The sequence below is a fragment of the Chlorocebus sabaeus genome, chromosome 2 (assembly GCF_047675955.1).
Source record: "Chlorocebus sabaeus isolate Y175 chromosome 2, mChlSab1.0.hap1, whole genome shotgun sequence".
NCBI lineage: Eukaryota > Metazoa > Chordata > Mammalia > Primates > Cercopithecidae > Chlorocebus > Chlorocebus sabaeus.
Genome location: NC_132905.1, coordinates 7,726,887 through 7,870,465, shown reverse-complemented (window position 1 = coordinate 7,870,465; position 143,579 = coordinate 7,726,887). Strand labels below are relative to the sequence as shown.

At 44.5% G+C, this 143,579-nt stretch overlaps 4 protein-coding genes across 10 annotated transcripts; 3 read left to right on the top strand and 1 right to left on the bottom strand.

Annotated features, from left to right (window-relative positions):
• The first annotated feature begins 35,409 nt into the window (after positions 1-35,409).
• Positions 35,410-44,996, top strand: FAM210B (family with sequence similarity 210 member B). The gene is made up of 3 exons (XM_008013563.3): positions 35,410-35,646; positions 41,549-41,724; positions 42,399-44,996. The coding sequence occupies exons 1-3, from the start codon at positions 35,461-35,463 to the stop codon at positions 42,613-42,615; spliced, it is 579 nt and encodes a 192-aa protein (XP_008011754.1). The 5' UTR covers positions 35,410-35,460; the 3' UTR covers positions 42,616-44,996.
• A 699-nt stretch (positions 44,997-45,695) lies between these two features.
• On the bottom strand, positions 45,696-68,775 carry AURKA (aurora kinase A). Of its 5 annotated transcripts, none has more exons than XM_008013497.3 (9): positions 68,672-68,775; positions 64,685-64,731; positions 62,805-63,081; positions 60,804-60,858; positions 59,178-59,369; positions 57,628-57,766; positions 49,620-49,768; positions 46,787-46,961; positions 45,696-46,642 (listed from the first exon to the last, which is right to left on the bottom strand). In XM_008013497.3, exons 2-9 carry the CDS (start codon positions 64,724-64,726, stop codon positions 46,460-46,462), a joined length of 1,212 nt encoding a protein of 403 aa, XP_008011688.3. In that variant the 5' UTR covers positions 64,727-64,731; positions 68,672-68,775; the 3' UTR covers positions 45,696-46,459. The 5 variants fall into 5 exon arrangements, with proteins under 5 accessions (XP_008011688.3, XP_008011693.3, XP_008011698.3 ...); XM_008013502.3 differs by having other exon boundaries at positions 68,658-68,745; XM_008013507.3 differs by having other exon boundaries at positions 68,482-68,703.
• A 106-nt stretch (positions 68,776-68,881) lies between these two features.
• Positions 68,882-80,880, top strand: CSTF1 (cleavage stimulation factor subunit 1). 2 transcript variants are annotated; one of them, XM_008013550.3, is made up of 6 exons: positions 68,882-69,042; positions 72,084-72,284; positions 73,752-74,029; positions 74,189-74,386; positions 75,553-75,943; positions 80,095-80,880. In XM_008013550.3, the coding sequence occupies exons 2-6, from the start codon at positions 72,116-72,118 to the stop codon at positions 80,352-80,354; spliced, it is 1,296 nt and encodes a 431-aa protein (XP_008011741.1). In that variant the 5' UTR covers positions 68,882-69,042; positions 72,084-72,115; the 3' UTR covers positions 80,355-80,880. The 2 variants fall into 2 exon arrangements, with proteins under 2 accessions (XP_008011741.1, XP_008011731.1); XM_008013540.3 differs by having other exon boundaries at positions 68,897-69,217.
• Positions 80,881-87,506: 6,626 nt separating this feature from the next.
• CASS4 (Cas scaffold protein family member 4) lies at positions 87,507-137,300 on the top strand. Of its 2 annotated transcripts, none has more exons than XM_008013485.3 (6): positions 87,507-89,151; positions 114,230-114,490; positions 123,125-123,226; positions 127,136-127,216; positions 128,353-129,663; positions 135,239-137,300. In XM_008013485.3, exons 1-6 carry the CDS (start codon positions 89,116-89,118, stop codon positions 135,644-135,646), a joined length of 2,199 nt encoding a protein of 732 aa, XP_008011676.1. In that variant the 5' UTR covers positions 87,507-89,115; the 3' UTR covers positions 135,647-137,300. The 2 variants fall into 2 exon arrangements, with proteins under 2 accessions (XP_008011676.1, XP_008011663.1); XM_008013472.3 differs by having other exon boundaries at positions 114,230-114,652.
• The last annotated feature ends 6,279 nt before the right edge of the window (positions 137,301-143,579 follow it).

Sequence of the window (143,579 nt, the reverse complement as noted above, 5' to 3'; positions counted from 1 at the left end):
CAAAAAATAACAGATACTGGTGAGGTTGAGGAGAAACGGGAACACTTATACACTGTTGGTGGGAACATAAATTAGTTCAGCCACTATGGAAAGCAATTTAGAGATTTCTCAAAAAACTTAAAACAGAGTTACTATTTGATCCAGTAATCTCATCATATGGTATATACCCAAAGGAATACAAATCATTCTACCATAAAGATACATGCAGGCATACATTCATCACTGCATTATTTACAACAGCAAAGACATGGAATCACCCTAAATTCCCAGCAATGGTGGACTAGATAAAGGAAATGTGATACCTATATGTAATGGAATACTATGCAGCCATAAGAAAGAGCAGGATCATGTCCATTCATGTTTGCAGTAACATGGATGGAAACGGAGGCCATTATCCTAAGTAAATTAAGGTGGGAACAGAAAAACAAATACTGGAGAATTCCCACCTGTTGTCGGAGGGACTAGGTGGGAGGCAATTGAATCATGGGGACAGGTCTTTCTTATGCTGTTCTCATGATAGTGAATAAGGCTCAGCAGATCTGATGTCTTTATAGGCAGAGTTTCCCTGCACAAGCTTTCTCTTTTCTTGCTGCCATCCATATAAGATGTGACTTGCTCCTCCTTGTCTTCTGCCATGATTGTGAGACCTCCCCAGCCACATGGAACTGTAAGTCCATTAAATGCTTTTTCCTGTATCCATTAAAAAAAAAAAAAGAAGTGAAGGGAGAAATATGCAAGAAGATAGATTCTTAAATTAAAAACATCAAAAATTCAGGAAACTTTGGATACACTTTTTAGACATGTGAAATGCTCTGGAAAGTCTCAGTGATAGAATTGAACAAGTAGAAGAAAGAAATTCAGAGCTCAAAGACAAGGTCTTTGAATTAATCCAATCCAACAAAAACAAAGGAAAAAGAATAAGAAAATATGAACAAAGTCTCCAAGAAGTCTGGGATTATGTGAAACTACCAAACTTAAGAATAATCGGTGTTCCTGAGAAAGAAGAGAATTCTAAAAGCCTGGAAAGCATATTCTGAGGAATAATCCAGGAAAACTTCTCCAGCCTTCCTAGAGACCTGGACATCCAAATACAAGAAGCACAAAGAACACCTGGAAAATTCATCACAAAAGGATCTTCACCTAGGCACGTCGTCATCAGGTTATCCAAAGTTAAGACAAAGAAAAGAACCTTAAGAGCTGTGAGACAGAAGCATCAGGTAACCTATAAAGGAAAACCTATCAGATTAACAGCAGATTTCTCAGCAGAAACCCTACAAGCTAGAAGGGATTGGGGCCCTATCTTCAGCCTCCTCAAACAAAACAATTATCAGCCAAGAATTTTGTATCCCCCAAAACTAAGCATCATATACGAAGGAAAGATATAGTCGTTTTCAGACAAACAAATGCTGAGAGAATTTGCCATTACCAAGCCACCACTACAAGAACTGCTAAAAGAAGCTCTAAATCTTGAAACAAATCATGGAAACACATCAAAACAGAACCTCTTTAAAGCATAAATCACACAAATATAAACAAAATATATGTTAAACATATGTTTATAAAACAAAAATATATGTTAAAAAGCTAAAACAACAACAACAAAAAAAACCACAGTACACAGGCAACAAAAAGCACGATGAATGCAACGTTACCTCACACTTCAATGCTAACATTGAATGTAAATGGCCTAAATGTTCCACTTAAAGATACAGAACTGGCCTGGCATGGTGGCTCACGCCTGTAATCCCAGCACTTTGGGAGGCTGAGGTGGGCAGATCACAGTCAGGAGATCGAGATCATCCTGGCTAACACAGTGAAATCCCATCTCTACTAAAAATACAAAAAATTATTCGGGCGTGGTGGTGTGTGCCCACACTCCCAGCTACTCAGGAGGCTGAGGCAAGAGAATGGTGTGAACCCAGGAGGCGGGGCTTGTAGTAAATGGAGATCGCACCACTGCACTCCAGCCTGGGCGGCAGAATGAGACTCCATCTCAAAAAAAAAAAAACAAAAACAAAAAAAAAGATACAAAACCACAGAATAAATAAGAACTCACCAACCAACTATCAGCTGCCTTCAGGAGACTCACATATCACATAAGGGCTCACATAAACTTAAAATAAAGGAGAGGAAACAGGCATTTCATGCAAATGGACACCAAAAGCAAGAGACAAAACAAATTTTAAAGCAACAGCAGTTAAAAGAGACAAAGAGGGACATTATATAATGGTGAAAGGCCTTCTCCTATCACAATCCTAAGCATATACGCACCTAACACTGGAGCTCCCAAATTTATAAAACAATTGCTAATAGACCTAAGAAATGAGATAGACAGCAATGCAATAATAGTGGAGGACTTCAATACTCCACTGACAGGTCATCAAGACAGAAAGTCAACAAAGAAACAATGGATTTAAACTATACCTTGGAGCAAATAGACTTAACAAATATATACAGACCATTTCATCCAACAACTACAGAATATACATTGTATTCAACAGTACATGGAACTTTCTCCAAGATAGACCATATGATAGGCCATAAAACGAGCCTCAATAAAGTTAAGGTAATTGAAATTATACCAACCACTCTCTCTAACCACAGTGGAATAAACCTGGAAATTAAAACTCAAAACCATTGAAACTCAAAAGATCATTCAAGGCTACTATGAACACCTTTATGCACATAAACTAGAAAACCTAGAAGAGATGGATAAATTCCTGGAAAAATACAACACTCCTAGCTTAAATCAGGAAAAATTAGATACCCTGAACAGACCCGTAACAAGCAGCGAGATTGAAATGGTAATTTTAAAATTACCAATAAAAAAAGTCCGGGACCAGATGATTCAGAACAGAATTCTACCAGACATTCAGAGAAGAATTGGTACCAATCCTTTTGACACTATTCCACAAGATGGAGAAAGAAGGAACCTTCCGTAATTCACTTTATGAAACCAGCACCACCCTAATGCCAAAAGCAGAGAATCAAATCAAGAGCTCAACCTTTTTTACAATAGCTGCAAAATAAAATAAAATAAAATACTTAGAAATATACCTAACCAATGAGTTGAAAAACCTCTACAAGGAAAACTACAAAACACTGCTGAAAGAAATCATAGACAACACAAACAAATGGAAACACATCTCATGTTCTTGACGGCTGGAGTAACATTGTGAAAATGACGACACTGGCAAAAGCAATCTACAAATTCAATGCAATCCCCATCAAAATACCATTGTGATTCTTCACAGAATTAGAAAAAAATTTCTAAAATTCATATGGAACCAAAAAAGAGCCCACATAGCCAAAGCAAGACTAAGCAAAAAGAACCGAGCTGGAGGCATCACACTACCTGATTTCAAACTATATGATAAGGCCATAGTCAACAAAACAGTGTGATACTCGTATAAAAATAGGCACATAGACCAATGGAACAGAATAGATAACCCAGAAATAAACCCAAGTACTTACAGCTAACTGATCTTCAACAAAGCAAACAAAAACATAAAGTGAGGAAAGGACACTCTTTTCGACAAATGGTGCTGAGATAACTGGCAAACCACATGTAGGAGAATGAAACTGTACCTGCCTCTCTCACTGTATACAAAAATCAACTCAGGGTGGATTAAGGACTTAAACTTAAGACCTGAAACTGTATTGGAAAAACCCTTCTAGACATTGGCTTAGGCAGGGATTTCATGACCAAGAACCCAAAAGCAAATGCAAGAAAACGAAGATAAATAGCTGGGACCTAATTAAACTAAAGAGCTTTTGCACAGCAAAAGGAAGAGTCAGCAAAGTAAACAGACAACCCACAGAGCAGAAGAAAATCTTCAGAATCTATACATCTGACAAAGGACTAATATCCCGAATCTAAAACAAACTCAAACAAATCAATAAGGAAAAAAAAAAAAATCCCATCAAAGAGTTTGCTAAGGACATGAATAGACAATTCTCAAAAAGAGATATAAATGGCCAAAAAACATATGAAAAAATACTCCACATCACTAATGATCAGGGAAATGCAAATCAAAACCACAATGTGATACCACCTTACTCCTGCAAGAATGACCATAATCAAAAAATCCAAAAGCAGTAGATGTTGGCGTGGATGCGGTGTACAGGGAACACTTCTACCCTGCTGGTGGGAATGTAAACTATTACAGCCACTATGGAAAACAGTGTGGAGATTCCTTAAAGAACTAAAAGTAGAACTACCATTTGATCCAGCAATCCCACTACTGGATATCTACCCAGAGGAAAAGAAGTCATTATTCGAAAAAGATACTTGCACACGCATTTTTATAGCGGCATGATTCACAATAGCAAAATCGTGGAACCAACCAAATGCTCATCAATCAACGAGTGGATAAAGAAACTGTGGAATATATATATACACAATAGAATATTATGCAGCCATAAAAAGGAATGAATTAACAGCATTTGCAGTGACCTGGATGAGATTGGAGACTATTATTCTAACTGAAGTAACTCAGGAATGGAAAACCAAACATCGTATGTTTTCACTGATATGTGGGAGCTAAGCCATGAGGATGCAATGGCATAAAAATGATACAATGGACTTTGGGAACTTGTGAGGAAGAGTTGGGGGTGCAAGGGATAAAAGATCACAAATATGATGCAGTGTATGTATACTTCTTGGGTGAAAGGTGCAACAAAATCTCACAAATCACCACTAAAGAACTTACTTATGTAACCAAATACCACCTGTACCCCAATAACTTATGGAAAAATAAATAATTATGTGTATATATATGAAAAGGCTTCTTGGGAAATCAAACATTCTCAGTCTTCACAGCATCTAGTCCATGCCCAGCCCAGGTTGAGAAGAAGAGGGTCAGGGACATCTGGCTGATAGGAACTTGAGGCAGCTTACAAGAGGGAATCCCCACTAGACAAAAAGTGCTCCCCCGCACACCATGGGCTCCGTGTGGATGGGGACCTTGTCTTGTTCACTGCTGTGTCTTCAGCACTAAGAATAGTGGCCAGTACACAATGGGTATTCAAAAGAACTAAATATTTAAACTAAAATACTAGGAGATTGTAGATAAGGGCATAGCAAGGATCTCCCCTCAAATGGAATTCCAACTTGCAAGAGCATACTTATCACACTGGCAGTCCTATTAGGGTGTCTCAACCTGGGCACTATTGACATCTGGGGCCAATCATCCCCTACAGTGGGGACTGTCCTGTGCATTGTGGGGTGTTAACAGCATCCCTGGCTTCTATTCTCCAGATGCCAGTACAACGACCCCTGCAAGTTGTACCAACCACATGGGTCTCCAGACTTCCAAAATGTCTACTGTGGGGCAAAATCAGCTTCTCTTCCTCTCCACACTCACACAGTGAGAGCCACCGAGTCCTACACAGCAGTGCCTAATCCATGTTAAAACATGATCTGAGAGCCTCAGAGACTTTTGCTGGAACAAGGAAGTGCACACCAGGATGCTCTGCTTGACTTCCTTTCCAGTATGAAATTGATCAACTCTGTTTCAGGAGAAATGAGAAGGAGGCAGGAGGACTCTGCAGCTTACCACAAGGTCATTCTGGCTCCAGGCACCACTGGGGCTGGGAAAAGGCCTTGAAAGCTCAAGCCATGTTGATTTCTGCAAAACTTACCAAGTACATATTTCCAAGCGTATGGCTGTGGTAACACCTGGATTTGATCTGAAATGGGGACTCTCTGTCTTCTCTCACCTTGGGATGCAAAACTAATTCCAATCTAAACCATGGTATTTAACATTTAAAATGAAAGTTGCTGGAACAGAAGGAGTAAGCCACACCACTTTTGTGGTTACGAAAGGCTGGAGAGGAACGAATGCTTCTTCTTTCATCAAAAATATTACTGAATTAAAGAAAAATAAAGATCACGGTTTCTCTTACTTTGTACGTGTGTGATATTAACGAAGAACAAGCAGTGAAGAGAGCCTACAGATATCAAAGAATTTTCTAAACGGCACAGTGAAGCAAGTCCCTGTACACTTAGAATCTCATTCCCCCAAGAGAGATTCTTCTCTGAATTTTCTCTTTAAATACACGTGTTTAGCAAAACCGAGTCCACCTTCCTAATGAACTACAAGGAACAGCACAGAAGTCAGTGAGGGCATTGAGTTCAAAACAACCTCTCACATTCACCCTTCCTCCCCTATTTCAAACACAAGGAGGAACAAGGGTGTTTTGATCTTAAATGTCACATCTGCTCCATGGGGTTCCTCATCCTGCTCCGTGGCAGAATATCAGAGGAAAGGTCAATCACAAGAGAATGTTCAATTCCAGATTGTGAAAGGAAAGTTCAGGTTGGTGTTCATGGAGCATTTTGCTTGAATGTGACCTACTCCTTACAGGCAAGGAAGTAGGCAAGGGTTAGCGAGTACTCTAGAAGGTCATTTTAAAAATATATTTCTACGGCACAGGACATTTTCTTTGGACAAAATGTTACACAGATACTCAGTAAAAAGAAGAATTAAAAGGAGCCTTTTTCAGAGAAATGGAATGTCTAGAATCCAGTGCTCAACTTGCCACTGTTCCAAAACATCAGCACATGCACCAGAATAACCTGGAGTTCTCTGCTCTGGGAACTGAGGTTTTTCATTTGGTGTTTGGTTGCTCCCATGGGCTTGCAAGTGACCCTCCCTGCATCTCGAGCTAGTGGCTGTCTACTCGCACTCCTGCTCGCATCCCCTTCTCACCTTCTCCACCCTGCTCTGTACCCTAGGAGCTGACCTCTAAGGACTGTCTTGCCCAAGCTCCCTTTAACCCTGGTTTCCAGCTGGGAGTGGCCAACGGGAGACAGCAGCAGGAGGAAAGAGTGGCCAGGGCATTTCTTCCCCACACATTGGTCTGCTCAAAGCACCATGGACCATGGGACTTCAACAACAGAAGTGTATTTTCTCATGACTCAAGAGGCTGGAAGTTCAGTATTAAGGTACTGGCATGGTTGGTTTCCTCTGAGACCCCTCTCCTTGGCTTGCAGGTGGATGTCTCTTGCTGCCCCTTCACAGGGTCATCCTCTGTCTACAGTGCCTCTTTTGCTTCTTATAAGGATACTAGGCAGAGTGGATTAGAGTCCACCCTAACAACCTTCTTTTAATTCCCTCACTTTGTTAAAGACCCTGTCTCTAAATACAGTCACATTCTGAAGGACAAAGGGCTAGGACTTCAACATACAAATTTGAGGGGACACCATTCATTCCATCACTCCCCTTCCCCACCTTCCTAGGCTCTGGTCTGACAGTGGCCACAGCCCTACAGATACAGTATCTGCCAAGCAGGCCCTGCTCGTGGAGACAATTCTCCATTTCTTCCTCCACCCCCGAGTGAAGCATTTTGAAAGTTTCCTATAAAGAGTCCCTGGGAGGGACATCCTATATTGGCTCCCTCAACCCAGCCCATAGCATTGTGCATAGGTTCTTCATTCATTCTTCCCAGTTAAGCCCTTTTGAATGGGTCTTCTAAGGAATGGCTAAGGAATGGGCTTGACCCCTCCCTAAATTGTCCCTGTAATTTTGCAGCAAGATGAAAGAACCCAAGGAAGCAAGTAGTAGGTATGTGTGGGCAGTGGAGGGATTTGAAAGACCATTCTCAACACATTGAAGGCCCTCTTTATAACCACATCACTGGTGATGACTTCACCTCCAATTCCAAAGTTCTGTGAAAAAACTGTTGAGATGTGTACATGACTGTGGGTGTGAAAATTACAGGGCACAAAGGTATTTGCAGTAATGTGCATTTGCAAGATACGTCATCTCTGTAATTTTCCTAAGACAGGGAACTTGTTCCCAACCTTGGAACTATTGCACAATTAACATTTTAGCCCAGATTAATTCTCTGTTGTGGGAGCTGTCTTGTGCATTATAGGATGTTCAGTAGCATCCAACTCCCAAGTTGTGGCAACCAAAAATTAAGGCTGGTGGCTATGTGTCCTCCATTTAGGCAAGACTTGGGCAAAAGGAACCTCTGCCACAATCCCAGTGCTTTAGAAAGCCTGGCTCTCATCTTCCTCCACCCTCCCCATATTCCCCTTTCCACTAGAGGTGTCCATGCAACCAAGAGGATGTACCCTCCCAGGGCCCAGAGCCCTCTTCAAGAACCCCCTTCTAGTTACTTGGGTCCAGAATTACCTGCCAAATGACCCACACCCACTTCCAAAGACTGAATGGATCTCTTTCCTGGGTTTGATACATGCTGATGTATAGGGTGACAAAGGAGTGGCTATTTGTACGGGGTATGGATGAAGCTTGAGTGTGCCTGCTGATCCACGTATTTACACATGCATGTCCAAGCTTGCCCATGATGCAGAACAGAGCAGGAAGATAAGCAGGGTGTGGCTGGGCACAGTGGATCACGCCTGTAATCCCAGCACTTTGGGAGACCGATGTGGGTGGATCACAAGATTAGGAGATCGAGACCATCCTGGCTAACACAGCGAAACCCCATCTCTACTAAAAATACATAAAAATAGCTGGGCGTGGTGGCAGGTGCCTGTAGTCCCAGCTACTCGGGAGTCTGAGGCAGGAGAATGGCGTGAACCCGGGAGGCGGAGCTTGCAGTGAGCCGAGATCGCGCCACTGCACTCCAGCCTGGGTGACAGAGCAAGACTCCATCTCAAAAAGAAGAGGAAGATAAACGGGGTGAGCCAAGGGTAGGGGCCAGCCCTCCTCACGCTGTCAAGGTCCGGGGTGAAACTCTGAGGAGTCCAAGAACCCTAAATTTAAACTTTACCGACTAGGTCATTATGGAGGTGTGTTTGTCAAAGTGAAGGCCCAGATGGGTGCTATTTAGCACTCTGTCAAATTGATGCATGACTATTAAACATAGAGATGTACAGAATATGGATCTCCATTTATACTCTAGACAAACGTCTTATTCAAATGGCCACACAAATGTTAGGGGCAGGTGCCTGGTGCTCATATCTGAACAGTCTCAAAGAACAGGGAAGGACTGGTTCCTGGGCCATCTGGGCACATGGGGTATCTAGAAGTGCGGCTATTTTGGTACCCAAAGTGACACATAAACAGCACATTGAGCACCAAACCTTCAAGAGTGGCATTGAGGTTAGAAGAGATTTCAAGAAGCCTGGTAGCCAGACATGAGGAACAGCACAACAGTCACCTGTGTGCACCAGTGCCTGGGGACCAGAACAAGGGGCAATGGGAGTCTCAGAGGGCACCGAAATGAGCAATGGCACCCAGAGCCAGATAGCTGCAAAGTTTAATTGCTCAGTGCTGTGTAAGCCCCCAGAAACACAGACACAACATCAGAAGAGATCAATGTTCTACCACATTGGTACCAACGGGTCTTAAACTAGAAATTAAGTGGAATCAGAACAAAGTCAAGGTTTATCACTGGCACACCTGAGTCACATTCAAAGGGGCACTCAGACTACACACAGGCTTTGCACTCAGCCTCACAGCAAAGTCCAGCATAAGGTACATGTTTAGCAATGGTTTTTGAACTGTGGCTACTAAACCCAGGTTTTTATCTGCATTTCAAAGTGCTTGGTTTGGATTTGGGGGTAAGAAATGTGGTCCCTGATATACCAGTGCATTAAGGTCAAGCCTTCCCTGAAGAACATTCACATTTTTTTTCTACATAGAAGTGGAATCTAGCTTGTTGGTTGTCTGAGAGACAAAATGTATTGCTTTGTACCATTTAAATGTTAAGAGGGTTTTCATGTTTTTCTGCAAAAAGCCTATTTACCCTGCACTGAGTTCCCCGGCCTCACAGTCTCACAGGTTAGGGAGTTCCCTTTCATTAGAAAGTTCTTTAGAAAATGAAATTTTCTTGCTTTGCTTTCTACCAAATTCCAAATTAATTCCAGCCCAAGGTTTAATAGATTGATCCACGAGGTCATTGTAACTTTATATTTTATATTAAGTCTGACTACTATTAATTGAGGGCCAGCTTTGTGATATGCATCCTCTATACATTGTCTCTAATCCTCCTAGACCCTCCAAGGTAAGTAGCATTTTTCCTAACAACAAAACTGAGGTTAAGTGAAATCACATAGGAAAGCTAGAACGTGAACCTAAGTCTTCATGGTCTCAAAGCCTGAACTCGCCACTACAGCATACAGCCATTGTACCCTCATTATCTGAGGTTTCAATTTGGCAATGTCCATATTTTGAGTTTTACATCATTTTCCTGCTCCTAATTGCCCAGAGTCATAGTGGACTGTGTACAAGCTTCCTTTCTCCCTCCAAGGGTTTGCAGAGAAAAATTCTATTGTTTGACCCAGGAGCCCCAGGTATCATTTAGGGTGTGGGAACAAAGTGAAATAGGTACTTCCTTTAAGATGATGCCAGGCACCTCTCCTCTATCCAGGTACAACACATCTCCGTGTCTTAGATCTTAGCTCCACCTGAGACAAAGGCTGTTCTCTGCAGAAAGAAGCTAAGACATCAGAGTAGTTGAAGTTATTGCAGGTGTGCCCACTCCAACACTGGGGCACGCCCAGCTCCTTTGGAAAACTCATGTGAATAAGAGCCTCAGCAATTCAGGAAAGTGAAGCATGCTGACAAGCAAGGGTCGAAGTAGAAAAGGTAAGAAAGGGTACTTCTTTTTTTAATTAAATATGATTCATCTAGCATCAAATTCACCTTTTTAACATGTACGATGCATTTGTTTTTAGAATATTCATGAAGTTGTGCAACCATCAGCACTATCTAATTCTAGAACATTCTCATCACAACAAAAAGAAACCTCAAGGCTGGGCACGATGGCTTATGCCTGTAGTCCCACACTTTGGGAGGCTGAAGCAGGTGGATCACTTGAGGTCAGGAGTTCGATACCAGCCTGGCCAACTTGGTAAAGCCCTGTCTCTGGTAAAAATACAAAAATTAGCCAGGCATGATGGTGTGGACCTGTAGTCCCAGCTACTCGGGAGGCTGAGCTGGGAGAATCGCTTGAACCTAGGAGGTGGAGGTTTTAGTGAGCCAAGATCGTGCCACTGCACTCTAGCCTGGGTGACAGTGAGACTCTGTCAAGAAGGAGGGAAGGAAGGAAGGAAGGAAGGAAGGAAGGAAGGAAGGAAGGAAGGAAGGAAGGAAGGAAGGGGAAGGGAAGGGAAAAGAAGAAGAAAGGAAAGGAAAGGAAAAGAAAAGAAAAATCATGCTCATTCGTAGTGACTCTCCATCTTCCTTTTCCCCCAACTCCTGTGAACCATTAATCTACTTTCAATCTTTAATAGCATTGCTTATTCTAAATTTTTATATAAATGGAATCATGCACTATTTAGCATTTTATGTCTGGTCATTTTCACTTGCCATAATATTTTCAATGTTTATCTGTCTTGTAATGTGTGTCTGTACTTCAGTCCTTTTTTGGCTAAATAATTGTATGGATATAGCACATTTTTAATCCATTCATTAATTGATAGACATATAGGGTTTTTTCTACTTTTTTACTATTATGAAAAACGCTACTAACAAAATTTGTGTACAAGTTGTTGTGTGAACATATTTCTTCAATTCTTTTGGGCATATATCTAGGTGTGGAATTTCTGGATCATATGATAGCTCTATGTCTATAATCTTTTGAAGAAATCCCAAACTGTTTTCCAAAATGACCACACCGTTTTATATTCCCACCAGCAATGCATGAGGGCTTCCATTTCTCTATATCCTTGCCAATGCTTGTCATTGTTTATCTTTTTTATTATAGACACCCTAGTGGGTATAAAGTGGGTTTGGTTTTTATTTGCATTCTCTGGAAGACTAAAGCCGACATGGGTAGTGCGCGCCTTCTTTTGCAGGGAACTGTCCGTCACAGAGGTGCTGAAATCATCTGGGTTGAGGAGATGTGGCATGAGGCATCACAGCCTCTGCCTTCAAATGTTACGCCAGAATAAGACATCAGAGGTGTCTTGAAGGTACAGAGAGAGTTTACCAAGTCAGCTAGGCGTGGTGGCTCATGCCTGTAATCCCAGCACTTTAGTAGGCTGAGGCAGGCAGATAACTTGAAGTGAGGAGTTTGAGACCAGCCTGGCCAACGTTGTGAAATCCCATCTCTACTAAAAATACAAAAATTAACCAGGCATGATGGCATACGACTGTAATCCCAGCTACTCAGGAGGCTGAGGCACAAGAATCCCTTGAACCAAGGAGGCAGAGGTTGCAGTGAGCCAAGATCGTGCCACTGCACTCCAGGCTGGGTGACAGAGCAAGACTCTGTCTCAAAAAAAAAAAAAAAAGAATTTACCAAGTAGATGAGAGATGAAGAGCATTTCGGGCAGTGCAAAAGTATATGCAGAAATGTAAAGGCAGAACAGAGAATGGCATGTTTGACATGTTGCATTAGTTCTGAAGGCTCAGTGTAGAATATGCAAAAGGAGAATAATAAGTGAGGAGGTTGAAGAGGTACACCAAGACCAGATCACAGAGTGCCATGAATGCTATACTAAAATATTAGAGCTTTATGCCATAGGCAATGGAAAGCTACTAAAGACTTTTAATCAGTGAAATAAATGACAAGGCAAAGAGTTTAGAGAAAGAACTGTGTGAGGAGTAACAGGGAGGGAGATAAGGAAATCAGTAAGGCTGTGGTGGGTGTTCAGGAGAGAAATAACTGAAGGTCAAAGCTGAAAGACAAAATAAGGGACCTTTTCTAGGACATATCCCTAATATGCTACAAAGGTTGATGCCCTGCATTTCAGTAGGACCTGGGAGTTTTGTTATCTGTGTATTGGTATTAATGTGATCTCAGTTGTATCTTCAGGCTGGGGAAGTCTGGGAGAATACTTAATGAAATGCTGATTGTTTTCAATACGAAAATACACTTCAACTGAACTACAGTAACCAAGAACGTTTCTTCTGTGTTATTAAGACACAAAAGGCAAGATTTCAGCTCATACTATTTTAACCAAGCCAGAATTAACTTTTTGTTATAATTGAAGAAGCAATTAACCTCGAAGCTTGGATAGTCCATATCTCTTTGCATTTACTCTTCAATTTCCTGCCTGAATCACACCTCCACTTTCCCTTAAAGATGAAAGCCTATAGCCAGGCCTGGTGGCTCAGGCCTGTAATCCCAGCACTTTGGGAGGCTGAGGCAGGTGGGTCACAAGGTCAGGAGTTCAAGACCAGCTGACCAACATGGTGAAACCTCGCCTCTATTAAAAATACAAAATTAGCTGGGCATGGTGGCATGTACCTGTAATCCCAGATACTCGGGAGGCTGGGGCAGGAGAACTGGTTGATTTCAGGAGGTGAAGGCTGCAGTGAGCCGAGGTTGTACCATTGCACTCTAGCCTGGGTGACAGAGTGAGACTCCGTCTCAAAAAAAAAAAAAAAAAAAAGCTTATTAGAGAAGCTGCAAAGTAAAAACGGAGAGGCAATGAGGGAGAAGCAAGAAATGAAGGAGCCTCAGGGGTAGGGATGTAATGAATATCTGTCTACTTTGACTGCCCAATATCTTGAGACTACTTTCCTAGTCTCAAGCAAGGCTCGGACCAAAAGCAGAAAAGAAAAGTTAACTTGCAAATAAGTTGCAAAGGAATCTAAGATTTGGGAGTTCCAGCTCATCAAGTAAAAACACAGCAAGTATTTAAAATAAAAAAATCGCACAAGATAATCAAGATTTTCAAGTTTACAATTAGTTTCTTTGTAGTAAAATAAAAAATAGCAACTTTCTTGGGTGATTATTATACCTCTAAAGGTTGTGACATATCTTCCCATGTCAGTATTACAAAAATCAATGATAAAAAATATCTTGTTAGGGAGGCAATAACCTATGTAAAATCCTCAAAGTTCCATTTATTTTGAGTGCTAAAACTAGACAGGGTGACCTGGTATGTTGGTTTGTTTTCTGGTGCAAAATGTTTGCTTGTTGGCCATGGGATATGATTTGCACACTTACTTGTAATGGTGGCAAGGCAAAATTTTAGTTTTCACCTTTTGGTGATTTTAGGTTGCATCAATGAAACTGCCTTTGCAAAGTTGTGACAGTAAGAGAAACCTGACATAACTGATTCCATCTTGATTCTAACCTCTAAGCTGCCCCTGTTCATTCCTGGGCGTAGGTCAACCTAACTTTGGGAGGAATTTAGTCTATAGTTTCATCTTAAAGCAAAGATGACAATAGCCTTTCCCAAAACTACCCCCAACCTTGTTCAAGACTGAAACTGCCTTTGTTTTTTAAAGAAAAAAAAAAAACCTAATTAAAGGCCACAAGAATAGGATTATGAGGATTTTTAGATTATCTTATGCAAAGATATAGGCATAAATGATAACTAGCCATTGTTCCAGAGGTCACAAGATTTGTAACTTCTCCAATCACTCCTATAGATAATATCACTATTGTAGAACCTAAGATTGGTGTGTTTTGAGATGTTTTTCAGACTTCTGTATTTCTCTAAACAAATGACCTCGCCCCAGATCTGTGACTCCTGACTCAACTAGTCCTGTGGTCCCTACCTAGAGGCTGACTCAGGGCACAAGGACCACCTTCCACACCCTTGTGATTTCATCCCCATCCAATCAGCTGCACCCATTCCCTAGTCCCCTGCCCACCAAATTATCCTTTAAAACCCTGGTCTCTAAATTTTCAGAGAGACTAATTGGAGTAATAAACCCCTGTCCTTTCACGTGGCTAACTTTGCATTAATTAAACTCTTTCTTTACTGCAATCCTTCTGTCATGCACAGTTCTGCCTGTGCAGTGGGTGAGGGGGATCCATCAGGCAATTACACTGAAAGCCCTGCCTTCCCATGGTAGCATCCAGGAGTCCCACCTACCCTGCTTCTGTTGCCGCTGGGGCAGGTTAACATATGTGAGATTCTGATTCAGAAGTCAGCAGTGTAAGGAAATAGGCTGCACATGGCCCAACCACTTTGCTAGAGCAGATGGTGGTAGAGGTGTCTCTGGCTTTCTAGGGCAGCGAGAGGCACTGCAGAAACATGAATTTCCTGGCAGCTTGTGTGTGGCTATGAGCAGTTTTTCTCTGTCAAGGCAGTTCTTCAGAACTCCTGGAAGCCTAGCCCTACACCTGTTTCTTCAGATCCGTCATCTCCCAAAGGTTCTGGGCACCTCCTAACATCCTTTACAAAATGCCTTTCCTATCTAAGCAGACTGGAGTGGATTCTGTGGATTCCATCTCACGGCCTGTGATCCTAAAATTTCCCTCCTTCCACATCTTACTTATGAGTTTTAAGCAGAGTGAGTGGCCTTTGCCTTTTCAAAGTTTGTTCTGGCTGCTGTCAGAGAACACACAGGGGGCTGGGGGGGATAGGGACGAGAATGGAAGCAGAAAGACCAGGTGAGAAGCTTGTGCTGAAACCCGGATGCAAGGTGGTGATGGTTTGGATTAAGGTAGTAGCAGCGCTGATGGGAAGAACAGATGAAAGATACTCAGAGGCAGTGTCAACAAGACATGCAGTGTGTTGGATGTTAGGGACAGGAGAAGGAAAGAATCAAAAGAACTCCTGTCTTTGACCTGGGAAATCAGGTAGTTGAAGGTGGTGTTTATAGAGATGGGGAAGACTAGATGATGTAGTTTGGGTATTCATCCCCTCCAAATCTCATGTTGAAAATGTGATCCCCAGTGTTAGAAGTGGGGCCTGGTGGGAGGTGTCTGGGTCATGGCGGGAACCCCTCATGAATGGCTTGGTGTCATACCCTTGGTGATGAGTGAGTTCTTACTCTGTTAGTTCATGCAAGAGCTGCTTGTTTAAAGAAGCCTGGCTCCTCCTCCTTTCTCTCTTGCTCCCTACAGTGCCATGTGACACGCCTGTTCCCCCTTCACCTTCTGCCATGAGTGGAAGCTTCCTGAGGCCCTAACTAAACGCACTGCTGGTGCCATGCTTGTAAAACCTACAGAACTGTGAGCCAAATAAACCTCTTATCCTTATAAATTACCTAGTTTCAGGTATTCTCTTATACCAATGCAAAGTGGACTAACACAGTACAGGAAGAAGAGTTTTTGTTTTCTGTTTTTTGCTTTTTTGGTTTTTGTTTTTTGGGGTTTTTTTGTTTTTGTTTTTGTTTTTTTGAGATGGAGTCTCACTCTGTCACCCAGGCTGGAGTGCTTTGGTGCAGTCTTGGTTCACTGCAACCTCTGACCCCCGGGTTCAAGCAATTCTCCTGCCCCAGCCTCCCAAGTAGCTCGGAGTACAGGCACATGCTGCCACACCTGGCTAATTTTTTGTATTTTAGTAGAGACAGGGTTTCACTGCGTTGCCCAGGCTGGTCTCAAACTCCTGAGTTCAGGCAATCCACCTGCCTCGGCCTCCCAAAGTGCTAGGATTACAGGCATGAGTCACTGTGCCCAGCCCATAGTGGTTAAATTGTATACGCTTATTTTCTTGTTTGCTGACTAACGTTGCCTTTGACTATTTTGAATCTCCTCCTCCTGTGGCATGCCTTTACTTGTTTTGCCTAAATGAATTCTTATCAGAGGGGAAAATAAAACGTAGTGGGCTATGTTTTTTATAGAGTCATGGGCTCTGGAGTCAGATGACCTGGTTTCAAACCCAAATTCCACATCCTACAATCCCGGAGGCCAGTTCCTCCTCAGGAAGAGATAGATCATTATTGTCCCTCTACCTTAAAAAGTTGTCATGAATGTTAAGTACACAAATATTTTACAACCTGGGGAATTACTATTAATGAGTATAAGATTCCTTTAGAGTGATAAAAATGTTCTGAAAATAGATAACAGTGATGGTTGTACAAGTTTCTATATACTAAAATCACTAAACCATATACTTTTAAAGGGTGAATTTTATGGTATGTGAATTATAACTTTAAACTTTTTTTTTTGAAGAGCTCTTAGGGCATTCCTGGTTAAATGCTAAGACAGTGTTTGTTTAAAAAATTAAAATAAATTGCAAAAACAATAAACTACTTTAAAGTTGCTATTCTTCAAGCCGAGCTGTTACAGGTGATGGCTCACGTCTGTAATCCCAGCACTTTGGGAGGCCAAGGCAGGTGGATCACTTGAGGTCAGGAGTTCGAGACCAGACTGGCCAACATGGCGAAACCCTGTCTCTGCTAAAAACACAAAAATTAGCCAGGCGAGGTGCCACGCACCTGTAGTCCTAGGTACTCGGTAGGTTGAGGCAGGAGAATCATATGAACCCAGGAGGCCAAGGTTGCAGTGAGCAAAGATTGTGCCACTGCACTCCAGCCTGGGCAACAGAGGGAGACTCCTTCTCAAAAAAATAAAATAAAATAAAATAAGATCATTGCTATTCTTCAAATCCTTTTGGAGTTGGCCTCATTCTTTCAGAGCCTTCATCCTCTTCCCCCATCCTTCCCATATTTTCTCCCATCCCCTTCCCCTCAGATGGTTCCCATCTCACCCCACATCTTCCTCTGTGATTACCTTAGAACTCGAGATGATACTCTCCACCTTCTATTTCTTGTTCTATCAGCTTTCCACAAGATCTCTGAACCCTCAGCCTTGGTAAGGTGCCTTCTAACTCTCATTCCCTTCTCTCCACTTCACCCACTTCACAACTTTTGTTTAAAAAGTCCTTTGCTTTTATGTTTCTAAACAGTATTGTTTTTTTGAGACAGGGTCTTGTTCTGTTGTCCAGGCTGGAGTGCAGTGGCAAGATCACAGCTCACTGCAGCTTCCACCTCCTGGGATCAAGCAAGCTGGCCCACCATGTAAATGAAGGCATCTTGGAAGTGAGTCATCCAGCCCCAGTCAAAGCTTCTGGCAACTGTAGCCCTAGTCCACAGGTTGACTGCAACCTCACGAAAAATCTGGAACCAGAACCACCCAGTTAAGCTGTTTCTGAATTCCTGACCCACAGAAATATATAAATTATAATAAATATTTAGGATTATTTTAAGCCATGGTAAGGTAAGGTAATTTGTTACACAGAAATCAATAACTATGGCAGTTTACTGGAACCACCTGACATGTTCATCTTGCCTACTGCTCAGATACAGCCAATTTATCAAGATGGGAATTGCAAGAGAGAAAGAGTTTAATACTTGTAGAGTTGGCTAAATAATTAAACCAGGGTTTAATTATTGCTCAAGTCAGCCTCCCCCGAAGTTTAGAGGCCAGCGTTTTTTTAAAGATAGTTTGGTGGCCATGGAGCTAGAGAATGGGTGCTGTTGATTGGTTGTGGAATCACAGAAATCATCTGGTTGTCAGAAATGCAAAAGCCTGAAAAGATGTCTTTTTTTTTTTTTTTTAAGATGAAGCCTCACCCTTGTTGCCCAGGCTGGAATGCAGTGGTACAATCTCGGCTCACTGCATCCTCCACCTCCCAAGTTCAAGCAATTCTCCTGCCTCAGCCTCCCCTGTTGCTGGGATTACAGGTGCCCACCACCACACCCAGCTAATTTTTGTATTTTTAGTAGAGACGGGGTTTCGCCATGTTGGCCAGGATGGTCTCGAACTCTTGACCTCAGGTGATCCACCCTCCTTGGCCTCCCAAAGTGCTGGGATCACAGGTGTAAGCCACTGCGCCTGGCCCTGGAAAGACATCTTAAAAGGCCAATCTTAGGTTCTACAATAGTGCCGTTATTATAGGAGTCATTGGGGAAGTTATAAATCTTGTGACCTCTGGAACAATGGCTGGTTATCATTTAGCTACACTGACATCGTAGCAGAATTTAAGCCCCTTTCAAAATCCTAACTTTGTGGCCTTTTAATGGTTTTATAAAGGCAGTTTTGTTTTGGGAAGGACCATTATCATTTAAACTATAAGCTAAATTTCTCCCAAAGTTAGCTTGGCCCACACCTAGGAATGACCGAGGGCAATTTGGAGCTGAAGGACAAGATAGACTTGGTTAGATCAGATCTCTTTCACTCTCATAATTTTCTCACTGTTACAATTTTTGCAAAGGCAGTTTTATTACTGTGGAATCAGTCACTTTGCGGAAGGGCCGTATTTCACAGTGCATGGATAGTTCCAAATAGCAATATCCTAAACCAGATGAAGAGATGGGTTTCTCTTGGCCAGGCATAGTGGCTCATGCCTATAATTCCAGAACTTGAAAAGGCCCAGGTGGGTGGATCACTTGGGCTCAGGAGTTCAAGATCAGCCTGGGCAACATGGCAAGACCTCATCTCTATGAAAAAAAATAAAATAAAATTAGCTGGGCATGGTGGTACACACATGTAGTCTCAGCTACTTAAGAGGCTGAGGTAGGAGGACTGCTTGACCCTGGGAGGTCGAGTGCAGTGAGCTGTGATTGCACTCCAGGATGGGCAACAGAGTGAGATCCTATCTCAAAAACAAAAGAAAGAAAGAAAAGAGATGGGTCACTGTCAACTAGAGATGGTCCTTTCAGCCTATGCTAAGACGTGGTTTTAACTGCCTGCTAAATGCTCTGTGATCCTACAGGCAAAAGGAAAAGCCAACTCTGCACATTCTAGGCCACAGGTCAGCATCAAACTGACACCTTTAAGTTAGACATTTGACAGAGGACAGGCCTGTCCAGAGCTCACCCTTGGACCACACTGCCTACTTCCTCGCTGGTCTGGTACACTGCAGACAGTCACCTAATGAGTGGTTAAACCATAGTTCCCAGGGCTCCAGCCCCAGGGGTTCTGGATCAGTGACTTTAGTCTGGACCTAGGAATCTGCTTTTTAAAGAAGCCCTTTCCCTGCCCCCATCCAAGCAATCCTGGTATAGGTAATCCCCACTTCACAACTGGAGAAAACATGCTCCAAAGCCTGAGGTCTTCTCTCCCTCAATCCATTAGCTCAAGTGATCACAGCTTGTAAGATAGGAATGACATTGAATGCATTTATGAGCACAAATGAGCCAAGCCTTCTTCAAGTCTAAAGTCAGAGGACGGCAAGCTGAGCTCTATTGTATAAAGTATGCACAATTACAATCCATTCTCTGTCCTATAAAAGACACACTAGTGAATAACCCAGAGAAAAATTCACCTGAAAGAATTAGTTGTTACTCCTATTTTTTTAGGCTTTTTATTTTTTTTCTAATTTTGCAAATCTAAGGGAATCACATCTGTTTAATTATGTCAAGTATTTAGGACCAAGATTGTTTTTAACAGCTTCAGTGGGGAAAATAACTTAGAAGCCTTAAAAAACTGGTGTGAAAGAAGAGTCTAGTTTCTTTTGCTACCTTGCTTAGCACTTCTAAGGGACACTGATTCAAAATAATCATTTCCCAGCTCTTGTCAATGCCCACTGATTATTCACCAGCTGAAGTTATTAAATTACGTCAATGTGCAGCAGCTAAAGCTCTGCTGTGCCCAGGCCCACTGCAGTGGGTGACCTCAGCGGAACTTTGCAGTTACTAAAGCATAAGATTCCTTTTTTTTTTTTTTTTTTCTTTTGAGACGAATTCTTGCTCTGTTGCCTGGGCTGGAGTACAGCGGTACAATCTCTTTTCACTGCAACCTCCACCTCGCGGGTTCAAATAATTCTCCTGCCTCAACCTCCTGAGTAACTGGAATTACAAGCGCCCACCACCATGCCCAACTCATTTTTGTATTTTTAGTAGAGATAGGATTTCTCTATGTTGGCCAGGCTGGTCTCAAACTTCTGACCTCAAGTGATCCACCTGCCTCAGCCTCCCAAAGTGCTGGGATTACAGGCATGAGCTACCGCACCCAGCTAAGATTCTATTTTTAAACAGGACCAGAGATCATCTTGAATAAAGGAAACCACCCATAGGTACATACCCCAAAAGGAAAGCCTAAATACACTGATGCACTTTGGCAACAGTCACAAGAAATCATTCCATACATTCACATTCTATTAGTATTTATTCATTTACTAAGACTTAGATATGCCAAATTTGCTGCAAGCAGCCCAGCAAGATTCATTCCTATTCTGTAGACTTTATAGCAAGCTTCTCCAACCCAAGGCCCAAGGGTTGCATGGGCTTTAAATGTGGCCCAACACAAATTCGTAAACTTTCTTAAAACATGAGTTTTTTTGTGATATTTTTAACTCATCAGCTGTTGTTAGTGTTAGTGTATTTAATGTGTAGCCCAAGACATTTATGTGGCCCAGGGAAGCCAAAAGATTGGACACCCCTGCTTTAGAGCATTGTGTGCAAACTGGTGATTGCCAGGGACCCATGTAGAATTCAGAAATACTTGGTTTGACCTGCAGATTTTCTTTTTAAACTCATTGCCAACATTTAAAAATCAGGAGATTCTGCCTTCTTAAAACCCAGATATTCAGCTTGGATCAGTTAGCATTTTCCGTGTAACGACCAACCATTTACTCTCTCTTGATTTTGTGGTTCAGCAATTTGGGCTGGGCTCAACCAGATGGTTCTGCTGGTCAGGGCCAGCCTGGCTGATCTCAGCTGTGCTTGTCCGCGCGTTTGTAGTCAGCTGCCAGATCAGATGAGGCTGGCTGGTCAAGGATGTCCTCGGCTGAGATGCTCTACTTGGTCTCATCTTACAGTGGACTAGCCTGGGCTTGTTCACATGACGTCACAGTTTCTAAAGACAAAAGCAGAAGGGTACAAGACATTTTGAGGGCTGGGCTCAAACGCACATGCCATCATTTCTGCTGTATTCTATTGGCCAGAGCAAGTCTTAGGCCAGCCCAGACTCAAGGGATGGAGAAAGAGACTCCACCCTGGATGGAAGGGAAAGAATTTGTGGCCATTTTTGCAATCTACCACACAGTTATCTTAAGAGATCAGTGGATGTGGCCATGTCAGGCCACCTGGCCAGTGGTATTCATGCGCTAGAGCCCAGAAGCAGCTGCCCTCCTTAGAAGGGTGTGTTCCTCCTGCACAAGCCTTGTCCTCACTGCTTCACTCATTCATACGACCATCTGGGCCTGTGGGCAAGGGAGCACCTGTCATTCCTGATCCCAGAAAAACCTCCCTCCTCAACGTATCCCAAAGCCACGCCCAGCCATGAACACAACTGTTGTGCCGTACCCAGAAATCACTTTTCACTTCTCAGAAAATCTCTCCCTCTACTTCCCCTATTTCCTTCCCCAGCCAATAGCTGGTGCAAGAATCTGCAGGAGTACGGAGAGGTTATTCAATAATCTGAAGAATTAGAAAAAAAGGCAGCTTGGGAGCCAGATAGCCTTGGGTTCTCTGTTGGTTCCACTCCACTCATAATCTCTCAGTTTCCCCATCTGTAAAACTACCTGCTATGTTGCCATATTTCTCTTTGAAGATATTGTGTCGAGTCGTACGTAGTGCATAAACGGGGACTCATTTTGATGTAATCAAAAAAATAAGAAAAAAAGAAAATAGAAGAGTGATGTTAGTTCCCTGTTTAGCTCTACAGCGCTCAAGCCTGATGAATTTATGACAAGCTTCCAAAGAAGAGGCAAATCTGTGGCTTGCGAAGGGTCCAGAGGATCAGTTACCCGAGGTTGTCTCGAGGAGTTGCCTGTACAAGCCGGGACTCCGCGAAACCTCGAAGTCTTGCGCTGCGCCTCCCCGTGCGCTGTCGGAGCCTTGGCAGAGCCTGCGGCGCCACCTCGTGGGCGAGACCGCCTGGTGCAAAGTCATCCGGTGCCGGGACCCGCTCCTCACCCCGCCAGGACCCGCGCTCACCTCCAAGCGGGACGCCGGAGGAGCCCTGATCCTCTAATGCCCGCTTCTTCGAAGTCGAGCTCTGCGGTCCCCTGCAACCATCAGATCCAGATTGCCTTCCTGCACGAGCGCGCAACTCAGCCTCGGAGCGTGCTCGAAATGCGGATGGGAACCGTTTCAATGGCATGAGTCTGCAAGAAACTCAGCTCCAGGCCAGGCGTGGCTCAGGAAGTCTCCCACGTCGTCAGGTAGAATCCCAGGAATTCCCCCTTGCCCCCATCCTCCCTTAACTTCCCCAAGCCTCAATTCCTTCATCTGCAAAATCGAAATGGTGATCATTGCAACGCCATAGGGGTGTGACCATCTGCATCAAGCACTCAGAGCCTGGCATAGAAAGTGCAGCTCTTATTACTAGGCCTGATTAGCAGCTCTTACTATTAGGCCTGAAACTCCTCTGCATAATAGTAATGTAATAACAATAATAACAAATGGTAGTCTTCACTGTCATCATAGTAAATGACAGCAGATACATGGGCTATGCACTTACTATCTCCCAAGCACTAAGACTCTTCCGTGTATGGAACGTTGTTTGTTTGTTTTGTTTTTTGAGACCGAATCTTGCTGTGTCACCCAGGCTGGAGTGCAGTGGCCAATCTCGGCTCACTGCAACTTCCGGCTTCTGGGTTCAAGCAGTCCTCCTGCCTCAGCCTCCCGAATAGGTGGGATTACAGGCATGCACCACCACTCCCGGCTAATTTTTGTATTTGTAGTAGAGACGGAGTTTCACCACGTTAGCCAGGCTGGTCTCAAACTCCTGACCTCAAGTGATCCGCCTGCCTCCCAAAGTGCTAGGATTACAGGTGTGAGCCACTGCACCCAGCTGGAACGTTTTTAAATGTCAAGCATTCCCATAAAGTCAAAAACATTGTTATCCCCATTTCACTGATAAGAAAATAAACTCAGAGATATTAAGTAATTAATCCAAGGTCCACTAGCAAGCAAGCAGCAGGACCAGAACTCAAATGCCAGGTTTTCTTCTTGTACAGATATTGGCAGACCAAATCTCTCCCCACTTCCTGCTGTTTTTCTTGGTTATCTATTAAAAAGGAGAAATTAAACTAATCAAGTGGCTTTGTTTCTTCTCCACCTGTCCCACCACCCCCACCAACACCCTTCTATGACATTCCTTATTGCCATGCTGGCAGGGTGGCCCTGGGTATTTGTCCCCATCTTACAGAGAGAACATGGAGAAGCTGAGTGGAGCTGACGAGTTCAAATCACTCACTTGCCACACCCAGAAACCAGTAAGGTTTTTTTTAAGGGGGGCAGGGGCGAGCTGGAATCCAGAGCTCCAAGCCATCTCTCTCCCCAACACTGACCTGGGTCACAACGCTTGTGATCAAACCTGATGCTTTCCAAGGTATTGCCCTTTGCAACCTCGTGAGGCTGACTGAGGGAGGTTGCTGAGCAATGCTTCCAAATTGCTGGAGGATAAATGGGAGACAGGACATACACACACACACACACACACACACACACACACACACACACACAGATAAACCCCACTCCCTGGTCATCTGAGAATCAACATCACCTTACAATGTCCCTGTATTTTAAGGTCTGAGCTTTGGCCCACAGTGTTGAGGAGCTGACTAGGATGTGGTTTTAGAGAAGATTGGAGCCCTGAGTTCTCACCCATTAGCTGCCTCCCAACACATCCACTGAAGTCTCACACCAAACCTGGAATACAACTTGTCCAAAGGGACAATCTTGATTTACTTCCACATGGCAGCAATTCCCATAAATGCCTGACCATCCAGCTGGGTGCTCGGACATGAAGTCTCTAGGGCCTCCGTGGGTCCTCCTTTCCTCGTCCCATCTCCAGGCCATCAACATTGTCACCACCAGTGCCCGAGTCACATCCTCTCTCACCCAGAATTCTGCACAACCCTCTCAATGGGTCTCCCGTTTCCTGTGTTGCTTCCTCCAACTCATTTTCTACCCAGCAAGCGTCACTGGATTGTGTCATTCCCCTGATTAAAACCCCTCAACAGTTACCCACTGCAGCTAGGCTGAAATCCACATGGCCATGAGGCACTGCAGATCAGGCTTCTGGCAGGTTTTCCAAGCTGTCTCATGCTCCTTGCATCGTTGCCATGCTGGCCTTCCCAGAGTGCTTCCCCCACCTCCCAACACGCCAAGTTCTCTTGTTCCTTTGGAAATGCGCCTATGCCATCCCCATGCTTGGCAGCCCCTTCCCACCGCAGACCCTGTGAGCTTCTTCTCCCGCTCCACACAGCAAGTCCTTCCTTCTGGATGAGGCCTTTCTGATCACCCAATGTCACCACAATTCATGATGCTTTCCTCACTTGACTGTTTGTTCGTTTGTTGTGCATCATCCACACCCGACTCTAAGCTCCATAAGAGCAGAGGCCAAGCTATCCACCCCATCACCCAGTGCCTGGCATGGTAACGGGCAGATCACAGACTCTGTAAGTACTTGGTGAGAGAATTAATGATACGAGAGCTACAAGCCCTTACAGGAGAATCACGCGTGCTAACAATCAATAATTCTTAATATATTTTATAATAGTAATAGCCAACACCAATACAGGTCTGCTCTGAGCCAGGCACTATCCTAAGCACTTCACAAGTATGAATGCATTTAACCCTCCCAGTAACCCCATCATATCCCCAGTGTTACTATACCCATCTTGGACATGGGTACTGGGTACACGATGGGGTTTTGGGGGGATTAAAATGCATTCACACATGTAAGGAAATTGAGGCACAGGTTAAGTAACCAGCCCAGTGTCACACAGCAAGCAGGTGGTGCAACTTGAGTTTCAGTCCGAGCTTCACTCCACTGTTCATGCCGTCACTCTCCAGGCAACAGTGCCTAAATGTTCATCCACTAAGGAAAGGGATGAACCAATTCCAGCACGATGCAGGGCAGCCATGTAAAGAAAGATTAAGCTGCCGGGCGAGGTGGCTCATGCCTGTAATCCCCCTGAGGCAGGTGGACCACTTGAGGTCAGGAGTTTGAGACCAGCCTGGCCAACATGTTGAAACCCCATTTCTACTGAAAATACAATACATATATTCCTTACATGTGTGAATGCATTTAATCCCCCAATAACCCCATCATGTACCCATTAATTCTCTTGTGTATATATATACACACATACACATATATATGTGTGTATATATACACACACGTATATGTTTATATATGTGTAGATATACACACACGTATATATATGTGTATATATACACACACACACGTATATGTATATACACACACACATATGTATACACACACACACACACATATATATATATAGCCAGCCATGGTGGTGTGCGCCAGTAATCCCAGCTACTTGGGAGGCTGAGGCAGCAGAATCCCTTAAACCCACGAGGCGGAGGTTGCAGTGAGCCGAGATCGCGCCCCTGCACTGCAGCCTTTGTGACACGGGAGACTCCATCTCAAAACAAACAAAAAAAAGAAAGAAAGAAAAGGAAGGAAGGAAGGAAGGAAGGAAGGAAGGATGGAAGGAAGGAAGGAAGGAAGGAAGGAAGGAAGGAAGGAAGGAAGGAAGGAAGGAAGGAAGGAAGGAAGGGAAGGAAGGAAGGAAGGAAGATTAAGCCCCTCTGCCTTTACCAGCGTGGACAGATATCCTGATAGTACAGTGGGTGAATAAGCGAATACAGATCAACATGTTTTAATCCCATTTTGGGGGAAAATCAAACACAGCAACAACCAGGTATGATCATTCATATGTAGCAACACGGCTGGAAACTCACACCGCAAGCAGCTGACTGGCCACTACTGGGGCCTCCCCTGGTCCCTCCCTCCAGGCTCTGGGCAAGTGGTGCTCGCTTTTCAGTGAGACCCCTGACTGCCCTTCGGAGCATCTCCTGTCACGCTCTGGGCCTTTGCTCAGCTTCCTTATTATAGCACCTATTTATTTGTTTAGTGCCTGTCTCTCTAAGGGTGAATACAAATCGCAAAAGAAAAATAAAATAATTTTCTCTGATGTAAAAAGAGAAAAAGACCCCTCTTTCTCTTAGAGCATTTCCTTCCTTGAGAAAACATGTAATGATCCATTCTTCCTCTGGACTTTTGAGATGTAAATCTCTTTAAAGGCTACATAAGTTTCTTGCCGGTTTTACAACCCAGGAATGTTTTTCTTACGGGTCTAAGAGCCTTCACTTTGAAATGTAAACATCAAGGAAGGTCATCCTCCTGTCTTCCAGTCTAGATGAGAATTAAATTTAGGTGACTAGCTGCAAGTTATAGCTACATCCTTGTCACAGAGGTATAAGAAGTGTATTATTCCTTTGAATAATGACAGTTAGCAAACACAAATCAGCCACCCCAATTACCAAGTGAATGTAAGATAAGCTATGTGTGGCAAATGTGCTGTCAAATCCCCTTACTTGAGGCTTTGTTGATCTCGGGAACACGGATATAATGGGTCGTATCTGCTTGGCTACACGAAAGGGTGAGATTTCTTGCTGTCTTTGCAGCCTTTGAGCAGATTGCCAGTGACGTGCATCGCATTCTGGCTTAATATTTATTCACTGATAACACTGTGTTCTTTCTCTTCTACTTTCGTGGAAGGGCTTCCCGGTTTGGCAGGGGATTTTTGTCTTTCATTATATTTCCTCAACATCTCTTCCCTAGTAGAGCATAAGATCCACAGGCTCTTTGTCCTTGTTCACAGCCGTCCCCAGCACCGTGCCTGGCATTGAGAAGGCGCTCAAAACATGTTTATGGGATAAATAAACAAACCGACTCCCAATGTTGTTTGAATTTTCTCTTTAACAATGAGCAAGCTTCACGTATTATAATAAAAAAATCAATTGAGCTTTTAAAAGCTCTACAGTTGCTAATAGAACAGCAACTGGTTTGCTTTACTGATATGGACTTTATTTCCTGTTAATCGCCATGCTTCTCAGACATGAGTCAGTGTGCTTTAGATCGTTATTAGTAACTACTTCAGACATTGTCATTAGCAGCCTCTGCAGATATCGTACAAAAGAAAGAATACCTTCAGAACTCACACTCCCAGTTACCCAGGTCCTTTCTAAGTACTGAGAATTGATCCCTTATCTCAAAAGCACTGCAGAGAAGATTGTCAGAATACCGTATTAGCACCTCAATCCTCCAATAAGCTACCAATTTTCACAGTGGTGGGTTGGGTTTTTTGGTTTTGTTTGTTTGGTTGGTTGGTTTTGAGATGCAGCATCCTCTGTCACCCTGGCTGGAGTGAAGTGGCCAGTGGCGCCATCCCGGCTCGTTGCAGCCTCTGCCTCCCAGGCTCAAGTGATGCTCCCACCTCAGCCTCCCAAGTAACCAGTAGCTGGGGATTTAAGGCACCTGCCACCACGCCAGACTAACTTTTTGTATATTTGGTAGAGATGGGGTTGTGTCATGTTGCCCAGGCTGGTTTCAAACTCCTGAGCTCAAGCAATCCGCCCACCTCAGTCTCCCAAAGTGCGGGGATAACAGGCATGAGCCACTGCCCCCCGGCCACAGCGGTGTTTTTGTAAGTAGCATCTCTCCCTGAGCAGTCTCATCAAATTGGACAGTTCAGTTCCTGTGCACTGCGCCCCCGCACCCACCCCAAAGCCTTCCACGCTCTTCTCAGTGTGAGTGAATGAAGCCAACCAAAAATGGTTATAGCACATGCTATGGTTAGTTTCCAGAAGGCAGTGTGGGCGCCAGGCCCTGTACCAAGCACCTTAGGTGCATTAACTCGCTTACTTCTCACAACCACCCCGTGAAGTGGGTACTATTAATATCCCCAGTTTACAGATGAGAAAACAGAGGCCCCAAGATGTTGAGTGACTTGCCTAGTCACATCGTTATTGGAGGCTACATACTCTCAGATGGCCTTGATCCCAAAGTCTCAGCTCTTAACCCCAAGCCATAAAATGCCCTTAGCCCCAAAGCAAGGAAACAAAAAGGAAAAAACTCAACCAGGCAAGAACCTGGCCAAGAAGAATCAGAATTTGTCTAACTAAGTCACGTTTTCTGAGTTCCTACCGAGTGCCAAGCATTAGCCTACACACACTAAAGATGTCACCCAACGCGAGCCGCACAACAGCACTGGGAGGTGCGTGCTATGACCATCGCTATTGCAGAGAGGGGACTACGAAGCTGAGAGAGGCAAAGGGATCTACTAAGGTGCCACAGTGAGTTAGTGGCTAAGGCAGAATCCAATTCAGGTCTGTCCCTGCGGCCAATGTTCTTAGGCACAACTCTCCCAAAGCAATGAAGGAAAACATCCAAATCAGTCCAAGTGCAAACAAGGACGGGCCAGGAGGAGAAAGGGGTTGTCCTAAAGTGGGCGGTGGTAGTTATCACTGGTGATGTTCTCCACACCAGCTTAAGGGGCAGGGTGAGTCCTCTGTCCTGGGAATGGAGAAGCTCAAGCATTCTTTTTGTTTGTGGTCTGGAGGACGAGGACCCCTGGCCTATGTTTCTGCTCTGTCTTCTTTTGTGCCTAGCACATTGCAGATGCTCAGTGAATAGTTGCTGAATTGCACACTGACCACAAGGAGGTGAAAAAAATTTTAAAAAATAGTTGCTGAACAAAGGAATTAATGCACATCTTCCCTTCTACAAGAGACCTATTGCTGGTGCTTCCACAGTGGCCAACTGAGAAGTGGTCTGCATGGGCCTGGACTCCAGGTGTCCTCCTCTGCCCTCCTCCCTTCTGTGTGGCTTACAAGGCCACTTGTGTGGAGAAGGATGAAGTAGGACAGGGAGGAGAGCCTTGCAAGTACTGATATCCTGCCTGTCCTGCACACATAGGATTGCTTTTAATCCTTGCAAGAAGTCACTGAGGCACTTGTCATTATTTGTATATTTACAGAGAAAGAAAGCTGAGGTTCAAGGAGTTTACATCATTTCCATATGGCCACTCAGCCAGTAGTTATGCCCTCTGGAAGGCAATTCTGACCTATTTGCCTCCAAAGACCCTGGCAGTTAACCACAGAGGGAGAAGAATGAGCAGGTATTGCGTGATGGACACAAACCACACACATGATCAGTACATAGCAAGTATGTGGTGAATGAATGAATAAATACATGAACAGGAATATTTCAAGAAGAGGATTACTAACAGGATTTGTTATTATAAAACGTCATGAAAAATGGAGACTGGACAAAGTCTGGTAGATTTGACAGTTAATTTCAACTTACAGTAGCAAAAAAAAAAAAAAAAAAAAAGAGGAAGTCACCTATATATCCATCACCAGGAGATTAGATTAATCATGGTGCATCCATATGACAAAATGTCTACGGATTTTAAAATCATGTCCTATAATTATTGTTTTGACAGGAAACACATTCGTGATCTTTAAAGTAAAACCTGAGGCTGGACACGGTGGCTCACGCCTGTAATCTCAGCACTTTGGAAGGTGAAGATGGACGAATCACTTGAGGTCAGTAGTTAGAGACCAGCCTGGCCAACATGGAGAAACCTCATCTCTACTAAAAATACAAAAATTAGCCGGATGTGGTGGCGGGTGCCTGTAGTCCCAGCTACTTAGGAGGCTGAGGCAGGAGAATTGCTTGAACCTGGGAGGCAGATGTTGCAGTGAGCCGAGATCGTGCCACTGCACTCCAGCCTGGGCGATAGAGTGAGACTCGGTCTCAAAAATAAATAAGTAAATAAATAAATATACAATGAAAACGTTATGTTAGGACACATGTGTACAGCACGACCCCATTTTTATCCGTGGGATACTTTAGGACATGGGGTGCTCTGGTGCGTTCTTGGTCATGTGCTCATCCCCATGACTAGAGGCCAGGTGGGAGCTGGGGTTTGCCAGCCTCACTCTAATATAGTAGGGGAGGGAAGTGCATTCTCCATCGACAGAAACGGCTGGCCAAACAAAGATATCAAAACAACGCTAGCCATATTTCCATGGCTTGAGTCCTGTGCCCCGTGTCAGGCCCAGTGCTAAAAGCACTTAGACATGAGATCTCATGTCACCTTCTGGCAACCCTTTGAGATAAGTATTATTATTTGTACCTCTCACAAGTGAGGAAGCAGAGACGTAGGTAGTTCGAGTCATTTAGCTGAAGTTCGGAGCAGAGCCGGGTTCTAAGACAAGCGTGCCTCACACCAAGGCCAGGATGTTAACCACCAAATCTTGATACAATAAGGCCTTCCTTTTACTGTATTACCCACTGCTAGGACAGTAGGGGTTTGGAATAAAGAAGGCAGATTGGAAATTAACAGAGAGGAGGCAAGAAGTGACATGTGGGCACATGCGGTTGGGTGTGTCTTGGAAGGAGGGGAGGGGTGGCTGGAGGGAAGTATGGGGGTGAACGGTGGATCCCCTTGGTCAGTCTCGGGCTTCCCCAGAGGAGAAGGGAGTGAGGGTTCGCGCTGAGAGACAAGGCACCAGGGAAGAAGGGAGGACTTGAGGGCAGAGCTCATCTGGAACAGTTACCGTAGAACCTGACAAAGAGAGAAGGAGAATTGGAATAAAAATGTTCCTGAGACCAGCCTGGGCAATATAACACCCATCTGTATAAAAACTAAAAAAATTAGCAGGATATGGTGGCATGCGCCTGTAGTTCCAGCTATTCAGGAGGCTGAAGCAGGAGGATTGCTTGAGCCGGGGTGGCTGAGGTTGCAGTGAGCCATGATCGTGCCACTGCACTCCAGCCTGGACAACAGAACAAGACTCCATCTCAAAAAAAAAAAAAAAAAAAAAAAATAGAAGGACACTGTTAAATAGGCAGTAAAAATCACCATGACAACTCAAGGGAGAGAGATTACAAAAAGAAGAAAACAGCTTCATATTGTAATACCTTAAAAGGCACTTCTTGCCTGTTTTTTTAATTATTATTTTTTATTGTACTATTTTATTTTATTTTGAGACAGGGTCTCACTGTCGCCCAGGCTGGAGTGCAGGGGTGTGATCATAGTTCACTGCAACCTCTCCTCCTGGGCTCAAGCAATCCTTCCACGTCAGCCTCCAGAGTAGCTGTCACTATAGGCGCTGTCACCCCGAGACAGCAAGAACAACGCCTCCTCTTCCCTTTCCTCCTCAGCCAACTCAGTGCAAAGATGACGAGGATGAAGACCTTTTTTTTTTTTTTTTTTTCTTAAGATAGAGTTTTGCTCTTGTTGCCCAGGCTGGAGTGCAGTGGCGAAATCTCAGCTCCCCACATCCTCTGCCTCTCAGGTTCAAGCTGTCCTCCTGCCTCAGCCTCCTGAGTAGCTGGGATTACCGGCATGCACCACCACACCTGGTTAATTTTTTTTTTTGTATTTTCAGTAGAGACCAAGTTTCACCATGTTGGCCAGGCTGGTCTCGAACTCCTGACCTCAGGTGATCGGCCTGCCTGGGCCTTCCAAAGAGCTGGGATTATAGGCGTGAGCCACCGCGCCCGGCTTTACATTGCTGCTTTTAATGTCAGATTCTCAAGTTAAGAACATTAAAGTTGGTCCTACATTTCTCTGCTAAAGACACCATTTAGAGTCAGGATAAATAGACACTCTTGGCCGGGCACAGTGGCTCATACCTGTAAGTCCAGCACTTTGTTAGGCCGAGGCAGGTGGATCACCTGAGGCCAGGAGTTTGAGACCAGCTTGGCCAACATGGTGAAACTCCGTCTCTACTAAAAATACAAAAATTAGCCAGGCGTGGTGGTACACTCCTGAGGTCCCAGCTACTCAGAAGGCTGAGGCAGGAGGATCACTTGAGCTTGGGAGGCAGAGGCTGCAGTGAGCTGAGATCACACCACTGCACTCCAGCCCGGGTAAACAGAGCAAGATTCCGTCTCAAAAACAACAACGACAACAACACCAACAACAAAAAACTCTCATTTGCTGTACTCTGCAACCTTTATGGAGTGACATTTTGCCATTTCTTTAAATTTACAAATACACATATCTTCTCACTAAGCAATTTCACTTTGAGGAATGTATTACATAGGTATACTTAGACAAGGCAAATGACAGAAGTACCCGCTGGTTCATCACAGCATGGTTTATGATCACAAGAACTGGAAAATACCCTAAATACCCTAATTGTCCACCCACAAGGGATTGGTTAAATGCATTACAGCACCCTGTAATACACTGGAATGCTAAGCAGATTTTTTTAAGACTATAGAAGATTTTTGTGTACAGATTCGGAAAACTCTAAAATATATTGGAAGCGAAAAAGTCCAGGTGAAGAACATTGTGTATACTATGCCCCACTTGCGTAAAAATAGCGATGAAAACCGTTTGTGGGAATTTGCCTGCACACGTGTAAAACTCTCTAGAAGGATATGCACAAGCAACTGGTAACAGTGTTTGCCTCTAGGGAGAAAAAAATGGGGAGAACTGGTCACTGGGATAGGAAGGAAACTTGTCATTGTGTAGACTTTTTGTACCTTTAAAAATCTGAACCAAGAGAATACATTATCTATTCATGAAAATGAATAAATTAAAATAAATATAGCTCATGCATGAGCTGCTACTCTAAAGAGACAAAGAGCTGACACCATAAGAAAAAAAAACAAAACTGTCACAAGTTCAGGCAGACAGCAGCTCCAATACATTTTGTTAAGAGGAAAAGTTTCTTCACTTTGAGAAGAAAAAAATAACCTAAAGTCTATAATTACAGTATTATATTTACTGTCAAATTTAAAGGGAAAAACAAAATTATCTTTTTCTCTTCTCTAATAAGTGTAGAGCATGAATCACAAACTCAACTGCCCTTTAAGCCAAGGCAGGTAACTTAAATGAATGAAGAAGGCCTGGTGCCAGGAAAATCATGGGCACTTTGGGAGGCCAAGGCGGGCGGATCACAAGGTCAGGAGATCGAGACCATCCTGGCTAACATGGTAAAACTCCATCTCTACTAAAAATACAAAAAATTAGCCAGGCGTGGTGGCGGGCGCCTGTAGTCCCAGCTACTCGGGAGGCTGAGGCAGGAGACTGGTGTGAACCCGGGAGGCAGAGCTTGCAGTGAGCCAAGACTGCACTCCAGCCTGGGCAACAGAGCAAGACTCTGTCTAAAAAGAAAAAGAAAATGATGGGAACCATGAGGAACTTGAGATCAGATGCCATCTGGAGGCGGCACTGTCACTGGCTGACAGAGGAGCTTCGGGCAAGCTGTTTCTACAACATCACAGCTAACGTGTGTGCCCTCTCTGTGCACCAGGCACTGAGAGAAGCCCTTTCCAAGAACCATGTCAAAGAATTATCTCAACAATCCCTTGGGGGAAAACTATTATCATCTTCATTTTACACATGAAAAGACCAAGGCTCAGAGAGGTTGAGTCACTAGTTCCAAATCACACAGCTGGACTGATAGGGCCAACCTGACAGACAATCTGCACCTGTAAGCACTCTTCCCCAACTTCTTGCAGGCACTTAAACAGAAGGACTCCCATCCAGGGGCACTTTGGGACCTCCCTCCAACAGACCCTGTTATTTTCACAGCTATAACTCCATCTTATGTAATAAACATTTTTAAATGCACATATGTTTCATATCATTTTTTTGCCTGTATAAGAGCTTGGTTGAGTTGAATTGCAGTCGACTAACAGAATGTTACACCTTTTGTCAAATCTATTTCTTTTTCTAGAGAGCCAGGGTCTCGCTCTGTTGCCCAGGCTGGAGTGCAGTAGCATAATCGTGACTCCCTGAAACCTGGACCTCCTGGGCTCAAGCAATTCTGCGTCAGCCTCCCGAGTAGTTGGGACTACAGGTGCGTGCCACCACACCCGGCTAATTTATTTTTATTTTTGTAGTGACGGGGTTTCGCTATGTTGCTCAGGCTGATCTTGAACTCCTGAGCTCAAGTGATCCTCCCACCTCAGCCTCCCAACGGGCTTGGATTATATGAGCCACTCCGCCCAGCCGGAACATCTTTATTGAAGTATAATTTACATAGCATAAAATTCATCCATTTTAAGTGTACTGACCCACGAGTTTTAGTTACACAGCTGCCACCCTCCCCACAATCTGGGTTTAGGATCCTTCCCTCACCCGCAAGAGGTTCCTCCCGCTCCTTGGCAGTCAATCTCATTTCCCACTCCCAGCCCTAGGCCACCACGGATCTTTTAGGTCTCTGTGATTTTGCCTATTCTGGGCACTTCGTGTAGGTGGAATCCTCCAACGTGTGACTTTTGTGCCTAGATTTTTTCAGTTGGCATAAGAGCTTTGAGATTCATTTATGTTATGCATGTATCAGTAGTCCGTTCCTTTTCATTGCTGCAAAGCGTTCCATTGAAGGCTTGTGCTACAGTGTGTCCCAGTTTATGGACGTTCCTAGTTATTGACTAATATTTATAAGTTCTCTACAAACGTTGGTGTCTTCACATTTTAGTCTTTGAGTGTCGAGCCTTTGTTTCTCTTGAGAAGCTACCGAGCAGTGGAGTTGCTGGGTTATATGGTTAGTGTATGTCTAACTTTTTAGGCAACTGCCACACCATCTTTCGCTTTACATTCACGCCAACAATCTTTGAGGGTCATTTAGAGGACTTTTTATTAAACATGGACTAATGTCAATTCTCATATTTATTTTCTTCTTTGGAGCTAACACGTAAACATATCTATAATCTTTTTCAGGTTTCACGCACTTCTGCAGGGAGGAAAGCTCATAAGCCACGGCCCTATGCCCACCTTTGTGCCCGCAGAATAAGGAAACCCGCCAACTACACTCCGCAGTTAGAAAGCCCAAGACCCTGCGAAGACCTGCACCCGCCACCAAAGGGGCGGGCCTGGTGAGCGGAGAGGAGGCGGGGCGCGCTCCTTCAGCCCCGCCCACCAGCCCTGGACTCCCTCTCCCGAGGAGGGGAGCTAGTGTGTGAGCCAAGGGAATGTGCACACGCCTCTTCAGCCCCGCCCACCGCGCGCGCCGCGGCGCCCCTGGCGGGCGGGGCCGGGGAGGGCCCTCGCCGGGTCAGCTCCGCCCACCCGCCCCCAGCCAGCGGCTCCCGTGCCGCGCCTAGCTGCGCGCCATGGCCGGGTTGCTGGCGTTGCTGGGCCCGGCAGGCAGGGTGGGCGCCCGGGTCCGGCCTCGCGCCACCTGGCTCCTGGGCTCCACCGCCCCCTGCGCCCCGCCACCCCTGGCCCTGGCCCTGCTCCCGCCCAGGCCAGACGCCCGGCTGCTCCGCACGGCGCGCGGGGACTGCCGCGGCCGCCAGGTAAGCACCCCACCCCGACCCTGATCCCGGGGAATGTCCAGGTCCCCAGAAGTCCGCAGGGCCGCGCCCGGGGCCGGCCGCCTCCGCCAAGGACGCCTTTGCACTTGTAGCTGCCCGAGACCGAGCCCTTCCAGGGTCCCCGAAACCCCATATCCCTACAAGCCAAGGAAGCATTCCTCCTAGTTGACAGCCAGAGAAACTGAGGCTCGGGAAGGTATGGCGCTCTGCGCAAGGTCGCTCAGTCTTCGGCCGAGCCCCGGGTCTGCAGAGCCTCAGCCAGGCTGGGGCGCAGCCAACTGAGTTGCAGATGGGCCTGGACTTGGTCTGAACTTCCTCACGTTGCCCGCGGGGTTGTTGTCCAGGCCTTCTGGCTGGGTCTGGCTGCGTCTCGCTGTGTTTTGAACACCTCCCGACGCTCGCCGCTCCTCCCTTTTGATCTAACTGGAAGAGCAGGCGTCCCCAGGGAAGCCGCGGGCAAGGAACCCACAGTGCGGTTTGTTATGTTTCATTTCTGTCACCTTCCATGGGTGCTAAGTGAAAACTGATTTTCATTCAGAGCAGTCATACCAGCTTTCCTTTCAAGAAATCTATCACTTTCTTCCAAGTGGGTCTTTTTAAATAAAAATAGTAGTAAATATGAAGTCTGGCGGTCCAGGAATGGCAAACCCATACGCGCAGAGCCGGCGTCTAGCCCGGAGCGCGTCCGGCCTCGCAGTCTGCAGCCTCTTTGTTTGCCTGGGTGCAGACAGGGCCCTCCATTGACCACCGGGTGACCTCAGACCGAACCCTGAAGGCTTTTGAGCTTGTTTTCTGACCTTTTAGAGGGCCAAAAATAGCGCCTTCCCAGCAAGAGTTTGGAAGACAACTCCATGAGCTGGTTCAGGCCTCAGGGCGGTGCCGCCGTCCCAGCGAGCATCTCCTGACTATTCCCTAGCTTTTCAGTGAGGAGCGGATGGGGATTGGACCCAGGCTTTCACCAGGCCTCCTGCCCAGATCGGCTTCCTTCTTTGCCTTCTCCGGTCCGACAGGTGGCACACAGGTCTTGGGGATCCTCTCCAGAGGGGCACCTGCACACACCGTGCCACCTCCTGGTGATTGTTCAGGGCCCAGCCCAGCTGTTCCTTCCTCCAGGAAGCCCTCTCTAACCACCTGTGAGGCCTCGGATGCCTCCACTGGGCCTCCTTCCACCCCATGGCTGTGGGTCTTCTCTGCACTCATCTGGAATGGCCTTTTGTCCTGCTTGTCTGTCAGCCACATTGACCTTGTCCCCAGCTCAGGCCCTGGCACTGGAGCGGCATGTGTGTATACAGTGGCGAAGAGTTGGCCTCAGACTCCCTGGATTCCTCTCTACTTATTTGTGTGACCTTGATCAAATTCCCTTCTCTCTGTCTCAGTCCCCTCATATGTAAAATGGGATGTTAATAATTCAGACTTCATAGAATATGAATGTAAAATGAGATATGTTCACACCTGGCATCTGGTGTGTCCTAAATTAAGGTTAGAAATGGTTATAATTGCAGTAAATATATACAGTCACAAGGCCCCCGTGAGCTGTCCTCGTTTCTTCTGCACCGTGGTAAAATCCGCAGAATCCAAGTGGGATCAGAACTCAAAGGAGATTAGGACAAAAGATAACTCATCTGCCTGAGAAAATGCGTCCCCAGCAGGGCCTGGGAGCAGTGCAGGGAGGGTCTGAGCTTGGCCAGAGCCCAGCACCTCTCCTGTGGGCTGTTCTGGCCACCCTCGTTGGGAGGTAGGCGTGTGCTGCCCAGCTGGGATCTCCAGATTTGCCAGGTGTTTAATTAAGAGCCAAAGAGGCCCACCCACCTTGCCTTGGCAGAGGGTCTCTGTAAGAGGGGTAGGGAAAGCCACAGAAGAGACCCGCCTTTTTGTCTTAACGTGATTCCATGTCCTGTAAACCGCCTAGCAGCCGCGCCTGCCTGTGCCACTTACCCCTTCCAGGGATGTAGGGGAACTCAGGCAGACGACTTCCTCTCCCAGAGTCCCAGTGTCCTTTTGTCTCCATCAGTTCTGGTTCAGTGCCCCCTTTTCAGGGACACTTTCCCCGATGGCCTTATTTAAACTTGCAACGTTCCTCCTACTCCCTGTCTCCCCCATGATTGGTGCTTCTCTATGGCAGTTGTCACAAGTAGCAGCCCTGGTATTTTACTTTTCTGTTTATTGTCCCTGCCTTCCCATAAGACCATAAGCTCATTGAGGATGGGGTTTTGTCAGTTTTTTCCATTGCTCTGACCCCTACACTTAGAACAGTGCCTGGCACTGAGGGGACACTCATGAATCCATGAGAAGTAACATAGCATGGTTGTTCAGAGCAAAGGCCTTGGACCCAGACTCAGTGAGTTTGGATCCCAGCTCTGACAGTAATTCCTGTGTGATCCTTGGTAAATTACTCAACCTCTCTGGGCTTCTCAGATCCTCTTCTGTTAAGTGGGATTGACAGTAAAGGTTGTTGTGAGGATTATATGCATTAATATTTCCTTTTTTTAAAATTAGAGACAAGGCCGGGCGTGGTGGCTTACTCCTGTAATCCCAGCACTTTGGGAGGCCAAGGTGGGTGGATCACCTGAGTTCAGGAGCTCGAGACCAGCCTGGCTAACATAGTAAAACCCCGTCTCTACTAAAAATACAAATATTAGCCAGGCATGGTGGCACGTGCCTGTAGTCCCAGCTACTCGGGAGGCTGAGGCAGGAGAATCGCTTAAACCTGGGAGGCTGAGGTTGCAGTGAGCCAAGGTCATATCACTCCACTCCAGCCTGGGCAACAGAGCAAGAATCTGTCTTAAAAATATAAAATAATAAAATAAAAGACATGTTGGCCAGGTTGGTCTTGAACTCCTGGCCTCAAGCAGTCCTCCTACACCTCAGCTTCCCAAAGTGTTAGGATTACAAGCATGAGCCACCGCGCCCAGCCAATAGTTTCAAAGTACTCAGAACTGTGCCTAGTATAAAATATACACAATATGGTGTTTATTATTAATATGATTTATCAAGTGAAAGAAAACAGGTGTCACTCCAAACACTGTGATCAACTTGGCAAGGTCTCTGGCTCATTCTTTAAACCTTCCTACCCCTTCTCTATTACAGGTTTTTGTACTTTAAAAAATGTTGAGGAGAGGCAGAAGGGGCATCGCACACACACACTTGCACACACACACTCACACACATGCGCATGCACGTTGAGTCCAGACAGAAGATGTGTCACGTCGTCCTGTGCATTTAGTACAGTGCCTAACACATCCCGGGTACTTAAGGCAATGTTTCACGAAGAAATGAATGTCTAAAAATTTTCCATTGCCTGCAAGTCACACCCTCGTAAATTCTTTTATTTTAGCTTCTTTAGTCTCCCCAAAGATTAGGAAGAAAATGTGTGGCTCACAGTGCTTACAGACGGGTGTTTCTACCAAAACAAAAGGAAGAAAATTGTCCAGTAACCGGGTGTTCTCTGGAATGTCAGAAGCCAGCCGTGGTGCCAGCTAACCCGAGATTGTCCCTGTGTCCGAATGTCTTGCCCCTACCACAGTCTTGCGGTAGATGCTGCTCATTCTATAGTTGGAATCCTGGCTGCCTTTTTATTTTTATTTTTTGGCCAAAAGGCCTTTTGCCAAAATAAAGACCACAAAGAAAAGGGCCCTCGCAGAGACAGCTGCACTCGGTCCACTGAATGGACAGAGTGGGGCCAGGTATCAAGGGCATGGGTGTTTGGCCCTGCGAGGGGTGTAGGTGGCCTCCTATCAGTCCCCACCGCCTGGCTGCTCCCCGCTCTGCAGCCTCCCTCAGCAGCTGGAGGAGGGTGAGGGCTTGTTTATCAGGGAGAACCGATGCTCTCCACAGCCATCCTGGCCGGGGGTGGCAGGGCTAGTCAGAAGGCTTGGAGGAAACGGGAGGTCACATAAGCTGGCCAATGAAAGGGGCTGATGACATCTTCCCTCCTCCCCTCCAGAGCCTGGACGTTCTGGAAAAGTGCCTTCCTTTGAGAATGGTCATTCTGGCAGGACAGGAAAGGGGAGCCTGCTGAGTACCACAGAGGCTGAGGCCTGGTGGTCCCCAGCCCAGTCACCAGTCCATGCTACCAGTTAGCCATCCCTCCCTTCTGAGCCTCAGTCATCCATCTGCCAAAACAGGAGCGACAAAGTTTCCTGGGTCATGAGGCAGTGAGGGATTTATGAAATGACACCTTTGAAGTGTAAGCTCAGCTCCTGGCTCAGCAGAAAGGACCTGTCATCAGGACACTGAGGTTTTTCCTCCAATGTTCTAAAACATCTTATGCCTCTAAAAATAACAGGGTAAAAGTGGGTCAACTGCAGAGCCCATAACAAGAGCTGACTTACAGCCAGGTGCTCGTCACCTGCCGGGACCAGCCTCAGGACTGTCCTTAGAGAAGTCTTTTGATTAAAGTGTTCTCTTACTGAGAAGCAGTTTTTTCCCTCCCCTAATCCGGGTGGTGTTGGGATTTTTGTTTCTCCCACACATTCCAGGCTTGGTGGGTGCTCAATAAGTGTCAACAGATGTCCCATGCAATCCGTGATTTCTGTACAAGTCCTGGTAGAGTACTGTGCAAGAATCACCCCCACTTTGTGTGTTTCAGATGTCAGGTGTAAATCTTGATCATAGGAGTACATCTGCCATCGCTTTTGCTGCATTAATTTTGTGCACACCGTCCTTTTTTGGTGGCATATAACATGATTGTCACATGTGCAGGCTGTGGACTTGGAGGGCTGGGCTCTAATCTTGGTGACTTCAGGGCAGTGACCTCACCTCACCAAGCCTGTGTTGCTCCTTTGTAAAGTGGGAAAAGCAGTAGTATCTACCTCTGAAGGTTGGCGTGAGGATGGAAGGAGAAAGTGTCGGAGGACCGCCTGGCTCAGAGAAAATGCTTGATAAAGGATCATTGTCCCTAAGCTTGTGAGCCCTGGTGTTTTAGTTACTATTGCTGCTGTGACAGATGAGCACGCACCTGGTGGCTTAAAACAATCCACATTTATTCTCTTACAGTTCTGGAGGCCAGAAGTCCACAACGGGTCTTAATGCACTAAAGTCAAGGTCTCAGCAGAGCTGGGTCCTTCTGGAGGCTCGAATCCATGTGCTGCCTTTTCTGGCTTCAAGCCGCTTGCATTCCTTGGCTCATGGCCCTTGCCTCCATAAGCCAGTAGCAGCGCATCTTCGGATCTCACTCTGCTTCTGTCCTCACAGCCCCCTCCCCGACACTGAGTTTCCTGCCTCCCTCTTTTCTCTTATAAGGACCCTTGTGATGACGTTGGTAATAATGTAGCGCAGGTAATCCGGGAGCATCTCCCTATCTCAAGACCCTTAATCACATCTGCAAAGTCCCTCTGCCATGTAAGGTGACACATTCACAGATCCTGGGATTGGGACAGCTTTGGAGCCATCTTTCTGCCAGCCATCCCTCGTTCCAGGCTTGCATTGCACTTGGTGACTAAGTTGGCTCAAACTCGGCTCACTGAGTAAGAAAGGGGTAACTGATCCACGCCTGTAATCCCAGCACTTTGGGAGGCTGAGGTGGGTGGATCACGAGGTCAGGAGATCGAGACCAACCTGGCTAACACCGTGAAACCCCATCTCTACTAAAACTACAAAAAATTAGCTGGGTGTGGTGGTGTGCACCTGTAATCCCAGCTACTTGGGAAGCTGAGGCAAAAGAATCCCTTGAACCAGGGAGGCGGAGGTTGCAGTGAGCCACAGTTGCTCCACTGCACTCCAACCTAGACGACAGAGTGAGACTCCATCTCAAAAAAAAAAAGGAAAGGGGTAACTGATCTCTCATCCAGCAGGAAAGAGTATAACATTGCATGCATGTATAAAAGCCAGTAATGACTGCCCATGCCTGCCCTAAAGCATCTCCTCTTCTCTGATTTGTACACAGGATCCCAGCCAGGCCACAGAGACAACAGGCAGCAGCATCAGTTGCACAGAGGAGAAAAAGCAAAGCAAGTCACAGCAACTGAAAAAGATTTTTCAAGAGTATGGCACTGTCGGCGTGTCGCTGCACATTGGAATCTCATTAATCTCCTTGGGCATATTTTACATGGTTGTGTCAAGGTAAGATTTTTGACAGTAATTAATATTTGTTTTTTACCATCATGTAAGATAGTAGCTCAGACTACAGGCATGCACCACTGCACCCAGCTGATTTTATGGGTTTTGTTGTCGTCGTTGTTTTCTGAGACGGAGTCTCGCTCTGTTGCCAGGCTGGAATGCAGTGGCGCTATCTATCTCAGCTCACTGCAAGCTCCGCCTCCCCGGGTCAGGTGATTCTCCTGCCTCAGCCTCCCAAGTAGCTGGAACTACAGTCACACGCCACCAAGCCCAGCTGATTTTTGTCTTTTTAGTAGAGCCAGGGTTTCACCATATTGGCCAGGATGATCTCAATCTTTTGATCTCATGATCCACGCCCCCTGGCCACCCAAAGTGCTGGGATTATAGGCATGAGCCACCGCACCAGGCCAATTTTATGTTTTTTTGTTGTTGTTGTTGTTGAGACAAGGGTCTTGCTGTGTTGCCCAGACTGGTCTTGAACTCCTGAGCTCAAGTGATCCTCCCATCTCGGCCTCCCAAAGTGCTAGGATTACAGGCCTGAGCACTGCACCTGGATACTAAGACTTTTATTCATTCAGCTACTTCATTACATTTTTAAAAATACTGTAAATCTTATAATCAAACCAATTTCTTCGTTTAATCCTTTGCTGTAACAATTGTTTGCTTCTTCCCCCCAGTGGCGTGGATATGTCTGCAGTCCTGCTGAAACTCGGATTTAAAGAGTCCCTGGTACAGTCAAAAATGGCAGCAGGCACAAGTACCTTTGTGGTGGCCTATGCAATCCACAAGCTGTTTGCGCCAGTGAGAATCAGCATGACGCTAGTCTCTGTGCCCTTGATTGTGAGATATTTTCGAAAAGTGGGATTTTTTAAACCTCCAGCTGCAAAACCTTAATGAACTCTTCAGTCGTACACACTGAAAACCTATTTCTTCTAAATTACACAATTTGGATTGGTTTTAGGGTTGTAGGGTTTCTTTTGGAGAGGTAGGGGGCTAATTGCTATGTTCTCATGGATAAACTTTGCCAGCAAAAATCAGGCTTTTGAACAATTTTAATTTTTTGCGTCATAAATTTTGTGAATGCTATTCATTATAGGACTTGTATATATAATCTAAAATCTCAGCAAGACATCACAGATGGGTTAACATCTCAAAACAAAATAGCCTACAAATGTTCCTTGTGGGAGATTTTGGCGAGGGTCTGTCTGTAAAAGCTCCAGGGGGTTAATCTTGGCTCAGTTTCCTAAAAAGCAATGATTAATTTAACTGGCTTTTAAATACCCGCTTCCGCTGATATTTGTTGTCAGCTGCCTACAGTTTAATACGCAGTGTTCTGCAAAACAGCTGCCAGTGCTACGATTAATGAAGCAAAACTTAATACGTAATCACAATCGAAATTAGCATCAATACTTTGACATTCATGACGTTTGTTTTTGGGGGAAGAAGAGTATTTCTGGTATGTTTCATTGATCCCCAAACACCTTCCAATCTGGACAGGATGGGGCTCATTCCAGATGGTTTTTCTGAGATTTCATTAAAGTAGGTCAGCGCCATTTGTCTCTGTTTAGGTAAAATATGAAAACTCTGCCCAGTAGCAGGGGCATCGCTTGGTTCCTGATGCCCATGTTCCAGAGGAATTTGGATACCACACATAAACAGCTAAGACAATCTTAGCTTTCCTTAGACAATCTTTATCTCAAACTTCAGACATTCCAGAATTGTCATGATGTTTACACTGTCTCATTGAGTTAAAAATCCTGTTCAAGAAAAAAAAAAAACATTTTGTATCACTTCCTAAAAAGGAATACTCGTGGCACTTGTCACAAATGGAAGGCAACTATGAGATAATACAAGCCAGGGAGGGGCTTGTATTACACGGCAGGTGTAATTAGTCTACTGAGCCAGCTTTACCCAATGAAGGGCATGTATGTTAGAGAGATTAGCTAAGAGTAGAAATTCAAGCATAGAGGTGGTGGTTTACGCCTGTAATCCCAGCACTTTGGGAAGTGGAGGCAGGCGGGTCACTTGAGGCCAGGAGTTCGAGACCAGCCTGACCAACATGGTGAAACCCCGTCTCTACTATAAATACAAAAATTAGTCGGGCATGGTGGCACACGCCTGTAGTCCCAGCTACTGGGGAGGCTGAGGCAGAATTGCTTGAACCCAGGAGGTGGAGGTTGCAGTGAGCCAAGATCACACCACTGCACTCCAGCCTGGGCGACAGAGGGAGACTCTGTCTCCAAAACAAAGAAATCCAAGCGTAGATCCAAACTGAGACACTGAGACTTCCTCCTTACAGTAGTCAGGAGCAGGCGATTGAAGTAATTCTGTCCTGTGGGGTTCGGCATCATGCACGTTCCCCCGGGCCGTTCTCTGATACAGGGCACTTGCTCCACATTCCGGGAACCCAGATTAACCAGTCTGCCCTGTCACATAGTTGAAGGAGTTGCATTTATCTTTCTGGCTCTCAAGTCCTTTAAAATTACATTTGTTGCAGAACTTCCACAAGGCTAAATAAAATTACATTTGTGACTATCAGAGAACTGAAGGAACTATTAACTGGCTGTCCTGGTTTTGCTGAGATCAGGCTGTTGACAGTTCCTGGTTGGCCCACACCTACCCATGTCAGTTATCTCCACTAACATCTCCAAGAATTTTTGTAGGAGTTTCTCCACCTGCAAGGTCTTTCAAGTAGAACTCTTCTTTCCTTTAAGGCAATTAGCCCATTGCCAAAAGGTTTTACTGTCTTAAAGCCAGAACTGTCTTTCTGAGATCTAATTCCAAGGACTTCTCCACAGCTAAGTGAGATGCCTCACACCAGTATTAGATGATTCTTTGTGTGGACAGAACAGAGCATTTTCATCTTGTGTTTAAAGCAATTTGTTGGCTTCGGCTCCTCACCACTTTCTATACTAGTGTCCCATTTACATCCCTAGTAATGCCTATGCAAAAAAAAAAAATGAAAAAGCTGATGATGAAACCTACAAGTTTAAGGGCTTAAATCTCAAACTTTGTGTTAGGAGTAACAGGAGTGTGCTGAGAGGGCAAGCAATAAAACAAGTCATACCAAAAAGCCACATTGCTCTCTCCTAAGCCCCAACCCCACTCCACTCCTGTGGCCAGTGGTCCCAACAGAAAATAACTGAAGACGAGGAGGTCAAAGGATCAGGGAACTAAGCATTATGTGAATTCACCAGCAAGATGTACAGAACATTTGTGTTTACATTGTTTTTATGGAACTAGCAGAATAAAACTGATCTATTTTAAAAACGAAAGCCATTGTTTCTCTAATTTATCCGACAAACTGAGCAGCTTAAATTCTGTGAAACATCTTTATGAACTTTTTAATATTCCTTCTGGTAAGCCATGGTTGTTGATGAAGTGGCACTGTGACCAGTGTATTAATGTGCTACTCCAATGAGCTTTTTCTTTGCTTGTGTGGGATTGTCTGCAGAAACATCCCAAGTCTCACTGGTAACACTGGGGAAGTTAGTCACGTGGTAGTAACTATAGCTTGGGAGGATGGCACAAGAACTATTTGGGAATGTCAAAGTCAGTTCAGCTCAAGACTGTGAGAACCAGAAGCTTTGTCCCAAGAGGGCTGGCAACTGCAATTTTACTCAGTCGTGTTTTTAAGTTTCTCTATGTTGGCCACTTTGTTATGATATATCCTGACACACCTGCTGTCCAGTTTCTTGCACTGAGCATTGGCCGTGCAAGCAGATTTCTCTACTAGCTCTAAGTTCAGCACTTCTACTTTTCCTTCATCACGGTCACTTTCACTGTATCTTTAGTCGATGGACAGACGGCAAATATATAAACACTATATATAACAAAGTATTAGGAGTACGCCCAACAGGAGATACCAGAAGAGGCAGGACTAGAAGAGGGCGAGACCTGCTCCTCTCTGCCCCTGCTCATTTCCAGGCCAACAATGAACAGATGGTGGAAAGAATTACATAGTACTCCACGCAGACATAGATACTTATTTATTTGCATATTTAAAGTTTACACACATGCCATGACTCCAATGTTTTAAAAAAATAAGCCCTTAACAGCTCTGAGACACACGGCCTCTTCTGTATCCCAAGCAAGTCTCTAAATGGAGGTAGAGCACATGTTCCTATTTTACACACTCTCATATGGGAGATAAGTGGTTAAGGAGGACTAGAAACCCAATCAGGCCTACCAGGGTGCTGGACAGACACAGAGCATTCCTAAGGGAATGCCACCAGAGAAAAAATACACGTCTGTACAAATATCTTTATTTTCATACTTAAAAAGAATCACATACTCATTCCAACAGCTTTACCAGGCGTGGCCAACCCAATAAGTTACACACTCACTCAGGGACTTGGAAAGTTATTGCACAGCTCCTTAACTGATCGGGTCAGGCAAAGTGGTCACTTTCCCCACAGCCAGACTCTGGATTTGCCTCCTGTGGGGACACCATGCCTGGCACAGGCTGACGGGGCGGCTGCAGTCAAACCTTGCCTCCAGATTATGAATCAGTATAAGTAGCACAATTCTCGTGGCTACTTTCACTGCAGAGTGTCATGTTTATTGATGTGGAGCTTTCTGAATAGGGAGGTTAAGGCACACCTGCTCAGTAAAACAAATATTTCTTGTAGCGTTCTAGATTGAGGGCAGCAGACAATGGTAAAATAAACTTCAGTAGCATGTTCCTGACAGGTTATACAGCAGCCCTGGCTCAAGGATTTCTCCCCCTGCATGATTCCTAAGACTGTTTGCTAGTTGACTCTTTGTTTTGGCAATTTGATGGTTTTGATGAATTTGCTGTGATCCAGGGGTGTTCAAGTACTTCTCTGAGCATTGGCCTCTGGCTGGGATTATGCTTCAACAGTCTTGAAATGAGGTCCCTGGCTCCCTCTGTTACAAAATCAGGGAATGTGAATTCAACCTGGAGTACAACAAATGATAAAATATCACAAAACACAGGTTAGAGAGATCAAATAGTACAGATATTCAGATCTTGGCCTGAAGTTCAGGCTGATAAGGAAAGAATTCCAGCAGATGTGCTGGGTCCTTTTCAGTTGCATCTTACCCGGGATATTCTTTTATAGGTCTCTTGGTATGTGTTTGCCTCAAAAGGAGGCTTCCCAACTAAAAACTCATAGCAAAGAACTCCAAGGCTCCAGAGATCCACCTTCTCATCGTGCATCCGACCTTCAATCATTTCGGGGGGCAGGTAGTCCAGGGTGCCACAGAGAGTGGTCCTCCTAAAAAGAGGGAGGCTCAGGTTGATGTGCTTCTGGTTCTATGATCACAACAGCTGCTAATAATCATTGAAGATTCCACTAACACTGAGGACTTCTCCTGGGCCAGATCCTATGCCCTAGGAAGTAGCTACTATTATAAATTCCCATAGGAAACAGATGAAGGGAGGTGTGTAAGGTCACACAGCTAGCCACCAAGCTTAACCCCAAATCTGTCCAACTCCAGAACCGCCCTGAATGATCTAGAATGTAAGAAATTGAATGTATCACTACCATATAAAAGTTGCCATGCAGAGTTCTCTGCAAATACGATTTGGAGTTCTACCTCTGCATGTGGATATTACAGACATGCTAAGAATCTTAAGAGCCTGGTCGCAATGACAAGACACTAGAAACTGTCCCATTGTAACAGCACTAGGGTGGAGATGTAGATACATGCTGCCTTGTGATAGATCCTTGGTATGAGAGATGCTGAAATTTTGAGGGTGGCCTATGAAGTACTCTTGCCAAAAATATTTAACTTGGCCGGGCACCGTGGCTCACGCCTGTAATCCCAGCACTTTGGGAGGCCGAGGTGGGGGGATCACGAGGTCAGGAGATAGAGACCATCCTGGGTAACACGGTGAAACCCCGTATCTACTAAAAATACAAAAAATTAGCTGGACGTGGTGGCATGCACCTGTAGTCCCAGCTACTTAGGAGGCTGAGGCAGGAGAATGGCGTGAACCTGGGAGGCAGAGCTTGCAGTGAGCCAAGATTGCGCCACTGCACTCCAGCCTGGGCGACACAGTGAGACTCTGGCTCAAAAAAAAAAAAAAATTTTTAACCTGAATCTCTTCAGGCCCTGAGACCTCCATTCCAGTTTTCAGCAAATACGGGGAATAAAGGTCCAAGTGGCAACACAATCAGAAAAGTCCTCTTTAAAGTGGGAGCCTGGTCTGGCTTAAGACCACAGACACAATCCAATGCAAAGCATGGGCCTTGGTTGAGTTCTGATTTTACAAACCAGCTATAAGATGTCACAGACAATAGGAGAAATTTGAACATGGACTAAATATTAGATATTGACAATGCTGTTAATTTTCTTAGGAGTGATTGTGGTTCTAAGTATATAGGAGAATATCCTTATTTAGGAAATGCATGCTATCATAGTGCTTAAGGTTGAAGCATCATGATGTTTGCAACGTATTTTCAAGTGTTCACCAAAAAAGTAGATGCAGCCAATCTGACTACATGGGAAAAACTGCTGAACACAGGCACTGGATAGACAGGCCATCAACTACCAATTCCGCATTTCTATCGGTTTAGGTTTTTGTAATGAAGGTTGGAAAAAAGCTGGGGACAGCAGATACCCAGCCAGAACCGTACGTGTGGTTTCATATTGCTTTGCCACCAGCTGCTCTTCACCATAGATGCTTACGCTGTCACAGCCCTGGTGCTGTGTTCAGTCAGGCCTGGCACCCACTGAGCACACAGTCACTACTGAATTGTGATGCAGGATTAAGAAGCTACCACTCTGGTCCTCTAACCCCTCCATCACCACCAACAGACTGAATCGGGGGTTCTCAAACTGAGGCAATAACCAGGAAATGATGATGATTAACATCTGGGATTCAGAGTGAAGTGACTATCGGTTATGTAAGCAATCTTTTCAAAAAGCAAGAAGCCATCTTTTCTATCACAGTTCAACCAGTTAAAATAGTTTAACTCTGCAATTCCATGAAGCCTATAATTCTTTATTCTGGTTTGTCTTACCAGATAACAGCTCCCACTAATGACAACCAGTATTTTTTAAAAAAAGACTTTGATAGCAGATTCAATGCATTGCTGGGAACAGTTAGAAGTGCTCTGTAACAAAAGCAAAGGATTTCTCCCTCACATATAATCTATTTTAGGCTATACTTTTTTTTTTTAACTAGCTTGATTTTTAAGTCATCTGGCTATAATTTGAGTCCTCCAAAGTTGACAAACCTTGATCGGTAGATGTATGTTTTAAAATGCCCCACTTCACGTGAAGTTTCAAAGCTTATTTAAACTCAAATTTAAAACAGTAAAGATATTGTAGTTCATGTGGAAAGCTCTTTAAGATTTGAATTGTTTTGAGATTGACATCTCTGCTTCAGCTGTGAGAGGGGACAAGAAAGGACTATCCCTACTATTGACAGAGGCAGACCAAAGAGAATCTCTCACCACTGCCCTCAAAGCTCCACCAAACTAATTTGGTGTTTCAAGTTCCCTGATATGACCTGCAGTCTGAGCACTAGACCTTTGTCGGTGCTGTCCTCTGGAACATCTCCCCATCTCCTCATCCAGGAAGCAGCAGAGGTGAAGAGTTCCTCCCCCTCAACACATGGGCACTTCACCTCTGTCATATACTTGTCCTATCTGTTGACTCATTCATCCCCTCATTAGCCTCTAAGGACATTAAGCATCTTTAACCTTAGGCCTAGAACACTGTTAATAGCCCCAAATCACCACAGAATAAAATTTTCTTGCAAACCCTAGTTTATTATTAAGCCTAAATGACTCCAAGGTACTTCTGGGTTAGCTACCTACCCCTCTTATAGCACAAAATCTACACTAAAATATTTTATATTTGGCTCATGATTAGCTCCCAGGGCTCTGGTAAACCAAACAACTTCCACCTCTAAAGTTACATACCTGGAAGATGGAGCATGTACTGACCACCCAAAATCTGCAATCTTAAGCTCTCCAGCTGATCCAAGAAGTAAGTTCTCTGGCTTAATGTCTCTATGAATAACTCTCTTCGAATGACAGTAAGACAGGGCATTTGCCAATTCTGTTATATACTGTTAAAAAAAATATTGAAAACCTATGTTTTAGATTTTGTATAACACAAGTTAATATTAGACATCTCTTCTGAAAGGAACACAACATAGATTTAACATGGTTTGCAGGTTTTGGCCAGACACAGTGGCTCACACCTGTAATCCCAGCACTTTGGGGGACTGAGGTGGGAGGATCACTCGAGCCCAGGAATTCAAAGCCAGCCTGGGAAACACAGCAAGACTCCATCTCTGCAAAAAAAATCTTAAAATTAGCCAAGCATGATGGTGCATGCCTGTAGTCCCAGCTACTTGAGAAGCTGAGGCGGGAGGATCGCTTGAGCCCAGGAGGTCAAAGCTGCAGTGAGCCATGATCACACTTCAGCCTGGGTGACAGAGTGAGACCCTGTCTCAAAAAGGAAAAGACAAAACAAAAAACACATTTTGCAGGTTTTAAAGCAAGCATTGTAGAAATTATACATGAGTCTACACACACACACACACACACACACAATCAACTGAACCAATTTATAGTGGTTAGCATGAAGTGAAATTACCCAATGTTTAGTTATCTCTTTGCTAATACAGCTGGTATGATGTTGAAAGACAGAAGACATTCAGCTAGTTAGAGCTAGCTCTTAGGTTGGTGCCATTTCAATGCAAAACACAGTTACTTCTGCACCAACCTAACAGTTACACCCCCATTCGGCAACAAACGGCCCCGCAGCAAGGAAGTAAGGCAGTGCCAAAGAACTGGTACAAATTAAGGATTCAGGTGTGTAAATACTGCCTTTTTCTTTTTTAGAAAAATAAAATTAACTTTTCAAGTATAGTCAATTTCTTTTTTTAAAACGAAGATCATTCTATGACAGAAGAATTTGTTTAAAGCTAAAAATTTACTTCAAGAATATCAGGAGAAAGAAATTATCCTGAACAATAAACAGAAACTAAAAAGCAGTTGCAATGACATTATTAAATAGCATGTTAAATTTTGGGTTACACTAAGTCAGCATAGAAGTACGTAAGAAATCAGTCCTTTTGTTAATTTTATTTCCTTAAGTTACTATCTTTTTTTTTTTTTTTAATAGAGATCGGGGTCTCGCTATGTTGACCAGGCTAGTCTCAAACTCCTGACCCTCAAGTATGATCCTCCCATCTCAGCCTCACAAAGAGCTAGGATTACAGACATGAGCCACCACACCCTGCCGAGTTACTATCTTGTAAGAAAAGTTTGCCTGGCTGGGCGCCTGTAATCCCAGCACTCTGGGAAGCCAAGGCAAGTGGATCACCTGAAGTCAGGAGTTCGAGACCAGCCTGACCAACATGGTGAAACCCTGTCTCTACTAAAAATACAAAAATTAGCCGAGCGTGGTGGTGCAAGCTACTCGGGAGGCTGAGGCAGGAGAATTGGTTGAACTCGGGAGGTAGACGTTGCAGTGAGCCGAGATCGCGTCATTGCACTCCAGCCTGGGCAACAAGAATGAAATTCCATCTCAAAAAAAAGCAAGAAAAAAGAAAAGTTTTCCAGTCCCTATCTCTAAGATTTAGCCAACAAATCTAGTATGTATGTATGTATGTATGTTATTTACTTATTTATTTTTAAGAGACAGGGTCTCACTCTGTCACCCACCCTGGATTGCTATGGCATGATCAGACCTCACTGCAGCCTTGAACTCCTGGGCTTAAGCAATCCTCCTACCGAGTAGTTGGGACTACAGGTGTGTGCCACCATGCCCAGCTAATTTTTAATGTTTGTTTCTTTTTTTTTTTTTTTTTTTTTGTAGAGACAGAGTCTCCCCATGTTGCCCAGGCTGGTTGCTAATTCCTGACTTCAGGGGATCCTCCCATCTTGGCCTCTCCAAGTGCTGAGATTACCAGTGTGAGCTACCATGCCTGGCCCAGAATTTATTTTATCATACAGATAACTGTTTGAATATTGAAAAAATATATTTAGCTCTGCCTAAAGTTTGAGTTTCCTTTCTAAAGCAATTGCTAGACAGGACTGAACATTATTTTACATCAAAAAGGTTTACTAAACAGATGAGTAAACACCAAATGTCACTGGCAGAAAAAACACTTTTCATTCTTTCAGTCCAAAGCCAGAGATCAAAATTCAGACCACAATAAACTGAAGGCAAATATAAGAAAGCTGCTCTTCTGACTACACCGCCTTTGAGTTGCTGATGCTTTAATTGCACACATTAAAGTTCAAGAGGCAATGGACTTCACTCCTCCAGTCATTTCCAGACAAGAAGCTATTCATTTCGCCACGGCTCTCTGGCACTGCTACTCCCTCCACACCTCACATGTTGTTAGACTGCAGGTATGGATAGGTCACTGACGTGTCACTACAATTAGTTTTATTTGAATTCATCTGAAAAGGAAAACAGGTACATGCGTATTCATTCTAACTGCAAAGGAATCTAGACAGAAATAATCTTTCATTTTCTTTCAAATAGCTATCTGCTTACACCAAAACTCCATCTAGATTGAAGCCTTGGGTGTGAGGAGAGAAAACAGAGAAGTAGTATCATGTGTAATTTTATACTGTTGGTATAAGGTGAATCTTTTAAAGTAGGATATCAATATCAGAAACTGAAGAAAAAGATTAACTGACCCAAAACAACCAACTCCAACCCACCGTAAGCAAGATGACAAGGAAAAAACCCAAGGGTAAAATGTGAGCACCTGAGGCAGTCACTACCACGAATGAGCACAGATTTCCTTATCGAGCTGTAAGAGAAAGCTGGCCCAAAAGCTGAACTCATAAAGAAATATTAATTGCCAATTAAATAAGAAGCTGATTTGTTTAGCTAGTATTTAAAAAGTAAATTAGAGATCTGCTTCTACTTAGGAGAAGCACAAACATTTAAGATTAAGTCTTTAAGTGTAAAACAGCATGTCATTGTTGCAGAGACAAGACCAAAGGGCCATATGTCCATAGTAGTGTGATTTCATCAGATACTGAAAGTAAAATTACTTGATTTTAAATGCCATGTACATCAATGCCAAAAACAAAGAAAACTAATGTCCACGCTACCCAGAGATCTCCACCAAGAAACGGAAAAAAAATCAAAGTAACCACCATCCAACATGCTTTATCAAGCTGTCGATCCAATAAGAAACGGCCCAAATTAAGACTCAACTTCTTAAAACAAGTAATTCTAATCACTTAAAAAAGGAGAGGCACAAAAAGCACAATCATGAAAGAAAAAACTGACACATTTGGACTTTTATTAAAAATACAGCCTGGGAGGCCGGGTACAGTGGCTCACGCCTGCAATCCCAGCACTCTGGGAGGCCGAGGTGGGCAAATCACCTGAGGTCAGGAGTTCGAGACCAAACTGGCCAACACGGTGAAACCCCGTCTCTACTAAAAATACAAAAATTAGCCGGGCGTGGTGGCGCACACCTGTAATCCCAGCTACTTGGGAGGCTGAGGCAGGAGAACTGCTTGAACCCGGGAGGTAGAGGTTGCAGTGAGCTAAGAACCAAGATCACGCCACCGCCCTCCAGTCTGGGTGACAGAGAAAGACTGTCTCAAAAGAAAAAAAAACCAACAACCTGGGCAAGATGGTGAGACTATGTCTATACAAAAAATACAAAAATTAGCTCAGCGTGGTGGCACCCACCTGTAGTCTCAACTACTAGGGAGGATCACTTGAGCTCAAGAGGTAGAGGCTGCAGTGAGAGAGATCGCACCACTGCACCCCAGCCTGGGTGACACAGTAAGACCCTTTCTCAAAAAAGTCAAATAAAAACAGCTTTGTGAACGACATAGATAAGAGAACGAAAATACAAGGCATGCATTGGGAGAAAATACTTGCAAAACATGTGTGACAGATGACCTGCATCCAAAATATACAAATAACTCTTAAAACTCAAAAAAGCAAAAGATTCCAACAGGTGCCTCAAAGACGATACACAGATGGCAAATAAACACATAAAAAGATGTTCAAGGCTGGACGCGGTGGCTCACGCCTTGGCTCAATCCCAGCACTTTGGGAGGCTGAGGCAAGCGGATCACAAGATCAAGAGATCGAGACCATCCTGAGCAACATGGTGAAACCCTAAAAGTACAAAAATTAGCTGGGCATGGTGGCGCATGACTGTAGTCCCAGTTATTCAGGAGGTTGAGGTGGGAGAATCACTTGAACCCAAGAGGCGGAGGTTGCAGTGAGCCAAAATTGTGCCACTGCACTCCAGCCTGGTGACAAGCGAGACTCTATCTCAAAAAAAAAAAAAAAAAAAAGATGTTCAACATTGAATGTTGTTAGGAAACTAAATCAGAACAATGAGATACCACCACATGCCCATTAGAATGACTAAAATGCAAAACACTAGGCCAGGTATAGTGGCTCACTCCTGTAATCCCAATATTTTGAGAGGCATGAGTTACTTGAGACCAGGATTTCAAGTCCAACCTGGGCAACAAGGCAAAACCTTGTCTCTACAAAAAAATACAAAAATCAGCCAGGCGCGGAAGCACATGCCTGTAGTCCTAGCTGCTTGGGAGGCTGAGCTGGGAGGATTGCTTGTGCCAGGGAGGTTGAGGTGGGTGGTCACGCCACTGCACTCCAGTCTGAGTGACCGTGAAACCTTGTCTCAAAACAAACAAAAATCCAAAGCACTGACATCAAATGTTAGCAACTATGAGAAGCAATAGGATCTCAATTCATTGCTTCTGATACCGTATTGCCATTGTAGAATGGTATCAGAATTGTTAACCAGCTGCCCTGTGGGAACCAACTGTATCAATTAGAGTGCTTATGTGAACTTCCTTTGGCCTTTGTCTTATAGAATCCACTCATTTCCAAAGCTGCTTGGATCAACACTTTACTCTCACACCCTTTAGTAAGGTGGTTTCCTACATTTGTAATGCAATGTAAAATAGAATGTAGAAATCACTTTGGAAGACAGTTCCTCACAAAACAAAATAAAGTCTTACTGTATAAGCTGACAATAGCACTCCTAGATATGTGCCCAACTAATTTGAAGACTTATGTTTCACAAAAACCTGCATGCAAATGTTTATAGCCAAAACATAACTGCCAAAAACCAGAATCAGCCAAGATACCCTTCAGTAGATGAATAAACTGAGGTACTTCCATATATTGAAATAGTGGAATATGATTTCGTGATAAAAAGAAATGAACAAGCTCTCATGCCTCCAAAAATATACAGATGAATCTTCAATGCATACTGCTAAGTGGAAGAAGCCCATCTAAAAAGGCTACATACTGTTATGATTCCAATTATATGATATTCTGGAAAAAGCAATAAAGACTGTAAACAGATCAGTGGTTGCCAGAGATGGAAGCGTTGGGAGGGATGAGTAGCTGAGACACAGGATTATTTTTCAAGAGCAGTGAAACTATTCTGTATATCGTAATGGTGGATACGTGGCATTGTGTATTTGTCAAAATTCATAGAACTTTACAGCAAACACACAAAAATCAATCTCAGGATATGAAAATGTAAATGATTCCATCCTGGGCATGCAGATTGTGACAAAAGAATCTCACTGCATTACAAATGTAGGAAACCATCTTACTAAAGGGTGTAAGGGTAAAGTGTTGATCCAAGCAGCTTTGGAAACTAGTGGAGTCTTTAAGACAAAGGCCAAAGGAAGTGCACATAAGCACTCTAATTGATCAAGTTGGTTCCCATGCAGCTGGTTAACAATTCCGATACCATTATACATGTATACTGGAATTGAATAATTAAGTAAAAGGATGGTGGACAGTGAAACCCAGGTTTCTCACTTTTGGAGTGGGAGTTTACAGGTAAACAGGAGGAAGTTAGAATGAAACATGGTAATGGATTCAACTTGAAGACATCGGTATGAATTCATGGTATGCTTAATGAAGAGAGAGATGGATAAATCTATACACAGATTACTATCCACAAATATTTCCTTGCTCTGTCAGCTGAAAGCCTAGAAGTAGTGACACCACAGTAGCAATGAGTACAAGTGCCCAGATCTTGGTTTATAATAACATTCTCCAAGAAGAGGAACCAGGGCTCCTTGGAGAAATGGTTCGATTCTAGGACAGGAGCAGGAAATATACAAGATGAGGCTTCAGCATCTTGTATCAGAAAGTAAAGAAGTACAAGGCCAGGTGTGGTGGCTCACGCCTGTAATCCTAGCACTTTGGGAGGCTGAAAGGCAGGCAGATCACCTGAGGTCAGGAGTTAGAGACCAGCCTGGGCAACATGGCGAAACCCCATCTCTACTAAAAATACAAAAATTAGCTGGGTGTGGTGGTGCATGCCTATTAATCCTAGCTACTCAGGAGGCTGAGGCAGGAGAATCACTTGAACCCAGGAGGCGGAGGCTGCAGTGAGCCAGGACTGCGCTACTGCACTCCAGCCTGGGCGACAGAGTGAGATTCCATCTCAAAAAAAGGAAAAAAAAAAAAAAAAAAGTAAGAAAGTGCAAACACACACACACACACGCAAGACAAAACTACAGTGATTTTCCCAGGAACGTGGTAAAAGAAAAAGAGCAGGCTGGGTGCAGTGGCTCATACCTGTAATCCCAGCACTTTGGGAGGCTAAAGCAGGCAGATCACAAGGTCAGGAGTTCAAGACCAGCCTGGCCAATATGGTGAAACCCCATCTCTACTAAAAATACAAAAATTAGCCAGGCGTGGTGGTAGGTGCCGGTACTCCCAGCTACTTGGGAGGCTGAGGCAGGAGAATCCCTTGAACCCAGGAGGCGGAGGTTGCAGTGAGCAGAGATCGTGCCACTGCACTCCAACCTGGGCAACAGAGCGAGACTCCGTCTCAAAAAGAAAAACAAAACAAAGAAAAAAAGCTCCCAGTGGCCAAAGTTGTAGTGATCTGAACCACAAAATAAAGTACTGGATTATAGCTCAAGGGATAAAATAAATACCCAGGAGTCTACATCTTTAAATAAATAAATGATGAAATAAATAAGGGAGAACAGCCTTATTGTGGCACAGAATTCCAGATAATTTATGGAAATACTCCATCCACTCTCTACCCCTTAAGTGTGGGCTATTCATAGTAACTTCCTTTGAAGAAATACAGTATGGAAAGGAGGAAAAATAGTAACTTTACAGTGAAGAAACCAGACAAACACTCTCTCAGGCAGAAGATCAAGCTGACATCCGCAGTTAAAAGGCATAAGAGTGTACATCCCTGGTATGTGATAAGAATGCATTTTACCTCTGCTCTCCCCTCAAAAACCCATAAGCCCAATTTAATCATGATAAAAACTAAGAAAATCTGAATAAAATGTGGACTTAACAGTTATACATCAATATTGATTCATCAGCTGTGACAAATGTACCATATTAATGCAGATGTCAGTGGGAAAATTAGCAGGAAATTCATTGTGGGGTCTATGGGAAGTCTCTGTACTGCCTTCACAATTTCTGTAAATCTAAAACTATCCTAGCCAGGCACAGTGGTGTGCACCTGTAGTCCCAGCTACTCGGGAGGCTGAGGTGGAGGATCACTTGAGTCCAGGAGTTCTAGTCCAGCCTGGGCAACATAACAAGACCCTGTCCCTTTAAAAAAAAAAAAAAAAAGAAAGAAAGAAAAGTAAAAACTATTCTAAAATTAAAAATCTATTAAAGAAAATGAGGGTGACTATCGATATACATTATATACATTTCCATAGAAAACAGCTGTGCAAACTAGACACAAAAGCAGACACAACATTCTGCCTGGTTCTAGACTTTATCTGTACATATGGTACAACTAAGCTCTTTTGATTTTTCCACTTCAAATATTTGATATTAAGCTATCCTTCCGTCAAGACAACACCCACTCTACTATAATGAAAGGTACACTGCTATGGAGGACACGTATACAGGAAACACAATTAGCCTGGACAATAAATGAACACTTACAGTAGCAGTTCTCTGCTCATCAAACTTTGAAAGTTTCTGAAGTTCTCTATAGACTGTTCCAAGTGGTGCATATTCCAGAATTAGGTAGACTCTGGTAGCATCATGGAAATAACCATACAGTCTAAGAATATTAGGATGCCTGCAACAAAGGATAAACATTCTAACGCCTGGTTTGGAGCTGACAGAAGACTATGTACTAAATGTCAAACAAACTCTTCATGTAAAACCAGTGGTGTTTCACATGAAACCACACTCCAAACTCCACTTGAGAATCTGAAACTGTAAACCCACTCCAAGAAAAATACATAGACCCACATTTCATTTTACAAGCATTTCAAAGTATTAATGGACCTCTGGTTTAGTTAAGACTATTTCCTTCCTTTAGGCACCTTTATTCTTAGGAGGAAAATTCAGCTGAATATTAATTATCTACATACTAAAAAAAAGCACATGGCCAGGCACAGTGGCTCACGCCTGTAATCCCAGCACTTTGGGAGGCCAAAGTGGGAGGATCACGAGGTCAGGACTTTGAGACCAGCCTGGCCAATATGGTGAAACCCCGTCTCTACTAAAAATACAAAAATTAGCTGGGCTTGTTGGTGCACGCCTGTAATCCTAGCTACTCAGGAGGCTGAGGCAGGAGAATCGCTTTAACCTGGGAGGCGGAGGTTGCAGTGAGCTGAGATCACGCCACTACACTCCAGCCTGGGTGACAGAGCGAGACTCATCTCAAAAAAAAAAAAAAAAGGCATTGCCACAGTAGTTTGATACCCAGACCCTGTGACAGATAAAAGCAGTGATCAGTAATGGCAGTAGATGGGTGCTGAGCAGACTGGGCAGGTGCAGACTGTGGCCAGTGGGAAGCAGGCAATGGGAAGCACAGCCCATGTAAGATGCCTGCCCCTCCCAGCCCCAGCCAGGTATTGCCAGGTAGAGACACACCAGGCCTAATGTGGCCAGACTTGAAGTATTAGCATCTGATTCAAATCTGAAAAACACTGAAAGGAAAAAGAAAAAAAGGAAAAACAAAAACCCACCAGCCCTAGTCAACCTGCAGGTGGCTGCTCACAACCCCTGCATACTTCAGAATGAGGGGTGCCGTTCCCCTTCATTATCCACCAAAAAGACTTGCCCATATAAACTATTCCATTAACAAAACATTAAATCCTCAAGTGATTTTTCAGGATCAGAGCACTTAAGTGCTCTTTGAAAGATGACAAGTTTAATCATTTTTTGTGGTACTATGAAAAGCAGGCCCTCTAAAAAGTAAATTTATACTTTAAAAAAAAAAAAGAAAAGGAATACAATTTTATTTTAACATGAAGAGCATAGGAGAATCACAGGAGAACGATTATAACCCAGTGTGGTACAGAAGCTTATCTAATCTTTTTCATAAGGGAGCGGGAGGTGAGGAACCGGGGCCATGCGTTTGAGGACAGTGCCTCATAAGAGCGAGTGCACGGACCTGGGCAGTGGGAGGCTGACGTTACAGGAGGGGGAGGGGTGCAGCATGGGTGAATATTGTTTTGAACATGAACTTGAAAACTCACCGAAGGTGGGACTGTATTTCTACTTCTCTTCTGAGCTGATGCTCCACTCCGGCTTTCTCCAGCTGAGCTTTAAATAACACTTTAAGAGCCAGAATAAACTTGCTTTGTTTTTCTCTTGCCAAATAAACATTACCAAACTTTCCTTTACCCAGAGGGCGACCAATTTCAAAGTCTTCCAAAGCCCACTGCCTCCTAGGAAGGAATTTGAACATTTTAGAATGTGAGGAAAACAAAGCTTTTCTAACAAATTCTCAATGAGTAGTAGACACATTCTATAAATAATTTTATATTCCAACTTGTACTCAATATGTATCCTCAGCAAGAACCAAGGCAACAACCACTATCAAAGAGCTGCCGCAACATGAAACCCTGACGTCCCTAGCTGCCGTTAGGTGTGAAGAGTCAGTGACAAGGAACAGTCTCGGGTTTTGGATCTGAAGCACTCTCTGGGAAATGTCCCAAGCCTGTACTATGCTCAGAGGAACAGGCCCATGACAACGCTGAAGACCATACAAAGGATAAGTGACCAGAGAGGAAGGAATGCTTCCGGATCATCTGGGGGCCTGTTTCAAACTAACCACAGCCGCTCCCTCCAGTCCCAGAGGTGCCAATTCTCTCTGGGTGGAGAAGCACTCTGGTGGTGGACACAGAGCCACTGAGCCACTGAGCCACTGTTACTAATGGAAGCAGGACGGAGCCCACAGGCTAGCTGGGGCATGAGTACCAGTGGATTTAGACTCTTAGCCTCTGTTAGGCCGCTAGAAGCAAAAGTCTGTGGGTTCATTCCTCGCTCCTCCTAGTATATTCTAGAATCCAGACAGTTCAGAGACTAAGAGTAGGATTTTAGAAAAGCCCTGGGGAAGACATTACAACCAACCTTTATAATAAAGAACTAAAACCATAACACTGTCAAAACCCTCAGTCATATATGAGTATACAGTTCTGCAACATATTCTATTTTTTAAAAACTTGCACTTTTATACAATAAAAAAGCACAGACACATAAACCATATGTCGTGGTTACTTCTAAGGACAGAGAGGAACTTCCACACATTTCTGTAACAAATTCATACAAACTTTTTCTAAATTTGAAATGCATTTGTTGTTGTTGTTGTTTGTTTTATTTTGAGATGGAGTCTCCCTCTGTCGCCCAGACTGGAGTGCAGTGGTGCGATCTCAGCTCACTGCAAGCTCCGCCTCCCGGGTTCACGCCATTCTCCTGCCTCAGCCTCCTGAGTAGCTGGGACTACAGGCACCCGCCAGCAGGCCCGGCTAATTTTTTGTATTTTTAGTAGAGACGGGGTTTCACCGTGTTAGCCAGGATGGTCTCGATCTCCTGACCTCATGATCCGCCCACCTCAGCCTCCCAAAGTGCTGGGATTACACGCATGAGCCACTGCACCAGGCCTTGAAAGCCATTTTTTAAAGCACTTGAGTCCCTAGCAAAATACCTCAATATACAAAATTCCTTTTTTTTTTTTAAGATTGGAAATCTGGAAACATTTATATCCTCTAAATGAAAATAAAGGCCTCATTTTTTCCCCCAAGAGTTCCCACAACTAAATTTGCAACAAAATGATATAATGTAGTAGAATAGTACAGAACTTTGTAAATAAGAAAGCTTACTTTTTTGATTCTTCATTTTTCTGTTTTGATGCCAGTTCCTCCTCAGGATTATTTTCTATATGGAATAAGTTAAAAACCTGTTTTTAGAATAACGATATAGGATAAGCTAAGCTGTGAATAGAGGTGAATCAAAGAATTGGTCACCAAAATATTAATGGTATGTCAAGAATGATAAACCGGGTTTTTTTTTTAAGTTTTCCTTATAGAAAAAAAGGACTACTACACCCTGACTTCCATCACGTGAAGTCTTTACAGAATTTCTAAAGACGAGCAGACATATATATAGACGGGTCCCTCTCTGATAAATTAAAGGCAGACTATGAAGGTTCTTTTGAAGCCTCAGTTTCCAAATGAAGAACTTTTGTGGCAGAATTACCAATCTTCCCATACATGACAAGCTGCCACCTCATCACCTTTTCTCCTTACTAGGTGGCCCAGCCAACAGTCTATACCCTATGTACAAATTATCACCAACATGTAGCAAAACATAAGCCAGCCACCCTCCATTATATTAGTTGCCAAGGGGAAATGTAAAAATAAAAGCCACTAATTCGGCAAAATGCACAAGGAACAGTTGTGCAGCAGAGGACTGAGGTAACTATTTCATTAGCCACAAGAACATATGGAACATTTCCACCGGTCTGTCTCCAACATGGCAAACTCGAACAGCACATGATGGTCTGCTCAGATATTTGGATGCAGGTCCAAACTCTTCCTCCAGGTGCCCCTGTCACATGTGCACCCCGCAACCGTCACATGTGCACCCCGCAACCCCCAGTTCACTAACTCAGTTAATATCAATTTAATCACCATCCGTAACTCCTCTTTACTCATTTTTCAGGTACAATTTATTGCCCAGTTCTAATGAGTCTGCATCATAAATGAGCTCTCAAATCTGTGTGCACCTCTCCATCCTGGCTTGTCTTTGGATAAGTTAACTGCTTCTGAGTCTCAGCTTCCTCCTCTGTATAACTGAGTTAATAACTGGCTACCTTCATGAAGTGGTTACAAGGATTGAACGAGATGACGTGGATGAAGCACGCACTTATCTCAGAGCCTGCAGGGAATGAGCACTCGACAGTTGGTAAATAACAGCATCTACTCTGCTCCACACACAGCAGGTTATTGCCATCTCTGACCTCAACCTCCTTCCTGTCTGGTACTCCTAAATCCAGCGTTCTACTCCAATTTATTCAGTACTTCCAAAGTCAACTTTTTTTTTTTTTTTTGAGATGGAGTTTTGCTCCCGTTGTCCAGGCTAGAGTGCAATGGCGCGATTTCAGCTCACCACAACCTCTGCCTCCCGGGTTCAAGAGATTCTCCTGCCTTAGCCTCCCGAGTAGCTGGGATTACAGGCGTGCGCCACCACACCTAGCTAATTTTTTTAGTAGAGACGGGGTTTCTCCACGTTGGTCAGATTGGTCTCTAACTCCTGACCTCAGGTGATCCACCTGCCTCAGTCTCCCAACGTGCTGGGATTACAGGTGTGAGCCACCACGCTCGGCCTTCCACAGTAAACTTTCTAAAAGGCAAAGTTCCCTTCTAAGTTCAAAAAACCTTCAGTAGCTTCCAAATGCCCTAGAGATGAGGCCCCATTCCTTACCATGGCCAGCAATGCCCATGGTGACCTCACCACAGCCTGCCTCAGTTCATCCACTTCTCTGGATTTCCCCCAAACTTTAGATCTCAGTCCCTCAAGTCACTTACTACAAGCACCCTACATCCAGACCCACTAACAAGCAATCAAAAGGGCACCAATTGGTGCTGTGTCCTCCCTGGGTGCCCCACTCTTCCAAAAGAGTGAGAATCAGGTCTGTATTTTTAGTACAGATCTGGCCCATGGGCAGACACTGTTACTTCAACCCAGACACCATATTTTCTCCCCATCCTCAACAGATATAAAAGCTAAGGCTACAAACAGTAACTGCAAGTATATACACTTGCTTTTTTAGCAACAACAACAAAGAATGACTATCCAATGAGTCTCAAAAGCTAGTTTACCAGGTGCTGACGGCAGGGGCTGCTTGCTCTTTGGGGTATGACTCGGTGGCCTGGAGACAGGATGAGGTACACTGGTTGCCTGCAATTGCTTCTGCTTCTGATTCTGAACCAGTTTGTGACAGGAAACAAGCTTTTGTGCTTGCAAAGGAACACGCTGGGAAGAATTTGAAGGACACAGGACCCGCTGAGCCTGGCCACTATTTGCAGGTAATGGATTCTGAGAAGGAAATTGCTGAGTCACAAGAACACGTTTTGGACCTCCAACTGGAGCTGCAGGCTAGAATGGAAGAGAAAACAAACTTTCTGGTATTCGTGAACGCAAAATATGAATATTTTGAGAATTTCACAAAGTTTGTTCTCTAGTATAGCAAAATAATGAATGTCACGGATAAGAGATGGAAGGGGAAAAGGTATTTTAATCAGTACTTCCAGAGGATAGTTAGTATGTGGCTAAGAATACCCGAATGATACTTTCTACCCCCTCCAACTCCTCACCCCTAAAAATCATGCTTTATTAACAAATATCCATTAATGAAGGAGACAAACACTTCCTAGAATTTCTCAATAATTTGGAAATAGACACTAAATTGTTATTTGGCAAAAAGCTATGATACAAAAACTTTATGACAAAATCTCAGTTCCATTGAAATTTCTTTGATAATATACATTTAAGAAAAAGACCAAAAAAAATCTGTCAAAACGTTCAACATTGGTTATCTTCATGAAGTTTTGGAAGAGTCTAAGTTTTCATATGGCCAGGATTTTCCACAATAAGCTTATTACTATACTATTAATTAACCAATGTTTCATTTTCCAAGTATTGACAAAATGGACTTGAGCAAAAAACTGTGACAAAAAGGAAACAAATGTAGGCACTTCAAAAAGTTATTACTAAAATGTGTTATTATTTTTGAGATGGAATCTTGCTCTGTCACGAGCAAGTGCTGGAGAGCAGTGGCATGATCTCAGCTCACTGCAACCTCCACCTCCAAGGTTCAAGCAATTCTCTGCCTCAGCCTCCCAAGTAGCTGGGATTACAGGCACATACCACCACGTCTGGCTAATTTTTGGTATTTTCAGTAGAGACAGGGTTTCACCATCTTGGCCAGGCTGGTCTTGAACTCCTGACCTTGTGATCCACTTGGTCAATCCCAAAGGGCTGGGATTACAGGCGTGAGCCTTGAAATGTATTATTTATATACCTGTAAGTACTGTATTACAAGCTTAAATAGTTAAGTTAACTCTAACACCCTGAGCTAATCAAACTAAAATGGGTAGGAGGGATGAGATTTCCTCCAGCTTCAACAGCTCATTGTAAGTGAGGGGCAAGTGCTAGAAATGAAAGCCTAAAAGTCCATCCCCAGCTCAATGGTATGAGTGCCCTACAAAGAGAGGGTGTTAAGACTTCCAAATTCAAAGTCAGTTACTCCTGAAATTAGTACACTGTCCACAACATAGTAGGCATTCAAAGACAAATATAAAGAAATATTTTAAATGTAGAGCAATTTTTTAAATAGCCGTTATCATAGGAACTGAGAATCAAATACAGTAATTCAAGGTAGCCTTCTCTAATTATTTTATATTTATGGCCAATTTTAAAAGTTTTGGACTCCTGCTGGATACATTATTACTATTATCTTGCATACAATAGAGGGATATAGAAACTCAAGCAGCCAATTATAAGACAAAGCAGAACAAAAAAGCTACTCTAAGAATCAGCAAAATGTTACCGAACACAAGAAAAGTGACTAATTTATATCCAGGAGCACAGTAAGGGATCTAAATTTATAACCCAAAGTAAAGGTGGAAAGAATTCCCAACAAGACCAACCTCCATGTGGGTTTATAAATGTGAATGAGATTACAGATTATTCAATTTACCTTAACAGGCCCTGAAATGCAGTTTTCTTTAGATCGGTCCATGATGCCTGAAAAGAAAAAGAAGAACCTTTAATTTGAACAAAGCCACCTGCTTAAAGTGCTGCTGCTTGATAGGCAACATTACAGTTCCCTGATCAAAAGGCCTCCACAACACACAGGATTTTACACTTTTTGTCCAAATGAAGCTAATGAGGGAGGGACAGACATGTGCTTTTCCCGCAAGGCCAACCTCCCCTTGGACACTGCATCCCATCCTCTCTCACACGGAGTCTTCACTCCTGATGGTCTTGCGGCTCCATCATCTCTCTTCTAACGGATCGCTTCCATCCCTGTGCAGTCTGCTGGCATACCTGCTACCTTAAAAATGTCCTCTTTAGGCCAGGCATGGTGACTTACGCCTGTAATCCCAGCACTTTGGGAGGCCGAGGCGGGCGGATCACCTGAGGTCAGGAGTTTGAGACCAGCCTGGCCAACATGGTGAAACCCCGTCTCTGCTAAAAATACAAAAATTAGCTGGGCATGGTGGCAGGCACCTGTAATCCCAGCTACTTGGGAGGCTGAGGCAGGAGAATCGCTTGAACCCAGGAGGCGGAGGTTGCAGTGAGCCGAGATCATGCCATTGCACTCCAGCCTGGGGGACAAGAGCGAGACTTTGTCTCAAAAAAATAAAATAAAGTAAAATAAAATAGTCCTCTTTATTCTATTATCGTTGCTAACCATGACCCCCTCCTCTCCAACAGCAAAGCTCCAGAAGAACCATCCACACTTGCCACCTCTACTCCTCCTCTCCCCTCCCCTGAGCCCATCCCCACCTGGCTTTTTTGTCTCCACCACATTGTCAGGCTCATGGCTGGCACCTACTGTTGCCAAACCCAAGGGTCAATTCCACCTTCCTCGTACTTGCATCCTCAGCAGAATCCGACAAGGTTGATCACATCTTACACCTTTTTCTTCACTTCACTTCCAGGTTTATCTACCACCTAGTCGTCCTATCTTTCCCTCCTTGCTGGGTCAGTCTCACTGTTGCCCGATCAAGGGTCTGGGGTGACTCAAGAATGAGTCCCTGGACCCTCCACTTCTCCATCTACACCTTCACAGGAATCCATATCACCCAGTGCCTCAGCTCTAAATGCCTTCATGAGGACCACTCAAAGTGCATCTTCTGCCCTAATCTCACCTTGGACTGTCAGACTTGGATATCCAAGGATTTGCCCAGGATCTCCCAGAAATGTCTGCCAGGCACCTCAATCCTAACATATCCAAAACCGAACCGCTTCCCTTCTCCACTTCTCACCTCCCTGTTCATGGGTGTGCCCTGAGCTCAGGCCTAGAACGACTTCTCCATCTCCAGTTACTCCCTAGTCGAGTACATCCAGTCTCTTTGCTTTCAATACCATCTACGGGCTGAGGACTCCCAAATATTCATTCTTCAGCCCAGACCTCTCCTCTGAACTCCTCATCTACATTTTCTACTTTCTATGCAGCATCCGCACCTGATTATCTGAGAGGCATCTCCATTTTAACATGTCCCAAACAGAAGTCCTAATCCCTCCGCACTCTCACCTCCCCAAATCTAGTCTCTAGATATCCTCATCCCAGTTGATGGCAAATCCATCCTGCCAGTTGCTCAGGCCAAAAGCCTTGCCATAATAACCCTTTAAGAGGTTCTCGCTCCCTTAAACCCCTCATCTAATCCATGAGCATATTCTGTAGGCTCTACCTTCAAGATCACTGCTCACAACCTCTACTACTACCACCTGGTCAAACCGTAATTCTCCTTTGAATTTTTTGCAACGGCCTCCCAACTTCCAACCGTACCCCGTTATGGTCCATTCTCAACACTGAGGCCAACAATCTCATTAACAAGTCAGATGTGTTGGTCCTTGGTTCAGAAGACCCCCATGGCTCCCCAACTCAATCAAAACAATGCAAACTCCTCACCTGCATAGACAGGCCTATTGAAGTCTCACAGAACATGGACCCTAACTGCCTCTCTGACTTCATCTCTTCTTCTCGACTGTGCACCAGCCACACAAGGCTTCTTTCTTTCCTCAAACAAGTCCCCTGCCATAGGCATTTGGACTTTTTGCTCCCTTTATTAGGCTTTTCCCCCAGGTGTGTAGTTCAGTCTTTCATTTCACTGAGGTTTCTCTTTTTTTTGAGATGGAGTTTTGCTCTTGTTGCCCAGGCTGGAGTGCAGTGGCACAATCTCGGCTCACACGCAACCTCCACCTCCCGGGTTCAAGCGATTCTCCTGCGTCAGCCTCCAGAGTAGCTGGGATTACAGGCATGCGCCACCACGCCCAGCTAATTTTGTATTTTTAGTAGAGACGGGGTTTCTCCATGTTGGTTGGGCTGGTCTGGAACTCCCCACCTCAGGTGATCCACCCGTCTCAGCCTCCCAAAATGCTGGGATTACAGGCATAAGCCACCATGCCCGGCCTTCACTGAAGTTTCTTATCAAATGTCCCCGCACTCTAGCCTGGGCAACAGAGTAAGACCCTGTCTCAAAAAAAAATTAAAATTACCATTTTACAATTAAGCAAATAACTCCACGATGAAGCCAGGCCCAGACTACAGGCAGGAGCCTTTATAAAAAACAGTGGGTAAGTTAAAGTTAATAAACAACAGCAAGGAAATGCCCACTTGTGTTAATGAAACATTTACTTTCACACATGCTCTAATGCTTTACTTCCCTTATAATTACAAGTAGCAGTCTAATGAGATCACAGAGGCCTAACAACATTTATTTAACATTCTTCTGACAGAAGCTACAGGCATTTGCTCCAATTTATTCTACTTTTCTTTCTAGGGAAATTGAGTAACAAGCAGAATGGAATAAGATTCTAATCCAGAATTCTGGAGACAACGCCAATAAGACTGCCCTTCAGGTGACTCTAATCTGCAACCAGATGACTTTCACAGGATCTATTCAGTTCAAACCGGAAATCCTACCACTCTGAATAGAAAAGTTGTTAGGCTAATAGCACAGGAGGTTTATACGGGTTTATTCCTTCCTCCTTCAGACCTGTGCATGTCTACAGAGATGAAGGGAAGGACGAATTGAGTAGGTTGCTGAAAAACGTTTAATTCAAGGGACAAGGAAGGTTAAGGAAGAGGAAGAGACATTACGAGAGTTAACGACAGTGGCTACGTCTACCTCAGCCGGATGAATCTTAGAAATGGAGACTCTGAGGCCCAACCCCAGGTCTAAGAAAACAGATTCTGCATTTTAACGTCCCCAGACGATTTGCATGCACCGGTCTGCATCCCTAGTTCTCAATGAAATCAAAGAATCATCTGGAGAGTTTGCTAATAAACTAGACACCTGGGTCCTATCCCTCAGAGATCCTGATTTTCCAGGCTCTCGGTGGAGCTATTTTTAACAAGCTCTCCAAGTTATCCCGATATAACTACTCCAAGGTCTACGGTCTGAGAAGTACGGACCCGGAAGGCCTCTGCAAGGAGGTTCTCATTCATCAATTCACCCACTCATCCAGCCAGGACAACGACCTTCCTAGGCTATTCTATCTAAAGCGGCCCCCGTTAAACCGCACTCCTGCTTTTCCTTTATAACACCCACCCCAGTTGCAAGTTCTCCGTACGCTTACCGTCTGACTCCCTACCCACTAGAACGTGAACTCCAACACAGCAGCGACCTTCTGTGCTTTTCTTACCCAGGTGATCTCCGAGAACAAAATCCAATCTGACGCTCACCCACCCCTCCCGCGCGTGTCAACACCACTCAACAAACCCCTTCTACCTCTAGCTGTAATAAGTAACAAGCAGTGTCTTACAGGGCGCCTCGGTGCCCAGGAGCGGATGCAAAGGCACTGGGCGGGCACAGGGTAGCGCCAAGGACACCCAGGGACGGAGGAACCGAGAGGGGACTTGACGCTCCGCCACTCCGGCCGGCTGCCCCTTGTCCCCGCCGCCCTCGTCGCCACTGAGATATCCCCCACGGTCTACCCACCCGTCGGCTCCCACCTGCGACCCAAAGACCCGAGTCTTCCAAGAGCTCAGCCGTTAGAATTCAAAGGTTCTTCTTTTTAAATAGGAGTTAAACCCTCTAGCCAGAAAGCCGATTGGCCTGCGCTCGAGCGAGGCTGCCTTGTGATTGGTTGACAACAAACCCGACGCCTTGAGTCTCGTTTAAGGCGCACACCGCGCGCAGGCGCACTTGCTCCTTGAGACCCCGGAAGTGGCGGAGCCAACGGCCAGCCAGACCCCTGGCAGTGCCAGCCCCAGGGTACTCTCCGGGGTCGGCCATTTATCGGTGAGGCAGCAGCCCCTTGACATCAAGGTTGTCGCATTGGAGATAAAGTCCGAGGGGATGAACTAACCTTTTGAACGTGCCAGTAAGTAAGATGGCGAGAAAAGCAAGCGAGAGTGCGACCGATCGATAGCGCAGCGGTCGGCTTGGCGCCCTTTCAGCGTGCGCAGTGAATGTGCTCTCGGAGCGGTCGATTGGGCAGGATTCGCGCCTCCATTTTTCCAGGAGAGAGCGGGATACCGAGAGAACCGGACCAGCTGGTACTGGGGCACAGGGAGCGTGGTTGGTGCGGTCGGCTGGGGCGTTTAGCGAAAACCACAGAAACGACTGGGGCGAGACCGGGAGTCCAGAGTTAGCAAGATGGCGTGCGCCTCTACTTTGTGCTTCCTAAGTTGCCCGGCTTGGCCTGCACCCCCTCCTCTTCCTCAAAGGGCCTCGCTTGCATTCCCACCCAGTCCTTAGTTCGCCTCTGCATCCAGATGGTCGCGGCGCATATAGTGAGGGGGCGTCTGTGTTCTAGCCTTATCAACTGCGATGTAACCGGTCCTGGATCGGGTTCTTGTCCTCGTGTCTCCGTGTGCTCACCTGCAAATTGGGGATAATTAGGCTTCTGTTTACCTGGCGAGTGACCGTTCTGTGGGAGTTGAGAAGTTAGGACTGGGCCATTTTAAAATATATATACACACACATATATATACACATACATGTATACATATATACACACAAATTGTGTGTGTGTGTGTATATATATATTTGTATACCCGACATGTGCTCAGAAGTGAAGAGACCGGATAGAATAGTGGTGTAGGGGAACCAAAAATGACTTCCCTCCATCCTTCTAGGTACCTTATTAAGACTAAGAGTTAAATTACCATAAGACAAATTAACAGATTACTGCAGGGTAAACAGGATGTGCATGTAAAGCATTGAACTGGCATACGGAAATTATTCAAGTCATATTAGCACGACATTAACAGTAGAATCTCTCATCAACTTTTCTTTGCCAGACTACCCACTTGTGATTTTCATTCTTTGTTGGTGCTTAAGAATCGCCCATTTTTTTCGGGTAACTAAACATTGTCCATAGGAGAAAAACGATATTTAATTATGTACAGGAGTCCCACAAAATACGAGACTAAGAAGTTGAAGTCAGATGATTAAAGCTTACATGGCATCCTGAGCTACTGAAAGGAATGAATAGAGGGTTGGGGGCGGGTGGGAGGATGGTAAGCAGCAGCTGTAACACAAGTTATGGGAGGGTGAACGGAGGAAATGTATGGTGAATCAAGTTTGTTAATGCAGACAGAATAGGTGATCCTCTGGGTGGTGTCAACCTCTAATCTCCTCTCGTGATCCGAGTTAATCTTCCCTGGTTCCTATGATGTGAGTGAATCTTCCCTGGTTAATAAGGATTCGTGACAATTGAGGTATTTTTGGAGGGTCAGACTTTAGGCAGGTAAGGAAAGCACAGGGAAAGCCTCTTCCCGCCTACTGTTCTCCAAGTGCCCTCAGTTCAAAGTAATCAGCCCGCCAAAGCATCTTGCTTTGGGCTGGCATTTCCTGAACTCCTTCAGTGGTTAAGCTCAGGGCTCTGGAGTTGGCAATTCTGGTGTGCTTTTAACCTTGGATAAGTAACTCAGCCACTTTTTACCTTGAGTAGGTGTTCTGACCTCCTTGAACTCATTTCATCATCTTTATTGTGTCCCAGGATTTTCTACTCAAGCATGGACTTACTATGTTCATATACTACTTCATATACTTGAATACATTGAATGATTTTATTCAGTGAACTGATGCTTACAAAGTACCTAGCATGACGGTATCTGGCATGCAGGAAGTGCTTAATGTTGTTGGTTATTATTAACACCATCAGTGTCGTACAGTGTATAAGAAATAGACTCTGGGCCGGGCGCAGTGGCTCATGCCCATAATTCCAGCACTTTGGGAGGCCGAGGCAGGCAGATCACAAGGTCAGGAGTTCAAGACCAGCCTGGCCAATATGGTGAAACCCCGTCTCTACTAAAAATACGAAAATTAGCCAGGCGTGGTGGCACGTGCCTGTAGTCCCAGCTACTTGGGAGGCTGAGGCAGGAGAACAGCTTGAACCTGGGAGGCAGAGGTTGCAGTGAGCCGAGACTGGGCCACTGCCCTCCAGCCTGGGCGACAGAACGAGACTCTATCTCAAAAAGAAAAAAAAAAAAAAGAAATCAGGCTCTGAGGTCACTTTTATTCTTTATTGCTGTACCCAGACACCTGTAGCCTTTTAATATTGGTTCAAACATACACATACATAAAGGCGTTGATTTTTAGTAAGCAGATTATCATGTTCAACAGTTGGAGTTCTTTTTTGAATAAGCCAGAAGCCATTTACAGTTTTTTTTTGTCTCTTAAGACTAAAGGAAAACTTAGACACTTGTAAATCAGTGCATGCACAGTCCTTCCAGATTTTTACTGCGTTTTCCATTTTTATTGTTTTGACCTTGATTGGCAGGATTTTATTGGGCAGCTCACCTTCGAGCCTTTCTAACGCATTTAACTGTGTTGAGTTTTTATAGTACAGTTGCTTTTTTTCTTCATATTTTGATTTACTGTCGAATTAGATTATAGAATTAGAGTCACAAGCTCAGTTGCCTTAAAACAGGTTTTGAGAATGAACATAAAAGATATTAGTAAACATACAGCTCAGCTAGTAGAACCAGCAGTCTAGGCCTTGACAAAACAGCAGCTAGCTTGCATGTTGCAGGTGCTAGTCAATGTTTAATTAACAAAAGAAATGGAAGATTCTGGGATAGCAATAAAGAACAAAAATCATAGGTAGGTAGTTTGGTGGGGGAAGAAAAGTCGATGAGGGATTGTACCGTAAATATTGGCTAACATGACCTGAATAATTTCTGTATGCCAGGCACTGTGCTCAGGGCTCTATATGCAGCACCTTGTTTAACTTCCAGTAACTTAACAGCTGAAGAACCTGAGGCTTAAGAGAAATGAGGTCAGCGACCAAAGACAATGCAGCTGGTAGAGATGGGATTTGAGTCCTGCAAGATTAAGTCTGACCAAAGAGTCCTCTGTTCCTTCTGTGATTTGCTAGAGCCTCGACCCTTCACCATCCATTTTCCCTTTTTGCAGCTGGCAGGGAAACTGTCTTCCTCTTCTCCAAGATGTACAGAACCAAAGTGGGCTTGAAGGACCGCCAGCAGCTCTACAAGCTGATCATTAGCCAGCTGCTATATGACGGCTACATCAGCATCGCCAATGGCCTCATCAATGAAATCAAGCCTCAGTCTGTCTGTGCACCCTCGGAGCAGCTCCTGCATCTCATCAAACTAGGTAGATTGTGAACACAATTCCATATATCCCATGGCAAGGTTTTAGATGTTTGCATATGGCAGAATTTTTCCAGATTATTCTTGTTTCGTTTTAGTGCCTAGTACGTGCCAGGTACTTCAGTAAGTAATTAGTTCAGCATGAGTTCAGGAGGTAGCTCAGTAAGTAAGGGGTAAGCAAAGTTCAGATTATGAAGACCTTAAGCTGGTTCTGGCCTGAGGGTCTTGGTACATATTATCTGGAACACTCTGTCATATTACTGACTTCCTTCAGATTTTACATCAAATGTCCTCTGAGTTCTCTTAACCCCTCCTAAAATAATCCGACCCTTTCCTGCATTTTCCCGGTTACCCTCCCATTTGTTTTGTAACAGTCATCTTGACATTTCCTTTATCATTTGGATTGTTTCCCATATGATCCTTACCTCCCCACTTCCCACCTGCTGCTCCCTTGTCAAAAAAGACTACAAGTTCAGTAAAGATCAGGACCTTGTATTATTCAGCAGTATATCCTGGAGCCTACCTGGCTAATAATAGAAAGCACTCAATAAAGTATTGAATTACCAAACAGGTTAATACCCTTTGACGTGGCAGTGCCAATTGTGAGCATTTCTCCTGGGGAAATAAAATGGACAAACTGCAATGCCCAACAACATGGAATTAGCTGTAAATTTTTCAGTATCCATAAAATTGAATACTACAATATAATTATATCGATGAATATTTATTAGCCAAGATGCACTTTTGCTCTGCTTGATTAAATGAACAAGTGAGTCACAACATGTTACACAGCATTTCTCTATTACTGTTTTGAAAGATAAAACAGCTGTGCATGGGGAAGGATCCCTAAGAATTTATACCAATACGTTAACAGTTATTATCTCTGGGTGGTAAAATTCAAGGTCATTTTTATTTTCTTGTTGATCCACAGTGTTAATTTTTCCTCTACTAATCAACATATTATTTAATTTGTCAAGTTATTTATACATTTTAAATGCATATTCTTGATAAACCTTTTTTTTTAAATATCAGCTTTCTTTCAAAAACATTTCAGTAGCATTCATGTTAACAATGTAGCTAACTTAATGAGCATCAGAGCTGCTGATACATCTCAACCCTAAAAATATTAAAATTTGGAATGAAAAAATGGATAATTTAACTACAGAACTGCTATTTTTTGAGTTTCTGTAGTTGTAGATAAAGTAGTAAACTCTGGAGGCAAGAACCTGGGAAAATGACTTTGTCTATTGGAGCCTAACTTCCAGCAAGCCATGTGGCCTCACAGCGTGGTGAACTTTGACTAGCATGGGCAAAATACACAGTTTTGTAAAGCATTAGGTGTCACGCGACTCCAAGAAATAGGAAGTTGACGCTGGTGAGCATCTTTCCAGTTTGGATCTAGAATTTTATCTTGGCCTTTTAAAAAAAAAAACACTTGTTTTGTTACGCCTTTAATTTTGATTTCTTTCAGGAATGGAAAATGATGACACCGCAGTTCAGTATGCAATTGGTCGTTCAGATACTGTTGCCCCTGGCACAGGGATTGACCTGGAATTTGATGCAGATGTTCAGACTATGTCCCCAGAGGCTTCTGAGTATGAAACATGCTATGTCACATCACATAAAGGACCATGCCGTGTAGCTACCTATAGTAGAGATGGACAGTTAATAGCTACTGGGTCTGCTGATGCTTCAATAAAGATACTTGACACAGAGAGGATGTTGGCCAAAAGTGCCATGCCAATAGAGGTAAAAATTCCAGTCACATACTTACTGATTGCCTTCTGTTTTTCATTTTTGGAAAAATGAGAGTATGGTTCAAACCAGCTTTAGTTTGCTACAGTTGTGGATTATGTACTTGGATTCAGACACATTCTGTACCTTGAGCATCTCTTCTTGTTGGTCTAGGTCATGATGAATGAGACCGCACAACAAAATATGGAAAACCATCCAGTGATTCGAACTCTTTATGACCATGTGGATGAAGTCACGTGCCTCGCTTTCCACCCCACAGAACAGATCCTGGCTTCTGGTTCAAGGGACTATACTCTTAAATTATTCGATTATTCCAAACCATCAGCAAAAAGAGCCTTCAAATACATTCAGGTAGGAATCTTTGGAAAGGAGGTTTACATTTTTTCTTAAATACAATGAGCTCTTGTACAACTGTTCTCGTTGTAAAAGTAGTCTCAGTGATCGTCCTGTGAGACAAGTACAGACCAGGATGCATGCCGGATGGCAGATGGATCAGATTTTGTTGGCACATAGGCCACATGCTGTCATGTACCTGCTCCCTCTGGCTGGTCAGAGTTTATAATCTGACCCTTTGGAGGGTTTGGAATCCGTATCACTCTTTAAAGGTTGCAGATCCCTGTTATAAACAAAACATGACCAGCTTCACTAATGTATAACTTAGAGGAATAAAAAAATATTCAGTTGAAAGTATTAAGTGTTTCCTGGCAAGGTGACATTTGTTACCCTATTTTGAATATGCATTGCAGAAATACTAATGTTTTAGTTGTGGCTTCTGTCTATTTGATAATTAAAGTAGGCTGGTTGCAGTGGCTCATGTCTGTAATCCCAGCACTTTGAGAAGCCAAAGTGGGAGGATCACTTGAGCCCAGAAGTGTAAGATCAGCCTGAGCAATGCAGTGAGACCTCATCTCTTCAAAAAAATTATTTTAATCAGCTGGGCATGGTGGCACACGCCTGTGGTCCCAGCTACTCAGGAGGTGGAGGCAAGGATGATCATTTGAGCCCAGGAGGTTGAGCATGCAGTGAGCTGTGACCGTGCCACTGCACGGTCTGCCTGGGCGACAGAGCAAGACCCTGTCTGCAAAAAATAATAATAAATAATAGTAACTTAAATAATAACAAAAAATAATAAAAACTTAATTTTTTACTCAATATTTGCAGCCCTACAGCAAATTAAAGAAGCTCTTAGGTACAAGTTGTACTTCAGTAACCATGCATGAATGTGTCATTGTCTGATAATACTCCATCCTTAGTGGAGTGTTACTCAGTGTTCATTTGTAAATATGAAACTCACTTCTATAGTTTTTGGAATAATGTAACCAGTAAATATTTAGTTTTGGGAATCTGTTCAAAAAATACTTTCATGTATTCCAAAAAGCCTTTTTTTCTTGTGATACCTGTGTAATATCTAATAATTGTTTTATGGATTCTTTTCATCAGCCAGATATTTTCCACATTTCCTCTGGATTTAATTGTTCACCAGTTGGTCACTTGTGTTAATGTCTCTGTCCTAACAGGAAGCTGAAATGTTACGCTCCATCTCTTTTCATCCTTCTGGAGACTTTATACTTGTCGGAACTCAGCATCCTACTCTTCGCCTTTATGATATCAACACCTTTCAATGTTTTGTCTCTTGCAATCCTCAAGATCAACACACCGATGCTATATGTTCCGTTAATTACAATTCTAGTGCCAATATGTACGTAACTGGAAGCAAGGACGGCTGCATCAAATTATGGGATGGTGTTTCAAATCGATGCATCACAACTTTTGAGAAAGCACATGACGGTGCTGAAGTTTGTTCTGCCATTTTTTCCAAAAATTCTAAATACATTCTCTCAAGTGGAAAAGACTCTGTAGCTAAACTTTGGGAAATATCAACAGGACGAACACTGGTCAGATACACGGGTAAGTGAGAAGTTGATGTTACTTAACATTTCTGTAGTGTTCACACTTTCCAGAACTCTCTTTTAGGACCTCACAATAGAGCAACACAGTAAGTCTATGCATTGAGCAAGGCAGATGTTATCCCTTTCTTAGATAAGAGGAAACCAAGACTTACCGGTTTAGTCGTTTAGCCAAGTCTGTAGTTCATAAGTGACAGAGCTGGAAATAGAACTGTGCTTTCTTTGCTCTTCTGAGCACCTCACACTATGGACTAGGTCTGGATTCCACGCAAGTAACATTTGAGAACCTGGTGATCCATTTGTAGACTGGCCTACCCTCTTTCCACAGAAAAGTGAAAGCAATCCAGAGAAAAGTTTCCAATAGTAGATCTCAGTATTACTAATATATGCATTCGGGAAAGAATGGCTGAGAGGAAAGATCTTATCCCATTCCTAAGTGAGCAGAGCTAGCCCCCAAAGGAAACCACGTGAGTTCTGAATGCAGATATAAAGTAGGCTAAGCAGACAGAAAAAAATTGCATCCATTGAATTCTCATTAATGTATGTTGGTCTCATTGGTAACTACTCACAGTAGTGCCTGTGGAGTATTTTTATAATGAAATCTATTTAAATTGATCCTATCACTAGTAGGGCCCAAGTCTGCTTATTTGATAGTGAATGTTAAAACACTGTGTCTTCTGTTCCTTGTAGCAGCAAAGACTGGTAGAAAACCTCCAGAAAATTTCTGATTGTTTTCTCAATTGTGAGATATGTTTGTGTCATACACTAAAATTGGCATGAGCATAACAAAAAAAATCATAAGAAAACGGTATTGGAAGAGACTGGACTGTGTTGTTTGCATTGAAGAGTCGGTGACATCTGACCCACTAGGGGGCAGCATAACCTGCCTTAGATTTGTCTCATTGTAACCAAAGTTCGCTTCCCCAGCCATCTCTCTCTGACTTCTGATACAACTAGCAAATCTTAGGAAGAGCCATTTTTATCATAATTCTTGGTGACTTCATTGAAACACTTGCATAAAATTGTTCTGAAAAGTATTTATTATAAAGAACTGCTTTATAATAGTTGTGTTTGTTGCAAAAAGAAAATACAAAAGTGATCAGAGTAAATGTGAAAGTACTCCCCCTATAGAAGTTGTAACTGTTTTAAGGAGTGTGCTATATCTGGACAGATACACACCAGCCTACTGACAAGAGCTTAAATATTTACTCTAGGAATGTTTTGGATGTTTTATAGTAGTATGAGGTTGATTGGCTTGTTTTAGTGGGGAATAGCAATGTGGTTTTTCAAAAATGTGATTATGCTGAATTTATGCGCAAATTCCCCTTTTCCTTTTTTCTCATTTCACAGATCAAGCCCCTGTCATGTCAGCATGTTAAGATTTCTGTTCCTAGTTTTAATAATTAGTTAGAATTTGGGCTGGGCACGGTGGCTCACGCCTGTAATCCCAGCACTTTGGGAGGCCGAGGCAGGCGGATCACAAGGTCAGGAGTTCGAGACCAGCCTGGCCAATATGGTGAAACCCCGTGTCTACGAAAAATACAAAGATTAGCTGGGCGTGGTGGCGGGCGCCTGTAGTCCCAGCTACTCGGGAGGCTGAGGCAGGAGAATAGCTTGAACCTGGGAGGTGGAGGTTGCAGTGAGCCAAGATCGCACCCCTGCACTCCTGCCTGGGCAACAGAGCAAGACTCCATCTCAAAAATAATAATAATAATAATAATAATTAGTTAGAATTCAAAGGGTTTCTGAATGATGAAAAGGGAAAAACTATCAAGAAAACTTTAGAAATTGGGTTGCAAAAAATTAAAAACAATATAAATAATTAAAATACAGGACTGGGGGAAAGTAGTTATAGCATATATACAGATGTTAGACAATGAGTTAATATCTTAATCTGTAAAGAGAACTCAAATAGGAAAAGGATGAGTCCAAACTTGAGAGAAAAGGAGCCAAAGGACAGGGGACTGCAGAAGAGAAAAATGGTCAGGAAATATAAGAAAAGGTGGCCAGCCTCGCTGCAGACCCAATAGATGAATATGGGGACCTGGTTTTGTTCATCAGATTTTAGGAGTCTTAAAGATTTATATTAATCTACTATTGATAGAGATTTGAGGATATCATGTTTGGTTGGTCAGAGAGTCAGCTGGTAAAATATTTCAGCACAGTTTGCTATCATATCAGAATTTTAAATACATGCTTTTTGACCCACTATATCTACTCTTAGAAATTCAACCTAAAGAGGTAATTGGACAAACAGGCACATGCCCATAAAAGACTGTGTGTCCCAACATCATTTGGAGTGGCTGAAAGTTAGAAACAGCATAGATGTCCAATAAGAAGCATTAAGGAAATCTGTTACGCATCCGTGGACAACGTACACCTTTAAAAATAAGTATGCATGCTAACATTGCCTGAGCACTCACAGTCCAGAGCCTCCCATGCATTCTCTTATTCTTATCCTCAGCCTTATGGGGTAGGTTCTGTAACTACCCCGTGGAACAGATGAGAAAATTAAGGCTGAGGGATGTTAAGTAATTTGCCCAGGGTCACATCACTAGTAAGTGTTCAACCCACATCTGACCACAGAGTTTGTGTTTTTATCCACCAAGCTGTCTTCTGTCTTTACAGATCTGCACTACATATGCTTGAATATTAATAGTATATGACAAATACTCTGACTTCAGTTACAAATCAAACTGGGGGTTGTGGCTCACACCTGTAATCCCAGCACTTTGGGAGCCCGAGGTAGGCAGATCATCTGAGGTCAGGAGTTAGACCAGCCTGGCCAACATGGCGAAACCCCGTGTCTACTAAAAATACAAACATTAGTTTTGTGTGGTGGCGCATGCCTATAATCCCAGGTACTCAGAAGGCTGAGGCAGGAGATCTCTTGAACTCGGGAGGCAGAGGTTGCAGTGAGCCGAGATCACACCATTGTACTCCAGCCTGGGCAACAGAGTGAGACTCTATCTCAAAAAAAAAAAAAAGAGAGAGAGAAAATTTACAAGTGAGCACATAACACTTAGATATTTCGAAAGGGTATTCACCAAAGTATTGACTGTTTCCTCGGATGGGTGCAATTATTAAGCAGTTTTTATTTTCCTTTTTATACTTCATTTGGTAGTTTAAACATTAAAATATGTAATTTATAGTCATAAAAAGGCTTCCTTTTGGAAAGCAGATATTCATATACTTTGTCTCAGTAATTCTGTTTCTAGGAATTTACTCCTAAGGAAATAAAGCTTTCTGTACAAAGGATATTATTCATTACAACATTACTTATAATTGATATAAACTAAAAGGAAGTAAAAGAATTGTTAAATAGGTCAGGTGCAGTGGCTCACACCTGTAATCCCAGCACTTTGGGAGGCTGAGGCATGTGGATCACGAGGTCAAGAGATCAAGACCATCCTGGCCAACTTGGTGAAACCCTGTCTCTACTAAAAATACAAAAATTGGCTTGGTGTGGTGGCACGCACCTGTAGTCCCAGCTACTTGGGAGGCTGAGGCGGGAGAATCGCTTGAACCCAGGAGGCAGAGGTTGCAGTGAGCCGAGATCACACCACTGCACTCCAGCCTGGTGACAGAGCGACTCTGCCTAAAAACACACACACACACACACACACACACACACACACACACAGAAGAATTGTTAAATAAGTAATGGGGCTTCTAAACATGAGGCACTTTGCATCTAGTTAAAAAAAACATGGAAAAATGTACTAAACATAAAGTTGGTTTGAAACTATAATAGAAAAATATAGTGGCATCAATTTTTTATGTATTTTTAAGCCTCGAAGTACATTAGGACAGTAACAGTATTGCTTCAGGTGATCTGATGGTCTCTCTCTCTCCCTCTTTTTTTTTTCTTCCTGATACAGTCTTGCTCTTGCTCTGTTGTCTGTTGCCCAGGCTGGTCTTAAACTCCTGGGCTTAAGCAGCCTCCTTCCACAGCCTTCCAAAGTACTGGGATTATAGACGTGAGCCACTGTGCCTGGTTTGATTTTCTTTTTTGTACTTTTTTCGAGTTTCTGAAAGTGTACAGGGTGTATCACTTCAACAGGTTTACAATGCTTTTACATTGAATGCTAGAACGTTCTGACAGTCTAAGATGTGGACTTAGAAAGCTATCCCTCTTGGTCTCTGTGGCAGGCGCGGGTTTAAGTGGACGCCAGGTGCACCGAACGCAGGCTGTGTTTAACCACACTGAGGACTATGTGTTGCTGCCCGACGAGAGGACGATCAGTCTTTGCTGCTGGGACTCGAGAACAGCTGAGCGGAGAAACCTGCTCTCACTGGGGCACAACAACATTGTACGCTGCATAGTGCACTCCCCCACCAACCCCGGCTTCATGACGTGCAGCGATGACTTCAGAGCGCGGTTTTGGTACCGGAGATCGACCACCGATTGAGCCGCCCTCTCCGTAGGGTTCTTTCTCGAGGACTCTGCCCTCCCCCCACGTCCTGTGTCAGCTGCAGTCGTAAGTCAGTGCACCATCCTTGGCAGTTTTGCTGCCACCTCTGTCCACATCCTTCTTGGATTTGTATAAAAGAATCTTTTTTTACCTTGATGTACAATCATGGTGGAAAAAGCTGGAAACACAGATCTGTGCAGTTCTACATTCACTGATTATTGCAGTGTGATTTTCATCAGTTTTGTAAATACAGGACTTGCCGTTTCTTTTGATCTCTTGATTGAAGAAGGGTAGGGTATTAAAGTGCTTTTGTCATGAGGAATTTTCATTTGGTTCTTTTGTCAACTTTCTTGCTTGTTCTGCTAAACCCTCTGTGTATTTCCATTCCAGATATATTTGAACAGATAAGTAGGCATGCAGCTCTGAGACTCCAGAGTTTTATGCCATATCAAAAGCATTTTCAAGAATCCCTCAATTCTATCCTGAAATGATGTTATTCTGATAATAAAGCTCAGATCTGCAACTTTAGTGTTACATATTTTTCACTTTAATAAAATTAATGGCCAGTTTTTCCTGACAATTTATAGGAACAATATCTTTCAACATATTCGCCACATTATCCTGAAATATCTGCAATACTTGTCTTTAGTAACTGTATTTCTGTTAAGATTATGATTTGATGAGAAACAATTGAAAATATATCCGATCTAATCAAATTAGGTCAGCTTCCTATTGCTCTCAGGTGTTGCCTATCTTCATGAATGATTAGTATCGATTGACTTCATTCTTAGGTGGTTTCAAATCTTCATTTCTCTTCAGCATGAACTAACTTCTCATCATGGGGGCACATAGTAACTGCATTCTCAGAAGATTTATGCAGTTAACGAATTGATACAAATTTTCTTTTTCTTGAATTTTTTTTTTTTTTTTTTTTAATTGAGACGGAGTTTTGCTCTGTCGCCTAGGTTGGAGTGCCGTGTCGTGATCTGAGCTCACTGCAAGCTCCGCCTCCCGGTTTCACACCATTCTCCTGCCTCAGCCTCCCGAGTAGCTGGGACTACTGGTGCCCACCACCACGCCCAGCTAATTTTTTTATTTTTATTTTTAGTAGAGCCGGGGTTTTACCATGTTAGCCAGGATGGTCTCGATCTCCTGACCTCGTGATCCACCCACCTCAGCCTCCAAAAGTGCTGGGATTATAGGTGTGAGCCACCGCACCTGGCCTTCTTGGCCTTCTTGAAACTTTTTAGAATATGACAGTACTTCTCTGGATTCAGCACTAGCAGAGTCAGAGAACTCTGAACTCCCCTCGTACAAACATAAACTTTGCTTTATATTTATCCCAAAAAACAAATACCTTATGATCTGCATAGGAGTACCCAGAAATATAATCTGGGATCATTTGATAAAAATAGTAAATAGATTGAAGTAAAAGCAATTGCTTTGTATTATAGGAAGTTTTGTTTTGTTTTGTTTTGTTTTGTTTTGTTTTGTTTTGTTTCTGAGACAGAGTTTTGCTCTTGTTGCCCAGGCTGTCATGCAGTGGCACGATCTCGGCTCACCGCAACCGCCGCCACCTGGGTTCAAGCGATTCTCCTGCCTCAGTCTCCTGAGTAGCTAGGATTACAGGCATGTGCCACCATGCCTGGCTAATTTTGTATTTTTTTTTAGTAGAGATGGTTTCTCCATGTCGGTCAGGCTGGTCTCGAACTCCCAACCTCAGGTGATCCGCCCACCTCAGCCTCCCAAAGTGCTAGGATTACAGGCGTGAGCCACCATGCCTGGCCCCATTATAGGAAGTTATTGAAGTTGTTTGTGTAAAAATTCTGCTTTAGTCATCCTTGAGGATCTTAACTCCTTGTTCTGTAAAATTGTCTTAAGCATCTTAACACGTTACATCACAGGGTTTTAGCTCAGATTTCCAAAGAGCCATATTTTTTGGTACATAGTGAGTGTAAATTTCCAGTTGTATTTTGCATCCTGATTCTGATATTTGGAACTTGGCCATCTGTGGGTGCTACTCTCGTAAGACTAAAAGACACCTACTAAATAGGAACAAGGATAACCAGTTCTACCAAAAGCATTACCAACCAAACCTCCCCAGTTCTTTTTTCAGACTTTCCTTTTGCTTTCGACCTATTAAACTGTAAAGCAGAGATTTAACGTTTCCCTATTCTTCTGCTTTGACTCACATACTGAAATGACCACACGGCACGCCATTGAATCTTTTCAGTTGTTCATAAATTAAAATAATGCCCATGTTTTACAGGTTTTGGAATAGTCTCAGCAATGGATCTGTAATTTCAGGATCTGTATTTAAAAGATCAAGATAGTTTTATGTGTTTCAGAATTAGCTGTTTTTTTGGTTTTTGGGTGTTTTCTGTGGGTTTGTTTTTTGTGTCTTGTTTGGTTGGTTGGTTTTTGTTTTTTAGGTGTTTTCTGTGGGTTTGTTTTTTGTGTTTTGTTTGTTTTTGGGTTTTCTTCACTTTTCAAAGGTCACTATCTCGTGAGCCTGGTGTAAATGCCAGGAATGTTGTATGGACTTAGCATCTGCATCTCGTTAATTGTACCACACAACACTCTGCCGTTCAAATAATGAATAATACCTGGTCAGGATACGAACTTATACCCTCTGTGTTATTTTTTTTAAAGGTATGTGATTTCTGAAATAAACTTTTTATAGAATGATAAGCTAGTTTATTTTTTTGGAACTTACTTTGAATATTTCCCACATTTGAACATCTGTTCTCAAACAGCAGTTATGACTTTGGTACTGTTCACACTTTCTTTAGTGCTTTGTTCCAGAAGTCAGGTTTTTATAGCTGGATCACCTTTAGCTCTGTATCTTTGCTCCTCTGCTCTCTATAAATTTTTCTTTTTTGAAACAGATTCTCACCCTGCCGCCCAGGCTGGAGTGCATGGCATGATCTCGGTTCACTGCAACCTCCACCTCCCAAGTTTAAGCGATTCTCCTGCCTTAGCCTCCTGAGTAGCTGGGATTACAGGTGCATGCCACCACACCTGGCTAATTTTTTGTATCTTTAGTAGAGACAGGGTTTCGCCATGTCGGCCGGGCTGGTCTTGAACTCCTGACCTTGTGATCCGCCCACCTTGGCCTCCCAAAGTGCTGGGATTACAGGCGTGAGCCACCGTGCCCAGCTGCTGTCTATGAATTTAAAGAACTTGAGTATAATTCAGTTTTTTGGCTTATTCAGAGAATGCTATCTTTGCTTACATTTTGGTTTCCTTTAGGAAGAGCAGTGTGAGAGAGTCCAGTCTCAGCTCTGTTGCAGACTTGGTAAGTAGTAGGGAAAGTCATTTTTCCGGAATACAGCTTCCTTTTCTGTGACTAAAGGGCTTCATGAAAATAATCTCCAACATGCGCTTCAACCAGTAAAGCCCTTTGTTTTCACACCTGATGATACAAACAGACTTCAGGGAGGGAGGAAACCGTTGTTCCTAAGCAGGAGGCATCTGTTTCTGAAAAGGTGGCGAACCAGATATTTCGAGAGCCCTTGCAAGTCAAACCTGGATAGAACATTTTTTTAATCTCTAATAGTTAGCTGAGCTAGCAAGAAAGAAGGAATTCCTGAGAGGCAGAACAAAGCAGTGCTGGAGCACTTGAGTAGGTCATTTCCTATAACCTACTGATGTCTGAGCAGAAGTCAAAGCTCTGAATCTTCATGGAGTAGGAACTTTGGTCAAGACCCAGAAAGCCTGGAACCCCAAAGGTGCCCCCTTCGGTAAAAGGATGAACTTGACAAAAACCTGCCTCAGAGAAAGAGACGAGAAATCTGCCTGCTTGGCGCTGGCTCAGGGGTTTTCAGAGAGAGGGTGTCTGGTGTTGACACAAGGGAGGGTCTCCTGAGAATTCGGTCCACGCACTGTTCCTCATGCAGGTTTGGAACAATTCATATACCTGTACTGCTCAGAGAACATACAAATGGGGATCTTAAAGCAATCTCCAACCGATGCTGGCCACAGGTATCTGGCAGAGGCCAGCGCACATTCTCTGTGCAAGAACACATCTTCACCCCAGTCCTCAAATAATTATCCCAGCTAAACCTCTGAGGATCACGAACTCACAGGTACGTGAGGAAACAAGCCACCCTGATCAGAATCAGCAAAAAAGCAGAATCAGACTTGCAGGGACCTAGTGGAAGTACCAGACACAGATTATATTCAGAGAACTAAAACAGTAACTAAAATGGGACCAAGGGGCCGGGCGTGGTGACTCACGCCTGGAATTCCACACTTTGGGAGGCCAAGGCGGTGGGATGGCTTGAGGTCAGGAGTTTGAGACCAGCCTGGGCAATAAGGCAAAACCTCATCTCTACCAAAAATACAAAAATACTAGCCGGGTGTAGTGGTGCACACCTGGAGTCCCAGCTACTCAGGAAGCTGAGGCATGAGAATCGCTTGAGCCAGGGAGATGGAGGTTGCAGTAAGCCAGGATCAAGCCACTGCACTCCAGCCTGGGCAACAAAGTGAGCCTCTATATCAAAATAAAATGGGACCAAGGATTTAAAAGCTTGCACAAGGCCAGGCGCCGTGGCTCAAACCTGTAATCTCAGCACTTTGGGAGGCTGAGACTGGTGGATCACTTGAGGCCAGGAGTTCAAGACCAGCCTGACCAACATGGAGAAACCCTAACTCTACTAAAAATACAAAAAAAATTAGCCGGGCGTGGTGGTGCATGCCTGTAACCCCAGCTACTCAGGAGGCTGAGGCAGGAGCATCGCTTGAACCCAGGAGGCAGAGGTTGCGGTGAGCCAAGATCGCGCCACTGCACTCCCACCTGAGCAACAGAGCAAGACTCCGTCTCAAAAAAATAAAAATAAAAACTTGCACAAGGGACTGGGCCGGTTTGAATTAAAGAATAAAACTTGTGGAAAACCATCATACTGGAATGTTTCTCTAGCTTTCGTCATGAATTGCTTTGACCTGAACTCTTACCCTTGGCTTTGCTGCTCCCTGACTGGATATTTGACTCCGTGAAGCCTCTTTCACAGGTGTCTTTTGGCCAAGCAACTCCTCGCCACTCTGTCTGCTCCCCAGTGATGACCGCTTGCCTGGGGCATCATTTTCTGTCTGACTTTTTCTTGCTGTCCCACCAGCATTCAGCCTTTCCATCCAGCTTCCTGTCCCCACTCTGTCCCCAGAGCATTTCCTTTGCATCCTTGTTTTCAGCTCTTGCCCTAATTCCTTTTCCCTCTCAACCTGGGGGTCAAAACTTGGGTGATAAAACTAAATAATCACTAATAACTAGAGTGGCTGCAGATTCCCCAGCCCTCCCAGTATTTTCCCTGCACCAGAATATTTGGTGAATTTGTTGGCAATTCATGAAATTCTTTTTTTTTTTTCTTTAAGACAGTCTCACTCTGTCACCCAGGCTGGAGTGCAGTGGTACGATCTCCGCTCACTGCAACCTCCACCTCCCGCATTCAAACGATTCTCGTGCCTCAGCCTCCCAAGTAGCTGGGATTATATGCATGTACCACCAAGTTCTGCTAATTTTGTACTTTTTATAGAGACGGGGCTTTGCCATGTTGGCCTGGCTGGTCTTGAACTCCTGGCCTCCCAACGTTCTGGGATTACAAGCCTGAGCTATCTTGTCCAGCCAACTCACGAAATTCTGCTTTGACCAAAACAGCTATTTTTATGAATAATCTTCATGAGATTACAGCCTGAAACTTCCTGCCAACCCTTTAATGTTTTGAACGTTGTAAGTCTGGTGTTCAGCTGTCCTTTATAATTCAAATATCGAGTGCCCATTGTTTCACTGCTAGCAGTCAGGGAGCTTGATAGTCACATGAAAACAACAAAAAAGCATACAGAAAAACATGCAAAAGCAATTTTCCTCCCTATGCATGTATAGGGCACTATAGAAGTGAATTGGTCAGACTCAGTTGTCTCAGAAAAGAAAATGTAGTCCAAAATACTGTTCTTGGTAGCACATTTGCCAAGAGCATTAAGATTACCTCACTAGAGTCCTCCTGACGTGGTTCCCTTGAACTCCAGCTGTTTCAGCCTTCAGACAACCGGATATTATGCAAGCACCCAATTTCCTAGAATAATAGTTCTTGCAATGTTTGTCCACATTAAAGACTCATTTGCCTTGAAATACTAATAGATTGCAACAAAATGTCTAAGGCGGTTTCTCACACCTTTCATTCAGAAAAACCATAGAGGCCTCAAATAACAGACCGAGAGGTCAAGTTCCTTATTCTCAAAATATCAAACTGGGTATCTATGTGGGAGCTAGTTGATATACTTTCAGGGCCAAAGCCTATGACTTTTGTGTCTTTTATTTTCTAGTTTGGGTTGTTTTCCCTAGAAAAAACAACATGCAAATTATAGCATTCTGATCTGTATTATGAGCTTAAGGGCAGGCTCTTCAGTATGGGGAAGAATCACTGCCAGGAGTTTGCCAAGTTGATGGAAACCATCTGAACTTGAGTTACTGTGTAGTCTTTCCTAAGAGACTTGAATTCAGATTCTGGGTCTGTTACTTTACTATGTGACCTTGGGCAAGTTTATCCATCCTTCCTTTTTATTACAGAGAATTTCAGACATAAATGAAAGTCAATAATACAGCAGAAACAGTGGTTTCCAGGAGCTGGGGGAGGAGGGGAATAACAAGTAACTGCTAATGTGTAAATGTCCAGGAATTGAAAGAGAATTACTTTTTGGAGTGGTGGTTGACAACTCTGAATGAATTAAAAACCACTTAATTGTATACTTTAAAAAGGTGAATTGGCCAGGTGCGCTGGCTCACGCCTATAATCCCAGCAGTTTGGGAGGCTATGGCAGGCGTATCACGAGGCCAGGAGATGGAGTCCATCCTGGCCAACGTGGTGAAACCCTGTCTCTACTAAAATACAAAAAGATTATCTGGGCATGGTGGCGCACACCTGTAATCCCAGCTACTTGGGAGGCCTAGGCAGGAGAATCACTTGAAACCTGGAGACGGAGGTCGCAGTGAGCTGAGATTACACCACTGCACTCTAGCCTGGTGACAGAGTAAGACTCCATCTAAAAAAAAAAAAAAAAAAAAGTGAATTTTATGGTACCTGAATTATATCTTAATATAATATTAATATATTAATTATTAATATAATTTATATCTTAATATCTCTATGGATTTCCTCCTTGAACCAAACAGTGTTCATTCCATGGGGTCATTGTTCCCTCCCTGTTATCTGCTATCACCTGCAGCATGCCAGTTACTTGGCTCTGGAAGTTAATTTCTAACAATGATAACATTTAAAAATATGGACTGTCTCGGCCAGAAATCAGTCAGCTATTTCAATGGGTAAAATATGTCCTGGCGCCCAGACTTGTGGGGACTACACACCGGACAACCAGAAGACAAGACGCTAAGGCTGTCTGTTGAACTTGTCTCAGAGGCGTGGTAAAAGAAAAGAAGAAAATTTAAAAATAAAAAATAAAAAGATGCTGTCTGACAAGAAGAGAGCAGTGAGCGGAGACACAGCTGGCTGGGGATGGAACTTGAGCCTGGCTTGGAAGAATGGGTACCATTTTGTTTAAATAAAAATGAAGGCCAGGTCCAGGCGTGGTGGCTCACACCTGTAATCCCAGCAGTTTGAGAGGCTGAGGTGGGTGGATCACTTGACGTCAGGAGTTTGAGACCAGCCTGGCCAAGATGGTGAAGTCCTCTACACTGAAAGTACAAAAATTAGCCAGGCGTGGTGGTGAGTGCCTATAATCCCAGCTGCTTGGGAGGCTGAGGCAGGAGAATCACTTGAACCCGGGAGGTGGAGGTTGCAGTGAGCCGAGATAGCACCACTGCGCTCCAGCCTGAGTGACAGAGAAAGACTCCATCTCAAAAAAAAAAAAAAAATGCAGACTTATTTTGCACAGTGTCTGCTATGCTGTAGGTCCTCTAGAGATTGGATCTGAATGTAGGGAAAGTAGAAAGAGTTGGCAAGTGATGAGAAACTGCATGAGCTAGCGGGGGTTTCAAGTACAGCACACACGATTAGTTGACTTGATTTAAGAGAGAGAATACAGGTGTGGGACTCAGCATAGCCCTCAGTGCAGAGCCAGCACCCAGAAGATGTTAATCATTAGGTACCGTGAGCAAAGGCCAGGAGGTGAGCACAGGGTTCCGAACAGGGAGAATGCGCAACTGACAGGGTGGGTAGAGTGGAGACTGTGTCCTTTAAGGCAGCCTGCTTGACTGCTTTTATCCTGGCTGTCATAAGGCAAGTTTTCGGGAGCAGGAAGGAAGAAAAGCTGACCGCTATCGGAAATTTGGCTTAGTGGCCTCTCATCAGGGAAATGAGCTTGGTCTGTCGGGTGGGAGTTGTTCCCCAGAGTTCAAAGGACAAGAATGCTGTATGTTCATACACTGAGCTCTTCAAAGTAGGAACTTCGCCCTATAAAGCAGAAGAGTGGTGTTTTTCTTTTCTTCTTCTTCTTTTGTGGTTTCGCGTAGCAAATGAGTGACGGTCTCTACTTATAGACAAAGTGAGACGTCAGGCAATGAGGCGTGAGTGTGGCTTGTATTTCTGGTCCTCCCCTCCTTCACTGCTTTCATTTTACTCTTATCGTGCTTTCCAGAAAGTTCGCCTGCTGGGAGAGTCTTTTTGATCATTTCCCATGTGTGTCAGATAGCACCATAGAATTCAGTTTCTGAGAACCAGCCAGAAGCATGCAGTGACATTGCATAATCTGCCTCTGAAGCCGCAGATATTAGCTGTAGAGCTCAGGGCAGCTGCTCCACATCACCGACATGAAGGGAACAGGCGTCGTGGACGGTGCGCCCAAGGTGAGTGATGTGGGGCTGTTTGAATGGGCTCTGGCAGGGAGCAAGCTGTGATGATTAAGCGTATTGACCAGCTTTAGTTGTGACTTTCTAATAAAGGCAAAGGTTGAATACCAGTGACGTGTGAGTTTGAGATTGGAAAGTTTAACATAAATTTAAGTGTGGGAAATAGATGTGCTGTAAAGCTCCTTACCAGTTTGCATCCAAGATGGGTGAAAATGACTTTGTAGTAGAAATCAGCTTACTTGGTTGACAGCACTGTCCATCATTTTGTGTCCAGCAAACTTCTGAAGCAAGATATGAGTCTGCCTCAGCCCCCACTAATTCCTTCTTTCTCTGGACCCCAAAGACATTCAGTGCCACTCCAACTGTTCTGATTGATTTCTGTGTTCACCTCGCAATAGCAGAGCCCAGACCCTTGCCTGTAGCCTCCTGTGCTGAGCCCACAGTGGGCAGTTACATGTTATTTTCATGTTTACTTGTGCATTATGTGAGCAAAGCTGGAGCTTTCGGACAGACTTCATGCCTGTCATGAATCAAAAAAGATTGACTATTTAGAAAAGTAAAAGAAGCCAGGCACGGTGGCACATACCTGTACTCCCAGCTACTGGAGAGGCTGAGGTGAAAGGATTAATTGAGCCCAGAAGTTTGAGTCCAGCCTGGGCAACATAGCAAGACCCCATCTCAAAAAAAAAAAAGTTAAAATGGTTACCATATTAAAAAAATTTACCCAGATGTAAAGAAAGTGAAGCTCAAGATTGTGTTTTCATCTTGCTATGCCCTTTTAAATTTTAAGTAGAACAGTAAAAAAGAAATGAAACAAGCACTAAATGGGGAGCTTGCTTATAAAAAATCAATGCTTATTTTTAATTATAATAAAAGTGACTAGTGTGGCTGGGTGCAGTGGCTTACACCTGTAATCCCAGCACTTTGGGAGGGCAAGGCAGATGCATCACTTGAGACCAGGAGTTTGAGACCAGCCTGACCAAGACGAAAAAACCCCATCTCTACCAAAAATATAACAATTAGCTGAGCATGGTGGTGCATGCCTGTGATCCCAGGTACTCGGGAGACTGAGGCACAAGAATTGCTTGAGCCTGGGAGGCAGAGGTTGCAGTGAGCTGAGATTATACCACTGGCCTAGGTGACAGAGCAAGACTCTGTCTCAAAAAAAATCAAAACTAAATAACAAAAGAAAAACATTGTAAAAGTCACTAGTGGAATTTATGGCTGAGTAACCCATGATAGTCTCGCTTATATAGATTATATGTAAATACCTTAGCTACCCTAGAATTGTGTCCCCAACTACTTACTTTGAAAATTTTCAAACCATTGGAAAACTATGGGGAGCGTGGAGATTATTCAGTAAATCCCTGCATATCTTTCACCTAGATCATGGGTTTATGGTACTTTGTCATATTTGTGTGCATCTATTTGTGTATATTTAGACACTGGAACACACTTTGTTTTTATTGTTGTTGTTAAACTCTTTGAAAATAAATGGCCAATACAATGATGCTCCACCCCTAAACTTCATTATGTGCCTCCTAAGAACACGGACATTCATCTACAGAACGTAGAAGAATATCCACGTATCATCATCCCCAAGAACATTTCACATTGATTTAATAATGCCATTCTACGATTCAGTCCAATTCACACTGATTTAATAATGCCATTCTACGATTCAGTCCAATTCATATTTTCCAAAATGATCCTTTGTAGCTTTTCTGGCTGTTGTTATTTGTTTGTGTGTTTGTCTTTCTGATCCAGGTGTTGTTTGTCAATTCTCAGTTCTGAATCTAGAACAATCTACTACCTTTTTCTCTTTCATAACATTGACCTTTTTTCTAAATAGCCTAGATTTTTTTTTTATGATTTAGACTTCTTTTTATGTGCTGCTTATTCTGCCTAAATAATTTATGTAGCACTTTACAATTGGGTGGGGTTTTGTTATTTAAAAATAATATTTTTAGCAATGGGGGTATCACTCTGTTGTCCAAGCTGGACTCAAATTCCTGAACTCAGGTGATTCTTCTGCCGCAGCCTCCCAAGTAGCTGGGACTACAGGTACACACCACCGAGCCCCACTGCAATTTGTAAATAACATGTATGTATGCATGGAACATGTCATTGACATTCCCAGCATCCCCATGAAATTCTGCTATTAATATTATACAGATAGGCCGGGATCAGTGGTTCACACCTGTAATCCCACCACTTTCAGAGGCTAAAGCGGGTGGATCACTTGAGGTCAGGAGATTAGCCTGGCCAAAATAGTGAAACCCCATCTCTACTAAAAATACAAAAAAATTAGCTGAGCTTGGTGGTGCACGCCTGTATTCCCAGCTATTTGGGAGGCTGAGGCAGGAGAATTGCTTGAACCCAGGAGGCAGAAGTTGCAGTGAGCCAAGATTGTGCCATTGCACTCCAGCCTGAGCAACAAGAGCAAAACTCCATCTCAAAAAATATATATATGTGTGTGTGTGTATATATATATATAATGGTAGCCAACCCTTACCAGTTGTCTATGTGTGAGGCCCTGTGCTGAGTGCTCCACTTGCATTGTCTCATTATTACACCCTCACAACATCCTCACGAAGCAGAAGTATTACTCCCCTGTCACGGACAAGGAAACAAGGCCTCGCTGACTTGCCCAAGGCCATACAGCTAGTAGGTGGCAAGGCCAGGAATCAACCCCAGGCAGACTAAGCTCAGAGCCCCATTCTTAGCTCATTATATTCTCTCCCTTGGATCAGGGGTTGGCAAACTCTTCATAAAGAGCCAGATAGTATTTTATGCTTTGCAGGCCAAATACGATCTCTGTTGCATATTGTTGTTTGTTTATGCAGTCCTTAAGATATGTACAATCATTCTTCGCTCATGTTCATCTGTCTAGATTTGGTCCACAGGCCCTTGTGTAGCAGCCTATGTCATCTCAGTTTACATAGGCCACCCCCACCCACCCACGCAGTACCAGGAAACACCCAAGTTGTCGGCTCCTAGTTCAGAGGCATCCTCAGTTAACCATTTCTTGGGTGTCCTTACAGAAACTATCAATGCTTCTATAAGATATATGTTTTAAGGTTTTACACAAATGAGAGCTGTGAGTAAAGAGCTGTTGAACTTCTTGCCTTTAGCAACTAACAATAGGTACCGGTGTTCAGTTCATATTAGTGCAGTTGATCCATCTCATTAATCTTAATGCCTACATTGTTGCTCAATTGCTTAATCAATGGGAGCACAATGCTTCAGGGGGTCATGTTATGTCAGTGGTCCTTAGCTTTGGGGCATTCACCTTTAAAACAGCCCTGCTTTTCATGCAGGGCCACCGCAGATAGCCTTTCAGAAAACACTGAAGTTCGCCTTTGTACACTGGATAGTAAACAGCGACTGCTCTGGCAAGCTGTTCCTAATTCTACCTGCCGGCCAGTAGCTCCGTTGCCAGTAGAGCTGCTTTCACCTTTGTGCGTAGCAGATTTTGTGTAATTACCAGACCGATTTATTCTGTTTTTAAAAAATTGTTTTATAGAAGAAGGGGACATTTTTTAAAAAACACGTGATATTAGTGACAGGAAACACTGGCCTTAAAGGTGGTAAATTTAACACCTCATTCATTGGTTTATTGGACTCTAGCCAGCTAGTCAACTCCATTCAAGAAATACTAGAAATTTAGTTTTTGTGGGGTTTTTTGAGACGGAGTTTCACTGTGTCGCCCAGGCTAGAGTGCAGTGGCACGATCTTGGCTTACTGCAACCTCCACCTCCCAGGTTCAAGCAATTCTCTTGCCTCAGCTTCCTGAGTAGCTGGGATTACAGGCATGTGCCACCATGCTCAGCTAATTTCTGTATTTTTAGTAGAGACAGAGTTTCACCATGTTGGCCAGGCTGGTCTCAAACTCCTGACCTCAAGTTATCCACCTGTCTTGGCCTCCCAAAGTGCTGGGATTATAGGTGTGAGCCACGGCGCCCGGCCAGAAATTTAGTTCAAGGCAGATAAGTGGGTTTATTATATGTAAGTTCTTATTTTGGATTTTTGGTACTTTCAAGTTATGAAAATAGAGTCTGTAATATACTTTAGTGATTCAGTCCTGTTTGCTGTAAATTCTGTTTACTTCCGTGTGTGTGCGTGCACACATGCTATTACAGGTAATATTGAAATTAGCATCTTCATACACAGCCCTTTTTTCCCCCTAATAACATTATTTTCTCACTGGAGTAAATGTCCAGGAATTGAAAGAGGATTACTGAATGAAATAAGCATTGGCACTTATTTTCCATCATTTCCTGAGAATTTCTGATATTTGATTCTATTTTAAACCTGCTTTCCACAGTATTTTCTCTACAATCTGTACTTCCTTTCATAAAGACAGCTATGTGCACACTCAGTTTTCTGAAGGCACTTTTCAAGCAAGCATCTTTATTATGTTATCGAAGAATGGATGGTCCAATATTTATACTGTAAGAACATTTAAGTGTGCTTACCTATCTTTCACGTTTTAAATTCAGCCTCAATTAAAGAGCAAATCTTTTTTGTCTGTCTTCCATCTCAACTCTGAGTGGCGTGGTTCCGGACCCACTCAAGAAAGATCAAGGTGCAGACGTAGAATTTTTTGTAAAATCTTCCACATTCTCAGCCGGGCGCGGTGGCTTACGCCTGTAATCCCAGCACTTTGGGAGGCCGAGGCGGGCGGATCACGAGGTCAGGAGATTGAGATCACAGTGAAACCCCGTCTCTACTAAAAATACAAAAAATTAGCCGGGCGCGGTGGCGGGCGCCTGTAGTCCCAGCTACTGGGGGAGAATGGCGTGAACCCGGGAGGTGGAGCTTGCAGTGAGCCGAGATCGCGCCACTACACTCCAACCTGGGCGACAGAACTAGACTCCGTCTCAAAAAAAAAAAAAAAACTTCCACATTCTCAAGATTGGTTTAAACACGACAAAATGCGGTGGCTTGGAAATGTCTGCCACGTGGTGGGACTTGGCTTGCTTCAGTGCTTCTGGGCAAGAAAGCGTGGTGAGGCTTCACTTGTGAGTGGAGAGCAGTTTTAGGTTCTCTTGGTACCTTTAGCATCTCTGAGGTGGTGAGCAAGACATTTCAGACTCAGTCTCTATTGAAGGGCAAATGGGATTGTGCGCAGAAAGCTGACCTGTCCCTTGAGGGCCCATTAGATCCCACTCCCAGCAGCTCTCCTGCCTCAGTTCCTTCCCCTTCTCCCCTGCTGTTCCCCGTCCTGGATGCTCCTCTCTCTAGCCAGCATCACCTCACCCAGAGGCCTCTCTGGACCAGGCTGTGCAAATCACCTTCCCCCCTACACAGGCCCACAGCCATCACTCTCATCTATCTTACCTTCATTTATTAAGATCTGAAATTATCTCACTTTATTTGTTCATCTGTCTTCCTCTCTGGGAGCAAAACTCCATGAGGGACAGACCTGGACTTTCTTATTTCGTGCTGCATCTCTGGTGCCTACGGCAGTGCCTGCACAAAGTAGATGCTCAATAAATGCTTTGTGGTAATGTGTGTGAATGAATGGGAGGTTACAGGGAGTGCAGGTGGAGCCCTGGCTGCAGCCCCGCTGTGAGGATAGGAACAGCACTACTTTCTAGTCAGCAGGTATTTGGCCACAGAGGTCATTCCTGACTCTCAGCTCTCTAACCCCTGCCTGGCCTCAGCCTAAGCCGCCACTCAGCCTGTTCTCTTGACAATTGGCCCCTCCTTTTCCATGGTCAGATGTTGCCTTCGATGCAAGCTGTTGCTATTGAAATCAAGGTCACAAAGACCTGTTGCCTCCCTCCAGCATTTCCCAGCAACTTCCTCCCTTCATCTATTCCACGAGGCAAAAGAGCCCACATACAACACCCAACTCGAAAACACAGCTCACCATCCATGGCTCAGCCATTCACCCAATGCGTAGTTATTGGGCTCTGGGGATTCAGGGTGATCAAGACAGAACTGACATTCCAGTGGAGTCAGCATGCCAGTGAGTAAATAGACCCCTGGTTTCAGGTGGCGAGAACTGCCAGAAAGAGGAGAAAACAGGGGCATCTGATGGAGGCGATGGATGGAAAAGGCCACTCTGAAGACCCGAGAGATGGGAAAAGCATTCCAGGCAGAGGGAACAGCAGATGCGAAGGCCCTGCAGTGGGAATGCATTCAGCATAGCAGAGTGCCCGTATAAAAACTAGTGGGGTCAAAGCAGAGTAAACCGAGAGAGAGAGTGGTCAGAAGTGAGATCTGAGGTGTTAGCAAGATAACATAGGGCCCGGTGTAAGAGCTTTGAAGCCATTCTAATTGCAAAGGAAACCACCAACCCGCTTAAGGCCGGAGATGACATGGTCTGATTTATGTTTTCTAGATCACTCAGGCTGCTGTGCAATAAATGGGCCGTAGGTAGGAAAGAGCCAAAGCTGGTAAATGTGGAGACTTCAGTGTAGGCGGCTTCATTTTCCACTGGGGTGGCGCCCTGCTCTTCTCCATGGACATGAAGGAGAATCATGTACTCTGTCTTTGGAAAAAGTAAAACTTTCGGTGTTTGAGACTGCTGGTTGCCGTGTGGGGTGGGGAGTGGTTGTGAGCATAACAAATAGTAAATCGAGGAGTAGATAGCTTCTATTTATGTGTGCCATGTTTGATTCAGGAACACAATGTACCTTTCATTCCTTCAACAAATATTGAATGCTTGCTGCACGCCAGGCATTGTTCTAAAGGCTTCCAAGGCCAAGTGCCTGGTCCCCTGTCTCCATATGTAGTAAATAATTATTATGACTAATAAAAAAATTCATCATATACTCATCATTGGTTCCCCTGTTTAATCACCTGTAGTCTTTGAACATTTTATTTCCTGTAGAGCACACTTAGGGGGAAAAAAGGTAAGGAGAATGCCACCGTCACCTCAAAACGTAAAAGGTCTGCGAACAGACAGGCGCTTGGCCGATGCGATAATGGAATGGGGAAGCAACCGTAGAATCAAAACAGGGCCGTTTTGGAATTGCGATGACTAAGGGAGGAAATGACATCGGCCTGAAGGGGAAATAGCTTAAAAGGAGGAAGGTGGGAGGCTGGTAAGAGGGCTGCCACGGAGGGGGAGATTAGAACACTCCAACTTGAGTTGCAAAAAAAGGAAATACATTTTTTAAGAACCATTTCCAAACATAACGCCCCTAAGGCGTTTGTTCAGGGGTAAGACCAGCCTTGTAGACACACCTACGAAAAGTAGAGTCGACACTGAGAAGAACATGCGTGGCCTCCTGTCCCTGGGACAGCATCCCCAGCTGTCGGCGTGGGAGATCCTGCACCCTCCACTCAGGCTTCGGTGCAGTGGCACAATCTCAGCTCAGTGCATGGTCTCCTGTTCCCAGGACAGCACCCCCAGCTCTCGGCGTGGGAGATCCTGCCTTTTTTTTTTTTTTTTTTTTTTTTCCTGCTCAGGCTGGAGTGCAGTGGCAGAATCTCAGCTCAGTGCAGCCTCCGCCTCCTGGGCTTAAGTGATCCTCCCACCTCAGCCTCCCAAGTATGCACCACTGGGCCCGGCTAATTTTTGTATTTTTAGTAGAGGTGGGGTTTTTTCACCATGTTGCTCAGGCTGGTCTCGAACTCCTGTTTTCAAGTGATTTGCCCACCTCAGCTTCCCACAGTACTGGGATTATAGGTGTGAGCTACCATGCCCGGCCAGGCTCCGCACTCTTAAAACTCCTCCAGGAGGCCAGGCACGGTGGCTCACACCTGTAATCCCAGCACTTTGGGAGGCCAAGACAGGCGAATCACCTGAGGTCGGGAGTTCAATACCAGCCTGACCAACACGGAGAAACCCCATCTCTACTAAAAATACAAAAATTAGCTGGGCGTGGTGGTGCACGCCTGTAATCCCAACTACTTGGGAGACTGAGGCAGAAGAATCACTTGAACCCAGGAGGCAGAGGTTGTGGTGAGCCGAAATCGAGCCATTGCACTCCATCCTGGGCAACAAGAGCAAAAACTCCGTCTCAAAAACAAACAAACAAAAAGCAAGCTCCTCTAGGAGACAAGTGTGGATTATGAAAAAGTTATTCACAGGCAATTCTAGGCCACTTACCTGGCCACTCAGAGAGTTTCTGCACGGGTTTATGAGTTAGTGAATGTATTGTTCTTTTCCTTTAAACAATTGCTTCACCTCATCATCAAGAGCAGCTTTCGTTTGCTCTACATGTTCTGGACAGCCCAGGCAGCCTGTCTTTTGTGGGGCTAGGGAGGGATAGGAGGCAAGAGAGCAGCAGGTCATCTCTGTGTCTTGGAGGTGTTTGCCATCCGGTTAACAGTAAGTGAAAAGTGCTTTGTGGAATGTTCACTTTGGGTTCAGAAATTTGCTTTTAGAGACGGGGTCTCACTTTGTCACCCAGACTGGAGTGCAGTGGCATTATCGTAGTTCACTACAACCTCAAACTCCTGGGCTCAAGCAGTCCTCCTGCCTCAGCCTCCCAAGTAGCTGAGACTACAGGTGCACACCACCATGCCCATCTAATTTTTTTTTTTTTTTTTTTTTTTTTTTTTTTTGTAGAGATGAGGGGCTCTCCCTATATTACCCAGGCTTGTCTCGAACTTCTGACCTCAAGCAGTCCTCCTGCCTCAGCCTCCTAAAGCACTGAGATTACAGGAGTGAGCCACCATACCCAGCCCAGGTTCAAAAGTGAGAGTCTCACCACAGTTGAAAGGGGAATAGAAGCACAAGAGTCAGTAATTAATAACAAGCAACTCAAGGTGCTCCTTCCTTACACTGGTGTTCCCCAAAGTGAGGTGATTGCCAGCCACTGGGAGTCAGGGCCAGTTACATAAGACATTCTCCCTTAGCTCCCTTTGGGTATCCCAAATAAGGGTTGGGATGGGTTTACGTGTAGTTCATTATTAACAACTAAACAAACAAACCTAGGGAATTACAATAAATTCACACCAACAGAACAAAAGAAGACAAACTTAAACAACAGAGTGGCTCCTTGCTTTCCTGAAGCACCTCTAAAAATGACCATAGAAAAACGGAAAAGTTGGTGAACAAGCCTGAACCTTCACTCATTTCTCTGTGATACATTAAACAGCTTGAGCCAGCTTTGAATTCTTCCTAGTCAATCAAATGGAAAAACCACACCCTACAGGGACCCTGACTGTGGGCACGCCAGAGGATTTCAAATGTGGTGCACATCACAGTTTTTTACATTACTGGCGTATCTTGATGTGCATTCAAACAAACTAAAACTAGCTCATCAAACCTGGAATTTCATGGGTAACATTGCTGAGGGAGAGTTGTTTTTTAATTGGCTCAATTTATTATTTTACCTAAAAAATTGTAGTGGCACATGGATATGACAGGAAGCAGGCAGTCGCTAGACACACAAAGCTTTAGAAACACAGGCTGGGGGCCGGGTGTGGTAACTCACGCCTGTAATCCCAGCACTTTGGGAGGCTGTGGTGGGAGGATCACTTGAGCCCAGCTCTTGAAGACCAGCCTGGGCAACATAGCGAGACTGTGTCTCTACAAAAAATTTTAAAAATTAGCTGGGTGTGGTGGCTCATGCCTGTAGTCCTAGCTACTTGAAAGGCTTAGGTGGGAGGATTGTTTGAGCCCAGGAGTTCAAGGCTGCAGTGAGCTGTGATTGTGCCACTGCACTCCAGCCTGGGTGACAAAGTGAGACCCTGTCTCTAGAAAAGAAAAGAGAGAAACACAGGCTTCGACAAAGTTTTCTTCTAATTGGAGTTGGCATCATTGCTTATGACCCATCAAATAACACAAAACTCCTTTCTTTATGCTTTTCCTCACTTCTTTCCTTAAAAAACGAAAAAAGAAAAGGAAAGAGAGAAGGAAAGGAAAGGAAGTTAGAGAGGAAAAATACCTGCATGTTATTTTCTCTGTAATCCCTCGGATGACTTTCATGAACTAAGAGGTAAGAGTAAGAAAAGAAGTCATGGGAAATGTAGATTGTGCAGCTGGATGGGAACTTGGCGATTGCCCTGTGAAGCTATCTCACTTTCAGGTGAAGAAGCTGAACCCCAGAGAAGTTCTGTTACTTGCCTCCTCCTTCGGTGGGTTTTTCATGAGCAAGGGTGAAATTGCCAACCCCTTAACTTGATCCAACAGCTCCCCAAACCAAATATCTTAAGCAATAACTCAGGGACTTAGCTGGCAAGGAACAGACTTGGCGGTGGGAGGCAGTGGCAAGGCTGTGAATGAACACACTAGGCTCTCTGGAGCACTTTGAGTTGGAGAATGCAGTCTGGTATGACATGGGCCCATCTTGGGCCACAGACTTGATAATCAATTATGTGAAGGCCTGAGAGACCTTTATTGTGTCATTTCAATCCTGAGCTTAGATCAAGGAAACTGGTTACCTGTTCCCCTGGTGTATATTGTCAGACATACAGTAGGTGCTTGATCAATAATTGCCAATTAAATGAAGCCTTAAGTGCAGCTTAGCAAGGTTTCCACGAGTAGGGGAAGTATATTAAAGCATGTCGATCTGGGTAAGACCCAAACCTACTGGAAAAGCACAGTATTCAGTTATCAGAGAAGCAAATGCCTCATTTCCACTGGGTGGCTTTGGAATTTTTTTCTGACCACAACCTCCTCCTCAAAGCCCCATTAGTAGGCAGTGCCTCCTACAGCTGTAGAAGTTCCTTTAAAGTGTGGCTTTTTCATCTGAATCATCAGAAAGAATTCAAAGTTGGCTGGGTCAGAGTTCAAAGTTTTCAAGGAGAACCCAGTTAAAGTTTGTGCTTATTTACAGCATATGCCATTCTCCAGGATTATTTTTAGAGGTGTTAAGAAAGTAAGGAACTCTCTTTGCATTAAAGTTCTTCTTTTTCTCTCATATCCCTCCTCATATGCAAGTTCACCAGGTTTATTCACTTCTTTGTCCCTGGTTTCTATGGATAAACCAGCCACGAAGGCTATCTACATCCATTTGGATGGGAGGGAACCAATGGGAGCGTGGGAGAGAATATATTATGTAACCAGCCCATCCTTCCCCATGGCTGGGATAGCAGGAAGGGCAGTGAGCCTCCCCCAAGAGCTTAGAGATCCACTGGCCACATCCACAGGCAAAGACAGCTGCAGAGAAAGTTTACACCCAGACCTCACAGCATTCCTGCACAAACTCCTACAGAAAGATTTCCCTTTCCAAGCGATTTGCAACTTCTGCTGGTGTTTTCCAGGATATGGATAGTACTTTTTAAAATCATTTCTTTAAAGGATCAAGATGAAGGTGAATGTGAGTATCTGAGTTTCTGTCTTCTGACATCCATTTCCTACAACTATTTGATTGCTTGGCACTCTGAGTTAACTGTATAAAGGGGTCCAGAGCTTGTTATTGCCAATGCTCCCCACTATATTAAGGAAGCAGGTAATGATGGTTTCCCAATGACGGTCACACCATGGGAAACAATTGAAAGTTGCATCCCGTTTTGAAACGGGAGACCTTATATTTTTGTTTAGAAAGTTATATTCTATTCTATTAGGTTTTGTTTTAAAGCTTAAATATTACTTTATTTTATTTATTTATCTATTTATTTATCTATTTATTTATTTATTTATTGAGATGGAGTGTTGCTCTGTTGCCCAGGCTGGAGTACAGTGGTGCCATCTCAGCTCACTGCAACCTCCACCTCCTGAGTTTAAGCAACTATCCTGTTTCCGCCTCCCCGGAAGCTGGGACCACAGGCACGCACCACCATGCCCGGCTAATTTTCGTATTTTTAGTAGAGTCGGGGTTTCACCATGTTGGCCAGGCTGGTCTTGAACTCCTGACCTCAAGTGATCCCCACACCTCGGCCTCCCAAAGTGTTGGGATTACAGGCATGAGCCACTGCACCTGGCCTTAAATGTTACTTTAAATATAAGAGTAGTTGGGAAAAGGTAGTTTCAATTCACACTTCCCGTTAAATAACTTTCAGATCATTTTCTGCACATTCTGGAGCTTTTCATTCAAGAATTTTCACCTTTTTCAAAACCAGAGCTTGAAGCAGAAACTCAGTTCTTTTCCTAGCCTATTGGGCAAATTAATATTAATCACAAAAAAAGGCAGCAGTTTCCCTTTAGCATCTCTCACTTAACTACTTTGCTAAGTTTTTTTTTAAAACAGCTCCAAGAGAAGCAACTGTCCTTTATGTGAGATGATGCAAGAAACCACTTAGCTATCACCTCGTTAAAAGAATTCAAAATATTTCTGATAATGAGATGCAGATTACTGAAGCAAAGCTGTCTCAAGTTTTACAACCTCATAAACTAATTCTCTCACCTCATTAGGCATGACAAATTAGAGATAGTTTAGTCTACTTGCAAATTCTTAGAGCAAGTTCTGCTTATGAAATATACCATTTTCTTATTTTAAGTGGCAGTTCCTCATAACTTATGGAATTTTACTTTTAAATATATTGATATGGAAAGCCACTGCAATTTATGGGGGAAAATAAAAGTTAAGATTACAGCTTTGGCCAGGCACGGTGGCTCACGCCTGTAATCCCAGCACTTTGGGAGGCCGAGGCGGGTAGATCACCTGAGGTCAGGAGTTCGAGACCAGCCTGGCCAACATGGTGAAACCCCGTCTCTACTAAAAATACAAAAATTTACCAGGCGGGGTGGCAGGCGACTGTAGTCCCAGCTACTCGGGAAGCTGAGGCAGGAGAATCGCTTGATCCCAGGTAGCGGAGGTTGCAGTAAGCAGAGATCACACCACTGCATTCCAGTCGGGGTGACAGAGTGAGACTCTGTCTGAAAAAAAAAAAAAAGATAACAGGTTCTTTCTTGGATAACTATGTCAATGGGAGGTGATTACAGAGGAGGGAAGGAGGCAGAAGGGGCAAAGAGAAGACAGGAATGAGCTGGCAAAAATGAAGGGAGGAAGGGAGAGAGAACAGAATGTTAGATGAGCGAGGAGATGGCTGGTTGCCTGGTGCTGCCTTCTCAACCACAGACCTCACAGCACAACTTCAGGGGTTGTCGCAGGTTTTCCAGGAGAAAAGTAGGGACATGGTTATTCTGAATGTTTTCCCCAACATCACACACATGCAACACGCGGCTACTGTGTCCTGATACTGCACATCCTAACTTTGGCCTTGGGAAACATGTCCCATCGTGGGAGGCCCTCCTCTCTGGCCTGGGTCTTTGTGCACAGGACCCAGATCATTCTGCAGCTGGCCAAAGGAGAGCTTGAGGAGTGCTGGGATAGCAGGAAGGGCAGCGAGCCTCCCCCAGGAGCTTAGAGATCCACTCAGTGCCTCCTCAACGTGCCTGGACCAGGCCAGACACATCTTTAAAACACTTTGAGTCTAAACTTCTGTGATTCTTAATGCACCTGCAGTTAGATCCCATTGACCAGTCATTCATTGCCCTCTCTGTGGGCTTCCACTCTGTGGCCCTGCCCTCAAGGAAGAGGTAAATGCTCACACAATCAGCCAGTGCTCAAACAAACACTCAAGCACCTTTCAGCATCCTCCATGCTGTACGCGGTCCAGGCCCTCTGGGGGATGGCCAGTGAGAAGGAGTTGATGATGTTTGGCATCCCGGAAGTTCGGGGAGGTGAGAAATCTTTGCGCATGTGGCAAACCGCTTTTGGCCAAGATTAAGATGGACTCAAAGTCAAAATTCCTTTCTATCTAATGTAGGGGTAGAAAGGCCTTGCGTGGTCATGACAAGCAGCTGCTTCAATTCACCAGCGCAGAAGTCCTCTTCTTCCCATAGAACAGAATCCTTTGTAAATTAGATTTTTATATTGAAAAAGAACATTTACACGTGGTTTTAAAAATTCCAACTGCACAAATGAACATGGACTCAAAGTGTTTTTATCTAATCCCAAACCTCTAGCTCCCCAGACCCCTGTTTCCTACCCAGAAGGAACCCTCAGTGACATAACCTTCCAGAAAGATGCTGTACTTACAAAAGCATCAATGCAGACCTATGCTCATCTTGCTGTTTTTTAAAAATTTAATACTACATGTTGGAGACTGTCCCATTTCCAATGATATAAGCTCTACCTCATTCTTGTAATGGCTACATTGTACTCCATTATACAAATGTCTCTGTTTCTCAGCTTCATCTCCCTCTACCAGGAGGCACTTTGCCATCCTGTATCTGCTAAGATGTCCACACCATCTTGTGATAGAGTCCGTGCTAAGCAGAGTGGTTTGTAGGCTAAAAGAGCACACTCCAGACCCCAAACTGCCTGCATTCCAATCCTGGCTTTGGCCCTTGATTGCTGAGCTACCTTAAGTTACTTTCTCACCCTCTCTGTGCCTTAGCTTACTCATCTCCTAAATGAGATGTTACTTACAGTATCTGCCTCAGAAGGTTTTTTCGATATCAAATGCGGCCATCAGTGCTAACTCCTCATCCCAGTACCTGCCACAGAGTTGAGAACCGGCAAGCCATCCTCATTCCCAAGGCACTGGGTAAACAGTGGACAAGACTAACACAGTTCCTGCATAATTGGAGTGTGATGGACACTCCTTTCGGGGCAAACAGACTGGTTTCGTGAGGGGCTACATTGAATCTAGAAGATTAAAGAGGATTTTCCCCCTTCTTTTTTTATCCCCCCCGAGACAAGGTCTCACTCCGTCTTCCAGGCTGGAGAGCAGTGGCAAAATCCCGGCTCACTGCAACCTCCACCTCCCACGTTCAAGCCATCCTCCAGCCTCAGCTTCCTGAGTAGCTGGGATTACAGGCATGTGCCACCATGCCCGGCTAATTATTATATTTTTTGTAGAGATGGGGTTTCACCATGTTGCCCAGGCTGGTCTCAAACTCCTGTGCTCAAGGCGATCTGCTCATCTCAGCCTCCCAAAGTGCTGGGATTACAGGCGTGAGCCACCACACCCAGCCAGCTTCTCCCCTTTATTTGATCAGTTATAGGAAAATAACACTAGCTGACACACAGAGCGTGTGAGAAGTCTGGATTGCTATGTGGGGTTTGCAAAGTGAGGACCCTTTCCAGATCACCTTTGCTATAACTCCTTAAGCTAGGTATGGTGGTGTGTGCCTGTAGTCCCAGCTACCTGTGAGGCTGAGGCAGGAGGATTGCTTGAGACCAGGAGTTTAAGGCTGTAGTGCACCATGATCATGCCTGAGAATAGCCACTGCATTCTAGCCTGGGCAACATAGCAAGACCCTGTCTCTTAAAAACAAAAACCCATATCTCATCCTTTTAGAGGTGACTTCACAGAATGTTGTTACTCACCAGAAATCCCTCCCAGAAGAAGTGTCTGTAGATACTTTGATTCTTCCTTAGGTTGTCCTTCCTCCTTCTCTGTCTTCCCTTTTTGGAGAATGTGGCTGGGATAAAATGGAGGTGGTGAGGGGATTTTTCTTATGCTCTTGGAAACTTTTTTTTTTTAACATAATGTCCTTTTAAAATGATGGAAAGTAAACATTCACAAGCCAACAGATAATGCTGTTCTTTCTGCTTTACTCTTTCCTGGCCTGTATTTTAATTTACATGAAATGAAATACTTCCAAGTACCGTGGAAGGGAGACTATTGACTTTAAAGATGATCAAAGATCCCTTTCTCCATTCTGCACTCACTCTCGATGTTGAGTCTGGGCTCAGCTACCTCATAAAAATATATAACAGAATATGTCACTGATCTCAACATAAAAGCTCCTACATCCATGGAAATCCTTCATGAACTTCAGGGATTCACATTTCCCATGTATCAAAAGATCTGTGATATTTATAGTATATGCATTTTTTAAAATGTGGTTTCTCTACAACTAAGTGTCCTCTCCCAGCCCTCAAAGGGGAAGTAGGAAGCATTCCGTCACCTCGCCTGAATACTAAGAATTCTTGAAAGTAAGACGTGGAATCTGTGAGAAGGAAGCCGAAATGCGAAACACGGACATTTTTCAAAGAAGGATTTTAGTAGAAGAAAAATGTCCCTCTTGACCCTGGAGATCTACATCTTTGTGCAGAGCAGGGGCCTAGACATCACTTACTGCTCTGGCTTCTTTCACAGTTACCATCTCCACCACTAGTTTGGGGAACTTCCTTATTTACCACCTCCCACTACGCACTGGTGACCTCATTGTATGATTTACCTTCCCAAAGAAAGAATGATATTCTAGGTTACTTGGATGAAAACGGTCTCATGATCTCTACTCTCCTATCCCATAGTTACTACTGTTTTAATTTTAGGAGCATAAGAGTTTGGTGTGGGGCGGGCTGTGAAAGATAAAACAAGGAGGAAGCAGGATGGGGCCATGATGCTGCTCTGACCCCTGTGACAGGAAAGAGAGAAGAAGCTGGACAGAGGAGGGAGGGCCTCAAACTGTGCGGCAGCTTAGACACAGTCTTGACAACTCAACCGGGGCTTTGGGGTCAAGATTGCCCATTCAGTGAGTCCTGCATTGGGCAGAAACACTCAGGCCCCCTGACTATTAACTTTCAGTTTGCAAAGGAAATCTGGGTGGGGCCTCTAAAACCCCAGCAGCAGGCTGGACTCAGCAGCAGAATGCTTCACTGGGCCTGAGGAGTGATATTTTAAGATCTACCCGAGCATACCACAGCCTCCACCACACCCAAATGTCTGATGCCTGGCCTGCCTCACTCACGTGTATTTCTTGCGCAGCTCCTATAATCCTTTGAGTTTGCTGCTCCTCCTTATAGCTGTCTTTAAACCAGCTCTTTCTGGATTTGCACACATTTGGACATAAGAGTTAGCAGATTAGAGTAGGAAACAGACTTGGACTTGGGAAGGCCGTGCAGAGTATTGGCAATAGCAGGCTACAGTCAGATAGATGCGAGTTTGAATCCCCGCTCTGCTACGTCCTGCTGTATGACCTTAGGTCATTAATCTCTCCTAGTCTCAGGTGCCACAAAGCACTAAAATGAGGCCCACAGAGCAATCAGTGTACCCGCCCCCGGACCAGCCCCCCAGCCCGCCCCCCAGCCCTGACATTCTTGAGTTTCTGCAGCTTTGCTCTTTTGAGTAATCTAAAGAGAAAGAAAATTGAAGGTAAAGCAGAGAAGCAAGCTGTGCGTGTGGGCGAGTGCACGTGGGCGCAGTCACCCGGGCAGTGTGTCCACCTCGGCCTAGAGAGGGGATTTCCATCCTAGGAACAGGGACGATGAAGCAGCATAACTGAAGCTGCAGCAGCTGCTTCTCTCCTGGCTCATCTGAGCTGCTCCGGCCTAGAGCTGCCACACCTGCTGATGGCTCTTATCCCACCGTGGGTGATGAAAGTGTGCGGGCCAGTTCCCTGTCTGCTTCTTACTTTCCCTGGCCCGTTCAGCAGTGCGTCCCTCTCTTCTCTGTAGTTATGTTCCTGCTTTTCCTCCAAGCCTCACCTCAAGTTGCATCCAGTCCTTCACCAGCTCCTCCCCAAAACTAACGAAATCCAGCCTCTGCCTTCATCCAAGCCACAGGCATCTCCCAGCTGGACCAGACGATTGGCTTTGAATCGCCTCTCTGGCTTCCACTTGCTCCATGCACCCCGTTTTCCACCCAGTAACCACGTATAAACAGCAGCCGCCATGGAAGTTAGGAGCCAGGGCCTTTGTTGACCTCTCTCCAGGCAACCTGGTCATTTTACGGTTCCTCCAACTTTCCATGCCTCCCCAACACATGCACATCCACACTCACTCCCACTCCCACACGCCCCCTCACCCACGCACGCCAGCCTCCACACATTCCTCTTCCTCTGCCTGAATGCTCTTTATCTACCACTTTATCTGACTAACTCCTTGTCTGACTAACGCCTCCTTACCCCCATGGAAGCTTCCATGGCCACTTTCTCAGGTAAATTTTCCCTAAGCCCTCACCCATCCCTACTTCCCAACTGCACTTATAATTTTTCATAACTTCCTGTATTTTATTTCTCATAACTTCCCGTATTTTTAAATAACTTCCTGTATTTTATTTCTCATAACTTCTTGTATTTTCTTTCCATCCCACTTACAAGAGGTGGAAACCCTGTTATTTATTTCTGTGATGATTTGATTAGGATTTTGTCTGCTCCACTAAAATGTACATGGCATGAGATCCAAAACAGTTTTGTTCACCACGATGCCTCCAGCAGAGCCCCTGGAATACAGTTGATGCTCAATACAATCTCGATGAATGAATGAATGAATGAATGAATGAATGAATTGCTCCCCAGATTTCTCCAAGTGCAGCTAAGACCACTGTATCCTCAGCTGCTCGGGTTTAGATGAGCACATTGCATCTGCCAGGTGTGGAAAGGTCTCCGCACTGAGGTTATCATCACCATGAAGGCAGTGAGCCTCTTATTCTTCACATTTGTTTCCCTATCCTCCTCACATTCTTCCTTCCAAATGCGTATTCATTTTCCTTTTCCCTCTCCCAGCTGTTGTATGAAGATGGGCATTTGTGGAAAATGTCCTTTTTGGAAATCATTTAAGAACAGTTCTTCCATTGTACCCAGAATCTAACTGCTTGTGTACCCACAAGGAACAAAAATGTGAACATACGTCCTCCTTCACCGCTTCAATTTCTACACAAGTATTTCCAATTAACACTCTATTTAAGAATACCTTGTGAGTGGCCTCAGCAACCATTGCGATGGTTACTGGATGCCTTTGCAGTGGCCTGTCAACTGCTTCCATCTGTTATTCACAAAGAGCTCAGTGCAGTGCCAGGAACACGGGTTCACGATGAGTGCTGGCTGCTGCTATTGCAATGTCCAGTGCTCCCTGCACGCCCAGCCTGACCACAAGAGCCGGAGCACAGCCGAAAGTGGGGTGGTCAGGGGCAGCCTCTGCAAAGGGGTGACTCGAGCTGAGACCCAAAGGAGGAGGATCTGGTGGAAGAGAGTTCTGGGCAGAAGGAACAGCAAAGGAAAGGTCTGAGGTAGAAGCAAGCTCAGGGCACCTCAGAAAAGTAAGAAAACAATGTGACTGGAGGGAAATGAATGAGGGTAGAGCTGCGAACTGGGAGGCGAATCCTACCTCGAAGCCACACTAGGAAGGTGACCTTTTGTTCTGAATGCAGTTCTAAGCAATTAGAGATTTTTAAAATACGAAACCAATAGGGTCCAATTTATGTGTATAAAATAAAATATTCTGGCTTGTGTCTGGAGAGTGGATTATAAGGTGAAAGAATGGATGTGAGGAACCAATTAGAGTTTAAGTGACCTTGAACAAGTCATTTGATCTCTCTGGCCCTCAGTTCTCTCATCTGTAAAATGGGGCTAAGAAAGTCTGCCTCGGAGATTTCAGAGATATAGGTAATATAACGACTTCAGTGCATCCAACACAAAATAGGTTCTCATTCAATATAATTCCCTGTTTTCCCTCCATTCCAGGTAAGGAACTCCCCAAGACTTTCCACATGCATTTCATTCTTGTTTTGTAACATTAATATTGATGGTCTTTGCTACTGAAACTCTGAGACATAATTAATTGATTGCATGAGCTGTGCAGAGACGCCCCTGTCAATTGTAATGAAACACAATACAGTGTTTCATTCATATGGAAGGGAATCGTGTTATGGTAACATACTTAGAGTTTTCCTTTGCTGGGAGTTTACATCCTTTGAAGATGTGGTCTGCTGTCCTGAAGACAGCAGGTCAAAATTACAAAATAAATCATACATCAATAAGAATAAGACTGCTGCTGTTCATCTTGGACAGCTGTGGATGCCCATAAAAATCCCATTGTTCTCTGGAAAAAATCCTTACTTTTACAATAGACAAATCCACCAGCTAAGCTGCGTTCAATCTGGACCCTTCAGAGCAGCTGCTATATTGCAACAACTGCTCTGTCTAAAGACATGCACTATCTTATTTCTAGACAAATGCAAGCACATTTCGGATGATGGGTTTTTAAAGATTGCTTTAAAGGTATTTCATAGGAATTATGATGAAATATACCATAATTATTTCATTATAGCCTCTGCAAAGGCTTTTATTTTCCCTTTTGTTCCCAATGTAGATGGTTAAAGTACAATTTTCAAAAAGGCAAAATTATGACTCTCATGCAAATATAAAATGAACTCATGTCAAAGATTTTAATCAATTTTGGTCAATTACTAGGGAATCAATGAAATGTTAAAACTAGGTCAAAGATCATTGAGGATGCTTGTCCAACCTGAATGAATTTATTTTTAAAAAGAGATCATTGAGGTGCTAGGTAGGTATAGGCAATTTAATTAAGGAATATTAGAGTGTGATTGCAAGTCTAAATATGAAACTGGTTAAAGTCCTAGAAGATAACAAACCTACAAGACAATAAACTTTTCAGATTATCGTTTCAGATAATAGACCTTTCAGATTATTGGTTTTTTTTTTTTTTTTTTTTTTTTTTTACTGAACAGCAATTATTTGTCTGTTTAACTGGAAAAAAAATCTACAAAGTAGCATGTAACTTTCGTAAGTCCTTTTTTTTTTTTTTTTTTTTGTGAGACACGGTCTCACTTCCTCACCCAGGCCGTAGTGCGGTGGCGCAACCTTGGCTCACTGCAACCTCCACCTCCTGGGCTCAAGCCATCCTCCCAACTCAGCCTCCCCAGTAGCTGGGACTACAGGCGTGCACCACCAAGCTGGACAATTTTTGCATTTTTTGGTAGAGACAGGGTTTCACCATGTTGGCCAGGCTGGTCTGGAACTCCTAGCTTCAAGTCATCCACACGCCTTGGCCTCCCAAGGTGCTGGGATTCCAGGCATGTGCCATCACGCCCGGCCTAAGTCTTGACCTTTAATCAATACTCTTTATAAGACTCTAAAACTCTAGTCCCTTAAATACTTCATCACTGCTGGATTCTCCAAGCTCAGCACTCACATTCTTCCAACACATTCAAGGGATAATGATTCCGTGTGCAGACTAGTTATGCCTTGAAGTTTATCTTCTGGACATGCTGGTGGTCGTTCTTACTGAAGGTTATCCAAGAGTGTGGTCAGGGGGTCACAGAAAGCTTCCTCTTACCCTACTCCAGACAGAAATAGGAGTGCTCATCTTGGTGTTTGTGACTTCTTACCTCTTAAAGACTTGAAAATGGAGGTGTTATGTCACGCCTCTCTTTCATTCGTTAACTCCACAAGGAGCTAAGATCCCCTACTCTGTGCTGGACCATGGGATGCCATCCAGAACAAGAGGCTGTGGCCCTCACTCTCCTGGAGCTTACATTCTTGTGGGGAGACAGACCCTGGATGAGTTGAACCCTAATGTGATACGTACTGATGTGCAAAGGTGTTGAGCCTAAGTATGGGGAGAACTAGTTTGGTTGAGAGGGTGTCAGGGACCCTTTTCCTAAGAAAGTGACATTTAAGATGAGCCTGGAAGGATGTGTGGGATTTCACTGGGTGGAAAGCTGCTGACTGCTTTGGGGTAGAGAGAACAGCACAAATGAGGGACTCAAGCCCTCAGAAAGGGTGGTGCCCCGGAGGCCAGTGAGGAAGTGATACCTATGAGGCTGTAAGCGTGGGAAGAGGCAAAATCACAGAGCCTTGATGGTTTGGGCACAGTTTGGGCTTTGTCCAGAGGGTAGTAGGGAGCCACTGAAGGGTGGGAGAGAGGGGAGTGGCACGATCAAAATTTGTGTCCCTAAAAAACTCGAGGACAGCAACAGTGCCATATGTAATAAACATTCCATAAATGTTTGCTGAATCTGTGAAGGAATAATTGGCTGACCCAGAGAGACACCCCGTGGGATGCCTGACACCAGGACGTACAGTCAGTGTCCATTGGCTGTAGCTCAGCTCTCTGCTTTTCAATGTCATCTCATACACTCACTGGGCTCAGACAAGCGACAGCTTCATATCTTCCCTCTCACTTGAGGATATCTGCTTCACCATGGAGAAGAGAGGAAATCTCTACAGGCAGGAATGCCCCTCACAATACACATGCCCCTAACTCCTTTTGGGACCTTTTTTCTATTAAAAAATGAGTGAAAAGTGGGGTACAGCAGGGAGGTGACACATTCCCTGAGTTGCCTGCAAGTTATCCCCTCAGCGGCACGAGGGCTGCAGCTGATTCTGTAGTTTTGAGTAGTCTGGGTGTTGCTAAGAATGTGCTAGGAAGTATTTCAAGTTTCCTTGACAAAGATTTTAAAACAAATACATTATCCAACCAAGAGGTAAATGCACAGGGTAGATTAGGGTACAAGGAACTGTGCAGTCTCATTCACAGTGGGCGGAGGTGTGAATGGATTGAAACTTCGCTGGAGGGGAACGTGACGGCCTCCGGAGCCCTGATGGTTTCCACCCACCGACTTCCCACTGAAGAATTTATCCACAGAAATACACAAGGGGAGTTGCAAATATTAGCTATGAAGATGATAATTTCAGCATTGTTGGTAATAGCTAAAACCTGCAATTAGCTAAAATGTCCAAAACCAAGAAGAAAAATTATGTTTCATCCGTACAATGGAAAACCAAGTCACTGTTTTAAAGGATATTGAAGAAAAATGTTTATTGACATGGAAAGATGCTTACAATTTATTTATTTATTTATTTATTTGAGATGGAGTCTCACTCTGTCGCCCGGGCTGGAGTGCAGTGGCACCATTTCAGTTCACTGCAACCTCTGCCTCCCGGGTTCAAGTGATTCTTCTGCCTCAGCCTCCCAGGTAGCTGGGACTACAGGTGCACGCCACCACGCCCAGCTAATTTTTTTTTTTAATTTTTTTTTTTTTTATTTTTAGTAGAGATGGAGTTTCACCATATTAACTAGGATGGTCTCAAACTCCTGACCTTGTCATTCGCCCACCTCAGCCTCCCAAAGTGCTAGGATTACAGACGTGAGCCACCACACCCGGTCCCACAATTTATTTTTAAGTGGGAAAAAAAAAGCAGATTATAAAACAGTGTGTTTCATATTATGCCATTAGGTTTTAAACTTTAACGATGACTGTAGGTGTGTATGTGGACAACTATGCAAAAGAAAAGATCTGGAAAGACAGGAAAACCAAAGGATTAACAGCAGTTACCTGTGGTGGTGGCACTGCAGGCATTTTTATTTTCTTCTGTTTGCTTATTATTATTTTTACTTTTTCTTTAACGAACTTTTATTACTTTTGTAGAAAGAACAAAAGGTTTTCTTTACAAACATTGTTCATGATCTCCTAGGATCTCAGCTGTATTAGATTTTGTGGGTGACGTTCAATGTCTCTCTGGGTGCGTGAAGGATCTGATTCTACTTACGATTTTTAGATAGACTTGTGGTGGTGTTTCCCCAAATCCACACAGACCTGCTTGTCTGGTTAAGACAGTTTTTATCAGCAGTTGGTCTTCCAATTCCATTATTGTAACAGAATAGAAATATTAGGCAAGAAGCACAATAATTTTCAACAAATATAAGGGGAGAGTTGGTCACTTTTGCTTTATTTATGAACCGTATGAACAAAGGTTAATGAGTTTAAAAGGTGTAATTACATTTATTTAGAAAATAAAAAACCGCTGGAAGGATAAATACCAAAAATGGTGTAAATTGGTATCTCTGAGTGCTGAGATTATGGGTAATTTTCATTTCCTTCTTTTATTTCTCTTTCTGTAATGAACATGTATTGATACAAAAAGGTGGGGAAAGGTGATTACTTTAAAACCTCAAGAAACAAGTTGCCTTCATGTAATTACAGTGGAAAGTTCAAACAAGAAGGGGGCTCAGCCATCACTGCCGAGGTAACGAGGTGATTTGTTTTAGAACTGTGTGGCTTACTGAAAGAGTGTACGTCAGAGAATTAGGAGACTGGGTTTGATCCTGGCTTTGTGACCACAGGCAAGTCACTAACCTCCTGAGTCTTTTGTCATTCACTAGTTTTTGTTTTGTTTTGTTTTGTTTTTGAGACGGAGTCTCGCTCTGTTGCCCAGGCTGGAGTGCAGTGGCATGATCTCGGTTCACTGCAACCTCTGCCTCCAGGGTTCAAGCGATTTTCCTGCCTCAGTCTCCCAAGTAGCTGGGAATACAGGCACATACCATCATGCCCCGCTAATTTTTGTATTTTTAGTAGAGACAGGGTTTCACCATGTTGGTCAGGCTGGTCTTGAACTCCTGGCCTCAAGTGATCTGCCCTCCTCGGCCTCCCAAAGTGCTGGGATTACAGGCCTGAACCACTGCGCCCAGCCTCTTGTCGTTCACTTATTAATGAATATGTATTGAGCATCTTCTGTGTACCTGGGCCTGGGCCTGACACTGGGGACAGAATAGCCAAGTGAGATGTGGGCCCAGCAGTCACAGAACTGCCAATCCAATTCAGAAGGAAAATAGCAAAGACCAGACAAAAAGCGACCTAATAGTAATGACAGTCACAGCTGCCTGCACCAAGCACTTACTAAATGCCAGGCACCTGTACATGACAGAGAAAGAGACACCCATATGTATACACAATATATAATGGACTGCTATATATATAGGATATATGTGGTGTACATATATGTATCAACCCATCATATATAGTATGTGTATATATGTATATATGTGTGTATACATATATACATACAGATACATATATACACATATATACATACAGATACATATATACATACATATACACATATGTACATACATAAACATATATACACATATGTATGATAGTATATATACATATACATACATATATGTATATATGTTATATACGTATATATACAAAGGTCATGACTTCCACAAATTAAAACAGCTCTGTGACAGAGGAGTTGGAAACCAGCCTGAGCAATGACAAAACCCCTTCTCTACAAAAATACAAAATTTAGCCCAGTGTGGTGGCACGCATGTGTAGTCCCAGCTACTTGGGAGGCTGGGGTGGGAGAACTGCCTGAGCCTGGGAAGTCGAGGCTGCAGTGAGCCAAGATTTCACCACTGCACTCCAGCCTTGGCAACAGAGTGAGACCCTGTCTCAAAACCATAAACAAACAGGGCCATGAAAGCATATTAGGACCATGCAACCTCATCTCAGGATACAGGGAAGTCTGCCCTGAGGATGTGACATTTCACTTAGACCCCAAGGATGTGAAGGAACAAATCAGGCAAAGAGCAGGGACAAGAGCCTCTGGGGTGGAAGAAATGCAATGAAAGGGCATTATGAATTTGCATTAAGCTTTCTAAGTGAGTGGGACTGGTGTAGCGGTCACTGGCCATGGTGCTAACAGCAGATTCTCTTCTCCCCTCTCCACCCGCAGGCACTCCTGGCCAGGGCGCTTTATGACAACTGCCCTGACTGCTCTGATGAGCTGGCTTTCAGCAGAGGGGACATCCTGACCATTCTGGAGCAACACGTACCAGAAAGCGAGGGTTGGTGGAAGTGTTTGCTCCACGGAAGGCAAGGTCTGGCCCCTGCCAACCGCCTCCAAATCCTCACGGAGGTCACTGCAGACAGGCCGTGCCCCCCATTCCTGAGAGGCCTGGAAGAAGCTCCTGCCAGCTCAGAGGAGACCTATCAGGTGCCCACTCTACCCTGCCCTCCCACTCCAGGCCCCGTTTATGAGCACATGAGGAGTTGGGTGGAGGGGCCCCAGCCCCCTTCTGCCCAAGTCTATGAATTCCCCGACCCTCCCACCAGTGCCAGAATCATCTGTGAAAAGACTCTCAGCTTTCCAAAACAGGTACGCATACTCCAACTACTAGACATGGGTTGAGGGGTATGGAAACACCCAGGGCCTAACTACCCCTTGAGTCATGGGTGTCCTCCAGATCAAACATGCAGAGTCATGGGTGTCCTCCAGATCAAACATGCAGAGTCATGGGTGTCCTCCAGATCAAACATGCAGAGTCATGGGTGTCCTCCAGATCAAACATGCAGAGTCATGGGTGTCCTCCAGATCAAACATGCAGAATGGGAGCCCAGATCGCTGGCGATCACGCTCGGGGAGCTTGTGTGCCAGATTGGGAGGGAGAACTCAGCAGCCTCCACCCGCTTGTCGTGGACACCCTTGCCCCCCCTGTGATTCCCCAGCTCTCCAAGGCTGGGCGCAGTGTGTGGCAAATGGAACGCTCAGCTGAGCTGTGTGGGAAGGCACTGGAGATGTTCATGGCGGCCTTTTCACAGGACGAAGGATCACCAGGACTCCCAGTGACAAACGGCAGGGTGGGGTTTCCATGGGTTCAGAGGCAAGAAGTTATACATCACGTTTAACATGTATATTCCAGGCTGGGCACGGTGGTTTGAACCTATCTATATTCCCAGTACTTTGGGAGGACGAGACACGAGGATCATTTGAACTCAGAGTTCCGGGACCAGCCTGGGCAACATAGTGAGACCCTGTCTCTACCAAAAATTTAAAAATTAGCCAGCATAGTGGCACACACCTGTAATCCCAACTACTCAGTGGGAGGCTGAGGCAGGAAGATCGGTTGAGCCCAGGAGGTCGAGGCTGCAGTGAGCTCTGATTGTGCCACTGTACTCCAGCCTCGGTGACAGTGAGATCCTGTCTTAAAAAAAAAAAAAAAAACAAAAAGTATATCCCCTTCAATGCAGAAATTTTATTTCTAGAACTGCTATGGAAATATACAAGCAGGCAAATATATGTCTGGATGAGGAGGCTGTAGCCATTATGGCACAGAAAACTCAAAGAGGCCTAAATATTTATTAACAGTTGGATTGGTTATACATATCTTGGCATATCACCACAGCAAGCTGCTGTGCAGTTGAAAAAAAAAAAAAAAAGATGAGGTATTTATAAGAGGAAAGAAAGATCTATTTAAACAAAAACCAAACAGATATAAACTCAAAAAAGAGGCAGGGTACAATGGCTCATTCCTGTAATCCCAGCACTTTGGGAGGCCAAGGCGGGCAGATCACAAGGTCAGGAGTTCGAAACCAGCCTGGCCAACATAGTGAAACTCCGTCTCCACTAAAAATACAAAAAATTAGCCGGGCATGGTGGCGGGCGCCTGTAATTCCAGCTACTCAGGAGACTGAGGCAGGAGCATCACTAGAACCTGGGAAGCACAAGTTGCAGTGAGCTGAGATCGCACCATTGCTCTCCAGCCTGGGCACCGAGATTGAAACTCTATCTCAAAAACAAACAAACAAAAAACTCGAAAAAGGAATTCTGTATATGAGTGTGTGTATGCATGCGTGCTCTCACACTGAGACTGAGAAGAACACGCTCCAGGGATAGTTACCCCAAAAAGGGGAACTGGTTAAAGAGAAAGTGAAAGAGGGCAGTAAGTTGGGGCCTTTATTTTATTCACTCCTGTGTCCCCAGCACCTGGGACCAGGTCTGGCCCGGGGTAGGTGCTCGATACATATCTGACAAACAATCAAATTAGGAAGTTGATTTTTATGTCATATTGAATGTGTATGACATCCGTAATTTTTTAAAATATCAATTGGTTTGTTTTTTTGAGACTGGGTCTCGCTCTGTCTCCCAGGCTGGAATGCAGTGGTGCGATCACTGTTCTCTTCAGCCTCGAACTCATGGCCTGCAGCAGTCCTCCTGCTTCAGCCTCCCAAAGTGCTGGGATTACAGGTGTGAGCCACCATGCCTGGCCTAAAGTATCAGTTTTTAAAAACAGAGGGAAAAGAGCATTCATTCAATGTAGAATGGGCTAGGCTTGGTGGCTCATTCCTGTAATCCCGGCAGTTTGGGAGGCCAAGGCAGGAGGATCGCTTGAGCCCAGGAGTTTGAGACTAGCCTGGGCAACATAGTGAGACCTCATCTTTACTACTGCTAATAAAAAACAATTAGGCAGGCATGGCAGCAGGCATGGCAGCAGGCACCTATAGTCCCAGCTATTCAGGAGGCTGAGGCAGGAGGACCTTTTGAGCCCAGGAGATTGAAACTGCAGAAAGCTATTATTATGGTGCCCCTGCACGCCAGCCTGGGTGACTGACCGGAACCCTGTCTTAAAAAATAATAAAACAAATGCAGAATGAAAACTTTTTTTAATAAGGAAAAGAATTAAAGTAAGGAAGGAGAGAAAGAATGCGCTATTTCCCCCAAAGCCCTGGCCTTCATGAGGTGTTGAGATGCGGAGCAGATGTGCACAGGCCTCAGTCACTGCAGGCATTTCCTGCCATCAGATGCTTTGCTTTCAGCTCCTATGACACTTCCCACCCGGCCACAGCTCTGGCAGAGGGTCTTGGCAAGGTCTGCGTGCAGGGAAAGGCCACTCTCCCTGATGCATGTGCTGTGGGGGCCCTAGGAATGTGCTACTCACCATTCAGGCCTTCTCCACACCAGCTTCCAAGGTTGTCTTCAAACAGGAAGGTGTTGATTCCTTAGAAGATTTTGAATACTTTACATTTTCTAACTCCCTGGGCTACAAGACATAGAACCAGACAGTTGTTACATAGAACAGCTGCCAGCACAGGCGCTTGTTCCAAACACCAGGAGGAAGCTGGTGAAGCCTTCTGAATCAGTCGACGAGGTGGACACTAATGCTCTTTCTGGAACAATTGGCCCCAATCTAGGCCTGGCATGCTCAGCTGCTGTCTGAGCAGCTGACTCAGAGCAGGGCTTTGCTGAGGTTTCTTTTAAGAACAAGTGACATTAGCTGAAGTTAATTTGAATTTCTTCCAAAGCCATGAAAGGAAAAAACAAAAAAATCAATAGCAATTCCTTCCTCTCCCAGAAAGGAAAACAGATGCGCTGTCCTCTGACGGTTGACCAGAGGACACTTAAAGACCCGTTAACAACCATTTAAGGGTTTTCGGATCCACAGAAAAGGCTGGCACCTCCTCCCTTCTCATGCCACTCAGTACAGTGCCAGGCTCCTACAAGGTACTTAGTAAATATCTGTTGCATGAACGAAATTGACCAAACACAACATAAGGTTTCAAAAATGTGGAGTCCGCTATCAACTGCTAGATTGACATCCGTGTGAAAGGAAAGATGAGTTTACCATTGAAACTTAACTTTGAAAAATGATCAGGGCATTAGCAATGAGATTTGTCCTTAAGTGCATCAACTATTTGAGCCCTTGCTTGTGGAGGCTGCAGCAAACAACAGAAACCACAAGGAAATTCGGGGGGGTCCCTTTAACCACTGAGCAGGGTTCTCAAGCGGCCACAGTAAAACCCCCCAGGGGAATTTCCTGCCTTGTTTTCCTTCCTTAAGTTCCTTCCATGTCTGCCCTACCTACAAGTTTGCTCCCTTCCTTCCCTCACTTCCTATTTATTTACTTAAAAAAAAAAATTTTTTTTTTTTTTTTTTTTTTTTTTGAGAGAGTCTTGCTCTGTCACCCAGGTTGGAGTGCAGTGGCGTGATCTAGGCTTACTGCAACCTTCACCTCCTGGGTTCAAGAGATTCTCCTGCCTTAGCCTCCCTAGTAGCTGGGAACACAGGCTCCCACCACCACACCTGGCTTTCTTTTCTTTTTTTTTTTTTTTTTGTATTTTTAGTAGTGACAGGGTTTTGCCATGTTGGCCAGGCTGGTCTCGAACTCCTGACCTCAGGTGATCTGCCCACCTCGCCCTCCCAAAGTGCTGGGATTACAGGAGTGAGCCACTGCAACCAGCCTATTTACTTAAAAATTGTTTTAATTTCTTGGCTGGATACGGTGGCTCACACCTGTAATCCCAGCACTTTGGGAGGCCGAGGCAAGTGGATCACCTGAGGTCAGGAGTTTGAGACCAACCTGGCCAACATAGTGAAACCCCATCTCTACTAAAAATACAAAAATTAGCCATATGTGGTGGGGCACACCTGTAGTCCCAACTACTCAGGAGGCTGAGGCAGGAGAATCACTTGAACCCGGGAAGTGAAGGTTGCAGTGAGCTGAGATCACACCACTGCACTCCAGCTTGGGTGACAAGAGGAAAACTCTGTCTCAAAAAATAATAATTTTTAATTTCTTGCCGTCTCTGTGCTTGGAGTCTCTCAGCAAGAGAGGTGGTCTGTGGCTTACAAGTCAGGAATGCCATCTCACTTGGCTTCTGGGGCAGCCAATGTTGCACTGGGTGATTGGGGACCTCCCAACACCCTCTGTGTTTCTCCTTCCTCCTCTGTATTGGGAGAAGGTTGGACCCCATCTTTTCTAAAATCACCTTCAGTTGTACCTTTTGGTTTTTCTAAATACTTCTCTTCTTCCTCTACTCTGAGAAGGAAGGAGCTAGAAGAACTTGAAGACCAGTTAACAATCAGTTAAGGATTTTCTGATCCACAGAAAAGGCAGGCATCTCCTCCCTGCTCAGGTCATCTAACCATTAACCCTGAAGCTAAACTGCCCAGAAAATACATTCCAAATGGAAGTGACTGGTGGTAGACCGGGCAACTCTGAGCCACTGGTTTTGAACTGTTTTCCCATGGCAATTTCACAGGCTTAGAACACAGTCTTTTGTGAGGCATTTCACGGACTCCTTTTTATATCTGTGTTGACAGTCTGTAGACTAAGAGTGGCCCCAAATTAACGTCCGAGAAGGTGGAAACATGTCATTTTTCCCAAGTTGTCCTAAGAAAGGCGTCTGTGTCAGAATGAGACATCTCTATCACTGGGTGAGATCTCTGCATATCTTTAGATTGGAACAACCCTTCATTTTACAAATGAGGACATTAATTCCCAGGGAGGTGAAACTGCTCATGCAGTCACACAGCTGATGAAGGACAACTTCCATCACCCCCCAAAACAGAGCCCTTATTCCTTGATCTTCTTTCACCTGACTCTGTGACTGATACTATTCTTTCTGATGAACACTTTATTGAAATTTCACCTAGAGATGCTCAGTGATAGATCAGTAACTTATATCCAGACCATGAAACAACAAAACTAGCACCCCAGAAGCCTCCAGTGCCTTCTCTCTGTCACTTCCCCACTAGGGTAACCACTATTTTGAGCTTTCTTTTATTTTTTATCCCAACTTCCTTAATATAATGTGCTGGCCTAATTTAAAAAAAAAAAAAAAAAACCACCACATCAAGAACATATTTGATTTCAGTTTAAGCTTAGTAGGAACTCTTGTATTTCAAGAGAAAAGGGCCAGATTTCCTGGTGAAACTGCTCTTGGATCCACTAGTTCCTAAACTGGAGTTTCCTTCTGTCTCCCTAAACCTTTCGAAACCGTGTTTCTCAAACGTGTTCCTTAATTGATCACCATACTGGGACTGGGCCTACGTTTTCCAAGAAGCACTGGGCATTTTTGAGCTGGCTTCCTTCCATCTGAAATGTCATGCACAGGAAAGTCCCTTTGCTCTGTGGATTTGCCCTTATAGGCATAGGGGACCCCACAGTCAGCCATCAAAATAAAATGGGCCTGAAGCCATGGGGAGGAATAGGCCTTGGGACAGCATTTGGAAAGGGTCTGTAGGTGGAGAAAGCTTGGTGTGTTCAAATAACTGAGAGCTGGGAGGGAGGTGACAGCCGTGGTCCAGGACATAAGGTCCCTGGGTTTGGCGGGGGCATAGCCTGTCAGACTGGGTAAGAAGCTTGGATTTCTGACCTGGTGCGGTGGCTCACGCCTGTAGTCCTTCCACTTTGGGAGGCCGAGGCAGGTGGATCACTTGAGGTCAGGAGTTCAAAACCAGGCTGGCCAACATGGTGAAATCCTGTCTCTACTGAAAATACAAAAAAGTAGCTGGGCGTGGTGGCAGGCACCTGTAATCCCAGCTACTCGGGAGTCTGAGGCAGGAGAATCGCTTGAACCCGGGAGGCGGACGTGGCAGTGAGCCAAAATGGCACCACTGCACTCTAGCCTAGATGACAGAGTGAGACTACGTCTCCGAAAAAAAAAAAAGGCTTGGATTTCATTCAAAATGCAATGGGAAACCACTGATGGGCTTGTCCACCTAGACCAATCAGCCCGAGACCACCAGGAACAAAGTCAGGTTTACTGAGCGTGAAGAAGAAGATCACAGAGCAGAGGAACCACGAGGCAGCTCACAAACAGGAAAACAGCATCATGATGGGATGGGGAAAGGCGGGGTTTAGGTGAAATCTAAGCGAAGCCGTGTCTTGATAGGCTCTGGGCAAAATAGGGCAGTGTGCAGGCAGGACGAGGGCCACTCTCCCCTTGGGAACCACAAAGCAAGCGGCGATAGATGGGAAGTGCTGGGCCCGGAAACCCCTTGTCTGAAGTGCTACATGAGGGCCTGGGAATCAAGGCTGCTTCTCTGTCAATGACTCGGATCCCCCAGGCGAGAGTGGGATGTTTCATTCTTACTGATAGCACTTTGGAGGGCTGTGCTTCCAGAGCCTAGGATTTTAGGGAACCAAGTTTCTCAGGGAGTAAGAAAGCAGTCGTCACTCAACGAAGGGGGCTGTTTTGACATGTGACAGCTGCAGCGTGTCCTTGGAAGAAATGTTCATCCTGTTTGCATTGCAGCTTCTTTATCTGTGTCCGCGAGTCTAGCCAGGTGAATGGCAGGGTGGGTTTTTACACTGTGTGCTAATGTTTACCATCCAAGCCGTACGCATCCACTCACCAAAAACAAACAGATAAATCTAGCACGTACATTCCCAGTGCTGCATCCTCGGGACACCCAGTCCTCAGAAACTGCTCCTCCGCCTGCATTCCCCTCCCTCAGCTCCGCACATTGAAACCCTAACCACCCCCTGAGCCAACTTAGAAAGCCCCCTACTCAGCAACAGCTCCTTGGGACCCCAATGGGAAGTACATTCTCCCTGTCCTGGACTCCGGAGCTTCACCCTGCCCTCTCCTCCAGGCCCTGTCTCGTTTCCCAGTCTGTGTCCTTGGTGTGCTCAGACCTCATTTCCCTCTTAGACTTTAAGCCCGTGGTAGACAGCATCCTCTACTCTAGAAAAAATCGCTCATTCCTAGGGCGCTTGTAGAGACGTTCTAGTTCAAGAGGTCTGGGTGGGAGCCTTGGAAGCTGTATTATTTTAAAATTCCCTAGGGCACTCGGATCCCTGGCTGGGTTCGGAAGCTGCTCTGTGGCACCCAGTGTGGTACCCACCATTGAGCCGACATCATTGAGCTCTGGAGGATTAACTTGAATCTGAAGTTCCCATTCACAGACCCAGACTCCATGGCTGAGACCATGTTTCCCAAAATGGCTTGAGCAATAACTGGCCAAGTGCTCTCAATAAAATATAAATCGGGGCCGAACGCAGTGGCTCATGCCTGTAATCCCAGCACTTTGGGAGGCCAAGGTGGGCGGATCACCTAAGGTCGGGAGTTCAAGACCAGCCTGACCAATACGGTGAAACCTTGTCTCTACTAAAAACACAAAATTAGCCTGGCGTGGTGGTGCGTGCCTGTAGTCCCAGCTACTTGGGAGGCTGAGGCAGGAGGATCGCTTGAACCCGGGAGGTGGAGGTTGCAGTGAGCTGAGATCACGCCATTGCACTCCAGCCTGGGCAACAGGAGCGAAACTCCACCTAAAAAAAAAAAAAAAAAAAAGTATACATATATAAATTGGATGGTCAATCCCATCCTTTGTAGGATAAAATTCAAACTCCTTAACTGACCTGCTCCCTGTTAACCTTTCCCGTTCCATCCCTCCCTCCTTCCCTCCCTCACTCCTCTCCATCACTTTCACATTGCCAGGTTCTCTTCTGCCTCCCACTGCTGCCAGCAAGAGCTGCCAGCTGCAGCTCATCTGGTCACCTCCCGCTTCCCTTCCTCAGCCCAGGTGACGAGTCCTTAGACAGCTCTCAGGCCGCAGTTTCCTCCCAGACCTTGTTGGTCCCTCCACCTTACATTCTTAAGGTCCCCTCTGCCTATTGCGTGCACGTCTCCAGCCTCAGCCTCGCTTGATGAATGCAGATGAATAGCCCAGTATCACAGTCACAGCCTCCTGGTCGCTAGAGAACATCAGAATCACCTGGCAAGCTTGTTAACGCTGCAGGTTCCTGGCCCCCACTCAACACCTAGAGACTCCGTCCAACCAGCATGGGCCCAAGAATATGCATGTTAACCTGCTTCCGGTGAACTTCTCAGGTGAGGCAGATTCAGGAGATTGTGGGCCACCTGCAAGGAAGGCTGCCTCCACCAGGGAGCCTCCCACCCGTACCCTGCTGTCTTGAGAGTGAAGAGCCTGCCATCGGGGGTGCCAGGTGACTCCCTCAGCAGTGTCCACCCAACTGTCTCTGCTTTTGGGGAGATGACTTTGAACCTGAGTGTGATCATCAGAGTGACATTTCCTTTTCCTCTGCTCTCCTCCTTTCTCTCCAAGGCCATCATCACGCTTCCCAGACCTACCCGGGCCTCACTGCCGACTCTGCCTTCCCAGGTGTATGATGTGCCTACCCAACACCGGGGCCCTGTGGTCCTGAAGGTGAGCCTTGTTCTGGGGCCCCGCATCACCCAGACCTCTGCGCCCAGAGTCTGGGACTCTTGACCTCACACTCACATTGCATTTCAGCATTACCATGGAGGCCAGGGGCTCAGCCTCCAGAATACACATCACCACTCAGAGGCCAACTTCATAACCTCCTTTTTACCCATGGAGCCCAGTCCTGCTCTAGAAAACATTGTGACTACTTGAGTTCTGAATATTTTGAAATTTTTACTTGTCATTTATAATAGATGGTTTTTTCTCTTTCTTTTTGAGATGGGGTCTTGCTATGTTGACCAGGCTGGTCTCGAACTCCTGACCTCAAGCAATCCTCCCATCTCAGCCTCCCAAAGTGCTGGGATTATGGGCATAAGCCACTGTGCCCAGCCATTATTTATAATAGATATTTAATGTATGTGTGTGTGTACATATACACACTCACACATTTTTTAAAATGATGTTTTGAAGGATATGCACCACAGTCTTAACATGGATTATCATTGATTATCTTAACATTGATTATCTCTAGGGGAAGAAATTTTAGTTGTTTTTTTTTTTAACTTGTTTTTATATAAGGGGAACATCAAATTTGTAAGACATGCTTCATGTAATCAAAAAATAGCTTTGCTCCTTTCTCAGCCCATCCAAATGCTCTGCAGTGGCGTTCTCCCCACCCATCTGCTATTGAGATCAGTAGCTCCCAACCTCTGTTGTATGTGAAAGCATCTGAGAGCTTTAGCTGTCCTGGTGCCTGTGCCCCAACCCCAGAGACTGTGGAATCAGGTCTAGGTGGGGCCCAAACATCAGGATTATTAAAAGCTCTCAGGTGATTGTACTATGAAGCCAGGATTTAGAACAACAGTTCCTGTCCAAATAGAATTCCAAGCAGGCTCTATGACTTCCTGGACACTCACAGGTAATAAGTCACTTTAGGCCAGGCGCAGCAGCTCACGCCTATAATCCCAGCACTTTGGGAGGCCGAGGCAGGAGGATCACTTGAGGCTAGGAGTTCGAGACCACCTCGCCAACGTGGTGAAACCCCGTTTCTCCTAAAAATACAAAAATTAGCTGGGTATGGTGGTTCATGCCTGTAGTCCCAGCTACTAGAGAGGCTGAGGCAGGAGAATCATTTGAACCCAGGAGGTGGAGGTTGCAATGAGCCGAGATCACACCACTGCACTCCAACCTGGATGACAGAGCAAGACTCTGTCTGAAAAAAATAAAAATAAAAAATTTGAAAAAAGGTCACTTTAGCCTCGCCAGGTCAGTTGAGGAATTTAATTGTCTAGGCAATAATCAAACTTTCTAGTTCATTTAAAGCCAAAGCTCCTGCTGCCCAGCTTGGGCCTGTCTGCTAGGCTGGGCTCCAGGGACTGCCTAAGTTATCTGCTGTTTCACCATCTCAGTTTTCTACCCTTTCTCACTCACTGGATGGTCTCAGACTCCTGCAGGGCTGCAAGAGGCAGGCAGGGAGAAAGGCCCTGCTCACCTGGTTCTGTTGGCAGGGGTGCTAATAGCAGTGGCCAGTGTGGCAAGCTGATTCTCTTCTGGGGCATTTGTGTAAGTGCCATGTCCTCTGCCCTCTACCTCCTACCCCTCACCTCCTTGCTGAGCATCTCTTACCTGCAAGTCCCTCCAAGTGGACAAATGCACCTCCTCTGGCTGCTGGCTCCCCCCTTAGCTCTGTGGCAAGCAGGTCATCTCCAGCCACATCCTCCTGAGATTCCCCGAGCCATCCTTCCCTGGCTCTTGCTCCAGCTCTTGTGTGAGCCATGCCTGGTCCATGACAAACACACAAGTTCCCTTTGCCATGATAGACTCCAGGAGCACAGGTGCTTGCTTTGGGTGCAAAAGTTATCAATGGGCCAGGCGCAGTGGCTCATGCCTGTAATCCCAGCGCTTTGGGGGTTGAGGCAGGTGGACCACCTGAGGTCAAGAGTTTGAGACCGGCCTGGCCAACATGGTGAAACCCTTTCTCTACTAAAAATACAAAAAGTAGCTGGGCATGGTGGCGGGCACCTATAATCCCAGCTACATGGGAGGCTGACGGCAGGAGAATGGCGTGAACACGGGAGGCGGAGTTTGCAGTGAGCTGAGATCGCGCCACTGCACTCCAGCCTGGGCCACAGAGTGAAACTCCATCTCAAAAAAAAAACCAAAAGTTATCAATGAAGACACACTTGTATGACTCACTTCACTCACCTTGCCCTAATCCCAGCCCCACTAGACCCTGTCTTTATGTAAAAGTGTGACATTTTGTTCATGATTTTTTTTGCATTATGATTTTTTAAAATATTGCATTTTAAATAGTATTTACCTTGATGACTGAGTTTTTTTGGTGCCGTCTTAATGTTGTGCCCAAGGTAACTGCTTTGCTCTCCTCCCCCTGGTCCTGACCCTGAGAACAGGCCAACCACAGCACGGTGCCACTCTAACCCTGAGAACTGGCCATCCAGGACATGGCTGCCGACCTCTCTCTTTTCACCTTTCCCAAGCCAGAGTCAGCCCCCGTCCACTGTGACCCCAAGCTCAGGGGAGACAACTCAAGTCATTGAATGATCCCGTGGGAGCACTTGATGGTTTGCTTTTGGGGAGTGAAAGGCAACCCCCGCTACACCACACCCCACTTCCCAGCTGAGGAGAGCCCTCAGGAGACTCATAGCCCAAATCCCTCTAAAGAAACCTTCCAATGTCCAACTATTTCTCTCTTTATTTGCAAAACCTGTTTTGGTGCTCTCTTGCCTTGCTTTGGAATTTGTAACCTGTTTTTTGTATCCTAATATATATGTTTTGTAATTACTGTACATGTTATATATATAATATGTTATATCATATACATATCTCAAGCCACTGAAGGAGTTTGAGCAGGGGAGTGACAATTAGATTTTTAGGAAGCACCATGCCTGGCACTTAGGTCATTGCTAAGATGCACATTTATCAAATGAGTCTCTCACACCCTGTTTTTATTGCTCTCATGATGTGCACAGTGTCATCCAGCTTAGTGTCTGGTCATTAGTGGGCACTCATTAAATATTTGCAGAATACATATGAGTGATAAACACAGGAAAATTTCTACTGAGAAAAAGAAAGAAGACATACTGGGTCTCAATCTCATTTATTCTCTGGCTTAATTTTAAGATGAACTTAAGATAAATTACCATTTTTAATTTGGGCAACTGCTTAAATTAGGCTCTGTTGCCCCTGCCCCCTCCCACCCAGCAACCTTTGGTTGAGAAGTCTCTTTTTTTTTTGAGATGGAGTTTTGCTCCTGTTGCCCAGGCTGGAGTGCAATGGTGCAATCTCGGCCTACCGCAACCTCCACCTCCCGGGTTCAAGCGATTCTCCTACCTCAGCCTCCCGAGTAGCTGGGATTACAGGCATGCGCCACCACGCCAGGCTAATTTTGTATTTTCAACAGAGACAGCGTTTCTCCATGTTGGCCAGGCTCATTTTTGACCGAGCTAATAACATCTTTTTTTTTTTTTTTTTTTTTTTTTTTTTTAATATTTTAGTAGAGACAGGGTTTCACCATGTTGGCCAGGCTGGTCTCGAACTCCCGACCTCAGGTGATCTGCCTGCCTCAGCCTCCCCAAGTGTTGGGATTACTGGCGTGAGCCACCGCGCCCAGTTGAGAAGTCTCTTTTTAAAGCACAAAGTCCAATGTTGAATGTATACCCTGTTATGAGAAGAACTTAGGACTGTAATGTCCCCTGCCCTGCCTCAGACGAGGAAGGTTGGGGACCCGTCACCTAGATTTCCACCATTAGAGCATCATGACCAAAAGCACCAAAAAGTCTTCAGGAATTTGTGTCTTCCTTTGGGAAAAAACACTGGAATAGGCAGCGTTCATGATGTGTAGCCATTAGGAAAGAAACAGTCAAGTGGTCTGTCTTTGTGGTCTTTCCCCAGGAGCCAGAGAAGCAGCAGCTATATGACATACCAGCCAGCCCCAAGAAGGCAGGACTCCATTCCCCAGCCGGCCAAGCAAGTGTAAGTATGAAGAGGTGCTAAGGTGCGGTGTCATGAACACATAAAAATCCTCTCAGAAATGTTATTAGCTTGGGGCCAGGTGCAGTGGCTCAAGCCTGTAATCCCAGCACTTTGAGAGACTGAGGCGAGTGGATCACCTGAGGTCAGGAGTTTGAGACCAGCCTGGCCCACATGGCGAAACCCCATCTCTACTAAAAACACAAATGTTGGCCAGGCGTGGTAGCAGGCGCCTGTAATCCCAGCACTTTGGGAGGCTGAGGTGGGTGGATCGCTCGAGGTCAGGAGTTCAAGACCAGCCTGGCCCACATGGTGAAACCCTGTCTCTATTAAAATATAAAAGTTAAAAAAAAAAAAAAAAAAAGATGTTATTAGCTCAGTCAAAAATTAGAATGCAAATTCCTCATAACAAAGACCTTACTGCATTTGAGGTAAAACCTCTCATTGAGTTTGTGTTCAAGAATAGGACTAATTATGTGGTTTGGGATATGTCTTTTAAATTCTCTGTTTTTATGGGCTGAGAGTATTAAGTAAGATAATCCTGCAAAGGACTTGGGACAGTGCCTGGCACAGAGCAAAATTGTGTAATGGCTTCTTATTATGACAGACCTCAGGGGCGTGCTGTGATACAGTACACTTTTATCTGTATTGGGCGAATGACTTTATTTGAAATCTGTGTGATCTATGTTTATAATCGGATTCTATCACATGTGTCCCACAGACACGCTTACACCCAAGGTCATTAGGGAACATCTTACAAGAAAGCTGGCATTTCAGCCGTGTCAGGGGGATGCATAGGAGTTTGGTGGATGGAAAAGAAAGGGTTGCAAGGGCTTTTAGAGCAGAGAAACCAGTTTGGGTAAAATGAAATACAGTGGCATGAGTCAGTGTTCTGAGTTCAGGGAAAAGTAAACAGCTTGGGTGGCTGGACCTGTAAGCAAATGGTGGCAGTCAAGGTGGGGTCAGCGTGGTGGAAGTGGAAAGAAATGAGGCTCAAAAGAATTGTGAAGGACCTTGAGTGGAAATGGGGAGCCACTGAAGGAACTTGAGCGGGGAAATGACGATGAGATTTAAACGAGGCACTCGTACCTTCTTTTGAAAGCTACTAACCCGGGCAACTATGTGTGGTTCTTCCACAGGGGCAGGGTGTTCCCCTGATATCAGTGACTACCTTAAGAAAAGGCGGCTACAGCACATTACCAAGTCCTCAGAAATCAGAATGGGTTTATGACACTCCAGTGTCTCCAGGAAAGGCCAGCGTCAGAAACACGCCTCTCCCCACCTTTGCAGAAGAATCAAGGCCCCACGCTCTCCCCAGTTCCGGCTCCACTTTCCACAATCCTGCAAGTGGCAGAGCCAGGTCCCTCACTCCACAACTGAATACCAATGTGCCCATGCAGAAAAAACTCAGTCTTCCAGAAATTCCTTCTTATGGCTTTCTTGTACCCAGAGACACATTTCCTTTGGATGAAGATGTCAGCTACAAGGTTCCTTCAAGCTTTCTGATTCCCCGAGTGGAACAGCAGAACACCAAGCCCAATATTTATGACATCCCTAAAGCAATATCGAGTGTTTCTCAGGCTGAGAAGGAGCTGGCGAAAGCCAAGGAGGTGTCAGAGAATTCCACGGGCCATAATTCCTCACGGTTCTGCAGACGGACAACTTCCCGATCTCCTGAACTGGACAGATTATCAGGTTCCAGTTCTGACAGCAGAGCCAGCGTCGTTTCTTCGTGCTCCACCACATCCACCGACTCCTCCTCCAGCTCTTCCTCGGAGGAGTCAGCAAAGGAGCTCTCCTTGGACCTGGATGTGGCCAAGGAGACAGTGATGTCTCTGCAGCACAAGGTGGTTAGCTCTGTCGCTGGCCTGATGCTCTTTGTCAGTAGGAAATGGAGATTCCGAGACTATCTGGAGGCCAACATTGATGCAATCCACAGGTCCACTGAGCACATAGAAGAATCTGTAAGAGAATTTCTGGATTTTGCCCGAGGAGTCCATGGGACTGCCTGTAACCTCACTGACAGTAACCTTCAGAAGAGAATTCGGGACCAGATGCAGACAATCTCCAACTCCTACCACATCCTGCTTGAAACAAAGGAAAGCTTGGATAATCGCAATTGGCCTCTGGAAGTTCTTGTGACTGACAATGTCCAGAACAGCCCAGATGACCTTGAGAGGTTTGTCATGGTGGCACGGATGCTTCCGGAAGACATCAAGAGGTTTGCCTCCATTGTCATTGCCAACGGAAGGCTCCTTTTTAAGCGGAACTGTGAAAAGGAAGAGACCGTGCAGTTGACCCCAAATGTAGAATTTAAGTGTGACAAATGCATCCAGCCTCCCCAAAGAGAAACTGAATCACACCAAAAGAGTACCCCTTCCACTAAGCAAAGGGAAGATGAACACTCTTCCGAACTGTTAAAGAAAAATAGAGCAAATATCTGTGGACAGGTGAGTTCAGAGTTCCAAGCGATCGAAAGAGGGGCTTCAATTGTTACCTGGAGCAGTGGCTACTAAGTTGCTGAGATTCTTTTGATAGTGTATAGGCTTTGGGGAGACACTGGTTCCATCTTCCAGAAAATAAAATTTGTGAAAGTAAAATTCTTATTTTTTTTGAGACGGAGTCTCGCTCTGTTGCCCAGGCTGGAGTGCAGTGGCGTGATCTCAGCTCACGGCAAGCTCCGCCTCCCGGGTTCACACCATTCTCCTGCCTCAGCCTCCCGAGTAGCCAGGACTACAGGCGACCGCCACCACGCCCGGCTAGTTTTTTGTATTTTTTAGTAGAGACGGGGTTTCACCGTGTTAGCCAGGATGGTCTTGATCTTCTGACCTCGTGATCCGCCCGTCTCGGCCTCCCAAAGTGCTGGGATTACAGGCTTGAGCCACCGCGCCCGGACGAAAGTAAAATTCTTGATGAAATCTTATTAACAAGTCAGATAAAGATAGGGCAGCATAGGCAGATAGGTCAGTTGATTTGGATTTCTTCCGAAAACTTCTGGGGTTCAAGTTTACCATGATATTAGAATTAAAAGGGATTTTTCAACTTTCTTTAAAATCTACTATTCGAGTAGATTTTTAAAACCTCACCACCAAGTCTCCTTGTATTTTTGAAAGTTATAAATCTAGTCATTGTCAGTGTGTTTCTTAGCAACGGAAGAGGAAGTAGAAACATTCTTTCAAATTGCTCACCATCTGATCAGCCTCCAGACTTTAGCTACTCTTAGAAATACTTTTCTGAGGCTGGGTGTGGTGGCTCATGCCTGTAATTTCCAACACTTTAGGAGGCCAACACAGGAGGATCCATTCCTTGAGGCAGGAGTTTGAGACCAGCCTGGGCAGCATCATGAGTGAGACCCCAGCTGTACAAAATTTATTTTTAAATATCAAGGTGTGGTGGCTCATGCACTTGGAGGGCTGAGTAGGGGTATCCCTTGAGACCAGGAGTTTGGGGTAACCGAGAGCTATGATGGCACCACTGCACTCCCACCTTGGTGACAGAGAGAGAACTTGTCTCTAAAAAAGGAAAAGAAAAAAAAAAGAGGTGGGGTATGGTGGCTCGTCCCTGTAAACTCAATACTTTGGGAGGCCAAGGCGAGCAGATCACTTGAAGTCAGAAGTTTGAGATCAGCCTGGCCAACATGGTGAAACCCCATCTCTACTAAAAGTACAAAAATTAGCTGGGCATGGTGGAATGCACCTGTAATCCCAGCTGCTCAGGAGGCTGAGGCGGGAGAATCACTTGAACCCAGGAGGCGTAGGTTGCAGTGAGCTGAGATTGCACCACTGCACTCCAGCTTGGACCACAGAGCGGGACTCTGTCTCAAGAACAAATAAAAGAAAAGACAGAAAGAAATACTTTTCTGGATGAGTTCAGACATTATAGAGCAAGATGCTTCAGTTCAGGGATTGTGAACCCAGAAGTCACTTGGTGGCTGTGTCAAGGAGGTAATTTGGTGCTTTCGGCCCCAACCTTTGTGTTCTGCTGAAATGCCTGGTGGTGTAGGAGGTTTAACACGTTCTAGAAATTTAGATGTTTAAAATTGACATACACATATATATAACGCTAACAAAGCTGTGTGTGGGTCATCATATCAGGCCATGCTGATAGGCAAAATTCAGCCTTTGGGCAGCCAAAGTCTCCTTTGGTTGAGAAAAGGAATCAGTAGGCAGAACCATCAAACAGAAAACATGAGAAAGAATGCCCAAGTCTAAAGTGAACTTAAACAGTTCCACAGTAGTGTAAAACACCACTCAATTTGGTAATTTGAAGGAATTGTATTTTTCAGACATTGCCTAACTTAGAAAAGAAAGAGAAACCTATCTTGGAACAAAGGTTAGATGAAAACGAAGACTTAGGAACCATGGTAAGCTGTAGCACTCACTCTCTAAAGCTTCTGATTCATACGCTTTATTGCTAGATTCGTCTCATCATGCTATGGAAAGCTCAACATTACAGCCATGACCCACATGGGCGAGAGTTAGTTGTTGTGATTCTTTTTCCTTTATTTTAGCAAGAGAGTCCTGGAGATCAATGAGCCTAATGAACGAACCCGAGGGAATGGAAGTGAAGCATTAACCATTAATGAAATGACTCTAGGCCCTCTGCGAGGTTGTGACCGGGCTAAACAGGACTGACTCAGCTGCTCTTTGACAGTCTGATTTAGTGTTTCTGATTACAACAGCAAATCTTGATTTGGGGCTTATATATCTTCAACACCTCTTTTAAACTTGATGTTCTTCCTTTAAAAAAAAAAAAAAAGTCAAAGATGTTATCATTGTGCTTATTTTTATTGGTTTCCTTCTATTTGTGGTAAATGACAGTAGTTTTCCATTTACCATTTTTCACGGTTTCCTTTAAATTAATGTAAGTAAAAGCAATGGGTCCATTTAAAGAAAAGGAACGAAGCCAGTAGAAGTTAAGAGGAAAATGGAAAGAGTATAACTTGTAAAGGTTGTAAAGGCTGTCCCTGAATAACTGAAGCTTGGGAAACTTACTTAGGTTATAGGGCAGATGGGGTAGAGGGTGGAAGAAAAGGATGTCCAATGACTAGGATAAGGTCACATACCTTCTCAGAGGCAACCTAGGACAAGAATTCAGGCCTCCTGATGCTCAGGTCGCCAAACCCCAAACACTAGTCTTTGGGCCTGCCATATTGCTAACAGTCATGCTATTTTGTCCAACATTAAGTACGCCTTAGATTAGTGGTTCTCAAATTTGAGTGTATCACAATCACCTATGAGGTTTGTTAAAACTCACATGGCTGGCCGGGTGTGGTGGCTCGTGCCTGTAATCCCACCACTTTGGGAGGCTGAGGCGGGCGGATCACCTGAGGTGAGGAGTTCGAGATCAGCCTGGCCAACATGGTGAAACCCTGTATCTAAAAACACAAAAAATTAGCTGGGTGTGGTGGCGGGTACCTGTAATCCCAGCTACTCGGGAGGCTGAGGCAGGAGAATTGCTTGAACCGGGAAAGCGGAGGTTGCAGTGAGCTGAGATCGTGCCACTGCACTCCAACCTGGGCAATGAGAACAAGACTCTGTCTCAAGAAAACAAACAAACAAAAGAACTTGCATGGCTGGGCCCCACTCTCAGAATTTTTAATCTAGTAGGTCTGGGATGGAGCATAGTAATGCGCATTTTCTAGCAAGTTTGCAGGTGATGTTGATGCTTCTGGTCCAAGGACCTCACTTAGAAAGCCCCCGCTTTAGAGTGACAGCACTTCTCAGTGGAGGTCCATGGCACCGTTGGCCACTGGGTGGACAGTTCTCCGTTGCGTGGGATGAACTATTCAGCATCCCAGAATCCTGCCCGCTCACTGCCTATAGGGACTATAGAAGTCCCTAGTCAATGCACCAATCAAAACTATCTCTACACATTTCCAGCACCCCAAGTTAAGAATCATAGTACATTTTTCACCTCCCTACAGTTAATATTTTCACTTACGATGCTCATAATCTGATGTCTACCTCATTACTTCTCATTATTTCTAAGCTCTTCTTTTTTTTTTTTTTTTTTTTTTTTTTTTTTTTTTTTTTTTGAGATGGAGTCTCGCTCTGTTACCCAGGTGGGAGTGTAGTGGCGTGATCTCGGCTCACTGCAACCTCTGCGTCACAGGTTCAAGCGATTCTCCTGCCTCAGCCTCCTGAGTAGCTGGGACTACAGGTGCGCACCACCATGCCTGGCTGATTTTTGTATTTTTAGTAGAGACGAGAGTCATCATGTTGGCAAGGCTCATCTCGAACTCCTGACCTCAAGTAACCCTCCTGCCTCAGCCTCCCAAAGTGCTGGGATTATACCCTCCTGCCTCAGCCTCCCAAAGTGCTGGGATTATAGGTGTGAGTCACCGTGCCCAGCTACCTTCCTTTTTTTTTTTTTTTTTTTTTTTTTTTGAGACAGGGTTTTGCTCTACTGCTGAGGCTGTAGTGCAGTGGTGAGATCATGGCTCACTGCAGCCTCCACCACCCAGGTTCAATCGATTCTCCCACCTCAGCCCCCCAAGTAGCTGAGACCACAGGCCCACACCGCCATACCCAGCTAATTTTTGTTTTGTTTTGTTTTGGGTAGAGACAGAGTTTCATATGTCGCCAAGGCTAGTCTGGAACTCCTAGGGTTAAGTGATCCTCCTGCCTCGGCCTCCCAAAGGGCTAGGATTTCAGGCGTGGGTCACTGCACTCAACCTGCTTCATTCTTACACTCCCTGCTTCCAAGAGTTCATCTGAACTGACATCTCAATCTTGCCTTCACTTTCTATGACAAAGACAATCATTGTTTTCATTTTCCAAATATGCAATTCTAATCATGAATGTGCTTCTTCAAAGTATGCTTTCCTCCTCCTTGTCTAACTTCCCCTCCAACCCTACCGGCCCCTGGAGACATAACCCCCTCCTGAAAAAAATCAGTTTTATGCCATATCTGTCTAAAAATGCTTCCGGCCTGTGAATTTTGAGATAATAGGTAAATGCAAGAGTGTGAAATTTAATGGAAAGAAAGCGAGTTTCAGACCTAGAGCTCCAGATCTCTGATGTGCTAATGGAATGGCCAGAGGCAGCCTTTTCTCGCTTCACCTTTCAGTTGTTACCTGGAGTTGTGGCCACTAAGTTAGGTACTGAAAATCTCTGAGAGTATATAGGATTTGGGAGACGTTAGTTCCATTTTCCACAAAATAAAATTCATGAATGTAAAATGTTGATGAAACCTTATTAGCAAATATGATAAATATTTTAATAACAAGGCAAAAAATAATAATAATATTAAGGCAGATAGGTCAGGGTATTTCGTTTCTTCTGGATATGTTGGGGGTTCTGGTGTACCTCTGATACTGAAATCAGAGAGGATTTTTGGATTTTTAAATGTTTTTAAATCTGTTCTTTGAGAACATTTTAAAACTCACCAACAAGTTTCCCTGCATTTTTAAAAGTCAAAAATTTAGCTGGGTACAGTGATTCACACCTGTAATCCCAGCACTTTAGGAGGCTGAGGTGGGCGGATCATTTGAGATCAGGAGTTCAAAACCAGTCTGGTCAACATGGTGAAACCCCATCTCTACTAAAAATACAAAAATTAGCCGGGCATGGTGGCAGGTGCCTGTAAACCCAGCTACTCAGGAGGCTGAGGCAGGAGAATTGCTTGAACCCAGAAGGCAGAGGTTGCAGTGAGCCGAGATCATACCACTGCACTCCAGCCTGGAAGACAAAGCAAGACTCTGTCTCAAAAAAAAAAAAAAAAAAAAAATTATAGTTATTGCCAATGTGTTTCTTAGAATGGGTTTCTAATGGTTGGTTTATTGAGATGATTGAATAAAATTATATGTATGTATTACAATATAAGATTGTATATATTATATGTTACAGTGCTTTGAAAACATTAATTTGTTAGACAACTGTTGCAGTATTGGGCTTCCCAAACCAAACCATGCTTTCTTTAAAAAAATAAAAGGTCTTGCAAATCTAGCCAAAACAGGAAAGGACACACAGCCACAGCCCATTGATTGAGTCTCCTATCTATATTCTTCCTTCCCTTCTTTAGAATCCTGGCCCTCTTACACCCCAGCCTTCGAGTCAACAGACTCCTGAGAGGAAACACCGCCTCTCTGAACACTGCCGGCTCTACTTTGGGGCGCTCTTCAAAGCCATCAGCGCATTTCATGGCAGCCTCAGCAGCAGCCAGCCTGCGGAGATCATCACTCAGAGCAAGCTGGTCATCACGGTGGGCCAGAAGCTGGTGGACACGCTGTGCACGGAGACCCAGGAGAGGGACGTGCGCAACGAGATCCTCCGCGGCAGCAGTCACCTCTGCAGCCTGCTCAAGGACGTAGCGCTGGCCACTAAGAATGCCGTGCTCACCTACCCCAGCCCTGCCGCGCTGGGGCACCTCCAGGCGGAGGCTGAGAAGCTGGAGCGACACACGCGGCAGTTCAGAGGGACATTGGGATGAGGACTCTCTACCTCCCTTCCTCCTCTGCTCACCTCTCAGCTTCACACCCACAACTTGTGCAACTCTGTCCTATGGGAAAAGCCAGCCGGGGTATACACCGATCAGCTGAAACAGACCTGGTACCCAAAGACCCAAAGCTGGTAGTACCAAGTGGCTAAGCAACCCTGGGGCATTGACTTACCCCACAGGGGGTCAGGAAAGAGAGACAGATATGAGGTAAAACCCTGTGAAGTTTAGCATATATGGAGTATGCAGTATCAGCTTGAAGTGACTTCGTAGAAATCATATTTTATGTTGATTAATTAAATGTGTGCATGTTTTGTTTGTTTGTTTTCTGAGACACAGTCTCACTCTGTCACACAGGCCGGAGGGCAGTGGCGCCATCTCAGCTCACTGCAACGTCTGCCTACCGAGTTGAAGCATTTCTCCTGCCTCAGCCTCCAGAGTAGCTGGGACTACAGGCATGCACCACCATGCCCAGCTAATCTTTGTATTTTTTTTTTTAATGAAAAGTCTCACATATTTATTACTGAACCCAGCCAACCAATGCATTCATAACAGATTCAGAGAGAAAAAATATATTCCCAATAAAACATGTACAACTCTCCAGAGAGTGGTGACATTTTCACCTTGATGTGGTAACATGACCGTGACCTTCAGACAGCATAAATGTGTGTGCCGTCTCATGTGCAATTCCTTATAGGCCCAGCTTGGTTCTTCTCCAGTGTCTCCTTTTGGAGTTGTACTTGATTTTATTACCAGTTTTCATCCAAATCCACTGGGGAGTGGGGCGATTTTCTTTTTGCTTCTTGGTCAGGAATCACAATCCTGAAAGTCTTATGAGAAGACATGGCAAGAAGCAGAGTCAAGCACACACCACAATGGCAGAGAAAGGAAGAGCTAATTTTTGTATTTTTAGTAGAGATGGGTTTCCACCGTGTTAACCAGGCTAGTCTGGTTCTCCTGACCTCAGGCCATCCCCCGCCTTGGCCTCCCAAAGTGCTGGGATTACAGGCGTGAGCCACCATTCCCGGCATGTATGTGTTTTAAATTCACTCATTTAACATTTATTTATTGGATGCCTACTACATGCCAAGTTCTAGGTGCTGGAGACATAACAGTGTAGCAGAGGCCTTGCCCTCTTGGAACCTACAATCTAGTAGGGGAGTCAAACAGTAAAGTGATGAAGAAATACATACACAGTATAACAGGTGCCAGGAAAAACGTAAGTTGGCGAAGCACAAGAGAAATGGTTTTGAAATGGTTAATTTTTATTGCGTTCATTAGAAAATAGAGTAAGTTTTTTTGTTGTTTTGAATTGAATTAGTTCTGTGAGATTGGTACAAATTATGTATGTCTTGCACCCATAAATATATATTTTTGCTATGTTACTTTAACCTAAAGATAGATGTTATATTTACAACATAACATGATCTGTTGGGTTCTCTATTAATTTATTTCATTCATTACAGATTCTGGGTTGATAAATTCTGCTCAGTTTGAAAAATTTTATATTTTGTCTCAAATCTGTTACAATGTATATTGGTTGGTGCAAAAGTAATTGCAGCTTTTGCCATGGAAAGTAATGGCAAAAACCGCAATTGCCTTTGCATCATCCTAATAATATTAAATACAATCATGACTTTAAACATCATTTGCAGCATTCTTTTTTTTTTTGGAAAAGTCTCTGTCACCCAAGTGAAGCCTCCAATGTTTACTTTTGTCATTCCAGTGCTTCTCCCTGAAGTCTGCAGGGAGATGGGGTAGAGGCCATGCTCTTAGGCACCGGGTTGGTACTGGAAAACAAAGCTATCACCTGTGGTGGTGCAGACAGGAAGGCGTGGTGTGGATAGGATGCTCATCACTGGGCACAGATATGAAAGTGGCACGGACATCCCCTCAACTCAAACCACCTCCTCTTCCTTTCCTTGTAGCTGAGTCCTCAGCTCACGTTGCCATGGTTACATCATCACTTCATTTTAAGTGAAGGTCTGGGTCTCCCAGGTGCATAAACACCTCTACAGCCTGGAAGAACATCTCCAGGCTGTAAGTCACCTGAAATGATACCAAGTCCTACTGCTATCTGCTACTCTTTCCTTGGTAGGCGCTTGTAAAATGTTGACTGCTGGAGACTGTCAACATTTTCAATATTTGTTCAATATTTTCAGTGTTCAATATTGTTCAATATTTTCAATATGTCAACACTGTCAACATTCTCAATATTTTTATTGAGTTAGTCTCAGGGTCCTTAAAAGAAGGATCCCTTCTTTGTGAGGCTTAGTTCTCTACAATTGGACAGAGGCCCTCCAGGGGGCCTACCTTTGAACAGCCATGATCTGCATCAGTTAAGACTCCTCTTACAAGGGATAGAAAATCATATCCAATCTGTCTTAAGCAGTAAAGGAAATTTATTAACTCATAGATCTTAAAATCATCCAGGGGCAAACTAGCCGCACAGCTGGCTGGTTTCAGGGGTTCCAACAGTGTCATCCAGGACCAGTTTCTCGGTCCCACTTGCTCTGGGTTAACCCCCATGATTGCAAGGTGGTTTTTCCAGGTTACACTCTTCTTGATTCTTGGCCAGTGGAGAAGAAAAGACCTTCATTAGGCTTGGATTGGCTTAGATCAGGTGCCTGCTCCCGAAAGCTCCATGGTAAGCAGGGCATGGAACACCGAGGTTCATTTAGATCTGGAATTCCCACCCACCCCACACACACTCTCCCATATGTCCTGAGAGGTAACGGGATTGGTCTTTCAAGCGTTGTGATGGGTGGGCCTGAGGTTTCATCTTTGAAATTAACAAGTTAGCCTGTCACCATTTCATGGATGCAGACAGAAGACATGAGATTCTGGGATCAGAGACTCTGTCAGTGGTCCCCAAGACCACCTCCAGGTCCAATGAGTCCCTAGGAAAATTCGCAGGACTCAGAATAGAGTCATACTCACAGCTGTGACTTACTATATTGAACAGATGCAAAGTGAGATCAGCAAGGGGAAGAGGTACCTGGGGTGAAATCTAGGGGAGACCAGGCACAAGCTTCCGAGAGTTTCCCCCAGTGGAGTCACACAGGACACGCTTAATTCACCCCAGCAACACTTGTGCCAACATGTGTGAAATGTTGTCAACCAAGAAAGCTCATGAGAGCCTCAGCAGCCAGGTTTTACTGGGGGCTGATCAGGTGGGAAGCCTCTGTCTGGCACGTACCAACTTTCCAGACTCCCAGAAGGAAAGCAGGTGTTCCGTATGAATCACATGTGTACAAACAGTTTAGGCACAATGAGCCGTTCTTATAAATTCTGGCAATGGTGGGAACCCTCCCAAAATCCAAGTTTCCATGCACCAACCGAAGGTCAACCTCGCGGGCAGGTCTTCATAAGGATATTTGTCAGGCCTGCAGTGTTCGTTCTTTTGTGCATGGAGACAAAGGACTTTTTCTCCTGGCATCGCAAGCAACGTTGCTTCACCTTCACATCATTTCCCAGGTCCCCCAAGTCCCAGGGGGTGATGCAGTGGCAGGCTCAGGTGGATGCTGATCACATAGGTTTGTGTCAAAGCCAAGGAATCTTAGCATAGGAATCCCCAATCTTTTATAAAGGGCTCTGAGCAAATCTGACCAGGCTTGGCCTCAGAGGGAGATATCATCTTTATACATATTTATATATGTAATATATGTTATAGCTATGCAATATAGATGTTAGATATGTAATATAGATATTATATGTGTGAGATATATAATATGTACTTTATATATATATATACACACACACACGTATTTAGACAGAGTCTTGCTCTGTCACCCGGGCTGGAATACAGTGGTGCAAACATAGCTCACTGCAGCCTCAAACTCCTGGGCTCAAGCGATTCTCTTGCTTCAGCCTGCAAAACTGCTGAGATTACAGGTGTGAGCCATCGTGCCTCGCCTTCATTTTTAATATATTGCATACCAAACAAACCTGACCTCTGCTCTGGAGGGAGACATTATCTCTATCCTCCAAGGCTGTTGGAAGACGGTTAGACAACATCCTTTAAAAGACAGTTCACAACAAAATGTCATTGGTGCCTCTGCTCTGAATATGTGCAGAAAGGCAAAAGACCTATGGAGAACTGTGTCCTGACAGGATCCCCTAACAAAAGTCAGGAATATTGTTGGAAGAAGGAAGGATTAGGCCAGGCTTGGTGGCTCATGCCTGAAATCCCAGCACTTCGGGAGGCTAAGGCAGGAGGGTTGCATGAGCCCTAGAGTTTGAGAGCAGCCTGGGCAACAAAGCAAGATGTTGTCTCTATAAAAAAAAATACAAAAAAATTAGCTGAGCCTGATAGTACACACCTGTAGTCTCAGCTACTCGGGAGGCTACAGTGGGAGGATCTCTTGAGCTCAGGAATTCGAGGCTGCAGTGAGCCATGATTGCACCACTACACTCCAATCTGGACGACAGAGTACAACTTCATTTCAAAAAACAGAAAATTAAAAAGAGGAGCGACCATTGTGAGGAGGCAAAAAATAAATTTTTATTGCAGTGGATAAAATTATGTTTTATGCTTAATAACAGTGGCATATATTTATTAAATTATTACTACATTGCTACTAAAGCACTGTTCTAATGCTTTATATTCTTTAACTTAGTCGTTCATAAGTGAGTCTTTCATTGTGTTCTAATACGTAACGAAAAGTCCTTTTTTTTTTCTGAGATGAATCCAAACTGAAGACCTTTGTCAACAAAATACAAAACGCTTGGGTGTAAAATATTGAAAAATGCTGCCGTGAGCTAAATGTGTTTCCTTCCTTTTTTTGAAACAGTGATTCCAGGGCGAATTTCCACTCATTAATAAGATGATTACCTCTGAAAAAAACTTTCAAATAAAATTAAACACAATTTTTTAGCTTTTGGTAACTTTTTGCTGAGTATTTTTGCTTAATGCCCAGAATTCTGTACGGTTTCCTCCCAAGGAAGGAAGAGGAAATGGTGGGTGGTGTGGTGGTAGCAACTCGACCTCAACTAAGTCAAATTTCATCAGGAGGCTGGAAGTGGTGAAGAGCCCATGTTAGAGATCTTCCAGTTTGACAAGTGGTGGGGAGTTGTGTTTGTGGTTTCGTGGCAACTATGTTTTTTATAAACATCTTTTTAAAAATGCTATATTTTCCCTATGGATGCACCCCAGTCCTCTGAAAGTTGCCCATTTGTGTGTGCACTTACAAGGAGGTGAATCAAAGCTACTTGCTAATACCCTTTTCCTTTCATTCATTCATTTCTCAAATAGTCATTGAGCAGCTCCTACTTGTTCAGGCCTTTGCTGATGACTAGAGATGCTGCAGGAAACACAACAAAGGCTCTGGAGCATGGTGCTTTCTTTCTAGTCGAGGGAGATTTAAAAAACCAGGCAGGAGGTGGAGAGGAGCTCTTCTGGAATGCAAAATGTAAGGCAGTGCCCAAAACACTGTGTATCAAGATAAATAATATTTTGATGCAATTATTTTTAAGAAATAAAAATCAATGCAAAAAACTCCATGGTGAATAAGATGTCCAAATTTATATTTATAACATGGTATTTGTGTGACAAATGCAAAGAAGAAAATAAAGCAAGATGGGGGTAGTGTGATGAGAGAGCAGTGCTATTTTGGATGGAGAGGTCAGGGAAGATGGCTCCAAGGAGGGGTCCCAGGAGCAGAGGGCTGGATCCCTTGAGGGGGCCAGCTGGGAACACATGAAGAGAAAGCACGTCCCTGGAGAAGGATCAGCAAGACATGTGCACAGAGGTAGGAGAGGAGGGTGGCCAGTGTGGCTGGAACCTAGTAAGGAAAGGAACAGTGGCCCACATTAGCTGGGAGCGGTGGCCAGGGGCCAGTTCATTCAAAGTTTTGTATATTGCCAGAATATTTTGAATATTTCCCTAAAACTGCCAATTAAAAGTAATTTTTATCTTGAATTATCTCAGGACTTGCCTCAGTTTTCTACTTTGTTTTAACCGTCTTTGGGACTCCTTCCTGTGTATGACTTTAAAGGATGGTTGTAAAGTTCTTCAAACATTTTTCATATCTACTGTCTTAGTCCATTTTGTGCTGCATTAACAGAATAAGAACAGATTTATTTCTTGCAGTTCTGGAGGCTGGGAACTCCAAGGTCAAGGGGCCTGCATCTGGCAAGGGCTTTTGTGCTGCATAGTCCCATGGTGGAAGGTGGAAGGACAAGAGAGCAAGAGAGGGTCGAACTCAATGTTATAACAAGTCCACTGTCTCATCACTAACCCACTCCCAAGATAACAACATGAATCCAGTCATGACAGCAGAGCCCTCGGGACCTAATCACCTCTTATCAGGCCCCAGCTCCCAACGCTGTTGCACTGGGATTAAATTTCCAACACATGAAATTTGGGGGACACATTCAAAGCATAGCACATAGTTTAAAAAATGTTTAATGCCAACTCTTAAAATGAGTTATGCTAAGTGCGGCTATGGAAGAGCACATAAGCAGAGCTATCAGGAAATCAAACTTGCCATGGCTCAGAAGTCTGAAACGGGCCGGGCGCGGTGGCTCATGCCTGTAATCCCAGCACTTTGGGAGGCCGAGGCGGGTGGATCATGAGGTCAGGAGTTCAAGACCAGCCTGGCCAACATGGTGAAACCCCGACTCTACTAAAAATACAAAAAATTACCTGGGCGTGGTGGTGCACACCTGTAATCCCAGCACTTTGGGAGGCTAAGGCAGGCAGATCACGAGGTCAGGAGTTCTAGACCAGCCTGACCAATGTGGTGAAACCCCGTCTTTATTAAAAACACAAAAAATTCGCCAGGCATGATGGCACATGCCTGTAATTGCAGCTACTCAGGAGGCTGAGGCAGGAGAATCGCTTGAACATGGGAGGTGGAGGTTGCAGTGAGCTGAGATTGCACCACTGCAGTCTAGCATAGGCAACAGAGCGAGACTCCATCTCAAAAACAACAACAAGAAGAAACAAAAAAAAAAGAAGTCTGAAATATTTGAGACCTACTATAAGGACTTACTATAACAGCATTTAAAATACTGGTTCTTAGCCTGAGATTCAGAAGGCTGTGAGTAAAATACAAACATGTATACGCTATGTGAAATGTCATATGTGCTAATCAATACTTTTCTGGAGACTTAGTACGAAGTTTTCATCAAATTCTCAAACAGGTCCAATGACTCCCAAAAGGTTAAGAAATACTGGTTTTGCTAAAGGGTAATGATTTTCTTTTTTATCATTTCATTCCTCTGCTTCCCTGAAAATCCATGGCTTGACGAGGACAAAGTTGTCTCCAAAGATGTTTGTAAGGGAATAACTTTTATTAGTTCATTCAACAAGGCACTGGAAGAAGCAGCAGACAATGATGACATCTGCTTCCCAGCAGAGCTGGGAGAATAAATGGCTTAAGTCCAGTAAAGTGCTGAACACAGCACCTGACATGGCAGCCAGCTCTCAACACATATCTGCTACCAATGATCATAAACCTCACAAAAGTTCTAGCTGTGTATAGTCTGAGGCACAGAGTAGCCTAGAGACCAATATTCTAAAAGAGGAAACCAATGAGGAAGAGAAAAATTCCAGCCGCCTGAGCTAGGACACCAGCACAGCCTGTACTGCTGGGTTTTATCAGCAGCATTTGGGGAAGCAGTTAAGTCAGATGGGCCTCATGGGAGACAGCCCCTCATCTTCTACTCCTTCTACTCACCAGCTGTGGGACCCTGAACGAAGACAACTTGGGGTTTTCATTTGTAAAACAGGAGGCATTATTCCCTCAAACTTCTAACGTTGTTGTGAGTCCAAAGTGAAAGAATGCCTACAAATCTCTCAGTGCACGCACGGTCATGTCTTAGAGCCGCTATTTTTAATTTTTTTTCCCTAAATGAGAAAAGAACACTGGTTTGAGCCTTTCTAAACTGGCTGGTGTTTCTGCTGTTCTGTATCTGACCTTCT

Coding starts and splice junctions, on each gene's coding strand:
- FAM210B (XM_008013563.3), top strand. CDS start 35,461: ATGGCCGGGTTGCTGGCGTTGCTGGGCCCGGCAGGCAGGGTGGGCGCC. Junction 35,647..41,548: donor GGGACTGCCGCGGCCGCCAG/GTAAGCACCCCA, acceptor ATTTGTACACAG/GATCCCAGCCAGGCCACAGA. Junction 41,725..42,398: donor TTTTACATGGTTGTGTCAAG/GTAAGATTTTTG, acceptor TCTTCCCCCCAG/TGGCGTGGATATGTCTGCAG.
- AURKA (XM_008013497.3), bottom strand. CDS start 64,726: ATGGACCGATCTAAAGAAAACTGCATTTCAGGGCCTGTTAAG. Junction 60,859..62,804: donor GCCCCTGCCGTCAGCACCTG/GTAAACTAGCTT, acceptor TATTCCATATAG/AAAATAATCCTGAGGAGGAA. Junction 46,643..46,786: donor CCTATAAAAGAATATCCCGG/GTAAGATGCAAC, acceptor GTTGTACTCCAG/GTTGAATTCACATTCCCTGA.
- CSTF1 (XM_008013550.3), top strand. CDS start 72,116: ATGTACAGAACCAAAGTGGGCTTGAAGGACCGCCAGCAGCTCTACAAG. Junction 72,285..73,751: donor CCTGCATCTCATCAAACTAG/GTAGATTGTGAA, acceptor GATTTCTTTCAG/GAATGGAAAATGATGACACC. Junction 74,030..74,188: donor AAAGTGCCATGCCAATAGAG/GTAAAAATTCCA, acceptor TTGTTGGTCTAG/GTCATGATGAATGAGACCGC.
- CASS4 (XM_008013472.3), top strand. CDS start 89,116: ATGAAGGGAACAGGCGTCGTGGACGGTGCGCCCAAG. Junction 127,217..128,352: donor CCCCAGCCGGCCAAGCAAGT/GTAAGTATGAAG, acceptor GTTCTTCCACAG/GGGCAGGGTGTTCCCCTGAT. Junction 129,664..135,238: donor GAGCAAATATCTGTGGACAG/GTGAGTTCAGAG, acceptor TCCCTTCTTTAG/AATCCTGGCCCTCTTACACC.